The sequence below is a fragment of the Hibiscus syriacus genome, unplaced genomic scaffold (genome assembly GCF_006381635.1).
Source record: "Hibiscus syriacus cultivar Baekdansim isolate YM2019G1 unplaced genomic scaffold, ASM638163v2 tig00111402_pilon, whole genome shotgun sequence".
Lineage (NCBI taxonomy): Eukaryota > Viridiplantae > Streptophyta > Magnoliopsida > Malvales > Malvaceae > Hibiscus > Hibiscus syriacus.
The window spans coordinates 1,138,681-1,266,458 of NW_024063082.1; the positions used below are offsets into that span (position 1 = coordinate 1,138,681).

The 127,778-nt window shown below is 34.6% G+C and overlaps 14 protein-coding genes, 1 non-coding gene and 4 pseudogenes across 24 annotated transcripts; 10 read left to right on the top strand and 9 right to left on the bottom strand.

The window, feature by feature from the left end:
- The first annotated feature begins 3,231 nt into the window (after positions 1-3,231).
- Positions 3,232-4,930, top strand: LOC120161728 (profilin-like). Its single transcript, XM_039171945.1, has 3 exons — positions 3,232-3,501; positions 3,923-4,060; positions 4,555-4,930. Exons 1-3 carry the CDS (start codon positions 3,379-3,381, stop codon positions 4,687-4,689), a joined length of 396 nt encoding a protein of 131 aa, XP_039027876.1. The 5' UTR covers positions 3,232-3,378; the 3' UTR covers positions 4,690-4,930.
- A 487-nt stretch (positions 4,931-5,417) lies between these two features.
- Positions 5,418-8,889, top strand: LOC120161730 (annotated as a pseudogene).
- A 1,030-nt stretch (positions 8,890-9,919) lies between these two features.
- On the bottom strand, positions 9,920-17,163 carry LOC120161729 (annotated as a pseudogene).
- Positions 17,164-19,038: 1,875 nt separating this feature from the next.
- Positions 19,039-21,677, bottom strand: LOC120161726 (protein phosphatase 1 regulatory inhibitor subunit PPP1R7 homolog). Of its 2 annotated transcripts, none has more exons than XR_005519500.1 (7): positions 21,270-21,677; positions 20,647-20,877; positions 20,331-20,477; positions 20,094-20,236; positions 19,907-20,021; positions 19,394-19,533; positions 19,039-19,321 (listed from the first exon to the last, which is right to left on the bottom strand). XR_005519500.1 is itself a non-coding variant. In XM_039171941.1 (7 exons), the coding sequence occupies exons 1-6, from the start codon at positions 21,660-21,662 to the stop codon at positions 19,453-19,455; spliced, it is 1,110 nt and encodes a 369-aa protein (XP_039027872.1). In that variant the 5' UTR covers positions 21,663-21,677; the 3' UTR covers positions 19,039-19,321; positions 19,413-19,452. The 2 variants fall into 2 exon arrangements, 1 of the variants encoding a protein (XP_039027872.1); XM_039171941.1 differs by having other exon boundaries at positions 19,413-19,533.
- Positions 21,678-23,949: 2,272 nt separating this feature from the next.
- On the bottom strand, positions 23,950-26,941 carry LOC120161727 (2-oxoglutarate-Fe(II) type oxidoreductase hxnY-like). Of its 2 annotated transcripts, none has more exons than XM_039171942.1 (11): positions 26,751-26,941; positions 26,396-26,591; positions 26,166-26,267; positions 26,020-26,071; positions 25,815-25,936; positions 25,621-25,721; positions 25,473-25,531; positions 25,135-25,191; positions 24,930-24,975; positions 24,326-24,405; positions 23,950-24,125 (listed from the first exon to the last, which is right to left on the bottom strand). In XM_039171942.1, exons 1-11 carry the CDS (start codon positions 26,859-26,861, stop codon positions 24,035-24,037), a joined length of 1,017 nt encoding a protein of 338 aa, XP_039027873.1. In that variant the 5' UTR covers positions 26,862-26,941; the 3' UTR covers positions 23,950-24,034. The 2 variants fall into 2 exon arrangements, with proteins under 2 accessions (XP_039027873.1, XP_039027874.1); XM_039171943.1 differs by having other exon boundaries at positions 26,166-26,264; positions 26,751-26,940.
- A 2,797-nt stretch (positions 26,942-29,738) lies between these two features.
- On the bottom strand, positions 29,739-30,074 carry LOC120162247 (E3 ubiquitin-protein ligase RNF181-like). The gene has a single exon (XM_039172414.1). It carries the CDS (start codon positions 30,072-30,074, stop codon positions 29,739-29,741), a length of 336 nt encoding a protein of 111 aa, XP_039028345.1.
- A 7,781-nt stretch (positions 30,075-37,855) lies between these two features.
- LOC120162565 (protein phosphatase 2C 56-like) lies at positions 37,856-41,664 on the top strand. The gene is made up of 4 exons (XM_039172704.1): positions 37,856-38,394; positions 40,467-40,751; positions 40,868-40,973; positions 41,229-41,664. Exons 1-4 carry the CDS (start codon positions 37,918-37,920, stop codon positions 41,543-41,545), a joined length of 1,185 nt encoding a protein of 394 aa, XP_039028635.1. The 5' UTR covers positions 37,856-37,917; the 3' UTR covers positions 41,546-41,664.
- Positions 41,665-43,734: 2,070 nt separating this feature from the next.
- On the bottom strand, positions 43,735-47,856 carry LOC120161848 (annotated as a pseudogene).
- Positions 47,857-49,706: 1,850 nt separating this feature from the next.
- Positions 49,707-55,823, bottom strand: LOC120161850 (probable plastidic glucose transporter 2). Of its 5 annotated transcripts, none has more exons than XM_039172059.1 (15): positions 55,647-55,823; positions 54,664-54,815; positions 54,141-54,252; positions 53,976-54,043; positions 53,750-53,882; positions 53,135-53,234; positions 52,913-53,025; positions 52,744-52,837; positions 52,180-52,333; positions 51,885-52,028; positions 51,735-51,808; positions 51,097-51,185; positions 50,571-50,685; positions 50,213-50,399; positions 49,707-49,740 (listed from the first exon to the last, which is right to left on the bottom strand). In XM_039172059.1, the coding sequence occupies exons 2-14, from the start codon at positions 54,752-54,754 to the stop codon at positions 50,217-50,219; spliced, it is 1,470 nt and encodes a 489-aa protein (XP_039027990.1). In that variant the 5' UTR covers positions 54,755-54,815; positions 55,647-55,823; the 3' UTR covers positions 49,707-49,740; positions 50,213-50,216. The 5 variants fall into 5 exon arrangements, with proteins under 5 accessions (XP_039027990.1, XP_039027987.1, XP_039027988.1 ...); XM_039172056.1 differs by lacking the exon at positions 49,707-49,740 and adding an exon at positions 49,870-50,004 and having other exon boundaries at positions 55,647-55,822; XM_039172057.1 differs by lacking the exon at positions 49,707-49,740 and adding an exon at positions 49,870-50,004 and having other exon boundaries at positions 54,664-54,820; positions 55,647-55,822.
- Positions 55,824-59,192: 3,369 nt separating this feature from the next.
- Positions 59,193-65,795, top strand: LOC120161624 (protein CONTINUOUS VASCULAR RING 1-like). The gene is made up of 7 exons (XM_039171842.1): positions 59,193-59,518; positions 60,395-60,447; positions 60,822-60,931; positions 64,190-64,357; positions 64,443-64,540; positions 65,094-65,220; positions 65,561-65,795. The coding sequence occupies exons 1-7, from the start codon at positions 59,387-59,389 to the stop codon at positions 65,653-65,655; spliced, it is 783 nt and encodes a 260-aa protein (XP_039027773.1). The 5' UTR covers positions 59,193-59,386; the 3' UTR covers positions 65,656-65,795.
- A 944-nt stretch (positions 65,796-66,739) lies between these two features.
- On the bottom strand, positions 66,740-68,111 carry LOC120162248 (armadillo repeat-containing protein 7-like). The gene is made up of 6 exons (XM_039172415.1): positions 67,982-68,111; positions 67,816-67,889; positions 67,662-67,715; positions 67,570-67,612; positions 67,396-67,478; positions 66,740-67,027 (listed from the first exon to the last, which is right to left on the bottom strand). The coding sequence occupies exons 1-6, from the start codon at positions 68,109-68,111 to the stop codon at positions 66,860-66,862; spliced, it is 552 nt and encodes a 183-aa protein (XP_039028346.1). The 3' UTR covers positions 66,740-66,859.
- A 132-nt stretch (positions 68,112-68,243) lies between these two features.
- LOC120162254 lies at positions 68,244-70,860 on the top strand. Its single transcript, XM_039172424.1, has 6 exons — positions 68,244-69,039; positions 69,226-69,436; positions 69,552-69,696; positions 69,802-70,089; positions 70,143-70,475; positions 70,630-70,860. The coding sequence occupies exons 1-6, from the start codon at positions 68,244-68,246 to the stop codon at positions 70,858-70,860; spliced, it is 2,004 nt and encodes a 667-aa protein (XP_039028355.1).
- A 10,116-nt stretch (positions 70,861-80,976) lies between these two features.
- LOC120162539 (serine/threonine protein phosphatase 2A 57 kDa regulatory subunit B' kappa isoform-like) lies at positions 80,977-84,600 on the top strand. Of its 2 annotated transcripts, none has more exons than XM_039172684.1 (3): positions 80,977-81,232; positions 82,034-83,233; positions 83,814-84,600. In XM_039172684.1, exons 2-3 carry the CDS (start codon positions 82,070-82,072, stop codon positions 84,168-84,170), a joined length of 1,521 nt encoding a protein of 506 aa, XP_039028615.1. In that variant the 5' UTR covers positions 80,977-81,232; positions 82,034-82,069; the 3' UTR covers positions 84,171-84,600. The 2 variants fall into 2 exon arrangements, with proteins under 2 accessions (XP_039028615.1, XP_039028614.1); XM_039172683.1 differs by lacking the exon at positions 80,977-81,232 and adding an exon at positions 81,356-81,612.
- A 10,980-nt stretch (positions 84,601-95,580) lies between these two features.
- On the top strand, positions 95,581-97,526 carry LOC120162264 (annotated as a pseudogene).
- Positions 97,527-99,004: 1,478 nt separating this feature from the next.
- Positions 99,005-99,076, top strand: TRNAG-UCC. The gene has a single exon. It is a non-coding gene; the product is annotated as a tRNA-Gly (tRNA).
- A 3,495-nt stretch (positions 99,077-102,571) lies between these two features.
- LOC120162010 (GDP-fucose transporter 1-like) lies at positions 102,572-103,495 on the bottom strand. The gene has a single exon (XM_039172203.1). It carries the CDS (start codon positions 103,493-103,495, stop codon positions 102,572-102,574), a length of 924 nt encoding a protein of 307 aa, XP_039028134.1.
- A 711-nt stretch (positions 103,496-104,206) lies between these two features.
- On the top strand, positions 104,207-108,142 carry LOC120162441 (26S proteasome regulatory subunit 8 homolog A-like). The gene is made up of 9 exons (XM_039172593.1): positions 104,207-104,458; positions 105,370-105,467; positions 105,621-105,845; positions 105,974-106,036; positions 106,131-106,294; positions 106,623-106,779; positions 106,889-106,987; positions 107,406-107,516; positions 107,866-108,142. Exons 1-9 carry the CDS (start codon positions 104,263-104,265, stop codon positions 108,004-108,006), a joined length of 1,254 nt encoding a protein of 417 aa, XP_039028524.1. The 5' UTR covers positions 104,207-104,262; the 3' UTR covers positions 108,007-108,142.
- A 3,223-nt stretch (positions 108,143-111,365) lies between these two features.
- LOC120162253 lies at positions 111,366-114,333 on the top strand. Of its 3 annotated transcripts, none has more exons than XM_039172420.1 (7): positions 111,366-111,408; positions 111,615-111,824; positions 112,066-112,151; positions 112,266-112,412; positions 113,288-113,411; positions 113,582-113,868; positions 113,956-114,333. In XM_039172420.1, exons 2-7 carry the CDS (start codon positions 111,644-111,646, stop codon positions 114,046-114,048), a joined length of 918 nt encoding a protein of 305 aa, XP_039028351.1. In that variant the 5' UTR covers positions 111,366-111,408; positions 111,615-111,643; the 3' UTR covers positions 114,049-114,333. The 3 variants fall into 3 exon arrangements, with proteins under 3 accessions (XP_039028351.1, XP_039028353.1, XP_039028352.1); XM_039172422.1 differs by having other exon boundaries at positions 111,408-111,471; positions 111,617-111,824; XM_039172421.1 differs by lacking the exon at positions 111,366-111,408 and having other exon boundaries at positions 111,497-111,824.
- A 428-nt stretch (positions 114,334-114,761) lies between these two features.
- On the bottom strand, positions 114,762-119,374 carry LOC120162252 (potassium channel AKT1-like). Its single transcript, XM_039172419.1, has 11 exons — positions 119,172-119,374; positions 118,030-118,395; positions 117,826-117,883; positions 117,410-117,730; positions 117,068-117,313; positions 116,882-116,980; positions 116,720-116,752; positions 116,448-116,633; positions 116,069-116,263; positions 115,853-115,928; positions 114,762-115,718 (listed from the first exon to the last, which is right to left on the bottom strand). The coding sequence occupies exons 1-11, from the start codon at positions 119,333-119,335 to the stop codon at positions 114,853-114,855; spliced, it is 2,610 nt and encodes an 869-aa protein (XP_039028350.1). The 5' UTR covers positions 119,336-119,374; the 3' UTR covers positions 114,762-114,852.
- Positions 119,375-127,778: the final 8,404 nt, after the last annotated feature.

Here is a 127,778-nt window from a genome sequence, read left to right on the forward strand (position 1 = left end):
TGCTCTCAACATGGCGTTGGGGGCAACCTACTACCCTACCTCCCCCTTACCCATTGCATATGGGAATAAGATTTTGTTGTTGTTGGAACAACTCCAAAAATTTTCAAATAAAATTTAAAATATAAATTAAAACCCATCAACTAGAATAACTCAAAACTCTATAACTTGACTCGATTAAACGCTCACCTTACCTTCGAATTTCTGATCATCATTATATGACGGGCACACCCAACAGGCGATTGAAAATGGGCCCCCTTTTTCACCTTCTTCTCGTAAACTATAAATGAAATGGGCCACTTTGAAGTAGAAATGTAAATAGATAGGCTGTAACTCTTCAGAGCTATTAAATCTTAATGGTAAATTAACGGTCTCAACTCGATTTAGAATTTAAATATAAATTTATTATATAAATTCGGTGATTAAAAAGATTTTTGTAGGTTCTAGATTCGAATTGTTGTATCTATAAGGTATATGTGCATTGTCAATTGATAAGAAAAATAATTAACAAATATTACCTTATAATCATCTCAAATTATTTTTAAAAAATCGAATATCAATGTTGAAGTTTAAATTAAATCAACTTTTATTTCAAAATTTAGTTTGATTTATTTTAGTTTATTTGATTATGTTAAATTAAACTTTTATTATGAATAAATTAAAAGGTAAAATACAAATTGTTCCATGATTATAGGGTGTTGTTTTATTGAGTCCATTGACTATTAAAAGTTACAAAACTATCATCTGACTATTCATATGTTTCAAACTCGTCATTTTTCGATAAAAAATTATAGTCGTTTGAGCTAGATGTTACGTTAAGATGCTACCTGAGATATGATAGTCGTTTGAGATACTAATATTAGATTTTAGCATATATTAGTCAGTAGCTCAATGTTAAACTCAATCTGTCATCAATTTTTTAACGAAAAAAAGTCGAGTTTGGAACATATAATAGTTAAGTATTTATTTTATAACTTTTAATAGTCATAAGACTTAACAAAACAAAATACTATAATCGAAAACCATTTCTGCACTTTACCCTAAATTAAATTATAATAATCTATGAAAAAATGAACTAAAAAATGAATTGTTATAATGAGTCGACGACTTAGCTTCAAAATCGAAGGCCATCTTTATTATCAAGTCGTGGGTTCCAAGTAAGAGGCATCTCTGTTCACGTTTTAAAATGGCTTGATTTGCATTTGAATTTGGCTGAACGACTTGTTTCCCTCGTCAACATATGTTTTAGGGTAAACTATACGGAGACCACCAAACTATGGTCATTAATTAATTTTGCCATCAAGCTATTTTTTATCTCAATTAGACCGCTAAACTTTTTAATTGATTTAATCATACCACTCTCCGTTAAAAAAAACGGACTTACTGACGTGCCCGTTAATAAAACTGACATAATTATATATTTGGTACTTAATATTTATATATTCTATCAATTTAGTTACTATTTTAATTCAATTAAATAAATTTAACTATCCAATTAAAACGTGACACGTGTCAATACATGATTAAAAGGTTTTATTTATAAATTTTAAATTATTTAATTAAATGATTTCTTAACCAATCAGGTGATGACATGTGTCAACCACCCAATTAACATGGAAAATAGAAGAACACAACAATGCGCCAAAGAGAATTGAACTTGTGTATTTGGGGAGAATAATCAGGCGCCCAAACCATTGGGATAAGGGTCTCATATGATTCTAACTTACAACAATTTGTATTTTACTTGAAATGGAAAATTGAAGAACAAATATGCGCCCAAGGAGAATCGAATCTGTGTCTGTAGGAGAGAGTAACCAGGCGCCCAAACCATTGGGCTAAGGGTCCCGAATAGTTCTAATTTACAACAATTTGTATTTTTCTTTCAAAAGTTTGTTAATGATAAAAAATTTCGGTTCGATTAATGGTTAAAGAAAAAAATTTGGTTAATGTAAATAATTTTCAAATAAATTTCGGTTCGATTAACATTAAGGAAAAATAATTTATTTTATTCGATTAATAATTTTCAAATAAATTTTGATTCGATTAACGATCAAATAATTTCGGTTCGATTAATGGTTAAAGAAAAAAATCGGTTGATTTGGTTCGGTTAATAATTTTCAAATAAATTTTGGTTCGATTAATGGTTAAGGAAAAAATAATATATTTTATTCGGTTAATAATTTTTAAATAAATTTCGATTCGATTAACGATCAAATAATTTCGGTTCGATCAATGATTAAAGAAAAAAATCGGTTAATTTGGTTCGATTAATAATTTTCAAATAAATTTTGTTTTGATTAACGGTTAAATAATTTATTTTATTCGGTTAATAATTTTCAAATAAATTTGGGTTCAATTAACGGTCAAATAATTTTGGTTCCATTAATGGTTAAAGAAAAAATTTGGTTAATAATTTTCAAATAAATTTAGATTCGATTAACGGACAAATAATTTCGGTTCGATTAATGTTAAAGAAAACAAATTCGGTTAATTTGTTTCGATTAATAATTTTCAAATAAATTTCGGTTTGATTAACGGTCAAATAATTTCGGTTCGATTAATGTTAAAGAAAAAAAATTCGGTTAATTTGGTTCAATTCATAATTTTCAAATAAATTTCGGTTCGATTAACGGTTAAAAAAAATAATTTATTTAAACAAATAATTTGTTTATTTTTTAACATTAACAAACTTTTTAAGTAAAATATAAATTGTTGTAAATTAGAATCATATAGGACCCTTAGCCCAACGGTTTGGGCCCTGATTATTCTTCCCACATACACAAGTTCAAATCTCCTTTGGTGCATTGTTGTGTTCTTCTATTTTCTACTTCAATTGGTGATGACACGTGTCACCATCTGATTGGTTAAAAATCATTTAATTAAATAATTTAAAATTTATAAATGAAATCTTCTAATCATGTATTGAAATGTGTCACGAAATTGATAGAATATATAAATATTAATGACTAAATATATAATTATGCCAGTTTTATTAACGGACACGTCATCAAATCCGTTTTTTTAACAGAGAATAGTCTGATTGAATTAATTAAAAAGTTTGATGGTCTAATTGAGATAAAAAATAATTCGATGACATGATTAATTAATGATCATAGTTTGGTGGTCTCCCGTATAGTTTACCCTATGTTTTAATACTTTCTTTTCGAAATTTAGGTCTTAAATAAGGGGGGAAATGGCTATAAGTAGTATATTTATTGTGTTGACCAAAATAAAAGGCCGACAGATCCCGTTGTTTCAGCGCTATATCTTCGTGTCCCTCCCAGAGCACAGCTTCGCCTCTTTGCAGTCCAACATTTTCGAGCGTTTTCTTTTACTCTCAAACTCAACGAAGAGAAAAATCAGGTGAAGTTTACGAAGAAGATGTCGTGGCAAGCATATGTAGATGAACACTTGATGTGCGATATTGAAGGCAACCATCTCTCTTCCGCCGCCATCGTCGGCCACGACGGCAGCATTTGGGCCCAAAGCTCCAATTTCCCCCAGGTTTTCTTCTCCTTTCAACTCTTCACCCTTTTTTTCGACCCTTTGGTTTTTCATCAACCTCTTGCCCATTTTGGGTTTAGTTTTGTAAAAACAAAAGGTTGATGCTTTGAATAAGGCGATCTGTTTGATATAACATTGCATTCTGTGTTCATTCTTCATTGGCTAATCTGTTTTGCTCCAAGCGCATCGATATCTGTTCACTCATTGCCGATAATAGATTTGGTACTCTAAGTTGGGATCTTTTTGCTATGTTTCATTAGTTCATGTTGCGTGAGTTATTGGCTGATTTATCCTTTCATGGATTGAGAATCTGTATTGATTTCCGGGTTTGTTTGTTTCTCTTAGTATTGATTTAACCTTTCATGGGTCTGTATTGTTATTTATCCATGCTTATTGCTTCTAGTTTTTATGCTTATTTCAGTTCAAACAAGAAGAAATTGATGCAATCATGAATGACTTTGCTGAACCTGGATCACTTGCTCCAACTGGATTGTATCTCGGTGGCACAAAATACATGGTGATCCAAGGTGAACCGGGAGCTGTTATTCGAGGGAAGAAGGTGATCTTCTTCATCTGTTTTTTAGTTTTTTACTTTGTCCTCTTAATTATTTGTATTGGAAAGTGCATATGACATTATGAAATTTCGTTCGAAATGGATTTCCACGTCGATCTTTTGATACGAAAATATAAATATGTATTACATCGAGTTTATTTTATCGGCAAATCCCCAAAACTTCATATTCAAACTTATGCAGCATTTCAGCACATCGAGTGGTGCTAATGCCTGATCAGCTACTCAAGATTTGGTACATTGATGCTGTAGTCTTGTTGCTTTTTGTATGCACTTGGCTTTTGTTGTTTAAACTCCAGGTAGCTGCTGTCTTATGCCTCCTTTCACCGAGATCAGTCGGGACTCGGGAGTGTATTTCTTCAGACAGAGACACACCGAGGAAAGAAGGGAGGAGGCCGTTACCGCATAACGTTGCAGCCGTAGAGTAGTTTCAGTGTCATTCATGGTTGTATCCTGATCCTTTTACACTATTTTAACGTCAGGGACCTGCAGGTATTACTATTAAAAAGTCCAATATGGCCTTGCTCATCGGAATATACGATGAACCAATGACTCCCGGCCAATGCAACATGGTTGTCGAAAGGCTCGGTGATTATCTTGTTGAACAGGGTTATTGATCTTTGTTGGTGTGCCTTATTTGTTTCAATTCTTCTTTATTTCTGTACAAACTTGTATCCGCTACTTCCCGAAGTATTGGCCGGATGCAGTTGAATAATAGTATTACTAGTTACTAGTATTAAACTCGTTCGGAACCTTTTTCCGTAACATAATGCTCGGTGTTTGTAATGGTGATACTACTGTTAAACTTTTGTTACATCTGCAATGTATACTCATGTTGGTTTTTGGTTTGGGACTTTGGGTGGTTAAATGAAGTGTTCTTGGTGTTTTGCATTAAGGGTTCCGAAAGTTAACGTCCCTATGCCGTGCAGTTGGCGTAATCGGAATTGATTTACCATGTGCAATGCACTGTCGTAGTTCGCTTCTGCGTACAATGATAGAATTGTGTGAATCCGATTTGAGCTACGTATAATGTCACCCTTAAACAACTGTTTTTATTTATTTGATACATATAAACAGCTTTATTGACGAAATTTAAGTTTTAAACGTTTAATTTTAAAATTTTAAAATTTTATTTTTTAAGGATCAATCCGACAAAAAATGATAAAAGACAGGGACTAAATAGTTATTTTACCTTGCATTAGATTTGAATTAATATTTAAAAGAGAAAAACTGAATTATTTTTCCGCGCTCTTTCTCTTTTGAATTTATAACGAATCCATCCTCACTTTCTGAATAAAACATTATAAAAGCAGGAAGAAGAAAGCCCCCATCTTTTTTGTTTTATTTCTATAAAACCCTAACTTTGCAGTTAAATAAAATCTTTCAGAAAAAGGAAAATGAAGAGCAAGAAGCCATTGAAACAACTAAAGCTCTCTGTTCCAGCTCAAGAAACCCCGATCTCTTCGTTCTTGTAAGTTTCTCCGTTTCTTATTGAGCGTATTTCAGGATGGCTACGATTTTGGGTCAAAGTTTCGCTTCTTGAATCGAAGTTATGGCTTGATTGGTTCATGGTTCCTGTAGCACTTGATCTTGTTTTGCTGCAAATGCCGGTGAAAATATTTTGAATTTGAATTTGAATTTTTTAACTATAATGTCTTCAGGACGGTGAGTGGGACATTTCATGATGGGGATTTGCTTTTAAATCAGAAAGGGATGCGTGTTATTTCCGATGAAAAAGAATCCTGAGTAATTTTCTCTAACTAATATAAGGGGTTGCTATTAATTTGTCTTGGAATTCACGTCTGATATGTCCATATTGAAAACGGTAACTCAATTATATTTTCTTGTATTAGTAATCTAGTACTGTGTTGCAAGTATTAGTAATTTAGTATTGTGTTGCGAATGCACCTCTGTTTCAAAGGGTGCTGCTGTATTTGGCAAGCAGTATTATCTAAAAAATAATCATCGCGTTTGGATTCTTTGACCATATTATTTATTCAGGGTCTTCCTGCTACTTCAATTGATTAGTAAAACACTTCCAAGTTATCCCCATCTCCCAAAGTCTTTGGTTTTAGTTTGAAACATGTTGGTAACTAGTTATGATACAGCAGTACATGTTCAAGTTCATATGAAGTTATTTATCCTTTAGCTCAATTTTCAAGTTCATATGAAAATTGTAGGTATCAATTTTCAAGGGATTCAACGTATTCTTCTATTTTTTGTGCTACTTTGAGCAGCCTTCAGACGGTAAGGAGCTCAATTTCGAATTCTCATTGGAAGATCTTGAGACCATCAAAGTTATCGGGAAGGGCAGTGGTGGTGTAGTGCAACTTGTTCGCCATAAATGGGTAGGAAGATTGTTCGCCTTGAAGGTAATTAATTGTTCAAGACCGACAACCCCTTTTCAATCACTTAGTTTTTGGACTTGCTACGAAGAGGCTCTGCTGATTTCACTATTGTCTTTAGCTTTTATTTCTTGTTAACTTGTTAAGATTACTAGTTAAGTTTTATCTTTGTCTTTGTCCTTTCAATTTCATGTAGGATGTTAGAATTTCCTAATGTACGTATCTATGTATTTTTAATGGGGATCGTAATAGTTTGGGATGAGAGGGTGGTGAAAAGAGAAGGCATGTTTACTACCATTTACGAATTATGACCTAAAATTCTTGTTCTATTTTCACAGTGAAAGAAATGTAGTATTATTTTGTTAAAGACCTACATATAATAGAAGGAATGTTCCATACTTCTTTTCATATGTTTGCTTCGAACTATACTACAGATTAGCACCAATAAGGTAGTTAACGTATGCTTCTCTTTTCTTGTGTAACATCTTTACTCTTTACTGCAACGATATCTGCTGGAATATTGACTTAAATATCATGTGGCATAACCTTTTTTCCGAAATGCTTGCAACATGGTTGTTATAAATGAAGAAAAGCAGATTCGGAGAAATTTATTGGCTATTAACTGCAGGTCATCCAAATGAACATACAAGAGGAAGTCCGCAAGCAAATTGTGCAGGAAATGATAATAAACCAAGCATCACAATGTTCACATGTTGTGGTTTGCTACCATTCTTTCTATCACAATGGGGCCATATCCCTGATGCTAGAATACATGGACCGTGGATCTCTGGCTGATGTGATCAGACAAGTTAACACAATTCTTGAACCATATCTTGCAGTTCTGTGTAAGCAGGTATTCTTCCTTCTTTTTTTTTTTTTTTTTGAATTGGAAGTTTATGAGTGCCCTAAACAACGTCATAGAAAAAGCTGAAAAAGCGAGCTCTTTCTATTCTTACATCTTTATATTTCAGGTTCTACAGGGACTTGTGTATTTGCACCATGAAAGGCATGTAATATATAGGGACATATAACCATCCAATCTACTGGTTAACCTAAAGGAGAAGTGAAGATCACTGACTTTGGGGTCAGTGCAATGCTGGGTAGCTCTATAGGCCAGAGAGATACATTTGTCGGGACTTACAACTACATGTCAGTATGTTGAGTTTCCACACTTTTGAAATTACTTTATAAAAACTTTGGTTTGCCATTCATCATTTGATGTAATTCTATTGTTAATCATTTCGTTTCAAATTGTATCTGGAGAGAATCAGTGGGAGCACTAATGACTATAGCAGTGATATTTGGAGTTTGGGAATGGTAGTGCTTGAATGTGCTATTGGACGTTTCCCATATATGCAATCTGAAGACCAGCAAAGCTGGCCTAGCTTTTATGAGCACTTGGAGGTAGTTGTGGAAAAACATCCTCCAACTGCTCCATCGGATCAATTATCTCCAGAGTTCTGTTCATTTGTATCAGCCTGGTAAATACTTACAAGTTTAGTTTGTATTATATCATCTCATCAAATTCATGTACCAAGTAAGTGCCTGTTTCCTGGAATTCGTTTGCCATAGTTCTGGCTTCTAGTGTAAGCTAGCAACCCTCTTCAATGTTTTATCCAATATCGATGCATTAGTTCATTGAATGGTGTATATAGCAATATACTACAATTTTCTTCGAAGACCAACATATTTGCACTGCATTTGAGATTCAATGAACAACTGGAGATTCTTATCCAAAGGAAAAGTAGCCCATACTTGCCTTTTGGTCTCATCATTTTCTAGTATCTTCTTTGAAGACAACACATTTGGCCTGCATTGAGGATGAAAAATGCTTCTACATTAATTTCATTTCTTTGTTTACTCATCCTTTTATATGTAAGTATCGGTTCCCTCTTTATCATAGTCATTTTTTGTTTGTGACAATTTTCTAATTTTTGCTTGTTTCCTTTCCATTTTTAGCATAAAGAAGAATCCTCGAGAAAGAGCATCATCTCTGGACCTCTTAGTAAGTTTCACATAGACATTAAGATTTTGAAACATTCATGCATGTTTTATTTTTTATTTTGTAATAAATCTAACAATGTTAGACAACATTATTAGTTTATTACACATGAAAAAAATAGTTATAAACAATACAAGGCGAAAAAGAGACGTGAAAATATCAAAATTTATATCACATAAATATAAAACAACTTCAACAGCCATAAAATTATACACTAATTATGAGGTTTCTTATATGATTGTGTTTGCCTAATATCTAGTTTGACATGGTTTACCAAGTTCTCTGAGTTTCCCTCCCTTTTCTCGAAACCTTGATTGCCCTTCTTTTGTTAATGCAGAGTCACCCTTTCATCAAAAAGTTCCAAGACAAAGACATCGACTTTGGGATTTTGGTAGGTAGTTTGGAACCTCCTGTAAATTACCCTAGATAATTTGCTTTCGGAATGTCGAGTTGTTCATCTCTCTTTCTATCTTTGTTTTTCGTAAAAAAATTGTAACATTTATGTTAATCGAGTTTAAGTGTATCGAATATGACTATTATCTATATGGATATAATAACTTTTTTTTCTTCTTAATTTCCTATGTATTTGGAGGAATTTCTGTCCAAATATATCATACAGGAACAATAAAACTAAACAAAGAGTCAAAGCAGCATAATTGTCGCTCTTTATTACATTAAGGTTTCCTATTTCAACCACGAGACAATTGCTAGTCAGCGATATAAGTTGCAGTCTTAGGTATGCTTTCAATCGTATGATATTTTATTGCAGTTGAAGTGTTAAGTAATGCTATTGCAATCATTCACACGGTGAAATTTTGGATTCAATCATTTTTCTTAAGAATGAATTGTCTTTTAAAATAATTATATTATATACACAACTGTCAACTATCACGTTCGCATTGTAACAATCAATCACATAAATTGTTAGTTAAATGATCACATTAATTTTTTTATCAAATTCTTTTTTCCTAAATTTGAAGGTCACATTAAATGCAAAAATAATTTAAGGGTCACATTAATTTTTTGAAAAAATTTTTGAAGACCTCACATCAAATACCATTAGGCCAAAAATAATATCCTCTAATAATAAAATGACGATATGAATATCATTGTTAAATTTTTAACGATAGCTAATCAAAACAGAAAAAAAATACATATTATCAATGTCTATTTTTTTTTTAAAAAAATCAATAACCAAAAACGAAAAACAGTAATTGTAGTTTACCAATTAAATAATTTGAAATCAAAATTGTGTAAATAAGCTGGATTTTGACAATTATATACGATATTCATACTATACCCGAACTCGACCCGATTCCAACCATAAACAACTCTACCACTGCCAATCTAAACCAGAAAAATGCAAAATTTGCCTCGTGTTTTCTTTCCCTGAAAGCTGATGTGTTGTGCATAATGACGGAGTACACTACAGACTACAAAGATCAAGTGAAGCCTGCAATACCGTTTTGACTTGTATTGTTTGTGTTTCTCAAAGAATAATCAAACTCAGTCTCAGGTTTGCTTTGCAGGAAAGATGAAAAAGAGTAGGAATATTCAATTCGTTGGCCCTTAGCTCTCTTCATTCTTGCTACCAAGCAAAATCTCAAAGGCTTCTTCGGCGAACGAACAATTCTATTCGAGTTACAGATAATTTTCCACCATTGTTAAAAATAGTGTTTCCTAGTGTCACGGATTCTTCTTTTTTGTTCCACTTCTTTTTGAACTGCTTGTCGAGCTAGTTTTCTGCCAAAACATAAAAGCAAGGTATAGGTAAACATCAGACTACATCTTTCGGCACGCAAAAGAATCTATAGTTCGTATATGTGTGTGTGGAATCGTAGATCATTGAGATAATCTATGGATTATATATACTGATTTTGATTTCTTCTTCTTTCCTCCAATCCTGTTCTTTGGAGGCTTCAGTTTATATATCCGAACCATCCAATGATGAGTTGTGAATACCTAAATTGAACAAAATAAGAGAAATCTATTATGGCAAACACTAACACAGAGCGGGATTAATCATATTCATCATGCTATGTTACCTGGACTCAAAACTATAAGATAATCATTTTCGTCCGAATATTTACCGGAAAGGAGTACTTTAAGGGGGAAATAGTAGTAAGCTATATAAATCAACATCCTGGGAATACTCAGTCGAGTATGAAAGAATTTGACGAAGATGAAGTTTTCACATTTCAAGGCCATATGGAATTATTTTTTAAAAAATATATTATTGGAAACGTTTCATGATCTGCTGTTGCTATTTAAATAGCGAGCATAAATTAGGATACCTCCTCAAAATGAGCGAGTTTAAAATATTTCTTTCCGATCTCTGTCCGCCTAACTTTATCAAAGGCTTTGCCATCAGTTTCAACAAACCTGCAGATATGTAAATTAAGGGATAAAGTTCTTCTGCTCCAAACAAAACTGGCCAAAAAATCATATATATATATATATATACTCTAAGTTGAAAGTTAACAGCACCAGACCTGTAATAAGAGAGTTTATACATTAAACAATTTAGCACGGTTGGAGTGGCCTGGGAATCAATTCGATATTGACCGTCTCTCTGTAGACATGAGTAAAATAGCCAAGATAGGAAGGAAGTTTAGATATCGTCATACTTAATAAGGATAATTTTCTGGAGAAAATAGGATCTTTGTTGTTTAACTTTCAATGAGACAACCATCAAAACTTAGAAAAAGGAAGAAAATATCGAATAGGTGGAACAAGGGTGTGTTTTAAGCAATGTAAGCACAGAGAACTTACCAGATAATCTGGTTCCTTGATATGAGGAAAGACACCACCTCCAATTCGAACCATCCAGAGGAACTTATTACTATCATCACTAGGGTAGCCAATGAGACCTAATGAGCGAAGTAAATTGTCAGAAAGATAATATATTAGGACATTGTATTTTCATGTATACAAAAATGAAACCATACCTCCGAAGACAACAAGAACATATTTGACATCCAAGGAGTGGAAAATCTCCCAAGCAGCCTTTTCAGGAGAAGACATTGCAGTACCAACGGTTGCAATATGAGTATTATTCCAGGTATTATTGTCATCAATAACAGTGCGATTAGCCATAGTGGTGGTTTGGTATCCGTAGTCCCACCATGATGCAACCTGCCAGGAATTTCACTAAACTGGATAAGTTTAAACAACAGTGAGTTGCTACATGGAAAACAAAACCGTTCAAGAAATAATGAAACACATAATCAGCAAAAACATTATCTATAGGGAATCTCAGTCGACCCATTACATGCTCAAAACATCAACATTGCCCACACAGCTTGAAAAATTATATTTCAAGTTAATTCATATTTATCATACAAAACCTTATAACATCTGGTGCAACAGGCTGATAAATGAAATATGTTTGAAATCCAGAAAAGCTACCATATAGAGAACTTACTTTATCATCAACATCTGTATTATGGTGCAACCATGAATAAGCCTCTCTAAAATCATCAAAAACATGTAGACCATCACGTGTACGAGACGTTAAAACTATCGAGGGGGCTGAATAAGCTTCTGCTGCAGCCCAGACACAATGAACCTGCAAAGAGAAGTGCAACAGTGTGTTAGGCTTTTTACAATTAAAACAAGAAAGAAATGAGCAAGAAACCAAAATGCAAAGAAATTTCATATAATAAAAAATGAAAGAACTGGTAACTATGTTTAATCCCATAGAGACGCATAAATAATATAATTATATATTTCAAACAGATCAACCTTTAATTTTTGCATTATCCGTCAGCAGATTGACATTTGGCAACCTATTAATGAAACAGCTAAATCTGAACTTAATGAATGTTGTAGCATTCAAAACCTAGCGAGATAACTGAAAAGAATAAACTGTGTTTTTATTAGTTGCGACAACTTATCCCTTCCTTCGAACGCGAGCTTATATACCCAGTGCAAGGATCTAAAACCAGCTCATAAAAACATATATCCACCCAGAAGTTAAGAGAAAACTATCTAAACAAATCCTTCTCTAGTATCAGAAAAATCACTGAAAAGTTACAGATCAACGTCATATCATAGGCATAACAGTCTATTTAGTGATACATAAACTTCTATAGCAAGAGCACAGGCAAATATAAGCAATTAGAGGATATAAGAGTGGGGAAATCAGAGTACCAAACAGAAGGCACCCAGCACGATGAGTAAGAGAAGTGAAACCGCAGATGCCTCCAAAGGTAAAGCAAGAAGCCTCTTCTTCTCAGCTTTGGTTTTGACTTTGGCTTTAGCAGAAGGCTTCTCCACATGCTCCCTTTCCTTCTTGCTCTTCTTTGAGCATCAATCCTTTGTTGTCTCCTCAGGTTTCTCAGCCTTTACTTCATCATTCTGTGCTTCAGTAGTATCAGAACTAGTTTCCCCTGCCTTAAAATTGGAGGTAGCAGAAATGAAATTAGTCATGTAGCTAAATGACTTCCTCAAATGATTGGCCTAGCATGGAAAAATAGAAGCTGCTTACATCAACTTCAGCATCACTTGATACTCCAGGTAGCTGAAACTTGATTGATCTAGTTAAAGCATCAAAAGCTTCAGAGAGAGCAACTCCAGATGTAATGCATGCGGCTCGAGCAAGCACAAGCATTAAGCGTACCTGTATAATTAGACACAAGATTCTACACTATTAGAACAAAAGAACCAATACTCGGAGAGTAATGATTGAAATTGAATGTTCATTCCTCTTACCATTACTCCAGAGAAATTTACGGAGGTTGCAATATAGAGAACAACAAATGAGCTTGCATCCGTTAAAGGCAAAAAGCAGGCCTTCCAACAAGGGAAAGAAAAGTTGTTGATTATGCTTCATGATCTTCTAAATTACAGGAAAAAAGCCAAAATATTTGTGAAAGCTATAGGCTTACAATGATACCAGCTGGAACCAAGAATGCCAAAACATTAATATCCATGAAATAAGATGGCCAAGTAGGCAGTTGATGTTCACTGACACTAGCAATGATTGGTATATATTTGCTTGCATCAGTAAGAAAACGAGAAAGAAGTTAAACAGTTAATCTCGAACAACTATAACTCTGAACAAAGGATACAATGTAGAAAATAAGAAAATGATGTTTTCCGACAAACCACCAACACAAGATCCATGCTAAACTAAGAATTCAAGATATTTTCAGTTGCAAGGAGCATCGAACTACACTATCATTGACTACAATTCCTAGCACTTGGCTTCTTCTACAGTTCCATGCAGAAAACAGTCACGCATAACATAATAAATGAATTAGGTACTTACGGGTCAAGCAGACTTAAGCTTCGTCCACTCCATCCCTTTGTTGGGCTGGAAGCTACTAATGCTATAAAAACAGCTATCACAGCACAACACACTGCCCTGAGAACAGAAACGATGTGAGGCCATTTAATCCTGCATCTTAGTTGTATGGTTATCTGTAAATTTACCAAGCAAATCCACAAGGAATATATAGTTTATTGTTCATTGTATGCTGAATTGATTAATAAGAAAGTTGAAATCGCAAAATATTCATTATAGTTTTATCAATTCATGTTTTCCTGAAAACGTTATGGAAACAGAAGAGAAAGAAAGCTTACAGGCCAACAGATACAACAAGTGTCACAGCAACTTTAAACATTTTGGGGGAAAGAATCCACTTGATATAGTACACAAAAGCCACTACATGGATAATAATGAAAACCTGCAGTAGCAAAAACAAAATCAGATCAAGGAGCAAGAAATAGCATCATATGAACCAAGAATTGCAAAAGGAGGATGTGAGGTATTTCAACAATCTGAACACTGATTATGCTATCAAGATTTTGAACACTTCCATTCTTATATTATCTCTTGTTCTAGAGCCCACAAACACTTCCATGAATCAGTTTGAACACACTAGTTGGTCATACAGCAACACCTCCTCAAGTGGGAAGTTAATAACATGAATGCTAGCAAGAATAAATGACTCTTGATAGTTTCCCATGCCTAAAAATGACACGGGTATAACAACCTGATATTGCAAAACAAATTAATTGCAACAGGGAAAACAAGATAATAACAAAAGCAGCCAAAAGTTATGGAAATGATAAAGGAAAAAGCTTACAAAAAACAATGCAAAATGTTCTGTTGTCATCACAGCATTAAACCCAACTACTGGCACCAAAGCAGCTAGCAATGTTCCCAAAACAACCTGCAGCGAACAGTTTAGATATTTCCAGAAAGATCTTTGTCCTTCATTCAAGGGAAAATAAAAGATACACTATTTAAAAATGCCACCATCATTAAGCAAGAAGGAGGACTCTAACACCTTTAGGAGTTTGAGAAAATAAAGATGCATTATTTGTAAAATGAGCTTCTAACCACAAAGACAAAAGCAAAGGTTAAAACTGAATGTAATACAAAATGCAATCCCTAACAAGTTCAAGAATTTATAAAATGGATAAAAAAGTTCAAACATTTAGGAGTTCAAAGTATTATTAGATTCTGCACCTTTCCAATCAATCTGATGTCTACGGGAAGCGTTTTCAATGGCCTGCTGAATGCCTATTCCTGTTGCTCATTGACTAGTATTCAAGCTTCTAGAGTAATGCATATACAATGGACAATCGAGAAGAATACGACCAGTCACAATGCATAGAAGCACATGCATCGGAATGAGGTTAATAATGAATGTGTATCCTCCCCAGGAGCAGACCTGGAAAACAAAATAATTAATTGAGAAACATAAATAATGAGTGAAGATAAAAGTTGGTACAAGAAGCCTACCATATAAAAGTATGCAATTGAATTTAAGGTGGCATAGAACATTGATCCAGTATTTAGTGTCTGCAAATAACCGATAATGAAGAGAATAGTCGGACTTGAAATTAATTAATGGAAGGAAACTCCAAGCAAAATAAATAGCAGATTATCTGTTAATGATGAGATACTATTCACCACCAGTTATTAATCCGGACTATACCTCAAGCGGTAGAATGCAAAACTATAGTAAATAAAATGAATAACAATAATCAAAGTTAACCTTTATATAAAGATAAAAGTGAAGATCAAAGCAAATATTGCTTCAGCTTCATTGCATAGCTACCAGCAACAGACGGGAGATAAATGATGGAACCTGCATAAATGAATTGAAATAAGAAGTCAGACATAAGACACATTAACAGCGTCAGTTAACATAGAAATATGGCATCACCAAATAATGTCAACAGAGACACAGGTGCAGACCAGTAAAAACAATGGTCAGTTATACTTATCAATGTGTAGTGTGAAATAATGTTCAGTAACTGTTGTCCAAAACTGAAGTTTAAAAATAATTACAATAACTGAAAAAACTCTAATAATGCTACACATATCTCTTCCATAATTTACCATGGCTAAAAGAACAGCAGCAGTCAGTCCAGCACCAGCACCCTTAACTTCCTATAATAAAAACGCCACAGAATACCAAAAAATCAATTCAAGGTCAATAATAACAACAAACTAAACACAAATTTAGAGCATCATAGAGACCTTAGTCAAGAGGTATTTTGCCCATGAAGCAAAAGCAGAGAATATTGTTGCAGTAAAAACACAAACAGTTTCCACAGACAGTGGAATATTTAAAGAATTTAACAACCTGATGCACCAGGGAAAGAAAAACAAGTCAAACGCAAGTAATGGAAAACTTATACAAAAAATAACAAAATTTAATAGAATAGTTTTTTTTCCAGCCCGTTAACTTTCAGGAAACATACCACCATATGGTGCCAGCTGTCAAGGTCAACCCAGGGTAAACAGTTCCGCCAATCACACGTCCAAGAGGGTACCTTGATTATACCAAAAAATAAACAGTTCATTCAGAAATGCAGAGCAATAACATAGTAAAAGCCTAAAGCCATAAACAACATAAATTAACTACTAATTTGCAATTACCAGGTTCGATCATCAAACCAATTCCAAAAGTCATATATTCCCTTCTTTGTAAGAAACTGAAACCAACAAGATTAACCATATCATTTTGATATGTAACTAAAGATCCAAAATTTGACAAAAGGGACTAAAAATAACTATAAATTGTAAACGAGATGGGAGACTGGGTCAACTAACCTGAGTGACTCTGTAATTAAAATAAGGATCGAACTCATGAATAACACTCTCGTATTTTATAACCTGAAAGCATTGAATGACACAAGAATTCCAAATCACTAAGCAGTTCAAATGCAACAAATAGAATCAAAAGATTATTTTCCTTCACATTCCTCAAACTTTCTTATCATCCAAACGAAGAAGATTTAAATTGTACTACCATTGATTTCAAAATGACATTTTTCAAATATGCGAGTCGATCTTCTGCTCAATGTAACTTCGTTTTTTTAATATTCACGGCAAAAAAGAGAGAAAAATGAATTCTAGGAAATTATATCACAGATCGATCAGAAGATTCACGAAAGCGCAAGGAATGAAAAATCGTACAGAGAAAAGACGGATCGAGAAAGCGAGAACTCCGTTAGGAGGAGGATGAAGAAAGAGAGAACGCCGCCGAAAGCGTTTCGCAAGGTGTTGTTGATGTATAACGTCGGGACGGCGGCAGTTGAGGTCTCTGAAGCCGCCATTGACGGCCAATCAACAATCCAATGCGAAGTGACAGAGAGATAGATTAATACGAGGGGGTTCGGCCGTCGTTTGTGTGTGATTTCGAGCAGACTGAGCAAAGAGAAGACTTTGTAGTAGGGGATGAGAAATGCGGGAACTACGAAATTACCCTTTTCCTGTGAAATGACGTTCCTGGAAATATTGTAGGGCTTACAATGACGATATTGACCTTATATGACACTTTAAAGTAAGGTTACTATACAATTAAATATTACATAAAACATTACAAAAATGATAATATTTTATATAATTTATTTATACAAAAATATTATTACTCTGTAATAATTTGTATGATTATATAAAATATTATAAATTATGTGATATTTTTATATATTTATGTACATAAATATTATAAGACTATAATAATTTATATAATTAAATTTTATATAATTAATCCATACTATAATATTATTCTAATATTTTTATCCTAAACCTACAGGGAAAAGTATAATTACATTTTTACCTTTTATTTTTCAAAATTGTACCTACATTCTCCTTCAACCTTCTATGTTTCAAGTAATTTTTTAATAAAAAAAACTTTCTAAAAAGTTGTTTTCATTAGAAATTAAAACTTAATTTTTTAAAGCTTAAAAATATAATTTAGTTAATTCATACAATATTAAAAAGATATGTTCACTTTTGTTGTAAAATTTGATTTCAATCTTTAAAACTATTTTTTACGAACATTTTTATGAAAAAATAATTTTCAATGATTAAGCTATATATGATTAAATTAGAGAATTTGTTCTTATAAATTACCATCTACATCTGGAAAAAAAGGAATGTTAAGAACTCATTGAATGATTTCAATTATAAAAATGAATGTTATTCTCCCTTGAACACTTGAGTTTGTATCATAAATTAAAAAAAATTTAAATAAATATTATCTTATAGTCCCCCTTAAATAATTAAACAAAAAAAAATAACACAAATCAATATTAAACAAAAACCAACTCGATTGCCCTCTTAATAATAATTCCCCTTGGTATGTAGATAACAAAGGTGGACCAAAGTAGCCGACCTTCTACTATTAAAATAGATTTAGGCATGGCCCAACATCAATGTATATATTCATGAGGCATTGAAGTTGGATTCAAATCAAACCTTCACATGATAATATTGTTTATATATATATACGTAAAACCTTTACATGATAATAATACATTTTATATTATTTAAACCTAATCTAAAATATAAATGTAAAATTTTATAAATTCAAAGCTAATGTGTTTATATATTTTCTTATTAACGTTTAAATACGAAAGACTTAACGTGATAGTTTAAAGTTTACATTATAATATTATATATTATCACACATTTAATTTTTATATGATATTATATCACATAATACATAAAGGAAATAATATATTATATTAGACATACTAAATAATTTGAGCCGTGCCCTTAAGGTCGAATATCCAATTTTGTTCCTATTCCAAAGAATATTTTCAAAGTATACAAGGCTTTCACAGCAACCAGTTATGAGGGTGCTAAAGTGGGGGTAATGATGGAGATATTAAGGTGCAGAAAGTGGCAATGGTGATGAAGCGGAGGATTTGAGAGCTTTAACTGCTCGAGCTCCTTCTAAGAAAACTCGGACAGCGACACCTTTAGCTGTTGTTCCGATGTAATCTGACTCAAATGCAATGGATACCGATGAGCCAACGAAGAAAAGAGAAATCGATGCCCCAAAGGAATAGGATAATAAGAGGGAGAATCGGTTGGAGTACAACAAAACGCTAAGAAAATGGAAGAGAAAAAAGAAGGTTTGAAGGCCATTGCAAGATATTGTGATAGAGAGATTAGTAAAGAACTGACTCTTCTTGTGGTTTCTACCTGTTGCTGAAAAACGTGGGGAAAGTAGCATACGGTCGAAGTCATATGGATTACTAGGAAATGCCGATAAATTTGAAATAACCAGCATCAATATGTACCAATATCAAAACAAAAATGATGTATCCATATGTAGCATTATAAACACACGATATGCTCACTAATATGAGGCTAAAATGTAGTCCATGACAATGCTTCGAGCATGTATGAGTCATTCAGGAGTTTCATAACCGAACTACAACGCAAAAAGTCAAACATCCTTATTCCCAAGATAGATAGCTTGACATATTACTCTTATAACAAAGAACGGTTGGAAAGAAGATACCATGCAAGAAATGAAGAATGCCCAAGAGAAGATTAATATTACATTTTAATCAATGTTCCATGATTCAGCAAGCCCAACTTCATAACCCTTCCAGAATAAGGGAAGGCTTTCGGAACCCTGTTTCCTGTAAAAAATGTAGACTCAGTAAGCTGCAACCAGCAAAAGACTAATATTTTACATTTAACAGATTACTTGCATGATTGAAAAATGCAGACCTTTAAATTACAACATTTCCAGTCGGAACTGTCAAAACTTCTAAGCAAATAAGTTAGAATCGATTTGCTCAATATTAGAGAACACTTCTCTCAGGGTAGCCTGGTAGTTTGGAGATTTTGCCTGCAATAAAATACTAAAGCTTGAACATAAACAGGCAGGCTAGAGAGAAGAATGAATATTAAGTTAGCAGAATTGAGATTAGGAAATGTCAACAATTAATCATCAATTGTGCAAGTAAAGGGCGTTAACAAGATAAATACTAATATGCCATAGCTAAATTGATTGCAACAAAAGGCTTCATTGAACTCTTTCCGGTAAGGTAGACAACGAATTTAGTTTATGTGAGAAAATAGGGTACTTCATTCAATATTGATTAAGAAAAATAATAATGGAGAGAAGGTAACATATATAAAATCAGGAAAAAGTGACCAAAGAAAGGAGCCCCATAACAAAAAAGATTAAGAAAGAATCATGGCCTAAGTTGCAGACATACACATGGATTGTTTTCAAGGTAGATTGTAGTGAGCTTTTCTCTTGAACCAGAAACAGCCTCAGCTATGTTTTCAAGTGATTCTATTTGGTTGTCGTTGAGCCATAAGTCCTCCAACCTGCAGGTAAATTTATTCATCAACCAAAGATAGCATAAGACCCCTGAAGAGGGAAACAGGAAATTAAAATACCTTGTCAAGTTTTGTATGTCATTTACTGATGTTAACTTATTTGATGAAACATCTAATACTCGGAGGTTAACCAATGTTGATAGACCTTCCATTTTTGCAATACCATTGTGGCTCAAATATATCTCTTCTAGAGCAACGCATTCCTTGAAAAACAAAAAATCAAAATCAAAACATCATTAAAATGTCAAGGAAAATAAAAAGAATTTTGGTAGAACAGTTTATTTGAAAGTGCAATACCTCCAATCCTGTCATAGAAGTTAGACGATTACTTTGCAAACTAATCTTCTTAATACAATTGAGCCCACAAAGATTTATCACTTTAATTTGATTCCTTCCAAGCCAAAGCTCTTGTAAGTTTATGAAATTTTGCAGATTTTCCATTACCTAAAGAAGGAACTTCACAGTTTAGATCATGATTGAAAATCTACTAATAAGACATGTCACTTCAATCAAAGGTGTAGACAGATTACTTCAACATGAAACGGAATTCACTAAAAGGAATTCACAAAAATCTTATGCTGACAAAGTGGTGTAGACAGATTTCTGCACTAACCCTTAATCTGTTCGAACCAAGTTCAAGAATTTGCAATTCATGCAAGTGGTCAATCTCCTCCGTCATAGTAACTTCATTTTTGGAGACGTAGAGTTCCTTGAGCGTGCTGAAGACCTTTGACATTCCATGCAGTGAAGTGATTTCATTGAAAGAAACATCGAAAACCAATAGCTTCTTGAATAAGCTAACATCTGGTATTTTCATCAATTTATTATCCCTAAGTACTAACTCCTGCATAAAAACAAACAAACAAATAACCCCAAGCTTCTTCATAGTTCTACTAATAATCAACAACGGATAACACGGAAAGAGAAGGGGTAAGGGGGGGGGGAGTTACTAATTCCATAACATAATAAGACTCACTGATTGTTCTTTTATGTAACAAGTACTTTCTCAAAGAAAGCTAGAAATTTAAAGTTTTAAACCAAATAGTAACAAATAATCTGCAAACATGTGATCAACATGCTTTTTTTTCTTTTTAGTGAAGAGTAACTGGTAAGCAGTGATCAGAAGTACATAAATTTCATCTCTCAGAGAAATTTCAAAAATAGTAAAAAATTAAAGGAGTGATACAGCCAAGACAAACGAAGCTTCGATGGTATGAACGAAAAGGAAAGGGTTACCTCAATACCAGATAATGAGTCCCAGTGAGAGATCGGCTCGATAGCAGCATCGTCGATGAGGTTCTGCCGAAAAGAGAGCTTTCTAAGGTTAATAAGATTCGCAATCCGAGGGTCCAATTTCGACAAACGGTTCGCAGTAAGATCCAACTCGGTCAGGTTTGGCGGCAATTCCACCGACTCAAGATCGTGGAGCTGGAAGCTGGTGAGATCGAGAGTGGTGGTGGATGATAAATCAATCTCCATCGCTTGATCATGTTCATCCGGGTTAGCTTCTGGTGGTAGTTCGGTTTGATTTTGCATTTTGGGAGTAGGGTGGGAGGGCGGCGGCGAGCGGAAATTGGATGAGGTTCCGTCGACAGTCGTACGGCGGTTTTGTTGTGCTTGTTCATTCATTCTCCGCCCTGATGATTCTGAAGGCAATATATTTTGCTATAGAAGCGACACGTAGTTTGTTAATTTTGTTCCCTTCAACACGGTGCCGTTAGGACAAGTACAAAAAAGGTTCTAATACTATACATATAGAATATACTATAATTTAATAAAAAAAAAAGTAATATACTATAGACCTTGGAGTCCCTCTCACTGCTAGGAGATTTTTTGTAGCGGACAGTGTGTTGATAGTGGATTGGAAGGCTAAAACTTTGTCTTATATTAGAAGGGTGCAGCTTTTTCAGTTTGTGGTGTATAGTGTCCAAATTTTTTGAAGTTATCAATTGGTCTTTTCTAGTATGGTTGTCAATCGGATTAATCAATTATGTTTAAGGTTTTTTTGAGGGGGGATAAGACCGCTAAAGGAGCTAGATTGGGGTGGAGCTCGATCTACTCTCTTGGTGTGGTCTGAAGGATATGGAATCAGGCTTATTTTTTGTTGCTTATCAGGAAAGTTTTGTTGAACGATGATTCAATTTGGGTGGCGTGGGTGCATTCTTATATAATTAAGGACAACTCTTTTTGGAGTATTACTTGTCCTCAGCAGTGCAGTTAGACTTGGAGGGCTTTGTTGCAGCTTCTGTTCAAGGGTTCTCGCTTTATCTACGGTTTCTATGATTTGGAAGGAAATTCGGAGTAAAAAGGGAAAAGTTCCTTGGGAAAGACTTGTTTGGCACTTTAAGGCACGTTCCCAATAACTCTCTTATTTCTTGGATGGTTATTTTGGACAAGTTGTCCACCAGGAGCAGACTCATTTCTTTTGGTCTGGTCGTTGAGGGTGAGTGTGGTTTGTGCTTGAGGGATAGTGAAACCAGGAATCATTTATTTTTTGAGTGTGAGATCTCTCGGATGGTTTGGCGTGGTATTTTGGACAAGATTAAGGAATCAGAGGTTATTTGCAGGGAGAGTGATTACTGTTACAAAGATGGTAGATCGCGTAAAGGAAATGGTAAAGTTGAAGCCGTGGGGCAAGCAAGTTGATAGGGAGAGTCTTGTAAATAGAGATATATGTATAGCTTGGCAGCTGGTATAACCTTTTTTTCCTTTTGAGTTCTACTGCTGATGTAGTTATTGTGTTGCAGTTTGACTGCTTTTGGAATATATGATACATCCATCTAAAAAAATTATACTATAATTAAAATTAAATTTTATTATTAAATTTTATAGTTAATTTATATTTATATTGATAGAATTAAAAATTAATATTTTAAATTTCCATAAACATTTTAATTTCATTTGTATTTATCTTAGTTTTTTCCCCTAAATTTTCTTTGGTTTTATAATATTGTTGATCGGTGAAGCTGACAATAATCGTAGATGGTGATCGAATAATTTTTCTGGTAGTACGGGTCTGATTTTTTTTTGGGGGCTAAAAGTGTGTACATACCCTTATTCTCCTTTCACAATGCCCTAAACAAGTGTCGATCAGGTCTTGTTGTGGCGTTGGTTATGATTAGTCATCAAAATAGATCACATGTATTAGCACGTGGTTGCTGGAGATCATACGTAAAAGATGTTCACGGAATAACAAGTGATTGATACGTGATCGTCGCTGGTAGTTCGAGGAATACACTCCGCGTGATTGAGAATTCACATAAATCTTACATTCGCATCTTTGGAGATTTAGGTGATTGACACGTGATCGTCACTGATAGTTCGCGGAATACGCTCCGCGTGTCTAAAAGTCCGCATAAATCTTACATTCACATCCCTGGAGGTTCGCAAGAGTCGTATGTTCACATATAAGAAGGTTAGCAGGTGATAACAAATATATTAAATTCATTTATCATTTGTATTTATCCTTTGTTTCATGTGTTCATTTTGGGAACTAATTATGACAAGTGTTTGATCGAACTGAACCAGAATGCTAATCGTTCTACTGATGAATGGAAACAAAATCTTTCTTCCAAATAACTGCTTTTCCGAAACGTTGATTCTGCTGTTCTTTAGGGATAAGGAATGAGACACTTGATGATTTTAGTGCAAATTTGGCACCAGCAACCTGTAGTTCATCTCAGAGAGATTAGCGCCGCCTGCATTCTCGGTTCGTGCCGGCTATAGCAGCAACAATCTCGAAGGCCAACTTATTTGTGCAGGTTAGATCTTATAGGTCGTTTCATGTGAAAATGATATCATTTTTTGTGGGTGATTCACAATCACACGACTTGATTAACAAATTTACTTAAAAAGTTGGTATACATGTACCCCAATAGTTGTATTAGGAATTATAACTGTATTACTATAGTGCATCTATCATTTGAGTAAAATAGATTTGAAATTAGCATAAATCAAATTGATAGCGAGTCTATATTACCTAAACATAATCCGAGAGGACTTCAAGTTTGATGTTTATCGTATACACTTAAATCGGTGTGAGTGTCCTTGTATCGTTGGCTCAGGTACGTCGCACAACGAATTGGTGGAAACCTGGTTAAAAGTACATGCAGCAGCTCAATTAGAGATGGTATTCAGATAAACAAGATTACAAAAGGTATGTATGCTGCTTGGACTGGGGTTCTTGAAGAAGGTATCAAATGAGGGGCACTTAAAGAAAAATGAAGACCCGAGTAAAGACGGACTTCAATCCTTATTATTTATATTTAGAACACTTTGACAACAGCACTTACTTTGGAGGATTGTTTTCGGATTTACAAGTAGGCAAACATTCGACAAGGCAGTCGTGATTCGGTTCAACAAAGTATGCAATCTGTAATCAGAAACAGCAGGCATAAACCTTAGTTTTCTTTTGAGGTTGACATAGATATGTATTTGGAGGTTATTACATCAATGTTCGAATAATACAATGGAAATGGGTATTTCAAGAAGAATAAAGAGCCAGAGCCATATAAGATCAATTATTGTGAAGTTCATTCTAGTAGAGTCGAAAAAGATCAGATCGAATCAAACAAGAGTTGGTAGAAAAGCAAATTTTTGTAGTTCTTGAAAGCACTATTTACCCTGCTTGCATTTAGGTAACCATAAAGGCATAGACAATTAGCAATATGGACAAAGAACAAGTACATCAAGATATAAATGTTATCTAACAAGCACAAAAGTCGGACATGATAGGTACAGAACAGTTATGACGGGATGAGTATGTTGAAGCAACCCGATATAATGACATGAAGACATCATAGAACATCTATTTCAATTACTAATCATCAAAAAGGCAGCTAAGGGTCTTACAACTTGGATGACAAAGATCGGATTCAAAAATGGAAGAGGACTTACGGAATATCTCTCCTGACCATTCCCCAAAACTCGGTGCAAAGTGGACCTGGGTACATGCGAAAACTAAGTAATTAGTCAAAATAGAGAAGAAAGATGGTTTCAAAATGTAGTTTCCAGCCTTAAACATGAAGACCTCAAGCATATATAAAAAGATAGTTACAAAAGGAAGTTTGGACCATAGTTGCCAGAGAAAGTTGCAAATTACTTGAATATACAGTTGCTCCAGCGTTCCAGCATGTCCCCGAGATTGACTATAAAAGCTCTGTAAAAAAATCATTAAGCGTGTCGTATTATACAATTATTAAGATCAGATTAAGTTTATGCAAGCGTAAAACAAGAACAGATAAACAATGCAAGGATAGCATTTTAAAAAGATGAGCAACATATGTACATTAAATTACAGAAAACCGGTCACTTAGAAACTACTATCGGGTGCAAATGAAGCCTCCAAAAGCAAGGCAGTAAAATTGATTCGTATTTCCACTAGCACGTCTAAAAAGTAACCCGAAAGGCAGAAACCTCAGCAGGCCATCTGCAACTAACCCTTTTATAGGTGCCACATATTCCCATATCTGAGGTTTTGCATCTTTATTTTTGCATATCTGCAAAAAAATAATGATAAACTTTTGTTAACTAGTCAAAAGCAGAGAATAATGGGTAATATAATTGCATGATACTGCAGTTATCATACTTGCAGACCCATCACATCATCCGTTGCCAAGAGTGTAATCAGTCCATAATCAGAATGTGCACCCGCTCCATATATTCCTTTTGAAGGATTAGAAACTTGACCTGAAAAGCATACAAGATTCATATAATATAATGAGTTACATCAACCGTGCAAAGACACCAAAATTAAAGTAACGACATTTCATGATCTTCCACCTTCGTAGTGTAGTAACCGCAAGGTGGCAATAGGCTTTCCAAGCATCTCAGGCTTATGAAAAAAATCAACCTCTAGGTCAAGCGCAAGCGCTATGATCCTTGCAACTGCTTTTGCCACCTCCCTAATTGCACATAATGAACAAAAACAAAATCTTATTAGCCTATATTTGTGGCAACCTAATCACATGCTAGCTGTATAACTTACAATGCCTCGTGATGAAATTTTTCCATGGTCTGCCTCCATCCAGGCAAAACACCTAATCAAAGCAAAAGGTTCCAAATATATAGGTGAAAAATTATTTAAACAAAATCTAGCAAGATAATCAATCAACAAAGTCCGGTAGTGTTTACCATCTTCAGGCCAAACATTTGGCCCGTAAAACGGCTTCTCCGCATCAGGATCATCTTCTGGCACTTCCACGCCTATGTAATACCCCTCTTTGTAGTCTCCTACTACCCCACCAGTGAAAAGAAAGCTCAATACATCAATTAAACCATTTCAACAAAGATCAAATATGAAAGGTAAAGCAAAAATTACAATTCAAAATAATAGAATCACTAATGAGAAAGAGTTTGCTGACCATGAACTTGATTATCAGGATCAAGAAGCTCGTCAAGCACTGGAGTGTATCCTCTGTGTTTTTCATTCCTTAAAAGTTTCATTTTCTCATTTAAAGGCAAATGAAATAAGTTCTTGCTTTGAGCAAATACTTCATCCATGAATTCCTGACTTATCCCATGGTTTATCACATAGAAAAAACCACAATCCAAACAAGCCTAAAAATTCACCAAAATTTCCAAATTTTAATTCTGGTTTTGTGTTGAAAACCATCAAGATATCAAAATATCAACTTCCGACCATCATGACAACTAAAAAGTTTGTAAATTCCCATAAAAACGTAGAAATCAAATGAACAAAGAGAGGGAAACGAAAACCTGCTTTAGTAGAGAGACGGATTGGTGAATATCGAGATTAGAAAGATCAATACAATTGAGAGTTGAAACTTTGAGAAGAGCATCAGTTCCATTTTTGCTATTATTCTCCATTTTTTCTTCTTCCTTTTCCCCTTTGCGTTGCTTTATTTTGGTGTTTCAAGTCTATGAGGCCTCAAGTTCCGAAATTCAAAGCGAGAATTTATACTGGATGAATCCAGAGACCAATGGCAACGATTACCGAACACGATGCTGTGCACACGTGACGAAAGGCAGATTCACATGCTGTACCACTACACGACACAAATATGACTGACATCATTATTATTTAGGGTAAACTACAAGTTTAGTACCTAAATTATTATATTTGTTCCGTTTTGATACCCAATTTATTTCCTTTCAAACTATACATGATGTTTTAGTTTATGTTTCATTTTGGTACCGGCTGTTAAAAATTTAACGGTGATTTTAATGTGTCATGATAAGGTAATGTCATATAATCATTGGAAAAAATAAAAAAATACCCCCTCAATAATTCTATTATTTTTTAACGGCAGAGATTAAATTGAAACTTAAACTAAACGTTGGGCATAATTTGGAAAAAAATAAAGTTTGTGTATCAAAATGGAATAAAAGTAATAGTTTAGATACTATACGTGTAGTTTATCATATTATTTACTTGTAATTATTTTTAGGGTAAACTATATGTTTAGTACCTAAACTATTACTTTTGTTTCGTTTTAGTATCTAAACTTCAATTTTTTTAAAATCATACCTCACGTTTAATTTAGATTTCATTTTAGTATCCACCGTTAAAAATTTAATACTGACATGGCAAAATTTTTAATTTTTTTAATGATGATGTGGCATTTTCTTATGATAAAATGTCAACATCATTGTTAAATTTTTAACAAGAGTGTACCAAATTAAAATATAAACTAAATGCTAGGTATAGTTTTGAAAAAAATGTAAAAGTTGGGTACCAAAACGGAATAAAAGTAATAGTTTAAGTGCTAAACATATAGTTTACTCGTGTTCTAGTTAGATATCAATCATTTTTAAAGTAAAATGAATATAAGTTAAAGATAAAATTATGAATAAAGTGCAAAAGTAATTACGGTTTTTTTAAGTTGAGTTTGAGGTATTGGAGATGTGCATCCTGCGCCACGGGATAATAGAGTGGCTGAAACTTGAATGGTTTATTTTGAAGAAGAATATTATTCATTAGAAGCCGCTTTCAATACCGAGCAAGTGGAAACTCAGGGGGGACAAAAGGCAATATTCCCTCCTTTATAGCCCCATCAAGTATGCTGAATTTTGAGTCTAGATTCCACTTCGGATTCAAATTCCGTCTATTATAGTTATCATTCATTACTTTTCAACGTAAGAATTATCGGTGTCCACATTCAGATGGTATTGAAAAATTAAAATTATCATATAATTTATATTTTTAATATATTTTTATTAAAATTTTATTTTTGCTTCTAAAATTTTATAAATTTATTTTCTTTTAAAATTTTAAAATTCATTTCCTAAAATAAAATATTGTGTTCGTTCATGTGTCCACTCATAGCTCACATAAATTGAATTTGTATTGGTAAAAAATATTTTTAATCACAAGGACATGGATGCTTAAGAGCTTCAATATTGTCAACTAAATGGGTTGGTGGTTGAGTATGCGGGTGAACAAACATTATGGATGAAGACACGTAGCTGCATACATGAAGGGCTGCTACGCAAGGAATAGGAAAAGGAAAAGACGGTTTACCAGTTCTTTAAAAAAATTAATTTAAATTTCCAAAAGAGTAAAAATTCTAAATACCTCTTCAAAATATATTAAAGATTCATCACTAAATATTCATAATATACTACATCTAATGTTCATAGTTGACGCGTAGTATGTCTTTCTTTATTGTATTGGTGTTTGGAGACGTTGAAACAAAAATAATCTCCCTTTTAGTTAAAATTTCGTTGGCACTTGACGGTGTACAAATACGATTTTATAAATAATTAAAATATTATACAAAATGCAACATCAAATAAGTATATAGTAATGCCATGTTTTATATTAATATAATACATTCTATCATGTTCATAAATATATATAAATAATATTTTTTATATTTATTAATTTAATTTAGTAATCAAATCATTTGAATTATATTGTAACAAACACGATATTCTCAATTCAATTTAGTGATACAAATGCTTGAATACTATGGTGAAAAAAATTTGTTTGAATAATATGTATCTAGAATTATGTCATGGTCTAGGATAATTTCCACAATAACTCATGACCTCGTCAAAACTCCGTGATGACTTTTGAAAAACGTATTGTCTCCATGATGAATTCTCTATGCAACAATGCAATTCGGACGCTTGATCATGGTAGGGAATATAAAAATCGTCGGATAACCCATTCACTTTTTAAAAATCATCGTGTAATCTAAGCAAAATCCATTGAGCACTACAATAAACATTCTAGTTAAATAATAATAATTTTTGGTGCACCTTGAGTAATTTTCTTTACCATATTATTACAGTAATTTTATCCAATTTGTTTCATTCACAATATCATGATTCGAACTTAAATATATTTATTTTATTTTCAAAATTATAATATAATAATATCAATATACAATTTATTTTATTATCAAATTATAATATATATGTATAATCTTTTCAAATTGCGGAAATTCCAAATTTTACAATTTGATCTTCCTCTGGCATCAGCAACAGCCAGATGCCGGTTTGCGGCCCACTGGCAGCAGGAAATTTGTGATCATTTCCCCCCGGTTTCAAGCCTCGGGAATAATCAATCTCGTGTAAATATAGAGCGGTATACTCTTATTAGAGTGTACGATCTTGTAAACTAATATACGAAAAGAATCAAAAAATATTTTGCATTAATCTCAACAGATTATGTTATAGAAAAACACACACAATAAACAAAATCTTGAGTGACAATGCTTCAAACGTATCATCGTATCATTAGCCGGAGATTTCATGGCGGCAAAGAGGGCAAGAATTGCTATTGCCGTTCAAGAGCCAATAGGTAATACACTCATGGTGATAAACGTGGCCGCACGAAACTTGCCTTGAAGCAGCTCCCTCGAACTGCGACAAACTTTCCATACAGATCGAGCAACTACCGATCGCATGATCAACCGCCGGCATGTCGGAGACCAAACGGACGACCATTTGATGCCTGGCTAGAACATCTTCCGGCATTGTCATAGCGTCGTCAAGATCGAATTGGTGAGTGAAAGGAACAGAAACATCGCTGCTCGAAACGACAACCTGGTATTTAGCTGATCCGCTGTCCATGGAAACGGCAAAAAACGAAGAATATTGGAAAGGTTGAGGCTTTGATGTTTTTGTTTTCGAGAAGTGGTGATGGAGATAAGATTAAGACCAATCAAAGAATTGTTTGGATTCATAGTCTGTGATTTGATGTTAAATAAAAATGGTACGAGGGGGCGAAATTGACCATCTGTAAAAGGTTCGAACATTTTTGACTCTTTTTATACATTAGGTCTAATGTCAATTTCCACGATATTTCGGATAATTTACTTTATTGAAATGTTGGTTAGTCACAATTCACAACGCGTTTATAGTGATGGCGAAGATAAAGTGGGCGTTTAGTTGGCGGCACATTGGATTATCGGGGAATGGATTGTCATTCCTCCGACTCTTGGTAATCTTTTATTTCTAACAGTGATATTTTGGGGGTATATTACCGGAAATGTGAATATTCATTCTCTTAGGTATTGTTGGATTACCGGCGTTTTAGATTAAAATGTCCTTAATTTTTTCCCTAAAAATATTCTTATTCTGTCGTTGAATAAATTTTTTTTACGAAGGTTAAATTACAAATTTATCCTTAAACTATTTTAGATTTACAAAAAAATTCATAATTAGAATTTTATATGAAGTTCAGGGGTTAAAATAAAATTTTACCCTTTCATTAAACCTATTTATCTTTTCAATTTTGTAAAAAAAATTATATAATTTTATGAATTTAATTTTTTTAAAGAAAATATATAAATTAATTATAGTAATATTATAGTAGAATTCAACTTGTTAAAAAATAAATATAAAATAAGGACAATTTTGTAAAATATACATTCCAATAATCTTTTATTCCTTTAATCAAACAATGTAATCTTGCATTCCTGCTAAACGAACCAAACACAAAATACAACATTCCCAGTAATCTTATTGTCGCCGGTAATCTTATTCCCACTGGTAATCTTACATTCTGTGAACCAAACGCACCCTAGTAGATACCAATCATAAGCGGGTAGAGTGAAAAGTTTTAAATAAAATTTTAATTTTAATCATTATAAATTGTTAAATTATATTAAGAATGTTGTTTTCACAATTAATTTTTATAGTATTTAATTTGAATTAATCAATTAATATATCAGATATTAATAACTAAATAAAACTATATGATATTATTTTTCTGTTAACAAATGAGGAGAAGATAAATATATAAGAATTTACTTAATCCTACATGGATAATTTTATAATATTATTTATTTATTTTAATATTACAAGTCTACGATACCTTTTAATATTTACATTCATCAAATAATTTAATTATATTTATATTTAATGTTGAGTAATATGCTAAACAAATTTTATAATCTAAATTTCTAATTTATCAAATAAATTAATATATTCATATAATAACAAAAATTTGCATGAGCATATGAGATATTAAAAAAAACATGTATGATTTTTTATTTTATTATATTTTAATGTTACGTGTGAATTTCAGTTGTTTGTAAAATACTGGAAATTTAGTGCACCACTCTTAAGGCTAAGCCACGTCTAGTTAAAAAAATACATTAGAATTTGAGGTATAGTTCAGGCCATTTGGATCGAAGCGGGAGTTTTAGCATTGATGTGGGTTCAACACAGCCCATTAGAATTCAGTTGTTTGCATATATAATATTTTATAATACATTTAACCAATATAAATTTTATTTTACACAATATACATATTTTACTGTCCTGTATTTTTATTTAATATTTTAGATTTTAGAGCTAAAATTTAAGCTTATTATTTAGAGTTTATAAACATTCAAATAATTATATTTACATTTTTTAATTTTCAATTTGATTATGTATTATAATATTTAATTTAAAATATATAATTACTTGATATTACTTTTACAAACGTATGCATAACTTCTTAAAGATAAATACTTTATATTGATACTTTAATAATTATTTTTAAACGTAACAATAATAGAATAAGTTTCAACAATCAACCAAAACGACATATCACATCTAATGTACTTACAATAATTTCAGACGCAATGCCCCCCAACACGTGGAACCATTGCCTTGCATTTGTCCCTTTTTGTCGTAGAAAATATTTGTGCTGTAAAAGGTGAGAGAATAGAATTTTGGAGTAGGTATGAGAATGGTTACATGTGTACTCCAATTTTTTTTAATTAATCACTAATATCTATCGTCAAATTAATCTAGATCTAATTCTGTATAGATTCGTTATGGATACAATCCTTCTAATATAATTTGTTTAATTTTAATCTTATTTAAAGAATCTAATGTCTCGTCCCACCAGATCAACTAGTTATTAGCACGTTTATTTAAATTTTATTTCTTCATTAAATGAGTCAAATTATATTTTTTTCGACTCGAATGAAAATAAAATTCAAATAATAAAGTATAACAACAAATATGATATATATTGATTATAATTTACATACTACATTACTTTTAATATTATATTTGTATGAAATTTATTATATTATTTGATAAATATTTTGTTTTAATTACTTTTAAATATAGAATTCCTATCCGGTTTTTACGTCAATGTTATCTCCAAGTATCTCTTTCATTAAAGAAATATGCCACATGCCTAAATAATTCCCAAAAGTCCGGTATTAATTTGTGTAAGTGGTTTGTTTATATGTTTAGCACCTATCATGTACATCTAAATATGCTTAAATATGATTGATACAAATTAAAATTTATCAAAAGCAGACGGGAACGAGATTATTTATTCTTCGTTTTTATTCGATAAACACGAAAGAAGATAGAAATTTATTTATAAATGAGATTAATATAAAAATAAATATATAAATTATATATATTTTACGATTTATATGTTTAATTTTGTTTGTCAATTTAGGTATCTAATGTTTATAACGTTATTATTTAGGTGTCTCGATCGTAATAGATGTTAAAAAAATTCATCAATCACTTAGATTGTAACATGTGCACCTATGTCCACCACCGTTGTCGCCCCCATTGGCAGCCTACCTACCCACCGGTCGACGTAAATCGTGTCTTTTAACCCCCCAAATTTTAAACCCAAAATCTCTAAATTCCAACACCCATCCATCTAAATCAGTCGGTGAGTGGTTAACGAGTTGCTGACAAACAGGTGATTCGATGATCGTCGCCTGCAGTGGTGGTCGATGTCATAATTGAAAGTGTAAGGGTAATTTATGAAAAATAAGAAAAGTTTAAGGTTTTTTAAAATATATATATATATATATATATATATATTATTTTTTTAAAATAAAGGAAATAAAAAAATCGAGTCGTGTGTCGAACACTAGTTGGTTGGTTTATTTTTAGTAGATTTTGTAACTTTCTTTACGGTGTAGGCACCTAAATGATAACATTAGAAACATTAGACACCTAAATTAACCAAAAAATATTTAGCACTTAAATGAGAAAAGATGTATAATTTGGGAACCTATTTTTATATTAAGCCTTATAAAAATATAGGTCCACATTTTTAGTGATGGATATAGGTACTCTAATTACCTATTTCATTTATGGTTTAATATAAAAAGTATCTAAACTATATATATATATATATATATATATATATATATATATATATATATATATATCATTTATGTGTAAAAACTTTTTTCGATAAATTTAGGTGTTTAACATTTCTAACGTTATCATTTAGGTACCTCGATCGCAATAGATGTTTAAAAAAATTGTCAACCACTCAAAATGCTACATGTGACATGTTTATAATTTTTAAAATTTTCATTTTAAAAAGTTAAAAATTATTATCATTATTAAAAAAAACTCCAAAAATATTTTTAAATTTTCAAAAAAATCGCCAAATCTTAACTCCAAAGCATCCACCCTACCAATTGTCGTCCACCGTTGTTGTCGTCCCCACCGGCCTCCTACCCACCAATCGTAGAACGTCAATCGTGGCTTCAAATCTCTAAACCAAAATTTCTAAATCCCAACACTCATCCATCCCAATCACTGAGTGACTGGTCGATGAGCTGGTGGCCAACGGGTGAGTCAATGATAGTCGGTGGTCGTAGTGATCGACGTCGGAATTGAAGGTCTTAGGGTATTTTATGAACAATATTCGAAGTTAGTTTTTTCTTTAAAAATTGTTAATGTTATTTTTTTAAAATAAATAAAGGAAATTAAAATATCAAACCACGTGTCAAATATTGATTGTTTGACTAATTTTTATCGATCATTACGAGTTAGGCACCTAAATGATAATGTTGAAAACGTTAAACACCTAAATTGACCCAAAAATTTAGACACCTAGATGAAAAAAATGTATAGTTTGAATACATTTTTTATATTAAACCTTTATTTATTATTCTTATCATGAAATTGTATTTGTGATCATCTTTAAATAAAAATTATATGTAATTGATAAATGAGTATCCACCTTATTTGGATTTACTAAGAGTTTTAGAAATTGCTCGATTTTATCAGTCGAGCTCTGGCAATTGTAACATCCTCAATACCGGGTTAGTGGTCAAATTGTAAAATTTCAAAATTTGGTGATGAAAGTAGAATAGTTCAATAGTTCAATGATTTATTTGAAATATTTCTTGAAAGTTTTAGTAATTATTAAAGGAATTAAAGGGCAAAATGGTCATTTGACTAATAAATGAATTAAAAATGATATGTTGGGGGTTATATATGGGGGAAATGGATAAGAAGAAGGAAAATATCCAGAGAATTCTCTATTCTTCCTCTTCTTCTTCTTCCTTAATGTGTGCCCAAGAGCAAAGATATCAAGCACAAGCAAATTCAGGAAGAATTGCAAAGTTAGGATCGATTCAAAGAGAGAAAATCATAGAAGTGGATTTGGTAATTAAGTAAGGCTAAGGTGAGTGCAATTTAATTTGTACATATGTTAGTGAATAAACATTGGCTTGCCATGAGCCAATGACGGAGTTACAATGGTAAGAAGTGACTACTAGAATATTATTTGATTTTGTGATGGATGTGATTCTTACGTGTGTATGAGTACATGAAAGTGGGTTTATGTGTCATATGTTAATATATGTGACATAATCTACATGATTATATGATTATATATATATATATATATATATATGTGATGGGTGATGCTGAACTACATTAATATATGAAATTATAATAAGCTATGTAGTATTGACATAAGTGATTGTAGGAATATGTACTATAAGATATGTGAATATAAAATAAGTGAATACATGGAAATACTATATAGTTAATGTGATATAAGTTATATGGCATTGTTATATGAACTATATGAAAGTATGTACATGAATACATGAATAAGTTTATATGTTATATAATATGAGATATATGTTTACACATACATGTGGTAAGTGACAGAAAATAAGGAATATGTGAATATAGTATATGTGATATGAGATTATGTGACAATAAGTTATATGAGGTGAATGATATAATGAGAAACTATGTGATAAGAAGATATGAGTTTATGTGATATAAAAGTGAATATGTGAAATGATATAAAGGATAATGCCCATGTTATGTGATATGAGAGCTAATGGTATAGTTGGCATGCCAAGAGTCGAGGGTTTACCTATGTTCTACGGAACATATGGACATAATTACCTATGTCTTTCGGGACATATGAACAATATACCTATGTTATAAGGAACATATAGACAGTTTACCTAGGTTCTTCGGGACCTATGTACAGTTGTCGAGGTTCTTTATGACCTCTGGATAGGTCATTCGGGACATTTATACGATGTGGTGACAACATAGTAGTGCACAACCTCAGTGTACTCTCATACCTTAAGTTCTCAACAGTGTACATGGGCTAATAAATAAACTTAATAAATATATTGAATATGATATGTATATGTGATTTGTTATATGGAATAGATCACAGGATTTATGTAATGGTGTATTGCTTGGTTAATGCATGATATGTTATGTATAAGGGTGTTAAATTATAAGGATTAATGATAATGAATGTGAAATGTTAAACGTATTGATAATGATATATGTGCATGTGGGTATATGTTACAGAAATGATATATGCTTTTATATGATATAATCGTAATAATTGCTCATGCATTTGATATGAATTATACTTGTATTACATGTTTTATATGCCTCACTAAGTCTATGACTTAGCGTGTAAGTGATTTACACGTAGTTACTGGAAAACGAGAGGATCAAAGCTAAATTCAAAGGAACAATATATCTCCACTCAGATGTCAGATCAGAAGTAGATTACATAGTATGTATTAGTATATGATAAATAGGTTGACATGTAAACAAAGTCGTTAAATTAAGTATGTGTACTCAGATCGAGTTTTAAGAATGTTTTAAACGTATATATGTAAATGAGAACTTTATAGTGTTGACAGTCTAAATTTTCGCGAGTTTTATATGCTTTGTCGAAATTTACTGTAGAAGCACTGTAGCAGGGTATTTGTACCTGTAGCAAGGGTATCGATACCTCTGAAGCAATCTGGAAATTTTTTAACTTTAATTACATTTCGCGGTACTGTTCATTACTGTTCGCGGTACTGTTCATACTATATATTACTATTCATAAAATCGTATATTTTCTTAAATTGGTTATAACGAACACAATTCAACAATACATTATCATATTTTCTTAATATAAGTCCAAATGATCTGTATTTTGTTAAGAATATTGTTTTAAAAAGTCAATATGGCATCTCGAACTTGTATTCGGGTCGGGTACGGGTTGGGGTTTTACAGTAATAGTACATGAGGCACTAAAACATGCATGGAGGTTGGGTTTCCGTAAGGTGATTGTAGAATCCGATAATGTCGAGGTATTCCACATGTTATCATCGTCGAATATAGCTGCTCCAAGGATTACCCTTATCGACCATATTAGAGTTTTTATTGAACAAGATTGGAAGATTTGACTTACATTTATAAGAAGGGAGCCGAATTTAACGACTGATATATTTGTGGTCATCCTATTGGTGAATTTTATTTAATAAACCGTCTACTGAAATGGCCACGCTATCATTCCAGGAGGCTGCTTCCTCGTTTCTTTTAAATGTTTTGTTTTTCAGAAAAATAAATAAATAAATGAGTATCCACCCATATAAATATTTATGGATAACTCTAAACTGCATTAATTCTCATTTATTATAAATATATATGCTGAAAAAAAATCAATCTTTTGCGAAAGAGTGTAATCCACCTAACGGGGGCCTAATTTCTGTCCTTACTGGCCACGTAGCCAGTCTGAAAGTATGGTTAGTACAATCGCTTGGGTTCACCTCAGGATTACAATTAAAATTTGTTCGTCTCATCACATGCTATCCAATCAGCTTCTTCCCACTGCCCTGCCACCAGTAGTAGACCTTCGTGATAGAGAAACGAAATTCGAATTATTTTTCAAGATGATGTTTAAAAAGATTATAATTACAGCAAATGAAATATCCTTAATTAATTATTGGAAACTTGTTTCGATATCTTTAATTATTGAAACATTTTAACCAGCGTGAATTTATAAACGTTTTCCATTATATACCATAAAAATAATATTTTAATAAATAATTTAGAATGTATATAATGTTTTTATAAAAAAATTATAAAAATCGCAATATGGATAAATAATTTAGCGTCTCGCAACACCAGCTTGGAGTCGAGATAATAAAGAAAGACACGTCGCAATTCAGTATTAAGCGATTGAGTACGACTCGAAATCAATATTTATTTTTTATTTTTTAATTGTTTTTCTAAATTATGTGCGTCAGTAATTGACTTAAATTCTCGTCACACGTGTCGCATTTCTCTTACAGTATTCGCTTTTATCTAATCATTTCTCCTCCTATTTCTTTTGATCTTTTCTTCTTTCCCTCTTTCTTTTCTCTGTCACTCACATGGAATGGAACCTCTACTTGAAGATGACGAGGAGCAGCGAATCCGCCGAGTCGACTCATTCACCGAACCGGACCTGACTTCAACCAGCTCAAGCCTATCCTCGATACTCAGTGCGGATGATTCTAGAAGCTTGATGAGTTCCGGCGATATATCCGGAACGAGCGGGAGTTCCGGTGAGATTTTAACGGCGGAGGCTGCAGTTCCGAGGTTTCTGGAGCCTGTATCTTCTTGTGAGGAGTTGAAGATGACGGTAACGGCGAGGCAGAAGTGCGTTGGGAGGAATAATAAGGGAGTGACATGGGGGTTCACTTCGGTGATCGGGAATCGAAGAGAAATGGAAGACGCTATCGCCGTTATACCGGCGTTCATATCCCGCTCGTGCGATCACGTCGGAGGTTGCATGGCTCCTGGTTCTAGAACAGCCGCTGAAATCTCCCCTATTCATTTCTTTGGCGTCTATGATGGCCATGGTGGCTCACAGGTAACAAATTTCACTCGCTTTCAATTCAATTTGTGTAGCGAATCAATTTATTTTCCTTAAAAATATTAATCTGTTTGGCTATTTAGAAAATTTTACTGGTTTTAATCTTGGAGAAATCAAAGCATTGATTCGATCAGGGATCACTTGGCTCCATAAAAAGAGGGGGGAGCCCCCTTTTCCCGTTTTCATGGAAATCGAATATTGAGTATTTTTTTCATATTTCTGTAATTTCATATAAATAAAAATATATTTGATGTCAATGATTGGACATAAATAATTGTTTTTGACATACCTGACACGTTCTAAATTCTTAGTGGTTCGCTCTTTTAGCAGAATTTAGAGCGCCTATCCCATCCTGCTATATACGTGTCATTGAAACCACGCCCAAATTTATATCCTGATTTGGTTTTCAGTGCGATTAAGCTTCGCTGATACTTATCGTCATGGTATGGCGTAATGCACATCTCATACGTTAGCAGTTGTAATTAAGTCGAAGGCCATTCATATTCAAACTAAGCTTAACATGAAAATTTCCATTCTCAAAATTCTTTAATGTTTTAGATTTTTTCAATAATTTGAGTGTGTTTTTATTTAAAACATTATTCAGTCATATTTTTCATCTTCATTATTAAATTTATAAATATTAACATAAAAGTAATTATATTTGATAAATAATAGTATTTAATTTCTCGAGTTTTAGATATTTTGGTTGCATTAGTAAGGAGTGAATAAAAAACCAAAGATTCCTTCTGAAAATTTGATTGGATTAGTCGTTCGAGTCTGTTGATCAAATTTCAATGGTATCAATTATTTTTACTATTAATAAATTTCTCTCCTTCCCTTATCAAAAAAGAAAAAAAAATGTCTTAAAATTGAATACAAATTAATTGTTTATTTGGTTGGTGAGTACATGTGTGGAGCCAGAATTAAATATTGGCAGGGACTGAAATATTATATTATTTAAGAAAAGTATAAAGATTTTTAAACTCGAAACTCAGCATGAATCAATCGACCTTAGTGATTAAGAGACTATTGTTATCCTTGAGGTCTCGAGTTCAAGCACTGTGTATGTAGGTGTATGAGCGTTCATTGTGAAATAGTTGAAAGTCTTTGTACATATATTATCTTGTATTCACCTTAAATTTATAAAAAAAACTTAAAATTCATAAGATAACTTTTAATTTGTCAAATATTTAAACTTACAATGACCTAAATTGTAATTATATCAAAATTTGAGAACACATGTTTATCATTCTTTAGTTCGACCCATACTTGATTAAATATTTAATAAATTTCTATATTTTTTAAATTTAAATATTTATTTTTACGTGAACTAAAATACTATTAAATAAAAATTATATCGAATATATAAATCTTAATAGGGGCCGAGCTCCCCTTGGTCCCTAAGGGAGCTCCGTCCTTGGGTAAGTATAAATAAGTTAATTTTTAATAAATTGATTAAAATTTAAATAAAATATATTAAATTTTTTTTATTGTTGGCTTTTTAAGAGGAATATAATTTAGGTTTTTGTTTATTTATTTATTAAACAGTTAGATGATTACATTTTTATATTTAATTATATAAAATCTGTTGAATCTATTGAGTGGAGTTGGTGGTAGAAGACAGTGTTGTTTTTCTTAGAGATCTCATATTTTACCACTCTACAGTACCCATTTGGTATATATTTTTTTATAAACATATTCTTCTAACTTAAAATATTTTCTTTGATTGGAGCGGTGACATGATAAGAGAATATATGTTGTCTATATGTGCGTACCTCTACACTGTACATCAACTGTCTCTAATTATTTTGCACTTGGTGTCAACCCCAATTCATTCTAAACTAAGCATATGAGCTTGAAAGATATATACACTTGAATTATTTCAGTTGAATATCAGTTTATGCTCATTTTACAACATGAATATGAAGTTCTAATTATCTTTTCCTGTATCAATGAATTCTTTTCTTTCCTCGATATGATGCATTGCAACATTACCTTCGCCTCTTTGCACTATATGACAAATAAGATATTATTTTGATGCCATTTGCTAACTTCAACAGTATCTGTAGGTGGCCAAATTTTGTGCTGAAAGGATGCATGGAGTGATAGCTGAGGAATGGGACCGTGAAGTGGATGAGAGCTCTGGGTGGCGAAGAAGATGGGAAGTGGCATTTTCCGGTAGTTTTGAGAGAACTGACAACGAAGTCTCGACTGCAGTTGCACCAGATACGGTGGGATCAACAGCTGTTATCGTAGTTTTATCCGGTTGCCAGATTATTACATCCAATTGTGGTGATTCGAGGGCAGTGCTTTGCCGTGGAACTGAAACAATTCCATTAACTGTTGATCACAAGGTATCAATGGAAAATCCTATAATCTCTGGTTTTCAAAAATAATTTATATTTGATGCGCTGATAGTTCTATAAATTTAAAGACTTTTATTTTCCATTTGTGTTACTGCTTACTACAGCCTGATAGGCAGGACGAGCTCATGAGAATTGAAAGGGAGGGAGGGAGGGTCATAAATTGGAATGGCGCAAGGGTCTTTGGAGTTCTTGCAATGTCCCGAGCTATAGGTTCTTTTTATCTCTACATCCAAGGAAGTGCCGATGCGTTTGACGGAACCGTTATGAAAATTTCAAAAAAAGTTTAACTGTTTTATATTTTTATTTCTGTATTTTAAAATTTTAATTTTTTTTTATTTTTTTTAAAAATATTATAAGTTGTCTCCACCCAAACTTTTGTCCACCCCAATGTAAAATCTTTTGTCCATTAATGTTTACATATGTTTGTCCTTTAACAATACGGTTGTTAATGTTTTTGTGTTCTAGGTGATCGCTATTTAAAGCCATGGATAATTCCAGTGCCAGATGTTACCTTCACGACCAGGACCGATGAGGATGAGTGTTTGATACTAGCCAGTGACGGGTTGTGGGATGTGATGACAAATGAAGAGGCTGGGGAGGTGGCTCGCCGCCTATTAAGACGGCGGAGTAGGAGGTCAGTGATGGCTGATGATGGAGTGTCATCAGCTCAAGCAGTAGCTGACAGTCTCACCGAAATAGCCATAGGAAGAAACTGTTCTGATAATGTTTCTGTCATCATCGTGGATTTAAAATCCAAGAGGAAACGCCAGCCAAGGCAGTGAAAAAAACAAATGGTTCAGGTATTAATTTCCACTACCAAACAGATCCAAAGTTTACTTCAATCAGGTTTGGTTCTGCAAACCACTAATCTTTGCTCTTAACTGGTTTGGCCGAGGGACTGAGAAGTCCATGGGAAAAAATAAAGTAACTTTTAGCCTTTAAATTTATTTATTTTCAATTTAATCTTTTAATTTAATTTTGACCTGCATTCATTTTTTATGTTGATAATATTTCTCTAATTTGATGACATGTCACCTTAATATTGTACCACGTCATCAAAAAGATTAAAAATAGTTAAAAATTCAAATTCAAAAACTAATGTAAAATACAAAATGTTCAAAATCAAATTAAAAAAATTATTAATTACGAAAACTAAAAGTTACTTTAATAAAGAACAATTCAAATAATCATTTTAAAAAGTAAAATTTAGTGAATATGAATTCTGATCCAATATTTTTCATTTTTTGTTATTAGTTATAATCTCATTATATATATAAGGTAAAAATCTACTTAATGTAATTTTTTTTAATTTTACATAAATTTAAAATCGTTAAATGAGTAAAAATAGAGGATTGAGATTAACTTTTTTTTCCAGTAAATATATTCTTACTTTTACTGTTAATCTTATTTATCCATTTTTTCTCATCTAACGGTCTTAAATCTATATAAAACTAAAAGAATTTTAAATTATGTAACTACGTGCTGATTTTATGAGTGGCGTGAGATACTGAGATCTATTGTCTTATTGATAATTTATAAAAATACGATAAAATGAAGATTTGAAAATCCATTTCACGGATCACTCAAATAAAAGGTCAACGAATTCTAAACATGGTTATCAAAATCAGACCGGACCGGCCGGTTGAACCGGGAACTGGTTGCCTGTCCGGTCCGATCACCCTATAAAATCAGTTTGGCAATGAACTGGTCAAGAACCGGTGTGAACCGGCCGGTTCAACCGGTTCTGTTTTTAAAAAAATTAAACCAAACGATGTCGTTTGTTATGATTTTTTTCAGCCCCAAATTTATTTTTTAATAATGATGATTGATACTTGTATCAATTATATACTTTTTTATTTACTTGTATTAATTATATATATTTTTTTATTTAGTTTTCTGATTTGAACCGGAATACAATATCCTTAGATTTTCCTTTACCCCGGAGAGAAGACCCCTTTACAGTTTACACTACTTTTCTTTCGGGTCTTAAACCCATACATATAAAGAATTCTATTTTATTTCTTAGTTTTTGTCCTAGCGTGGAGCAAGTTGGAATGGGCACATAATTGGACTTATTAAAACTAATAACAAACAATTTACAATTAGTAATGTGATATGTCCTTTAACATTATTTGGATCTGCAAAACTTTTTGTTGTACTCGATTCAATTCTTAATTATATAATATATGATAATAATAATAATATCATATCATATGCCAACGATAATTCCTATGCAAATCATCAAAAATGACACCATTCCAAGGCTTTTCTATTATTCGTGTGCTTACTCTTGTTCTTGTATATTATGATTAAAAGGCATGTGCAAGGGATGTGTTTGATTAAAAAATCGTGCTCATGCAACTTTAATGCTCCAACCAAGCGTGGGTTTTAATAAATAAAAAATTAAATCGGATTAGGTTAGATTTACTTGATTTGAATATTTTTTTCCATTTGATTTTATGGTATTTAATTTATATATGTTATAGACTTGTGATATTTTTATACATTTTAATATTGTGAACTTAAAAAGAGTGCTATATATATATTAATATTGCTTTGAATATTATGTAAAATTAAAAAAAAATATTTTATATAAACCGGTTCAATCCTGTTCAACCACGATTAAACCAATAAATCAGTACCTTCACCGGTTTAAGGTCCGATCCGGTTTTAAAAACATTGATTCTAAACGTTCATCGCCATTTCATCAAACAATTCAAGCAAAGCAATGGTCACTTAAATCTTTAAGATTACTTCTTATTCTCGATGAGCAAAGATCAAAAACTCGAAAGAGAAGTTTGCGTATCCGGAGACGAGTATTTATTCATCGGTGTCGTGGTGTTGATCCTCCAACACCATGAATGGATCAAGCTTGTAGCGATGAAGCTTCCGGCTACAAGCAGGCACTCATTGAATTTGATCCGTTACCGATTATACACACCCCGAATGACCGTAACTTAAGGGTTTGGTGGCACGAACCCTTGGGTAGGAAGATGCAAAGAGCTTGTAGTTCGCAAAAGCTGAACATATACAAAATCAAAATAGTTTGATTCTTTGATATACCTTAAGTTTGGCCATCTTTAAGATTCATCGGCCTCGGTGTATTGCGAGTGAGATGCTGCCAGGAGGGCTGCCCCAATGCCAGAGCCGTCGTTGGAATGTTCGATGACGATATTGTTAGAGACCTCTTTTCCTAGCAACTCCACGAGGGTGTCCTCCATGCAGGTCCGGAATTTAGTGTAGTGTTCATACAATCCACCATCTAGAGATATAACTGACTTTTGCTTTTCGCCGTCTTTCATGATGTCTCTTCCGATTTTCTTGAGGATGCCAACGATTCCTGCAGCAGATAGGCGAGCACCACGAGAAGCAACAATGTCGCACAGCTCAACAATTACTTTTCTCATTTTCAGGGACGTATTTGATATCTGAAATTAAAACAAGAAACATGAAAAACCCATTAAAGCCGTGGATTCACATAATAAAAGCTACAGTGGAACTTCTTTCCCTCAAGAAACGTGAAGCAAAGCGGCTAAAATGATTTACCTCTAAGATATCCTTTAGTTTCGTCGCCACAATTTTCAAATCCGGAGACGTGTCATGATGCATTGCAGACATGTGAGGAGTTCTGCAGAATAAACAGATCAAAGTTAACCACTGTCCAAGTTCTCATCACATCCAAAAGTTGAAGACTACTAAACTAAATATTGCAGAAATGATCATCTTATGGATTCAAATTGAACACACTTAAACAAGTAACTTGGTCCAATACATATAAGCTGCCTAAAATTCAGTAACCAAACATATCAATTTACCAAACCGGATTTAGATCAGATTAAGATTAGGTCGGGTTAAGGCTCTACATGTTATTATTATCCCAAGTACGAGGGCATACCAGTCAGCCAATGATGAGTTTGCAAGAAAAGGCTCACATTTGAAAATGGATGAGATAGCTAGCTACATGAATCTAAGCTCCATTGAAAAATACGGCATGGAAAAATTATAGTACTCTACTGCACACCTAGTGAATTATAACCAGTGAACGTAATAATGACATACCTAAGTATAAATGGAATTTTTAGTTTTGCCGGAACAGTATCGCCAAAAAATGCAGCTTATTCAGCCATCTTGCACAGAACTCTACGCATAATCTCTCCCAAATACATACCAGAAATAATTTTTTCAAAAATCTGTGAACAGTATTGAATAAAGTTACATATAGCATACAAAAAATTAACAAGTCAGAAATAGAAACTTTGGCTGAAGAAAGTGACCTGTTCTCCAGGGTTTAGACTCTCAGCATCTAATGCTTGGTCATATTATGTTACAGGAAGATGCGAAGATCGAAAGTTACCCCACTCCATGTTGATAACCTGCAGAAACGAGGAAAAGGTTTCGGAACTCAACATAAGGTAATAGTTACCTCCTGATTAAGATTCGTGTGTGTATCAGATTCTAACAGAAGCAGAGAATATATATCTTAACAGTTAACACTGCTTACCATGTCCCCCGATTTAGGTAGAAGACCGTGCCATTTGGGAATTGCATGGGCACGCTCTACATAAGCTGCGTTTGTGCCTGTACCCAATATAACAGCAGCAACGACATCTGGGTTGTTGTATCTCCCACCAGCCAACGTGCCAATTGTATCATTGACCTACATATTCCACAACATAATTCGGAATACGAACTTAAACCATTATCCGAGTAGAAGAACCAGTCACATCCATCTATGAAAAAAAAAAAAGCACACACAACAGTAGACACAAATTAGACTCACCAAAGCTGTCACACGCATGTCAAGGCCAATCCTTTCCATGGCTTTGGTCAATTCTCCAACAACATCTTGATCGACCTACACGTACACGCAAGGAGAAACATTAAGACTATACAATACACACTCCAGGAGTTATAATATATAGACAAAAAACATTACAATATAAAATTCTGAATATCATTTGTATGCTTTCCAGGCCACCTATAAGAACTAGTCCCCAATCAAGTTGTTGATTAAAACAGCATGGCCCAGTAACACAAAATATGAAGATTTTGAGAAAAAAAGTGGAAAACTAAGATCAACATGCCGTCGACTTAGGAATGACAAAATAGGATAATAATGACAAGGAAGAGGTTCAAATTCCATAAAATGTGGACAAAAGAAGATAGAAAATTAACACCTCATATCAAACTACTAAAAAAATGCTGCATAACTGGAGTCAAGGTTACTAGAATTAACTGTATCATCTATCGAGAAGCCCTTTGTCCATTTTATAAGAGTCCCGGATGATATCGATGTCTGCCGAACAGGAAACGAGAAAGTAAACCCCAGCTCCCTTTGTCTATCAGGTGAAAAATGTAAACCCTCACTCTCTGTAGCAACAAATTTTGCAAGAGCTGAAGCAATATAATCAAACAATGCCTGCAATCACATCATAGAGTTTCAGAGAAAAGAAGAAATATAGGAGGATTAGATACTGATAAGATGGATGGAGAAGGGTCTCACATCAGGAGAACCCGTCATCAAGTGTGAAGGAATCGAAACTTCCTCAAATTCCTGCTTGACCACACGGTGTTCTTTACCACACAAGTGTACACGTAGCACACGGAAATTCGTGCCACCAAGATCGAGAGCATATTACAGCCCTTTCTCATCGCTGGATAGTAAAGCACATAAGATGAGAAATGTTAGTTGAGCTTTCTACCAACGTAAAAATCTAGAAAAGTAGAATCTTTGGCAACCCTGCAAAATTTTACGACAGTTGGGGTTTATGTTTTAAGGTTATCCATTCATAAAATCACCACTTCTTTTCACTTGAATGTTGATAAGATAGTTTAAGATATGATAATGTAAAGTTCATTGTAAAGCGTAATTTACGGATCATCTTCTTCGAACCAATTCTTTCACAATTCAAGATATCATAAGACAAAGTCAACATAGAAGGAACCATTGGCAAGATAATTTTTTTTTTACAAAAGCTTTAACAAAAGCATTAAAGAAGGCACCTATACAAAATGACCAGAAATTTATGTTGTTCCTACCATTGGCAAATATCTATATGTGGTTCACGTCAATATCGGAGTCACAAAGACGATATCCCGAGTAACAAAGATGGGAATATACTTGAAAATAATAATAAAAAAAAGGTTAGCCAAGCTAGAGACAGTAAGCAACGTGTTAAAACATAAATTATTTATGAAATGAAAGCAAAGGGTGGATAATGTAGATTAGAATCGATATAGAAATAGCTTCTCCATAAGCTTAAATGATAAACCATCAATATAATATTTTTATAACACGTATTGTAACTTGTAAAAAATATTTTTATATATTTTAATCACAACTTTCTCATTTTATAAAATTTTACAAGAAATATATTGATTTAATTCTATAAAAAATCAATATAATATAAAGAACACTTTCGGAACGGATATCTGTTCAAGATCTAAAGTCAGAATCGAGGCTAAAGTACTAAACAAAATTCGTATTAAATAAAGCCGGGACGAATTTTTTTTATATTTTGAATATAGCAAGATCGAATTGAACCATCTTAATTAAAACGACAAAACCAGAAATCTCCGAAGCTTCTTTACCTAATTTAGTTAACTTTCAATCACAAATCAAACATTTCTACATTTCTACAGTAATCAATCAAGGGACCATCTTTATGCAATCAATTGAAACATTTAAAGGAAACAAACCATTCCAAAAGTACCGGAAGCTAAATTTCAAAAGGGGGGAAAAAGTTAGTTCATTGAGTTGATTAACCCAGTGGGGAGATTATCGACGTAGCTGATGATCATCTTGAGCTTGCTGCCGCCTTCCGATGCAAGTCCGGCGTGCATCTCGACGGTCATAGCATCCGCCACCTGTTTCAGCTTCGGAATTGGGGTCCCGCACTTTTCCTCGAACTCTTTCAGTATAGATACAGCCTGGGCCCACTTCCCCGAACTCTTCATCCTGTGACGCACCACTAACGCCGCCGCAGCACACACGGCAGCCGCGCACACCACCGCCGCGCACACCGCCACTTTCCCCATTGCAGAAACGAGTAAAATCCGCAATTACAAGTCAACTTCAGCAATGAAATGAAGCGGCTTTCTTGAGAAAAGCGAAGATAACGATATTTTATTTATAAAAATAAAAATAAAATTGTTATATTTGCAAGAAATAAATATTGTCTGGACACTGTAGGCGTATGTATGTATTTGTAAGAAAAAGTGAGAAGATATTTAAAAGTGAGGCGTAGGGAAAATGGACATAAGTTTGGATTACAATTACGATAATGACCCTTCAGTTCTGAGAGTTCAAAGGAACGACAGCAGTTCGGTTTCGCCTGATTTGCACGTGCGTATTTTTTGCATTTTGGAATCTTTTATGGACTTGTACGTCACTTCCGTTTGTGTTTATTTTTCATAAATGTTTTAGATTAGATTATTTATTTACATATTAGTGCATCCGCTATTATCGATAATATACACTTAATTTCATATTAATTGAATATAGATTTTTAAGTATTTAAATATATTTTTAAAAGTATTATTGTTGAATAATTAAAATAAAAGTTTATATAAATAATGATGTGATATTTTTAAATACGTTTAAATAAAATTTAATATTTTGAATCCTTTTAAATATTCTGTTTAGATAAAATTATTGTTGAAAATGTTGGATCCTTCTCTAAGTAGATTTAAAATATTAAAGATTAGAATCATTAAATATATATATGGAATGATTTTCTATAATGTATATTGATTTTTATTTTTTTATAAAAATATTTTAATGATTTTACTCATTGAATTAATATAAATTAATTTCATTAAAATCAATCAAGAATTTAAATATAATAATTTTAATAGCGTTAAAAATGATTATTTAGCAAAATTCACTGCTTTGTATCTTCGAAATTTGTTGATGCTTGAACTGTAGATCTGGGAAAGTAGCATACGTACATTTCAGTTCCACTAAAAACGGGATCCCATAAAAGAGAAAAGGTTAAAGTGCTGAAAGACCCTGTTTAATCACAAGACATATCAAGCCCAACATGGAATGATGGAAGTAGGGACCGGCTCCAGTTATTTTTTGATTTATTTAAACTCGGTTTTTGAGTACTATATTTTTATTTATTATGTAATTTAATTTGATTTTTTTAAAAAAAATTATTATTCATTTTTAAGATAAAAATTTCTAAATGATTTAATTTCATCTGATTCAACATATATATATATATATATACATATTTATATATTAATTTTTTACTTTTATTTCTCAAAATAGATATTTATTCAAAAAAATATAAAGAATGACATTATTATCATCATCTCTAAATATATACAGAGCAATTATACTATTATCTTAGGTCAAATCTATAATCTTTCACCATAATCCCAAATTCAATCCAAATTAAGCTATATTAATAGCCAAAAAAAATCGATTGTAAAATCAAGTCGAAACTCATCATATCTCAATCCAAAACCCATCCCCATCCCTAGATGGAAGCCTTTAATTTGCATTCTCATGCTATAATTTTGTCTTACACTTTTTATTTTAACTCATTAGTTATATGATCGAATGTATTTTATATTAATAGTCATATCAACATTCAAATCAGTTTTTCAGCTAATTCAATAATTCCTTACTTTTTTCAGTATTCCAATGTCGCAAAAATAAACCGAAAAAGATACACCTATAATCTCGTACAAAACCAGAACTTGCTTAATGGAATAAAGAATCAGATTTATTCTTCCCCTGCCTCCAAATTAGTTCTCAGCTATCTCCATTATTTCAAAGTGCTTCTCACTGGTATCATTGGATGTTCATTCATTCCCAAGCTGACATATTAAACCCATTCTCCTGCTCCAGTTTAGGTTTGGTATATTTTTGTGTGGAATCTTCACTAAAGACTGAACTTTCAGAAGTCGTAACATTATTCTCTGTTTTTTTTCCTGATGATCCCGAAGTTTCACCGATTTCAGAAATCTGATAATTAAGAGCAAAATCCTGAGATTCTCAAATTACTGGCATTACAACAAGTGTACATATAAAAGTGATGGGTTTGTTTTGGTTTCTAAAGTTGAAAACCATCTCTCTTTAAAATGCACATGCAAATGGCAATATAATGGAAGAGATGCAATTTTACATTTCAGCTTATACTAAAGCCCGAATCAGCATATAGAAAGGCACATCTTAGACATCATTTGAGGAGGCTTCGTGTCGAAAATCCCGTCTCTATATAGCAGTCGACTGCAAGAACCGAGGACTTGTTTAAATCAAAATTTACCATATTCGAACTGCATACACGAAACTCATGTACTCGCACACACATCCATGTGTTACGGGCTTGGAATTTTCGCCTAGTATGACTGTGTGGGCATGATGATGCTTGTGCTTCTGTTTGCATGCATATTTACTTCTTGGGTGACTTATGTTTTGGAAGAAAATTAATATATACCTGTTTATTCCTGTGGTAGAAGAGCAATCTCGATTTCTTGAAGAGTTTTCCCTTTGGTCTCGATTACATTCTTTTTAACAAAGACTACAGCCATCATGCAAACACTCGCGAATATTGAGTATAAGAGTTGTGGCCCAAGTTTCTCAAGCAAGCCCAGGAAGAGCAAACCTACGAAGAAGTTGAATACCTGAAGAGCAATGCAAAAGCAATACAGAAAACTGTCGGAAGATAGCGGTAATATTCCGTTTGCATTTATTGCAAAAGCTGTTACAATTGCAAGGATACAGGTTCATGTTTGGAAGAAGAGAAAGAAAACAAGCAATGGTGAAAATGAAAGTGAAGCGAGAAAAAAAATTACCCAGTATACTGACATACAAAATGCCACAGCTTCTGACCTAATTCGACTAGGGAAGATTTCTGGTAATAAAAGACTGGGAACAGGACCAGCTCCTAGTGCAAATGTAAAGACAAACCTGCAGTGTTAAAAATTGGTCAATATCAAGAATGCCTTCAAGCAACCAAGGTTGACATTTTACGCCCTCGGCAATTTATACTTCCATTTTCCACAATGAAGAACATAACCAACTGCTAAAAGTTATGCTTCATGGTTTATGGGTGTAATTAGACTAAAATTAGATTATTTGATAATCTTTTCACCATTTGCGGAACATCAGTTTCACATCTCAGTTGTTGCTTATTCCATTGTCAGCCAGTGGCTCGGGTCTGAGGAGTGAGGACACAAGCATATTTAACTTACAACCAAGATTAGCTTTTCAACTACAACTTCCACAAATTTTGAGTACTTTCCGCCAATGCCTGAAGCCACCATATAGAACCATGGTGTCCAGAGATATTAAAAGCAGATAAATTATAGTAATACTTACATTAGCATGCCACCAACTGATAGGTATAAAGATGCAGAGCCTGACACAAAAGCATTTGCAGCAGCGACTTGAAGGAGCATTGATATAGCCTGAGTAAATGAAATGAAAAATCAATTTCATTCACAGAAAGAGAATTAGCATTTGCTTTTAGCAGAGCCATGCTTAACATATCATTTTCCTGAAGTTCTCATGTCTGACAAACTACATACGACACATATTCAAGCATCAGTATGGAGATATGATCTTCCAAGTATGAGAAATTTAAAAAATATATATATATATACCCATGTTAGATACGTATCCTATCCCACACTCAACCCAAGTACAATAGTGTAATCTAAAACTGTACTTCTAAATTCCTTCTTATGAATGATATAGTAGCTTCTTTCACTAAAAGAAGTCACCTTCATTTTATTTCAAACGAGAGCTGCATTGAATAATTTAAGCTAGCGGGGCTATCGGCTGTTGGCACAAAAGACAAAACACGTAGTAAGGCATTAACGGATATAAATTCTAATTTGCATGGGCAAATAGTACGTCTTTCTTATCTTCACCAGAGACATGTTACATAGCTATCCTATGATTCTAGTAACGAATGAAAGGGCCTTCCTGAAAATATCAGTGAAACTGGTATTTACCATTCCAAAGAAGCTCCACAAAAGGAGCATTTTCCTTCCAAGTTTATCCATTAAAAGCATGGCGATGACAGATCCTGCTTGAAGGAAAAATCAGTATCATGCGATGAAGCCAAATGCCAGAATACAATGTTGACAGAATAATAGGTATACCTAACAAATTTGCAACTCCAATTAACACATTTGCGAAGTCTGATGGTACTCCCGCACTTTTAAATACAGATGAAGAGAAATAAAATACAGCATTTATCCCAGATAGCTGTTGTAAAGCAAACAGGATTGACCCAATATAAACAACTGCAAAAGGAGAACATGAATAACAAAGCCCAAAAGGAAAGAAACAAAGCAGAACTGGAAGTGACCGTAGGTGCTGCAGTAGTAAAAGCAACTGTGGACACTGAAAAGAACTCAGAAAGCCTTTTTACAAGCATAGAAATAAATGGTTTACCTCTAAAATGGCGGCCATAGAGCAATTCTGAGAGTTTTACAGTGTCTGCTGCATCCCCCCGGTCCAATTTGGTTAATTCTGCCATGGCATATTTGACATGTGGTCCACCTAAAAGCCTCTCAAACTCAGCTTCAGCTTCAGCACTTCTTCCTTGCTTTGTGACACCATCAAGGGAATAAAATCATCTTAGTCATAAGCTTTAATAAAAAGGAAAATCTGCTTTTATTGAATTCAGTCATATGGCACCGGTGGTGGCACATCTTGTAAAAGTAACGGGTGAGCAGTTTTTATGTGAAAAAAGTTGTAAGAATAAAATAATACGAGAGGAAGGGATACAAATTGAAAGTGATTTTAAACAAAGAATTGCATCCATAAATAGGGGTGCGTGTACGCATGGAGAAGGTGATTATATCCATGACATGAAATCAGATGATGAGATTATTGCAAAGGGGAAAATTATAAGAACCAGTATCCAAGGCTTTGATTGAAAGATCGTATAATTCTACTAAGATTGACATGGGAAATAATTTTGCAATTACAGATAATATAAGCCAGTGAGTGAACCTTATATAACCAATGTGGACTCTCAGCACAAAATATCATGAAAAATGCAAGAAATCCAGCGGGAATTGTGGAGACCCAAAAGCAAATGCGCCACCTGAGACAATTATGCAAGAAGTCTGAAAGCAACATATGATTTACAGGAATTATGATCCTTAAGAATGATTCATACCAGCCAGCAATTGCTTTGATGGGGATCCCAATAAAAAGAGCCCCCATAAGTCCCAGACATGTTGCAATCTGGATGAAACTTCCATAAGTTCCCCTTACAGAGGCAGGGGAAACCTACACATATTTAGTACATGATGAAACAACAGTTTATGTTCATACACAAAAGAGAGAGTGTTATATAAGTCGATGATTAATGCAACATAAAAATAAACGGTATGAATACCTCTGTCACATAAAGAGCCAGAACAGATGGACCAAGTCCCATTCCAGTCCCAACTAAGAGCCTTCCAATGAGCATACCCGCCAATGTTTTTGTTGTTGCACTAAAATCAATTTTTTTGTCAGACCAAAACCTTATAAATTCAGACTTTACGAAGTGAACCAAAAAGAAAAGAATGGTGAAGGGAAAGGATGAGTAAACCAAAGTATCTAAAAACACTGAAGCAAGGATTCCATAGAACACATATATTAACTAGTTCAATACATGGACTCTACACAACTAAAGATTCCAGAATAAAAAGGCATTATAGGTCAAAATAGAAGAAACGTATTTGTCTAACATCAATCAATCAAGGTCCTAGCAATTCTTATTTCATCCAAGATAGTAAAGTTGACATCAGACATAAGTTTTTCTCAAGATTATAAAATATATATCTAATAATCTTTCTAGGATATAAACATGTAACAGTTTAATTCACGCCAGACGAACAAATATATTAAAAGAGGGAAAGGCATAAATTCAAGTCACGAGTTATATTATGAGAAGAAATAGAGATAAATTTAAGATCATAACACAAAAAATAATCCTTAAAAGCATTTGATTGGCATTGCATATCACCTTATGAAAGCACCCATAATCATAGGCAAAGCACACAACTGAAATGCCCTACGACGTCCAACACCATCAGCAATCCAACCACTGCACAATGATCCAATAAGGGCACCGCCTAAAGATGTGCTCACCACCAGACCTATAAAATTAAAGCCTATCATGTTAAAATTCTAGACTCTAGATGCAAACGTCAGAAAGAAAGGGAAAAAAAGGACAGGGAGTTAAATGTCACCTTCAGCCAGAGTATTCCCATTGAAACCTAAATCTAAGGAGATGCTTTCAAGCGGTTCATTAACTACACTGTAAAGAATGGCCAACATGCAAACAATTAACATAATTATCAAAACAAATAACAAGAAAATCAGAAAAATGAAGATGGCAGTAATAGCACACAAACCCAAGGTGGTAGCCAAATAGGAATGAAGCTAAAGTTGCCACTACTACATGTGGGAACGAAAGCCACCATGAAGGATCTGTAGTTTGTACATCCATGTTGTTCTGTGAGTGAGCTAAAAGAACACAAATAGTTAAACACTAAAATTCTTCTTAAATACTTGAATATTGTAATGATTTAAAAAAATTCAATCAAAAGTTTTCCCAAGTTTCCCACAAATTAGTCAGGTTCCCTATAACGAATGTAATTTTTTAAATCTGTTTTCACATTGCGGATAACAAAATGCAAATTTCTCAAGAGTCGGTTAAAAAGAGAGCCAAACAATTCTGCCATTAGTTAATAATTCCAAAGTGCTGCCATCGGTTAAAAATTCTGCATACAAAATTTGTGAAGACCTATTGTGGTGGAGCAATAAGGTGAGCACTTCAGGCAATTAGAATCAAACTGAAGTTTGTTGGTTCAGGGTCTATCAACTCCGCAACCATGGCTGTGCAGAAACCCTCAGCTAGTCAACAGATAAATCTACCTGAATTCTCTTCTACATCCGTTACAGCTGAATGATCTCTAGATGGCATCCTCTTGTACGTTGAGAATGCTCGGCCTTCACGATCCCACATGCCAAATTACAGCAGCCAGATCCGACTTCCAAATCACTTGACCTTACTAGTTTTTAAAGAACTGCACTATATATTTCATGTTGCACATAAATTAGCATTTAAAATAAAAAAAAATCCGCTTTCCTTCATTCATTAAAACACTCATTTAACATAAAAGCTTAGTTTCTTTGCTTGCATCAGAATTTGTTATAAAGGTCAAACAGATTAAAGTTCAACACCTTATAATCCATGCTAATTTCCAACTAAAAACAAGGTTAAATGAGATCTTCAAGCGAATTTATGATCTACCGTCATACAAAGATTGATCTAAATGATAATCATTTAGCATCAGTAAACAACTTAGCGTAACAGATTCAAGCTCAACAGCTTGTGATCCATGCTAATTTCCAGCTAAAAACAAGGTCAAATGAGATCTTCAAGCGAATTGTGTAATCTACCGTCATTCAAAGTTTAATATAAATGATAACTGTTTAGCAGCAGTTAATTAAATAGAGGGAAATACTATCCTCTACTGTTATCATAATGACACCGGATTTTTCTTTCTCCATTTTCGTTCATCCGACACCGGAAAAATAAATTGGTACAACGAAGTTCAAAATTAAGTTAACTTCTACCCGTACAGATCTCACTCACTTCATTTCTTATCTTTTTTCCTCTATATTCTAAACAACTAATCAGAAGAAAAAAATGAAAAACACAGGATCTAAAGAGTGAAGTAAACTAAACCTACGAATTACGAAATTAAAAGGAAACACGTTTATCAAGTTCAAAAGTAAAAATGATCAGATCACAGTAGAAACAGAGTGACGAAACCGCCATTCTAAAGAAATCAAACGATGACTGAAGCTAAACGAACCAAGTATTCGGTCAAAAAAGTTCAAATTAAACTCACCTTGCTTAGTATGATTTGCTAGATTTTGCCGAGTGAAATCAGCACAAAATTTTTGGGATACTACGACTGTAATGTAAAGAAAATTCTCTGGGGGAGATAAATAAAGAAGAAAACTCTCGAGCAATAGGAACAAATAACGAAACTTTGCTTAATCTGAGGGAAAAAGGTAGGTGCTATCGTGCGCCGGGTGAGGTGTTATAAATGTAGAAAACGCAATTTATGGTCTCGGCGTCAGTCCTGTAGGAGAAACATCGTGGGGAATTTACAATTGTTTTGTTTTTTCTTCTCAGGTGGCGACATCTGTCCTTAAAACGAAAGGTTAAAAACAGGTCGATGGAGGAAGACAATATTGGGGTAGTTTAGTCATTTAGTGTGCCGATTTTAAGTTTTTATAGGGTACCGGGGACACGCGGCGAGAGTTTAGAATTTTAGAATATTTAATATTGTAATTATAAGGATTGTGGGTGGAAGAGTAAGCTGGAGGTATATATTATAAATTATTATTACTATTATTTATATATATATATTATCAACAAGAGCCTTGATTAAAGAAAGAGGAGAAAGAACCGAATCCTAAAGATTATTCTACTTACCGAAATAACCCATAATAGTTTTTTTAAAAAATAATTCAAAACTAAGTTAATGATTACTTTATAATTCAATAATCTTGACTTAATTTCTAAAAATACTTTAATCTAGCTTCTCCCGCCTCCCCTTCTTTTTTTTCTTTCTTTTCTTTAGAATCTATATATTAGATTAATTTTTTCGTTCTTGATTTTTTTAGCCGGCAGTGGTAAGAGTTTTAATGTTGGTTCACCGTTAGTTCTTTTCTCTCTTTATTTATTTTTAAATTTTTTAATAAGAATAATTATATATATGTGATCGTTTGATCGTTCTTTTTATTTAATGTTTTCTCAGAGTTAGATTTTACGATACCACGATTAATCACGATGATGCTTATTTGTAATACAATTGATCTTACTTGCTATAGATCATCGAATTAAATTTGGATACGTAATTTTGCTTTCGTGAATAGTTCTCACGATGCTCAGCTTTGATTTGCAGTTCTAGATAATATTTCAATAACTTAATCTCCTTTTGTGGTTCGTTTATTGTGTATATTTTTTGTTCGAGTCTTTTGGTTAGGTTTTTAACCTTTTTCTATGTATGCCCTTGTACTATCTAAAATGACTAGTTTCAATGTTATAGGAAAATATTCAAATTATGTATTTAGTTTACGATGATAATTATAAACTCTTATTGTAATTTTAGATGTTCATCTTTAAATAAGACTAGAGGTTTCTATTAAAAAAAGAGAAGAAAGTTACAATAAAACGGGTCAAATTAGAGAATAAATGGGTCACTATAAGTTCAGACAATCTGGTTACTACTTAAACTAACCCTCGTTGGTAATATTTGAATTGTTATTGATTTAATGTAAGACATGTTTATTTTTAGGGTAATGTACACAAATGGTCCTTTGATCATAAAATATTATTTTATTGAGTCTCATGACTATTAAAAGTTACAAAATGATCGTCTAATTATTCATTATCAAACTAGTCATTTTCTTTTAAAAAAATTAATGACAATCTGAGTTGGACGTTAACATGCTGACTGAGATATGATAAAATCTAATCTCACAATATTGTCATATATCAATTAGCATGTTAACATTAAGCTCAAACGAACATCAATTTTTGACGAAAAATGATAAGTTTGAAACATAATGATGTTCGGGTGACCATTTTATAACTTTTAATAATCGAGTGACTCAATAAAATAACTTTCTATAATCGATGACTATTTTACAATTTTTAATAGATAAAATATTTAACAAAATAATATCTTATAATCGGAGTACCATTTACGTTCTTTACTCTTATTTTTAGTGATGTTGTATATAAAGTTTAAATGTGTTATATCCTTAAAACTGCAATATATCTCACTAATATATCCAACGGATGTTGATCCGACTAAAATGAAAATAGGGTAAATCGTATTGGTATTCACTAAACTTTTAAAATATTTTTATTTTGATTGCCAAACTTTTAAAACTTACATTAAAATCACTAAACTTTAATTTGATTTCATTATTGTCACGATTATTAGTTGTCATCAAGAATACTGACGTGGTATGTTAAAATCTTCTACAAAAAAGATTAATTTTTCAAATTAAGAATCATGACAAATGTTGAGTTTTTTATGAACATAATACTTGTCGATCAATCTTACATCAAGAAATTTTGTTTGGTCATAAGTTTAACATAGTTTAGTTTAAAATTGATTTTGACGATTAACAACAGTGGATCATAATTTTTTTTCTTTTTTTATTCTTTTCTTGTTTGATCAAGTAGATAAGTGTTTTCATTTTCAAGGTAAATATCAGGATTCAAATATACACAAGATGAGACAACATGAGCGTTCTTGACCACTCGATCAATTAATGGATCTCATATTCTTCTTATTCTATTTCTTTCCTTTTAAACCCGTCGTAAAACCTTCCAATCTCCTCAAAACTCAATTGACACTAAAAGTTACAACTTCTTAGATCAATTTGAAACCAAACTATATTAATATTTTGACCAAATAGATCCTTCTCATCATTAAGATTAACCAACAAGTGCTTCGTTCATTGAAAATTTAGCCTTTGTGCAAATGTAAACTTGAAACATTAGATTTTTTTGAAAGAATACTTTAACATGCCATATCAACATTTATCTGACAACAACTAACGATGGTGACTTTATTGAAAACGATGAAAATTTTAGTGACTATAATGCATGTTTTAAAAGTTCAATAAACAAAGTAAAAGTGTCCTAAAAGTACAATAACTAGTAGGGTAATTTACCCATAAAAATAAAATATCACTTCTATTAATTGATTAATTGATCGAGCAATCAAGGATACTCATATTAGCGTAACTTATATGGATTTGGATAACTGCATTTGTCTTTAAAATATAATCTCTCTCTACTTAATAAAAAAATATCTCATGAAATTTTTAAAAGTCAATTTTTACAACTTCAATCATAATTATTTTACAAATTTTAAATAATTAAATTTTATAAAATATATATTTAAAAATTATTTGATTAAATACTTTTAAAATATGTATTTTATATTATTTTTAATAGTAAAATTTAAATAATAAATAGTTAAAATTCAAGTTTTTTAATTAAATTTATTAATAAAAATATTTATAATGAAACAAAAGAACATGAAAACGAATAAACAATTAATTTAAAAATAAACTAAAATAATTTGTAAAACCAATCTATCTACCCGATTATCAAATTTAAAAATTGTTTTTTAGGCAAATTTAAAATTTGTTAACCCATCATACTAATAGAATATTCCCATTCTTAAAACTAATTATTTTGAAACCCAATAAATTGAACCGAACCAACTGCTTCCGATAAGTTCCTCAATTTAAAATACGTTGAAACAGACCAATACAGTAGTACTCACCCCTATAAATAATTAAAATTTAAAAAATAAAAAATAAATACGGTAAGCAGCCAAAACTAGGGAGCAATTTTCAAAGAGTCCTCTCCAATGTTACTCCACCTTCTTAAAAAAGTCGGATGCTGAAATTGAATTGCTCATAGTTTTCGTTTTCTTCCTTTTTCTTGACCGATAAACAGTGACTTCGAGAGAACAAAGATTGAAGGTGAGACAAGGGTTTTTTGATCTTTGAGAAAGGGATTAGTAGCAGTGTTATTCTTTCTTTTTTGGTCATGGAAGATGAGAAATCGACGGTCATGATGGCGAGTAGAGATCGAGAGCTTCTGATCCCAGTCGCTGATTCCGTCCATGATGATTCCCCTAAACCGTCTTCTTCCTCTTCCCCGCGTCATGCCGGCCGCGAGGTTTCTTTTGCTCTCATTTCCTTTTTTTTAAATTTGAATTTCTCTTTAAACTGTTATTTAATTCGTCTGACTTGGTCTTGAGCTGTTTATGCTTCTAAATGTAAGGCTGTAGTTACAAATTTCAAACTAATAGAGCTTAACCAGATGTTGTTTGAATAACTTTGTTGTTAACAGAGAGTAATTGGACGTTGCAGATCGATTTTCAATTGAGAGACAGTGATTCTAGAAGACTTATGGAAATTGACCTTTTCATTTGTGTTTGACTTTGTTTATTGATTGAGGATTGAGCATAATTTACTGATTCTGTTAAAAATGAGGAAATGGTATTTCCTTTCATATTCTATTTGGAAAGCTGTTATCAGAGTACGAGACCATTTGGGGGATTAACATAACTGAAACCTGATAGGGATTTTCCTACATTTGTGATAATGACCACCTTTCCGTTTAGAGGCTTTCATATGTATCTGTGTCTTATTTTTTCAGCTTAAAATGCTGAGGGAAGCATGTTAAAGCTCATGACATTGAGTACTCGGTAACTTGTATAGATGGATTGAAGCCCAGCTGTTAATGCACTTGAATGAATAAATTTTGGGTTTAGAGTTACAGGCTTAAATTCGAAGTAACCCTTCTTTCTTTTTTTTGACAAAACGAAGTAACCCTTCTGCTTATGGGACTTGATGACGTTGTATTTATGGGTTGATGATGGTTTGGGTGAAGTCCTGAAGAAAATAGCTATGGCTCCTAATGAAATCTTTGGAAACAATGTTTTCAGTTCGTTGCCTATACATGCACTATATGATCGTGCTTATCTATGTACTCATGTAATGAAGTGTGTGCATTTCTTTTAAATATGCTGACAAGTTTTGTTTTGTGCAGACCTTTTACAAAGTTGTTAGGAGTTGGGCTTCTAAGAAGTTCATGACAGGATGGTAACTGTCGTTCTTACATATCCATACTTTAGATTTATGATCTCATGATGGATATTTGTCTAACTATAATCTTTATGGTATTTCCTTGTGAATAAATTCACATGTTTAGATGGAAAGAGTATAGAAATGTTTACACTAGTAACATATGCCATTCGTTTTCTATTAAAATGGTTGGTTGTCTTGAAACTACTCTGATATTTTTATATCATCTAACAAAATGGGAGTTCTTTCCATCTTTTATTAGATTAACTCAGACATTTAGTATTTATGATTCTAGTAGTGAATTTACATGTTTATAGCATCATATATTATAGAGTTTTGATAGTCATTTACATTACTGTTATAGCAGTTGCTGATTCTTAGTTTTTTTGCAGCGTCATTCTGTTTCCTATAGCGGTCACGTTCTATATAACATGGTGGTTTATTCACTTTGTGGATGGCTTTTTCTCTCCAATTTATGTTCAACTTGGAATTGATATATTTGGTAAGCATCTCATTAGTTAGCAGCTAAAAACTTTTCTATCCTCTTTCCATCTAAACATGTGAATTTATTTCATAGTTGTGAAATCTTTTATTCCCCCTCCCTCCATGATATTTGAATTTGTAAACATTTTTCTCTCTTTCCTGAAGGTTTGTGAATGATGAGGATTGTAGTGTCTGTCTGCAACCTTTTAGAAATTGTAGCCAATAGCAGTGCTTGTTGTGAGAGCATGGATGATGACGAATCTTCTTTTATTGTGATTATCTTTGGCTCTTTATATAAACTTTTGTTATGCCGGAAATATCTTAATTCTTATGTTATTCCTCACATGGAATTTCCATAGAACCATATTTTCATGGTATTGAAACAAATACGTGTATTTGTTCACTGTATTTTTTTTTTGATAGGAATTGTAGGCCTCGTTAAAAACCTCCTTCTTGATTAAAGGAGCTTGTAGAAAAGCTCCTTAATCAGCAGAAGGAGGAAAAGAGTGCCTTAAGATTTCATTAACCAAAAGAACCAAAGGATACAACCATAATCACCTCCCTCAACAAAAACAAAAACCCAAAACAGCCGGCATAAACCCTATACAACACCACTAACACAGCGAAATCCATAAGAACAACAGTCACAAAAATGACTGACCAGACTTAACACCTGAACTAATCCCGAAAAACACATAACAAAACAACTAAAGCAGAAGCCGAAAACACAGCAGACACAAACCAGAAAAACCAACATAAAAAACATAAGCCTTGAGCTTCCACACGAAGAGAACAAGAATCTTCAACCGCCATACTGCCTCATCCGCCTTACTGCCTCTTCTAGCTTGACATGTCGACATAGACCATCCGAACCTCCAACTTTAGAGCCTTCAAAATCAGAAAAAACTTCCTCTCGATGCACCTTCCTCGTAGAATTCTCACTTATGATTTACCGAGACTTCCTTTGGTGGGCCGATAATTTTTCTTGAAAATTTCGGAGAGAGCTAAATATAGCATTTCTCTCCTCCAAAGCTCTTTGTTTCTGACGCCCATCCACTTTGACTGGATTCGATAGCCCCATCCCCTGACCAGCAAGCACATCCTCGTGTACCACCAAAACCTTAACTCCATCAGATGGCATGTCCGAGGACGGCACAACTGGCAGCAGCACGTTATCTTTAATTAAATCCTTAGACCCAACGTGCGCCCTACTAACACTCTCCAAGGCATGAAAAGTGCCACTAGTTTGACAGGCAAAATCCTGCACAGCTGTCCCACTAACCGACCTAACATTCGGGATCTCCAAGAACCTATTACTATTAAATAATACCTTAGTCTGCCGTGAACCAACATTTCTAATTGGAGCCAAACGCTTACCACTAACATCCAAAAACATGTGCTGCACCACTTTCGAATTTGCACTAACAGCTCTAGCCTCACACACCTCCAAACCTGTGCCCATGTGAAAACCACTAGCTTCCTCCAAAATATTCATATCTGCACTCCTCTGGTCAACTGAATCGAGCGTAGAAGCCCCATTACAAACTGTCTGGTTATCACAAAACGACAGCTTATTGCCATTCACAATATCCTCGAGAGCATCACACAGATCTACCTCAGACCCCACTTGCGCCCCCCTAGCTACCTCCAAAGAATTAAAAGTGCCGCTCATCTGGCAATCAGACCCATGCGCAGCTGTCCCGTTACGGACTGTCGGGGACACAACTTCCACAGCCCTTACCTCTTCGGACCAAGGACCATTTCCTCCTTCCTCGGCACCTGGACCACACTTTCCACCACCAGTAAGCGTGCCTTCAAAACACGTTCCAACATCAACCACCAGCTCGGAGGTCTTAACTGGCGAGACACCAAAAAGCTCCCCCTTCGTGGGCAACGGGGAGGCAACTGACGTTTCCAACACAGACGAATCAACCCAGACGGAATCTGGGCTAAAGCAAGGTTCAAACTCAGAAACAAAAACTGGAAAAGACTGATCCCCAACTTTCAAGACACAAGATTCTTCCACTCGAACTTTACGGTTCGTAATGATCTGAAAACAGGCCCTATCAAACGAGCCGGGATTAGAGGTTCCTACATCAATGGAGATAAGAGTTCCCCATTTTTCTGCAATGTTTCTGAAAGTTGAATGGCACCACACAAACGGTGGTATCCCTCTACACGATAACCATGCCCGGCGGCTACTACACTGAAAGTTTTCCGACCACAAATCCACTTTGTCAAAGCATTTATTCAACGCTCCACTCTTGTTTTTTAGAGTAAAGTCCCTACTCTCTTCATCTTCAAAAATGATCAAAATAGCTAAACCACTTAACCTCATAATTTTCGGGCCTAATATGCCTTCCTTGTGCATAATAGCAGCTAACTCTTTCATTTTTATAAATTTTCTGCACCAACCAACTAAATTATCTCTAAGAGTAATTAACTTATCCTCGTCAACTACACCAATAATAGGCGCCTCTTTGACAACCACCTCACTACTCTTGACCACAGCTGAAGTTGAACCAGAAAACTTTTTCCTCCAGTAAACATCACGAGGTTGAAATCTCGCCATGAAAACTCTAACCTTTCTCCCTTGAATCCAAGATTTATCGTCATAGATGATAGCCCTCCTCGCGTCCTCCACTCTAGAAAAACGGACAAAACCGAACCTGCTACCTCCCTTACTTCTTTTGCTAGGGATGAAGGAATCGACCACCTCGCCATAATTATCGAACAATAACCTAAGACCTTGAGAATGAAGACAATCTGGAATATTGAAAATAATAACTGTAACGCAATTCTTCCCACCAGATCTACTCAACTGACTCGCCATCTAAAGGATTCGAAGGAGAAAAAGAAAGAAATTTTTGAAAAACGCCTGAATTTTTAGAGAGGAGGAGCTTCTCTCACTGGAAATTGTGGGAATGTACGTTTATCACCGCAGAAGATTGGATTTTGAGTTCTCTCTCTCTCTCTCTCTAAAGTAGGTGTGAATTTATGTCATCTTTTGTTCACGGTATTTTACTGTAGGACAAAGTGTGCTAATTGGAGATTTCAGTTTTGGGGGCATCTAATATCTTTAGAGGTTCTCTTGCCAAACATGATATATATGGAAAGAAAGCTAAATGAATTTTCCAGAAAGCCTTTGCAAATGATTTACCAGTTTGACTGATGTATCTTAATATCAGTCTTTGCAGTTTTTAATAAATGTATCTCGGTCGAGAGTATATACCATCTGGTTAATTAACAGGTCTTCTGATGTCTTTTACCTTGATAGGTCTTGGATTTATAACTTCTATAACGTTCATCTTCTTGATCGGGGTATTCATGTCATCCTGGTTGGGAGCATCTGTCCTGAGCCTTGGTGAGTGGTTTATCAAGCGGATGCCATTTGTTCGACATATCTACAATGCTTCCAAGCAAATTAGTTCTGCCATATCTCCAGGTTTTTATCTTCTTCATATTCTGTGTTACTGAAATTGATTCATGCAGTGACACTATATTGAATTTTCATATTTATTGTGTTTCAGATCAGAACACACAGGCCTTCAAGGAAGTAGCCATCATAAGGCATCCACGTATTGGTGAATATGCATTCGGGTTCATCACTTCATCTGTTACTCTGCAGGTGGGCAAATCGAGTTTTTTGTTCCAAAACTATCATTTTAGCATGGTTTTCCCTGTTTTTGTTATTTACTGATATGCATGCACTGCGTGACCTTTTTTCTTGACCAAACTTTTGGGACTGCCTTTTGCCCAGTCATTGGATTCTTGCTTCCATGCGTTCTTGTAGGAAATGAATACTCACTAGGGATGTAATCTAGCTGACTCAAGCTCAAACTGTTAAAGACTCAGCTTGATTGAGTTATACTTTTATGATTGATCTTGATTCAATAATCAAACTGCTTTAGTGTGCTTGATTAGGTTTGTTAAGCTCGTTTACTTGGTAAAAGATGAGCTCAATTCCCACGTTTCTAACTGTACTATCTGTGCCCGAGCTTGAGTTCAAATTGAGATTTTTCAATACTGATTGCAAATAAAACAGATCCATTAGGCTCACGAGCCACTTAAGTCAAGCTGTCGGATACTTGAGTTTGCATTGGTTGACTATTGTTTCACATTCATAGCTGGTACTGTGATATCAAAAGTGCTGTTTTTATTCTTTTTATTTTGAAATGCAGAGCTACTCTGGTGAAGAAGATTTATGTTGTGTCTATGTTCCCACGAATCATCTTTATATTGGTGATATATTCCTTATCAATACCAAGGATGTTTTAAGACCAAATTTATCAGTCCGCGAAGGAATCGGTAAGGCTTCTTCTTCTGTTATTATTTACAAATGCTAATAAAAGAAGCACGAAACGGGGGAGGGGAGGTGAAATTGCCACTTCACACAAGGATGGTTTCTCTTGTCGTGAAGTGGTGATCTATGTTGCCGGACACAGGTGTGAATGTCTGATATCCATATGTTTGCTCATTCACACGGGTATGGTTAAATTTTTCTAAGTTTTCCTATGTCTAATATCCATATGTGTTGGATACAGGTACCTTGAAAAAGGTCTTCATTGGTGGTGATATGTTATAATTATGGATTTAAAAAAAAAATTATACCAGTTTAAGCTTACTCATTCATATTCTTCAATTGCAGAAATCGTTGTGTCTGGAGGGATGTCCATGCCCCAGATCCTGTCAACACTAGACACACTTTTGCCACTGGAAAGAAGTAGATCCGATGGAAGATGAGGTTTAAAGCAGCAGTTGTAGAGTTTGTATTTCTTCTTGTTTCAGATTCAAATCATCGGAGCACCTGCACAATCAACGTGTTGGTAATACAGGATCCGATTTTAGATTATGTTAGATGTGTATCTGATTCCGGTGGCACACGTAACCGTTTGCTTGGTTACGTAGAATGTAAACGTTTTTGCTTTTCGGATATAGTTTGGTCAAAAATACGGGCCAGTTGCCTTGTAGGTGGTTTGATGTTGGATTGTGCTTCTTCCAACTGATAGAACAATAGCGTTGTTATCTTAATATGTTCAAGTCTCTCTTACATTCGATGTTCTTGAGCTTCTTTCGGTTTATTAGTTTTATCACAATTCAAACTCGACCTGCGAGCGCCTATCAGTATCTAATCTTAGTATTTAAATTAAGGATAAATCAATAAAATAATCAAATAAATGTCATACGAGGAGACAATATAAAATCAAACTTCAAGAAAAAAAAAGAACATGATATAGAATAAACAAAGGACGTGCCACAAAAATAAAAAGAAAAAAAATTAACGGTCTACAATCCATCCAAAATTGATACTATTGTAAACAGTAAAATAATATAAAAATTTTAAAGAAAAACAACGTAAAAAAGTGAAATTAATTATAAAATACATTAAATTATGTGTAATCACAATTTTAGCAATCTAGCAAACATGTATAATAATATATGATTTCTTATAGTCTGAGCCAGACAGTAGTAGCGAAATTTCTTGGTCGTCGTATCGGTTACAACGCTTTGTCCAACAGGATTTATGATCTCTGGAAACCGTTGCAAGCCATTTGGATTATGGATATCGAGAATGATTACTTTCTTTTCACTTTTAGGAGTCACTTGGCTAATCTACGGTCATTATTTAACAATCGAACCATGGACTAAGGGCCATTTCAATGAGTTTTAATACCCTGGGCGAGATAATAATTTTATGTTCCTATATTTGTACCGTATAATAAACAAAACATAAATAATTTTTTTAAAACAAAAATGTAATAAAAATTATAGTCAAACAATATCAATACTAATACAAACCAAAACCTACAAAGCTACAAATATCACCTAAAACGATGCCTTCGTGCAATTTTTGAAGTAAAAACTTCTATTGGGCTACCTAAAAGTGGTATATATATACTCCTTCATGGGGTATCAATGATCGATAAAAGAGAGACGTACCTTGTCCTCAACAAGCATGCTTGTCAAGAAATGCTTTGGCCAGGTTACTGAAGCTTACATTTACAGTTTGAGCTTCAGCATAACGCTCAATGACATCAATTACTTCAGGCTTCAAAATCTCCTCCCTGTTAGACTTGTTACAAAGATAATAAAGGGCCCCCAGAGCATAATTCACCTGATAATCAATTGTTTCTCAGATGTGTATGCATTTACAGAATCAATCACAAGAAGATTTAATTGAATTGCTGTATTATATCGCATCAGGTAAAGAGATGTTGTTTACTAATATGAGCATGCCTAAGGGTGTTTCCTTATGCAATTCTATCCTAAGCTCAACCAACTCACTTAAGGACCAACTAGATGTTAGCAAGGTGTTCTATCAGATAATTTACTCCCCGGTTCACCTACTTACAATCTTAGACGGGGAGGGGGGAGAGAGGTAACAGTGAATTTAGCATAATCCATCTCATGTATATCTCTAACAACTCAGAGAATTAAGGATGGAAAGAAAAAATAACCAAGAAGAGAAGCTTCCCCACTCACTGTGTTTCTGACTGGGCTTGATAAACACTGAACGACAAGAGGGATTCCTCCGCACTGAGTAATAACAGCGGCATTAGCTGGATCTGCAAGGAAAAAAATGTACTTACGATGAACGGGTCATCATAATTCATAAAGAAAGAGAACCGTAACTATAGAACTAAAAGCCAGACTTACCCACACAAGAATTGCAGACGCCTCCCATTCCAAATTCAACAAGCTTCTCATTTGGTTCTGTTATGCAATCTAGGAAGAGTTCCAAATTCAACAAGCTTCTCATTTGGTTCTGTTATGCAATCTAGGAAGAGTTCCAAAACATTAAGCTGCTAACAAAGTAAGATGTTAATGTTACAGAAAAAGTACTTGATACACACTAATCAAATTTGAGAGAGAAATAATTTCACAGAAAACATGAATTTGAACCTGACGCATGAATGAATAATTATATGGATCATAGGCAAAGTTTGCCAAATTTGCAGCAATCTTCTCCTTTGTTTCTGTTCAACAAGTACCCATTCAGTTAAGAATTATGAGACTTATCATGTTTCTTGCAATTTACCAATTACCAGCATCCAAACAGAAATTTTACCAGCAAGAAACCCATACTTCAAATTATCAATAAATGGCATTAGCACAGATCGAAAATCAGAAAGAAAATCGAATGAAGACGCAAAACTCACAGGAGATGCAGTGGACAATCCGGCCATACGCCAAAACATATTTGCGAAAAAATAAACAGCGAAGAACTCAGATCTGAACCAAACAAAAGAAAACCCTAGGAATCGACGAATTCAAAAAAGAAAAAAAATAAACGACGAATTAGAAATGAAAAATCAAAAAACCTAAAACTGATGCCCCTCAAAATGCTGCCATGGTATTGGGCCGGCCATGGTCTTTCCACTCAACGTCCTACCAGTAAAACTGATGCCCCTACATGTTGCTCTGGGCCGTCGCCCATCTATCACATGTATGGGGCCGGCCCTGCATGGACTATTGATTTCTCGCCTACACAACCCCATCCGAGCAAATTTATTGCTTGGATTCGTCTTCCTGACTTGCCCGTCACCCTGTATAAACGCAGTATGATTACAGCGATTGGAGAAAACATTGACTTGGTTATCAGAATAGACTACCAAACGGGTAGCGGGAGGAGACGCCGTTTCGCTCGTATGGCTGTAAGTGTGGATTTGAATAAACCTTTAATTTCCAAAATTATTGTTAATGGTCGAACACAGATAATCGAATATGAATCTGTGCCTATTGTCTGCTTCAATTGTGGCACTTATGGTCATTCTTCGAATTCTTGTCCGAAAAACATGGTGGCAACCGAGGAAGCTCCAACTACAAAGAATGAACCCCCACAACCGATTGCTGAGGAATCCAAATACGGTCCATGGATGTTGGTCGAAAAGCGTCAGTGTAAACCAGTTAGGAAAATTGATAATCAAGCCATAACCCATAAATTAGCTACAACAAAGCGGTCTAGATTTAGTCCAGTCGCTGTCCAAGAAGATTCAGAACCATCACAGGATGCACCAACTGATTTGGGTAGAAGACAAAACAATGAAAATACTAATGACAATTTGGCAGAACACCCCAGTATGAACAATAAAGGCAAGGACAAGCTCGTTGAACCCTCTAAAAATGGTAAAACCAAAGGACCTCTTAGTTTGAAGAAGCAACTATCCACGCCTCTATTGAACTCTACCTCATCTGCTTTAAATCTGTCCAATCGTCGCCTCCCATCCTTTTGAAGAAATGGAGCTAGCTCTTCTCTCAATCACAAGCAAGTTTCTCTTGATAAAACAAGGCACTCATCTGTTATTGTCTCAGAAAACTTGGACCCAAACATCCCTGTCCCAAATAATAGTGGAATGCTCATTGATGATCCCACCAGTGAAGGATATTCAGGGGAACCGCCAGACCCGAGAAACTCAAACTGTGACCCTTTTAAAATTGGACGTGTTGACTCTTCGAAAACCCAATTGGATTCTATGGAGATTGCAAATGAAGATAATTTTGACGAGGGGCTTGAAACTCCCATGTCCGATTAAGCTGTATTGCTCCATCTCTTTAACTTTTTTCCTATGAATCTAAAAATATTATGTTGGAATGTACAGGGTTGTGGTCATTCTCGTTCCTTGACAGTTGTTAGACAGTATATCAGGGACAATAAGCCTGACATCGTTGGTTTTGTGGAACCCCGTATCAGTGGCTCTCGGGCAGACGCCGTTATTGCGGCTTTGGGCTTTCCCAACTCCCATCGAGTTGAAGCGGCTGGCTTTTCGGGAGGCATTTGATTATGTTGGTATGATTCCGTCTCTATTGACATCCTTTATAATCATTTTCAATTTATCCACTGCCGTATCACTTGTATCTTGCTATTTTAGCTACAATTGTTTATGCTAGCCCAAATGCCACAAAAAGACTAGTTTTTGGACGCATTTGCGTAGTTTAGCCTCTCAAATTCAGGCTCCTTGGATCCTGCCTGGTGACTTCAATGCCACCCTTGTTATTGTCGATCGAAAAGGTGGGTTTGGTTCTTCACACCCTTGCAAGTACTTTCAGGATTTCCTCGTGGATTTTGATCTCCGGGATATGGGTTTCCACGACCCCCCTTGGACTTGTGGTCTCACTCATGCTCGTCTTGATAGAGCTCTCTGCAATAACTATTGGGATGATCTTTTTCTGGAATCTGTCCTCAATCATTTGCTCCGAGTCCGTTCGGATCATCGGCCATTTTACTTCAGATTGGTAATCTTCCGAAAAGCACCAATCCTACTCATTTCAAGTACTTGTCTAGTTGGCATTTGCATGATGATTTCCATCGTATGGTCCAAGACAATTGGACGGATATGGGCAATCCCACTGAAACTATAGCTAAATTCTCTAAAGAGGCAGAATTTTGGAACAAATCTGTTTTTGGTTACATCAGATCCCAGAAAAGAAGGGTCATGGCTCGTCTCCGTGGTGTCCAAAAGGCCTTACAAATCCGCAACTCTTCTTTCCTCCATAATCTGGAAATTTCTCTCTTATCTGATTTGGAGTCTCTTCTTGACCAAGAGGGACTTTTATCGCCATCGGTCTTGAGATGATTGGATTAATTTCGGTGACCGCAGCACAAACTATTTCCATCGCAAAGTAAAAATTTGAAAGCAACGCAACAGAATTCTTGCCCTTAAAGTGGACGGTGTTTGGTGCCATGATCATGAAGTCCTAAAAGCTGAACCTGTCCAGCATTTTGTGCGGCTGTTCTCGGTCCATGACCCCCATGAAGACTCTTTTCCGTGCCGTGGGAAATTTCCTTTAATCCCGTCGACAACTTGGACAGCCTTGGATGCTACTCCTTCTTCAGACGAAATTCGCTCTGCTTTAAATGATATGGCCCCCTTGAAGGCTCCGGGTTATGATGGATTGCATGCCGATTTTTTTCAAAAGCAGTGGTCAATAGTTGGGAACTCTATTTGACCTTGTATTCAGTCTATTTTTAATGGAGGTGATCTGGACTCAAGTCTGAACAAAACTGTTATCGTTCTCATCCTCAAAGTTGATAATCCGGAAACCTTCATGGATTTTCGACCTAAAAACTTGTACACTGTTATTTACAAGATCCTCGCCAAGCTTATCGTTCGTCGCCTGAAACCAATTGTGTCATGTCTCATCCCACCAATCAAACCAGTTTTATTTCTAGTCGGTTTATCACTGAGAATATTATCCTTAACCCGGAAACTATTCATTCCATGCAACACAAAAAAGGGCACAAGGGTGTCAGGATTGGAGAAGAAGAAGAGGAACGGCGAGGAAATATCAAAGAAAATTTGGGAAATGAAGATCGAGGGATAGGGATTGAAGACAGAAATTGAGAATTAAACCACATGAGAGGCACGAGGTCACTTACCTTATCAGAAGAGCAGGCCGAGCAGAAGGGAAGTATGAAGGAGCAGCCCAATACCTGAGAAAGAAAAGAAAGAGAGGAATCAATATGTAATATAGCTGGGACAGCTGGCATGAAATGAATGACACTTGTAACTAAATAATTAATAGACTTGGTTGTAAAAAAATCCTTTATGCAATGAATGATGAATTTTCTTCTATATCAGCTCTCTTTCGTCTAAAATTTTTCTCTTAAATCTTTTCTTTTCTCTCAATCTATAACAGAGGGATGGATGACAATCAAAGTAGACCTTGAGAAAACTTTCGATAAGTTGCGGTGGGATTTCATAAATGATTCGTTGCATGATGCTGGTTTCCCGCCTAACTTGACTCGCATAATTATGCATTGTGTCACCTCTTCATCTTTCCAAGTCCAATGGAATGGTGATCTCTGAATCTTTCCGGTCAAATCGGGGTATTTGCCAAGGAGACCCCCTATTTTGTACTTTTTATTCTTGCTATGGAACGTTTAGGTAATCTTATTTCGGAGAATGTTGCTCATAAAATTTGGGATACTTCATAAAATTTTGCTGACGATTTAATTTTATATACTAGAGCTGATATCCCGAATGTTGATGTCATCAATTTGGCTTTGGCTTGCTTCTGTTACTACTCTGGCCATAGTGTCAATATAGCGAAAACCACTGTATATTTCTTGCCGAACACAAGCCCTTCAATGAGGGAGGCTATATGTGATCGCTTGGGTTTCAAGCAAGTCTCTGAGCTGGGGAAATACTTAGGCGTCCCAGTTCACCATGGCCGTTTCACAAAAAACGACTACTCCTTTATACTTGAGAAAATGGGTGTTTTACTGGAGGGTTGGGCAACTCAATCTCTATCTATTGCTGGTCGCTTCACCTTGGCCAAGACTGTCATTGCTTCTATTATGATGTACTTCATGCAAACGAGTATGTTTTCGGTTAGCGTTTGTATGTTATGTTTTAGGATAAAATGGTAGAAGAATTTAGAGATTTCAGAGAATAGAAGAAAAGCAATAGATACAGAAAACGTGTATTCTTCATTCATAAAATCCCTTACAGATCTCTGGTACAATTATATATCTAACAAATACCAGATGTCTAACAAAATAACTGCTTAGGTGCTGACTCACCAACCCAACCTCTGTCCAGATTTTATCTTAATAGAATCAAGCCCAAAACGAAAAGCCCACATGTGAATTAAAAGGGTTAAGTCTGGATAAGCCCAACTATTTTACTCCATCCGCATGCCTTCCTTTCATTCCCAATTCCTCATATGATTTCTAAATCCCTAACCTCCTTACAATCCCTAAATTCGCACGATCCTCCCCCATTTCTGCTTATTCATCCCCAATCCCTCTCTTCGATATTTTCCCCAAATCAATACCTTCAAACCCTAACCCACCTTCCATCATAACAATACCCCCTCTATCAGACGATCCTTGTCCCCAAGGATCAAAATCGGGAAACTGATTCTTCAGTACTGCTACATCCTCCCAAGTGGCATCGGAGGAAACCATGTTCGTCCATTGGATAAGAAACTATTGGACTGTCTGATTGTTTCGTTTCACCACTCGTCGATTCAAAACCATGGCTGGGTAAACTTTTAGTTGGCCATCCGATGTAACCTCTGGAGGATTTATCGAGGTAAACCCCTGTGTCCCTACTTTTTTCTTAAGTAAACTGACATGAAACACCGGATGCAACTTTGACTCTGGTGGTAGTTCAAGTTTATATGCAACTTGACCTATTCTTTTCTGTATCTTGTAAGGACCAAAAAACCGAGCAGTCAGTTTGAGATTCTTTCTCAATGCCAGAGATGTTTGTCTATACGGTTGAAGTTTCAGGTAAACCTCATCTCCTACCTGAAATTCCCTGTCAGTGCGATTTTTGTCCACCATTTGCTTCATTCGATTGCTTGCTTTGAGTAATTGGTCTCGTAGAAATAGATTCAATTGATCCCTATGTTGCATCATATTATGTATTGCATCTACCCGTGACTCACCTGACCAGTTCAGACTAGGAGGTTTATACCCATATAATGCCTCAAATGGATTCATCTGTAAAGCTGTGTGGTAATTAGTGTTATACCACAACTCAGCCTGTGGTAGCAACTTTGACCAAGAATTTGGCTTTAGAAAACACATACTCCTTAGATACTGCTCCAAACACTGGTTGAGTCTTTCAGTCTGACCATCTGTTTCTGAATGATAGGCAGTACTAAAATAAGTAGTTGTCCCCAGTTGCTTTAGTAACTCTTGCCAAAATAAACTGGTGAAAGACTTATCTCTGTCAGAAATAGCAACCTTAGGAGGACCGTGCAATTTATAAACCTGATCAAGATACACTCTAGCAACCTCCACCACTGTGTAGGGATGAGATAAAGGCAAAAAATGAGCATATTTAGTAAATTTGTCAATTACCACCAGGATACACTTGTACTTTGTTGAAGGTGGTAACCCTTCAATAAAGTCCATTGTTATCACCTCCCAAGCATTATTTGGAACTGGAATAGGCTGTAATAGCCCAGGTTTAGGAATATGCTCAATTTTAGTCCTCTGACAAATATCACACTGCTTAATATGTTCTTGAGTCATAATCTTCATTCTTGGCCAGAAAAAATAAGATTTAATTCTCTGATATGTAGCTTGAATACCTGAATGTCCTCCTTGTGGGGAATCATGTAAAGTCACAATTATCTTCTGTCTAAGGTCTCCTGTGCTGCCAACATAAATCATGTGTTTAAAATATAAAACTCCTTTAGTTAACTTCCAATCTTCTATACTGTCTGGTTGAAGAACCATAACGGGAATTTTTTCTTGAGCTATGACATCAGCTTCATAACTTTCTTCAATTTCATTTACCCAAGTAGGAGTGATAATTGTGACCCCCAACTGTAAAAATTCTCCAGAATCAATCTGCTGCCTAGAAAGTGCATCTGCCACCTTATTAGATTTACCCTTCCTATACTGAATGGTATAATCAAGCCCAAGTAACTTTGTAAGACCCTTCTTCTGTATAGCTGTAGTTAATTTCTGCTCTAGAAGATGTTTTAAGGGTTCATGATCTGTTTTGATTACGAAAGACCCACTCTCCAAATAATGTCTCCAGTGTGATACTGCCATTAGGATAGCCAAATATTCCTTTTCATAAATAGAAAGATCTGTATGTTTAGGGCCCAAAGCCTTACTCAAGTAAGCTATAGGTCTGCCTGCCTGAGATAGGACAACCCCAATTCCCTTTGAACTAGCATCAGTCTCCAAAAAAAAATTTTGTTCAAAATTGGGCAAAGCCAAAACTGGAGCTTCACACATAACAACCTTTAATTTCTCAAAAGCTATTTTGGCTTCAGTAGACCAATGAAATCCTTCTTTTTTCAGCATGTTTGTTAAGGGTTTACTCAATTCTCCATACCCTTTTATAAATTTTCTATAGTACCCAGTGAGACCCAAAAATCCTCTCAAAGCTTTTAGGTTCTTAGGAAGAGGCCATTGTTGCATAGCTTTAATTTTAGTAGGATCAGTTGCCACTCCTTTAACTGAAATGAGATGCCCCAAATACTCCACTTGTTGCTGCCCAAAAAAACATTTACTCTTTTTGGCATATAACTGATTCTTCAACAAAATTTCTAACACAATTCTCAAATGTTGTTTGTGTTCTGCCATACTAGCACTGTAAACCAGAATATCATCAAAAAATACAAGAACAAACTTTCTTAAATAAGCTCCAAATAGATCATTCATCAAAGTTTGAAAAGTAGCTGGAGCATTAGTAAGTCCAAAAGGCATAACCTTAAATTCATAATGCCCTTGGTGAGTCCTAAAAGCAGTTTTAAGAATATCCTCATCTTTAATCCTGATTTGCCAATAACCAGATCTCAAATCAATCTTTGAAAAGAAAGTAGCTCCATGTAGCTCATCTAATAGGTCCTCTACTATAGGAATAGGAAATTTATTTTTAACTGTAGCAGAATTAAGTTGTCTATAGTCTACACAGAATCTCCAAGTTCCATCATTCTTTTTAATAAGCAGGCAAGGAGAAGCAAAAGGACTTTTACTTACTTGTATGATAGAAGAGGATAACATCTCAGCAATATGCTTTTCCACTTCAGTTTTATGATGATAAGGAAATCTATAGGGTCTTAAATTGATTGGATGTGTTCCTTGTTTCAAAACAATTGCATGATCATGTTTTCTCCTAGGAGGCATCCCTTTTGGTTCCTCAAACACCTTCTTAAACTCTGCCAATAATTCTTGCAAAGGTAGAGGAATTAAACTATCTTGTATTTCAGCACTTAACAAATACATTTCTCCAGTCAATTCAACATCTTTTTCCACCAATTTCTGAAATTTTTCACCTGTTATGGGTCTGATTAGTGGTAATTTTTGAGTACCTCTAATCACAACAGACTTTCCATCCTTCTCAAGACTAATAGTTTTTGCCTTAAAATCCATCAGTATAGGGCTAAACTCCTCCATCCAGTCCACCCCCAATACCATATCACTGCCTCCCAATGACAATACTCTGAAATCATGCTGAAATTCATATCCTTGCATCTTCTAACTCACATTATTTGTTCTGGCAGTACTAAACAAATTTTCACCATTAGCTACTGTAATAACTAGTGGCTGAGTATTAACTACCTCTATTCCTTCTTTAGCCCATTTAGGAGTCACAAAACTGTGAGTGCTGCCACTGTCAATCAACACACTAATAGGTTTGCCTCTGATGGAACCTTGAATTCTCAAAGTAGTATGCCCCACATTCCCTGTAATAGCATTAATAGAAATTTCCAAGGCTTCCTTTACTGCTTCTTCCACTTCCCCAGATTCTCCTTCAATCAATTCCTGTTCAGCAATTTCTTCTGCTTCTTCCATGCAGTTCAATTGTCTATCCTTGCACTGGTGTCCAGGAATAAACTTTTCCCCACATTTGAAACACAAATTATGTGCCCTCCTATATTCCACCAAACTCTGCTTTGTATTGATATTAGGAGGAACTGTCCAAGGTAGGAAACCTCTATTTCCACTGCCTTGTTGACTACTTGAAGGGGTGTAAGAAAAAATTTTGTTAGAAATTTTATACTTCTTCCCTTCAATCTCATTGGCTAGCTCATACAATTTTGCTTATCTGTACGCTTCAGATAGTTTCTTGGGCTCTAACACCTTCACTTTATGTTTTAATTCTTCTTTGAGACCACTGATAAAACTGGAAACAAAGTAATCTTCTCCCAAATGCACATTCTGTTGCAGTAAGTAGGGTCTTAGCTCCTCAAACTTTTCTTGATATTCCTCTACACTTCCCTTCTGCATCAACTTATTAAATTCTTCAATGATATCTGAATAGTTTCTGTCACAAAATCTATGACACAAATCAGCTTCAAATTCATGCCAAGTTACTCTATGCTTTTGCATAATATAGTCATCAAACCAAACCTCAGCCTTTCCCATTAAATACATTGCAGCCACATCTAATTTTTGTTCTTCAGGAACTCCCAAAAGATTAAAATATTTTTGGCATTTTCTGACCCATCCTCTAGGATTACTGCCATCAAACATCTGCAGCTCTAATTTAGGTCGAGGTAAAATAGGCCCTGAACTTCCAAATAAACCCTTATTGTCCACTTTAACATCACTAGAACTGTCCATAACATTTTCTTCTTGCAATTTCTGATTAAAAGTTAAAGGACCAGTAAACCCTACAGGTTTAGAGGCTAATATCCCCGGTTCATTAGGTTGAAAAGTATACTTCTCATGCTCATTAAGGACCGTAATCAAACATGGTTGTTTGCCTCCATTTTTGTTCTGTTTTTCAGCTACTGTTGGTTGACTCTTCACTGACTGAGGTGAATCTTTCTCCTCAGCTGCTTGATTGACCAACTGTAGGATCCTCTATAAATACCCCCTGTTTTCAGTCATTCCATCCTCCAATGCTTGAATCCTCCCTTCCAGCTCTTCTTTCTGCCCCGCCCACCAAGAAGGTAACGTCTCCTCCTTAACCTCCACTGCTGATTGTTCTGGTACTTCTGTGATTCCAGTTTTATTCATTTTTCTTGTCTTTCCCAGCGTGAAAATTTGATTTTGGATCACTAAAACTCAGCTCTGATTACCAATTTGTTATGTTTTAGGATAAAATGGTAGAAGAATTTAGAGATTTCAGAGAATAGAAGAAAAGCAATAGATACAGAAAACGTGTATTCTTCATTCATAAAATCCCTTACAGATCTCTGGTACAATTATATATCTAACAAATACCAGCTGTCTAACAAAATAACTGCTTAGGTGCTGACTCACCAACCCAACCTCTGTCCAGATTTTATCTTAATAGAATCAAGCCCAAAACGAAAAGCCCACATGTGAATTAAAAGGGTTAAGTCTGGATAAGCCCAACTATTTTACTCCATCCGCATGCCTTCCTTTCATTCCCAATTCCTCATATGATTTCTAAATCCCTAACCTCCTTACAATCCCTAAATTCGCACGATCCTCCCCCATTTCTGCTGATTCATCCCCAATCCCTCTCTTCGATATTAGTATTTCTCCCGGCTTTCACCAATTTTGCATGCATTTTAAGCGGAAACTAATACTGGTTGCAGAGTGCCCCATTGCCAATGTTGGAGTCTCACGAGCTATCTTCCATGACACTGGAGTACAGGAGGGAGTGTGAGAGGGACAGCGTGCTGCAGTCACTAACTGCTGTCTCTGACCATGGTGATGGGAACTCGGTGAGTCTCAACGAAATCGAGTGCCAGCACTTGCTCCGTCTTGAAGACGGGTCTGAGGTCGTAAGAGGAAGGACTCGGTGGAGGCCTAAGAAATCCGAAAATTCTGGTACTGTGGGTCAAATTCTACCCGAAAGCGCCTAGGAATCCAAGTTTCTGAACCATTGCTGGATGTGCAGTAGTCTCATTACTTTGATTGACATTGCTATGTGGAGAATATATATATGCATAAGCTTCTATGTAATTAGCTCTTATTTTATTCTTTCTTCCTCTCTTTCTATACTTTCGTCTTAATTGAATCAAGAAGAATCCAAGGAAAATAGCAAACAGCAACGTGCCTGAGGAGCAGGTTTAGTTATTCTTTATTGATTTTTTATATATATACTCCTAAAATGTGTTATTAAAATACCTGTGATGTTAATTTCGTTTTTGTAATTTTCCACATTTATTGTGATTTTTTGTGGGTAAACCACATTACATACCATTAAACATTAAGTTTATACTATTAAACTTTCAATTGCTCTAATTGTAACATTAAATTTTGATTTTAACTTTAATTGTACTATTGAGTTGTTGAAATTTAAATCACATGATGACATGAATAAAATGACATCGTTTTAGTATGGGCTATTGAGGCCTAAAACGATATCGTTTAAGGTACTAAACTTTTAAACAATTTACTTTTATGCACAACACTGTTTTCATGTCGTCGGAAGAATCGTCGCCCATCATCAATTTTCATTTACGGCAAGATTAGTATCACAATGTTCACATTTCACTCATATTTATTCTCGTATGATCAATCTTTCATGAAACCTATCCAAATTTGAAGAAATTAAACAAAAAAATCCACTATTTTTAGGGGTTTGGGGGACTTTCTCAAATTCGAGGCGTTCAAATTGTTTATTCGAAAATCTGAACAGTGAGAAATAATATTTTGAGAAGGATAACATACCTCGCAATTATCTTCATCATCCTACCCTCATAGGAAATTGGAGTATTAGCACGTTTAACCTTTAGATTGTTTTTCGTAGATTTTAAGTAAATTTCATGAAAAAATAATTTGATGATAAAACATTTTCATATTAATCTTGTTAAGAATATCAATAAGTGACATATGACTATTAGCTGTCAACAAAGGCAAGAAAAATCGATTGTCTAAAATCGATTTTTTTTCAAGTTTTGTAGTAAAATCAATACATCTTTAGTAATAATAGCATTCTCCATACCCACGGAGATTATTTTATCTATGTCATCAAAGTGATATATTTATCCATCTCATTGTACCGTTAAAATTTTAGATTCTAATATAATATAATTAAAAATTAAAATTTAATACTATAATTGAAATAATGGAAAATTTAATGATATAAAGTTGAATGATACTAGCTAGATTTACTTTATTTTCAGTTGTTTAAAATATTGTTGGCCTTGTAGAAGCCTCGGCCGAGAACCTTAAACGGTGAAACCGCTACCGCCGGCAACCGTACTTAAGGATTTCCTCAGTGAGAAAGGAAAGAAGGAAAAAACTCATTCTACGAATATAAAAGGGACACGTAGCCGACATTCATTAATTGGCACCTACGTGGCGGATATTCATTTCTCGCATTGACTTTAAAGTTGACGACATCTAGGTCCCACTTTTATCTTCCGTTTGACTTTTTACCTTCTTTTACGTTTTACACACTGCGGGTAAAGCATGGATCAAAACGAATCCATGTAAATAATCGTATTTGTATTTATTCTTATTTTAATTGAATTTAAAATATTGTACATTTTGATATATTAATGTAATGCTTGTTTTATATTTTATTATGTAGAAAATGAATATATAAACTATTTAACAATAAAGAAATATATTATCAATATTTTAAATATAGTATATATTTTATATATTAAAATTTTATTTAATAATAATTAGGAATTATTCAAAGATTGAATTTTAATTTTTTGAATTAAACAAATTCGATTAGAAATGTTATCTTTACATTGAATTTTATAATATCTAATCGAGATTAATTGGTTAATAAATTATATATATTAATAATGCTTAACAAATGAAAAAACATACATTTCACATCGAGAAGGGAAGTGCTTCTTGATGGGTTTATAAGGAGTTATTCACTTCCTTCTTCAGTTCCCTTTTAAATGTGGAGTGACAAGATACTCGAGAATGATTACGTGCGATAATTTTAATATACGGTTAATATAAGACGTTATCAGTTTTGTTATTGTTTAAATAATAAAATCGATAAAAAAATAACCGAAAACATTATTAGGCGCTAAAAAATGACCGAAAATATTAAAAAAATGATGTTTTAAGTAAAAATAATAATATTATCGGTAATTTTTACCGTTTTTATTATTTAAACAATAACAAAACCGGTAACATTTTATTTTAACCTTATATTAAGGTGTCATACTGTAAAACTGCCCCAAGACCCTTGCATATGTTCTATTATTGATGTTTGATTCATGTTCGTATAATTAAGTGTTTTTGACACATTATATACATATTATCTTTCTATTTTAAGTGTCTCATCAATGTTAATGTCTCTTTTTATTGTAATATTTTTAACAAAATATAAATGATTATACTAAATAATCTTCACTTGAAATAAGGATTTGCCTAAATAAAAACAATAATTTAACAAAACAAAAATTAAGAGTTATTAAAATGGAGTGAAATATATAGTAGTTTGTGAATGTCTTGGCATGAATGTTTAAATTAATGAAGGCAAAGTTCATTTATATGAACAAAAATGTCTTAGTATAACCTAAAGAATTTCTTTACTTGACCATGATTTCGTTCACAAATACTCAAAGGGATGACTATAATTGTGCTACTAAACAACAGGACCCCAACTTAATCATTAATCGTTAATACTCATTATTACTATTACTATAATGGTAATTATTAAAGATTTTTTTTTTTAAAAATGGAAATTTAACATATGTCCTTCTCAGAAAATGCCACACTGATCATTATCTTCGATCAAGGAGCTCAGACTGTCGATCTTTCATGGAGAGCCAAGACCACTTCATCACTTTCAAACTCAAAACTCCAACCCCATTTCTTCCCTGACCCTGAAACTCATGAGAAATCTAAATGCTGTTCCTTTTATTTAAAGTCTAAACCTTTTTCAGAGTATTTCCTTTTCACTTCCTTCTTTGTTAAAAAACCCCTTTTACAGCTGAACAATCACAGGTTTCTTTCCACTTCCCTCTCTTATGGATTTATTATTGGCTTAATTGCATGATTGGTTCGAAATATTTGAGTAAATTTATAAGCTTGATGATGGCATTTTTCATTTTTGTGCTGATTCTTTCTTATGATGGCTCGTAGTTTTATTAGTTAAAAAGTAGCTTTTTACTGCTAAATGAGATCTGGGTTTCTTTCCGTTTGTGATTTGGTGCTAGATCTTTGTTGATTTACTCTCCTTTTCACTTTATTTATCAGATCTGGAGTTTATATGAGATTTCCTATGAAAAAAAATCCATCTTTTGCTGCTATCAGGCCCTTGTTTCTTTCTAGAGTTGATGACTTTGTTTATGGGGAACTTACTTTTCAAGTTTGATAGCATCAAAGTGAGTGCTTTAGCTTGATTTGGTTTGCCATTTCTGAAGAACAGCTTAAATTTCTAGCATCTGGTTGTTGTTAGACACTCCAGCTTTTCCTTAACTAGTCAAGAATCATGGCGATTTTTCGAGATTTCCCGAATTCCTTATTTGCTGCAATGAATATTGTGATTGTTAGCTTTTCAATTTGACCCCATGAATACATTTGTCAACCAGAATCAAGGCCTGTTAAGATTTTAGCTTGGTTGAAAATATTGCAAGTGGATCCATTATTTGCTAAATTACCATTACATAATGCATCTCGGTGTTCTTGATCTTATTTTTCTTTCCCTAGTATATAGATGTCGTCCTTTTTATTTCATTTACAATTTGTAATTTCGTATTGTTGGTCAAATCACTGTAAGTCCGTAACTGTTGTAATCTAATTCAGGAAGTTTGTCTTGGTGGGAGTTAACTTATTGGCATCATGCTCAAACAATTTCTAAGAAAACTACCTCGGAAGTCGCAAAGATCCGACTCATTAGATTCAGTTGGGACTGATTCTGTTGACCGTACTTCTAACTCGGATGATGGAGTTCAATGTACGAATTTCGGGAATAAAATTTCAAGTCGACTACGTGTTGTTAAACGGGTGTCCTCAGCTGTTTTTCCTTCTAGCATTATGGCTGGATCGGAGGCAGTTGAGCCGAATCTGGCTTTCAACGATGTTTCAAATCCACAGAAACCAAACCTGTTTATCAGTAAATTGAACCTCTGTTGTGAAGTTTGCAATTCCAGCGATCCGGGTAAAACTACTACTGAGCAAGATCTTAAGCGCCAAACATTGATAGAGCTTGTCGATTTTGTTTCTTCAGGGTGTGCAAAGTTCAACGAACCAGCAATTGCTGCAATGTGTAAAATGTGTGCCATTAACCTGTTTCGAGTTTTTCCACCTAAATATCGATCTAATACCGCTAGTGGTGAAGTGGACGATGAAGAGCCAATGTTTGATCCTGGCTGGTCCAGTCTGCAACTTGTATATGATTTGCTTCTTCAATTTATCGGTTATAATTCTCTTGATGTGAAGGTGGCAAAAAAGTACATGGATCATTCTTTTATTTTGAGATTACTTGACCTATTTGAGTCCGAGGACCCCCGAGAAAGAGACTGTTTGAAAACAATTCTGCATGGGATTTATGGTAAATTCACGGTGCACAGGCCATTTATAAGAAAAGCTGTTAGCAATATCATCTATAGTTTCCTTTATGAAACCGAACGGCATAGCGGCATTGGTGAGCTCTTGGAGATTTTCGGAAGTATTATCAGCGGATTCGCTTTACCGTTGAAGGAGGAGCACAAGATGTTTCTATGTCGAGCCCTCATTCCTCTACACAAACCGAAATCAGTGGGTGCTTATCATCAGCAATTAACATACTGTGTTGTACAGTTTGTAGACAAGGATCCGAAGTTAGCTAATAGCGTGATTACGGGACTGTTAAAGTATTGGCCGGTTACGAATAGCCAAAAGGAATTGATGTTTATAAGTGAATTAGAAGAGATTTTGGAGATGACTAGCATGGCTGACTTCCAAAAGATCATGGTTCCACTGTTCCTGCGTATTGCGTGCTGCTTAAACAGCTTCCATTACCAGGTAATTTTCCTCTTCAAATTACCATGATAAATGTTTACATTAAAGAGAACTTTTATCGTTTTTTTAATCGAGAACCTCCGTCATGTTTTGACATTGTAGATTGTGTATGGTTCTAAAAGCTGGTATAGCATTCAATCTGATCTACATTGTGATCATCCTGCTAACGAGAATTCCCTCGGAGTACACTTTATTTATGTCTCTTTTATTGGCTGCATGCTATTGGAAAGAGATAGAGAATGAGTGGGGTTCGATTTAAAATTCGTAAGTTAAGAATTATGGTTGTACATGGCTATTTAGGATAAAGATATAGCTAAGTGTGAGCTAGTACGATTTTAATCGCAAAACCCGGTTTCATTTTGTCGGTGTTAGCATTTCTATTAGCCTATCGATTATTCTCCTATATACTCGATGAAGAATGTTTATTAACCAGACAAACTAATTAAATGGTGATTTACCATGTTACTCGGACTTGGGCGTGTGAGAGATTGATACAAGTATGTTTCATCGAAGTTTTCTTCATGTACTTGAAGGGTTCTTTGGCTGCCATATTCCTATTATGATGTCTGGATATGTATTTCAGGTTGCTGAACGAGCCCACATGCTATGGAACAATGAGCGCGTCCTTAATCTAATCAGGCATAACCGTCAGGTGATTTTTCCTCTCGTATTTCCGGCCCTTGAGCGGAATTCCCGGAACCATTGGAACCAAACAGTCCTTAACCTGACAAAAAACACAAGAAAGACATTGTTTGAGATGGACGAAGAGCTCGTGGCTGCCTGTGAGCGTAAGTTGGAAGAAGAAAACTCCCATTTAAACGAGGCAACCGAGAAGAGGAAACTAACATGGGAACGTCTCGAAATCGCTGCCGGCATCAAACCTTCAGCTGCTAACATCGTTCCTCCTGTAAAACCGACCGCATGCCCCATTGCCTGCTAATCACTGGAGTAACTTTGTCGTAAAAAGAAAACGAAAGATGCATATATATACATCTCTAGCTGCTTTGGTTGCAGCCAAGTATGTTGCTTATTGAATTTGACCAGGTTTGTGAAGAAAAGGGGTTTTATAGGCACAGAGTCGAAAGGTTCCGAAGCTTTGTTACTCGGATTTGGGTACAAGTATGTACGTACTCAAGACGGTATGTTTAATTTTTATTTTCTTGTTCAAATATGTGGTCTTTGGAGACTTGTATCCATGTACTTATCAGATGTAAGTCGGATGCGCGTACTCGAAGCAACAAAAGTTGTTTGGAGTATATGTAATGACATTGTATGTATCAATTATGGGCTGTGTTTTTTTTTTCTGTCCATATTTAGTCTGTAACATTTGAAGTATTGCTTAATGTTACGTTAAAAATATGTCTTTATTTTTCATGGTTTTACATACAACAACGCTGCATCAATGTTTCATTCCCAATTGGCGTGCAGGCCATAGTAGCGAAGAAGAGCGGCTTTCAAATGCTAGTTATGACAGGGTCCTCGATCCGTGTTAACCAAATATTAAAAGGCTAAACTATAATATTAAAATGTTTAGAGAAAATTAATACTACTAATTTTCTAAAATTTCAAGTCTCCGTCCCTGGTTTTAATCAATAGTATAAAGATACAAATATTATGATTTTTTAAAGAAATATTATATAGAATAAACTATATATTTAATACTTCAACTATTATTAGCATCTAAACTTTAATGTTGTTGTTAAATAATTATAAGAACGGTTAACACGATATTTTTTTTATATTTTTTCAATGATGATGTAACATAATCTTATGGTGACATGTCTAAACTAAATGTTAAGTATAATTTTTAAAAAAAATAAAACTTAACTATCAAAATAGAACAAAAATAATGATTTAAATATTAAAAGTGTAATTTATCCTTGAATAAAGGTAAATATATCGCTTTTTAATTAAAATTCTTATTTTTAATCCATTTCTTCATTTATATGGTAGATTATATTTAATTATTTAACCCCTTTTTGAATATTTTTCCTTTTAAGGTTAAGAAATTAATTTTTTTACTTATATTTAATAGAGAAAATCGCCTCAGTGACCAAAAAAAAGTTATAATATACGATTTTAACCAACTTTTTTGGATTTGCCAAAATGACCAACAAATTCGCAACGCGAAATAAAAATCGCAACGCGATCCCCAGAATCGCAAATCAGTTTCCAAAATCGCAACGCGATTCTTGAAAATCGCGATGCGATAGTACAAATTCGCATTGCGATTTTCCATAATCGCAACGCGAATATGAAAATCGCAACGCGAACACATAAATCGCAACGCGTATCCGTAAATCGCAACGTGTATCCGTAAATCGCAACGCGTATGGGTAAATCGCAATGCGTATCCGTATATCGCAACGCGTATCCGTAAATCGCAACGCGTATCCGTAAACCGCAACGTGTATCCGTAAATCGCAACGCGTATCCGTAAATCGCAATGCGTATCCGTAAATCGCAACGCGTATCCGTAAATCGCAACGATAATCCGTAAATCGCAACGCGTATCCGTAAATCGCAACGATAATCCGTAAATCGCAACGAGAATCTGTAAATCGCAACGATAATCCGTAAATCGCAACGAGAATCTGTAAATCACAACACTGAAATTTTGGGTATATAACACTGAAATCATAAACTAAATCCCTAAATCGCAACTCATTCCATCTCCATCTATCACTCTCTCCGGCGACATCCGTTCCTATATCCAACGACATCCTTCCCAATCCGGCAACAGGTTTTAGTTTCGCAGCTCGTCTGTTTAGTAAATTAATTTACAACCATGAAATCATCTAATGTTGATCATGTTTGGATAGATTTGTGTTTTGGAGGGTCATGGGATAATGTTCATGGTGTTTTACAATATATGCCTTTACCCATGAATCTTCAACTAAAATTGTCTTTACAAAAGTTAACTTATGAAACTCTAATGCTACGTGTTTCAAATAAATTGAATTTAGAGCCCCTAAGTGGATTTAGGCTATCTTATCAGAGAAATGGTAAAGTTTATTTGTTAACCGACAATGAAGATGTTGAACGATTCATTGCTTACATTAGTGTTTCACAAGATGATGTTACATTGTATGTTGTTGAACCTAGAAGTAGTATTGTTGGGTCAGTAGCGGGTAGTAATCAACTAAGTTTTTCTCAAAACCCACAACCTTTCTCTAATCCAAATCCCAATCAACTTTCAGCACCAAATTCCGGTTTTCGTATTGACCAGTTAGACGATGATGAGCCAACAGAAAAAATTGTGAGTACTAGTCAGTATTCGAAATTTGGTCTTGGTCAATATCCGGACTTTGATATTGGTCAATACACGGATTTTGATGATGTTTCAGAAGAAGAAACAGACCATGCGTGTAATGATATTGATATTGGTCAATACCCGAATTTTGATGATGAAACAGCCGTTGCCGAAGAATGTAATGTTGATGATAATGAGGAGGAAGTTACGACTGTGAATGAACATGTTGAACATCCATTCTGTAATTCATATAATCCTGAAGAAGAAAAAGAAGAAGAAAAAGTCCCCGAAGAAAAGAAAATGCCACGGGCGTATAACTGGAATATGCCAGAATTACTTCAGATACCGGAAGAAGAGTTGATAAAGAAAGCAGTTGATTGTTACACAAAAGTTATTCGTATCAAGAAAGATGATTGTTTTGATACAAAGGAAGACTTGAAGATAGCTTTATATACGAAATGTGTGGAAGATGGCTATCAACTAAAAGTTAACAAATCAAGCAAAGATCGTTTCGAAACAAGGTGTATGATTGACAAAAACTGTACGTGGCGTATGATTGCAAAGAGAATAAAAGATTGCAAAATGTTTCAAGTTAGGACTTTTATTGATAAACATACATGTTCAAGAACCCAAGTTTTTCCTCACCATAGACAGGCAAACAAAAAGGTGTTGGGTGGTTTTCTGGCTGAGTTAATGTTTTTGAATGGCAGGGTATATCGGGGACATGAAATTATGACTGACATGAATGCTCAGTTCAAGATTAGTATATCATATTCTCAAGCTTGGAGAGCCAAATGTTATGCCTTGGAATTGTTGAGGGGGTCGCCAGAAGCATCGTTTGCCCAACTGCCGGCTTATTGTCACAATTTAAAGCTGAAAAATCCTGGGTCGGTAACTCATATCAAAACAGATAGAGATGGACGCTTTGAGTTGCTGTTTATCGCCATTGGTGCTACGGTTAGTAAATCAATATAATTTTGTTGACTCATTTTTGTTAGTTACATGCATTTCACATTTAAATGATTATATTTCTTGTGTATATTATTTTGTAGATTCGTTCGTTTATTACTTGCATGCGCCCAGTTATTATAGTTGACGGAGCACATTTGAAAGGTCGATACCTTGGAGTAAACTTATTAGCAGTAGCCATGGATGCTAACAATGGGATATTGCCAATAGCTTACGGGGTTGGCAAATCTGAAACCTCTGATTCATGGACATGGTTTATGGGGCATCTTAGGGATTGCATAGGTCCTATTAGCAATCTGACAATCATATCCGATAGGGCAAACTCAATTGACAACGCTGTTAGAAGGTGTTTCCCAGATGCTTTTCATGGACTTTGTGGTGTTCATTTGTATAGAAATCTAAAATCAAGGTCTGCTGGTATAAAAAAGCACAAATGGACATACTGGAAGGCTGTAAAAGCTTATCGGGAAGTGGATTTCAATAAGCATATAAATTGTTTAAGACGTGTTTTGCCTCAGTGTGCTCAAACACTAGAAGATGTCGGGTTTGAAAGATGGTCAAGAGTACATCAACTTGGAGCAAGATATGGTTTCATGACGTCTAATAGTGCAGAATCAATCAACGCTCTAAGTCGTCATTCCCGGAAATTACCCATTACTATGTTAATGGAGTTTTTTCGAGCCTCTATTCAACAGTGGTACTACAAGAAAAGAAACCATGCAGGTATTATTTCTTTGAATTCGTAACTTATCATATTTATATATTTTACTAAGTATTGTTTATTTAAATTTACAGGAACATTGGAACATCGTGTTACACCATGGACTGAAAAAAAGATAACGAAACGTGTTGTGAAGTCAACGTCATGGAGAGTTGAACCATGTTCAAACACTTTGTTTCAAGTACTGGATAATAACTTAAATGGGCTAGTCGATCTAAATGCAAAGACGTGTAGTTGTATGAAATGGCAAACATCTGGTTATCCGTGTGGCCATGTTATAAAAGTTGCTCTTCATTTAAACCAAGATGATTCAAGCGCATACGCTATGGATTGCTACACTACAGAAGTTTATCGACAGACTTATGCCGAGATTGTCTACCCTATTCCACATCCTTCTGAGTGGGACATACCAGATGACTTACAAACAGTTTTGCCACCAGCCATGGACAGAAGGCTACCTGGCCGACCAAAAGTCACGATCGTATACCGTCTAAGGGTGAAGAGAAGAAGAGATCGACATGTAGTCGGTGCAAGGAAAGTGGTCATACAAGGTTGACATGTGGATCACCAGTGCCATCAAAATCATCTTTTCCTCTACCAAAATATGGATCCTCATCAAAATCCAAAGCTCATATGGTGTCAAGCAAAAGGCAATCATCTTTAAAATCCCAATCACGATTGGCTTCACCTTTTGAGACTGTTAACTTAGGTGATTTTTAAATGCAAACGTTGTATTATGTGGATTTTATGTGTGAACTTTTAACATTTTCAGTTGAATTAATGACTCAGGCCAACCATTTTGACTTAACCAACTCTTGTTATTCAGTTGTTATCACTATTAGGCATGCATTTGACTATCGCAAAACGGAAAATACAATCGCAACGCGAAATGAAAATCCCAACATGAAAATCGCAATGCGGAAATGAAAATCGCAACGAGAGAATCGCAATGCGAAATGAAAATCGCAATGCGAAATGAAAATCGCAACGAGAGAATCGCAATGCGAAATGAAAATCGCAATGCGAAATGAAAATCGCAACGACAGAATCGCAATGCGAAATTAAAATCGCAATGCGAAATGAAAATCGCAATGCGAAATGAAAATCGCAATGCGAAATGAAAATCGCAACGAAAGAATCGCAATGCGAAATGAAAATCGCAATGCGAAATGAAAATCGCAACGAGATAATCGCAATGCGAAATTATAAACGCATTGCGATTTTCATTTCCGCATTGCGATTTTCATTTCGCATTGCGATTCTCTCGTTGCGATTTTCATTTCGCATTGCGATTTTCATTTCGCATTGCGATAGTCATTTTTGCCTTCAACATAATGCAGATTGAAATCAACAAAATCAACCATTACATTTCAATCAATTAAACAAGCACAAATAAGAATTATGTTCGCATCAATTACACAAATCAACTTTTACAAATCATCTTTTACAAATCAATTAAACAATCAAAAATAAGCAATAATTCTTATTTCTGATCATCTACTATTGAATCAACTTTTACAAATCAATTAAACAATCAAAAAACAATCAATTAAACTATTGAATCAACTTTTGCAGCTCGACATCATTTTCACGCAGTTCACTTCTGAGATTAACCTGCAGAAACCAAACATTTGTTCAAACAACACTTTCTACGCAAATTATTGAATTCTAGTTACTTAACCAAACATTTTCATTTATAAGTATATAAACTTACCAATTGTTTATGGACATTTTTATAACGCGGATGCAGGTAGGCAGCGTCTCGTATATATCGATTTAGCCATATAATGCCGAAACCACAAGCCTACTGCAGCTTTATCTCTATCGGTGGAGGTAGATACTTGATGCTTCCCGTCGTCAAACGCTCCAACGCCAAGCATACGAGAGGACCACAATCTCCTCTGGCTCCGCTCGTTTGTTGTGGCGCGGTCTCGTCTCTAATAACTGTAATATTGAGCTTCTTTGGCTTCTTGTTTCCAGAACGAGTCCAATAATTGATCGCATCCAAGAATTTAGCCAAATGAGAGCTCCATCCCTTAATAACATCTCTTAAATCAGCCAATGATATGTAATTTATCATGCTGTCATACACTATTGTCTTAAGGGATGGGAGCTGAAGCTCGACGAGAATCCAATGTTTACGTTCCAAAACAGGGATAAACACCTGCAATCATAAGTAATAATTCATTCATTTGCGCACTTATTTCATAAAACCTTTAAACTCAATCTAAAATAAATACTAACCTTATCGACCTCCCACCATGCAGGATAAAGTTTAGCTTGTCCATTGCCCAAATCAAATGATTCATCTCGTGCATTCTTCAAGTGAACGGCGTGAAAAGACGTCGGCATTATTGTATATCGTATATTTTTATTTTTCTTAAGTTTTCTTATTATTAGAAGACGTGTCACCCACGCATCGATATGCTGTTTTACAAAAAAAGACATATATTAGTGACTTACATAAATTTAAAAAAAAATTAATCAAATTGAAATATAAGAAAAATATAAGACTTACCCCCCCATCGAAATAGCCATTGTCTTCGACCCCTAATAATACGCCCCACCAAGGCCGTTCAAGCAACAAAAAGATATCATCGGTGAGCTTGCATATGTCAGTGAAACACCCCTTGCTCCGCTCATGTAGATAAAAATCAACTGCGGTCTTAGCCCAAAGGGTGTTATCCAAAATTGTGTCCGGTAGTTGTTCCCTCTCCTCTTCAGATACCGGTATGGTACTGGCCGGTAACTCATACGAGAGCCAACTTGAATCCATCATGTCCGGCACGTCAGAGGGTTTCTCAAGAAGCCTACATATGACGCCATGTGAATCGGGCTCTTGAATGGTGGGAGGGACCTCTTCAATGATGACAGTGGCCTCTTGAACGGTGGGAGGGGACTCTCGAGGAATGATATGGGGGGCCTCTTCAACGATAGGAGTGGACTCTTGAGGGATGACAGGCGAGTCGGGCTTCTTCTTGCGGTGTCTTCGCACTATTGGGGTGTACGGAGACTTAATAGCACGTGCACGCTGTCTGATGCGTGAACTCCGTCGTGCAAGCATAACCCGACGTAAAGCATCCACTCTATCGGGCCGCTAAATAATTAAATACAAAAATCAGTAAATAAACACATGATATTTAAACAGTGAAAACAAAGACAAATATGTTTCAAACTTGCATTGTATTCACCCAAGTCATTATTCTATCATAGTTCACAAAATGCATCAGATAACAAAGAAAAATATGTTTCAAACTAATACCCTGAAGTTAGTATTTGTCTTTGTTTTGTCTATTGGTTGAAGTAATGCAATCCATTCAAGTTTCAATTTGCAGAAGAAGAAATAGTTTACTTTCGCAACACGAAACTTAAAATCGCAACGCGAAACCAAAATCGCAACGCGAAATGAAAATCGCAACGACAGAATCGCAATGCGAAATGAAAATCGCAACGAAAGAATCGCAACGCGAAATGAAAATCGCAATGCGATTTTGGTTTCGCGTTGCGATCTTGTCGTTGCGATTTTGGTTTCGCGTTGCGATTCTGTCGTTGCGATTTTCATTTCGCGTTGCGATTTTGGTTTCGCGTTGCGATTTTAAGTTTCGTGTTGCGAAAGTAAACTATTTCTTCTTCTGCAAATTGAAACTTGAATGGATAAATTTACTTTCAACCAAAAGACAAAACAAAGACAAATACTATTTCACAGTGTTAAAGAATACACAGTTTAGCAGAATTGGCAGCAACCGAACAAATTTACTTTCAACCAAAAGACAAAACAAAGACAAATACTATTTCACAGTGTTAAAGAATACACAGTTTAGCAGAATTGGCAGCAACCGAACAAATTTACTTTCAACCAAAAGACAAAACAAAGACAAATATATTTCACAGTGTTAAAGAATACACAGTTTAGCAGAATTGGCAGCAACCGAACAAATTTACTTTCAACCAAAAGACAAAACAAAGACAAATACTATTTCACAGTGTTAAAGAATACACAGTTTAGCAGAATTGGCAGCAACCGAACAAATTTACTTTCAACCAAAAGACAAAACAAAGACAAATACTATTTCACAGTGTTAAAGAATACACAGTTTAGCAGAATTGGCAGCAACCGAACAAATTTACTTTCAACCAAAAGACAAAACAAAGACAAATATATTTCACAGTGTTAAAGAATACACAGTTTAGCAGAATTGGCAGCAACCGAACAAATTTACTTTCAACCAAAAGACAAAACAAAGACAAATACTATTTCACAGTGTTAAAGAATACACAGTTTAGCAGAATTGGCAGCAACCGAATAAATTTACTAAGCAATCTAAGTGAAATGGCTAATCTAAGTGAAATTACGAGTAAATTTATCATTAAGTTAAATATGGAAAATCTTAAACTTACCTCGTTGCGTAGAGTATGAACCTCATTCTGCAACGATACTATCATCTCACGTAGAGCGGCAACCTCACCACGTAAAGTTGACACCTCCACACGCCATGCACCATCGTTATCGCGTAGAGTACCGATCTCCTCACGCAAGGCATTGACCTCATCACGTAACTCCCTTGACTCATCCCGTTGAGGTGGAGGTGGAGAACAGGGAGATAGGAGTCGTGGCATCTTTGCCGGTCGCCTATCATGAGGTGATGGTGGAGAAGAGGCTCGATGATGTGACGGGATAGGTGATGGCTCTCGTTCTAGAGATGTATAGTCGGGTCGATCGGGTGATGGCTCTAGGTGAGGTGATGGCTCTCGAATTGGAGGAAGTGGATGCTGCTCATCATCCGTGCCATCAAAAAAATTCTGACTAGCTTGCCACCAATCAGTGGCAAGCTCTTCCTCCGTGGGTGTCAGTCTTTGTAATGGAATGTTGGCCTCCTAAAATATAAAAACTCAAACAAAGTTAAACGTCTACTATTAATAACTTGTTTATATATTATATGAAAGTATTTGTGTTAACTTACATTATTTATTGTGGCATATGGTATTAAGTCTTCCCAATCCAACAGAGTTTTCCTCTTCCAGGAAATAGCCCTGGGAATATCATTTGACGTTTTTATTGCATATGTACGCATGTTGGGGAAAGCCTCGAATATCCAAATCTACAAACAATATAATAACAAAATTAGTAATTGTTAAATAATTAATTATAATTTTAGAAACATTATATAGAAATTCTTACCTTAAAGGCCCAAACAAAGCCTGACAAAGTGTATTTGGACCCATCGCCCCGCAAACTTTTGCGGTCATCAAAGGCAGACGACAACTTAGTCCAGGTAGCTTTCCATATATACGAACCCCACGGAAACAGATTCCATGCATTCAGGTCCTCTACCAATATTATTAGCTCCCGATGAATAGGTTGTCTGGCCTCTCTGCCTAAAAGCCGGCATACACAAGTAGTAGAAGGCATACTCGGACAACATCGACGTCTTCCATCCGAGTGAAACCAGCTTTCTTATTAATAATTTCTTCAGGTCGTCGACATGTAGGTTCGGCTTCTCCATTGACTCATCCGGAAAAACCCGGGATAACCATGATGGGCGGGCGATATGACGAGTGTACCGGCCTACATCATCGTGTCCGAATCGTAGACCAGTGATTAAGCAGAACTCCTTCCGCCCAAAGCAAGTATACGCTGGTGGAAAATGAAACCATATCTCTTCCTCACCACGTTGTATACTGTCGGGTAGATTTGATGTCATGGTCTGAAGCCACAAATGGGTCAAATTAGCATCTCCACCCGGATGCTGTACTCTCAGCCATGGCCCGAAGCAGGTTTCCTCAAACAATTGTCTTTGAGCAGGTGAAAGCTTCTTTGCAATTGTAGTGGCCAGGCTGACTTTATTTCTCAAGGTCAATTGAGCCGAAAAAATTTCTACAAAAACAATAAACATACCAAGTTAGATATACCAAAAACTACACTGTGAAGATATACCAAAAACAATAAACATAAAAAGTAGTAGTTTATTCTTGAAACTAAAATTTGCAACACTGTTTTGTCTTTTGGTTGAAATGAAAATCGCAACGAGAGAATCGCAACGCGAGATGACAATCGCAACGAGAGAATCGCAACGCGAAATGAAAATCGCAACGAGAGAATCGCAACGCGAAATGAAAATCGCAATGCGATTTTGGTTTCGCGTTGCGATTCTCTCGTTGCGATTTTCATTTCGCGTTGCGATTCTCTCGTTGCGACAGTCATTCTCTCGTTGCGATTTTCATTTATCTCGTTGCGACTCTTCTGCAAATTGAAACTTGAATGGATTGCATTACTTCAACCAAAAGACAGAACAAAGACAAAGACAAATACTAACTTGAAAATCGCAACGAGAGAATAGCAACGCGAAATGAAAATCGCAACGACAGAATCGTAACGCGAAATGAAATCTAAGTGAAATGGTTAATCTATTATTGAAATGACCAGTAAACTTATCATCAGTTTCAATATGAAAAACCTACAATAATGCAAACATTTCAAAATAAAAATAATTAAAAAACTAACCCTCGGAGGTTGATTTTCCATTTCTGAATATTGTGAGGGATTTCTGACCGTGAATGGTTGTGAGGGATTTCGCCGGAGATGGGGACGGAAATCTTCGGAGATGGGGACGGATTTCTTCGCCGTAGAGAGTGAGAGATGGAGATGGGACTGAGTTGTGATTTAGGTTTTAGGTTATGAGTTGCGATTACGGGATTTGTCTTAATTCTTTTTGTAATTTGAAAATAAAATACGCGTAGCGATTATAATGGCGCTTTAAATATCGCGTTGCGATTTACGGATACGCGTTGCGATTTTATGTATTATCGTTGCGATTTACGGATACGCGTTGCGATATACGGATACGCATTGCGATTTACCCATACGCGTTGCGATTTACGGATACACGTTGCGATTTACGGATACGCGTTGCGATTTATGTGTTCGCGTTGCGATTTTCATATTCGCGTTGCGATTATGGAAAATCGCAATGCGAATTTGTACTATCGCATCGCGATTTTCAAGAATCGCGTTGCGATTTTGGAAACTGATTTGCGATTCTGGAAACTGATTTGCGATTCTGGGGATCGCGTTGCGATTTTTATTTCGCGTTGCGATTTTGTTGGTCATTTTGGCAAATCCAAAAAAAGTTGGTTAAAATCGTATATTATAATTTTTTTTTGGTCACTGAGGCGATTTTCTCTATTTAATATTGTGGGCGTTGAGTGGGTCAATTGAACCACTGAATATGCATCTAAGCTCCTGCATGTCTTTAAAAAGCTCCCTTCCACCTTTTTGTTATGGGATCCCAACGGAAAATCGTTTCTGGTTCTGGCTAGCCGCCGGAAAAACACCGGCAAAGCTAAAAACAACCATTTGCTTCCTCATTGGTCTTTTGTTGTGTTTCATATTTTGACTAAAATCCTATAATGGCGGTCGTAAATTTTGTCTCTGTTTTTTTGGTTTCAGTTCTGATAGTATTAACTTGGAGAGTAAACCCAGAACCTGTACAAGACAAGCAAGGTCTCCTCGCATTCATGTCAAAAATCAAACACGCGAACCGGATTCAATGGAATTCGTCGACCTCAGCCTGCGACTGGGTTGGTGTCAAATGCGGCGCCAACCGCTCCTTCGTGCACTCTCTACGGCTCCCCGGTGTGGCACTCATCGGTTCGATTCCACCCAACACAATCAGTCGGTTGAGCCAACTTCGAATTTTGAGTCTCCGAGCAAACCGTTTATCCGGTGAGATCCCTGCGGACTTCTCAAATTTGACTCTCCTCCATCACCTTTATTTGCAAGGTAACGAGTTCACCGGCGTGTTCCCGCCCAGCGTGACTCGTTTGACACGGCTCGATCTTTCATCCAACAATTTCACCGGTACAATTCCTTTGGGTGTCAATAATTTGACTAATTTAACCCGACTCTTCTTGCAAAACAACAACTTTTCCGGTTCTCTTCCCAGCATCGACTCCGACGGTTTATCCGTTTTCAATGTTTCAAAACTCGTTATCCAAATTCCCTGAATCTTCATTCGCTGGTAATCTTGGACTTTGCGGCCGCCCACTCCCGCCATCTCCTTCCCCACAGACAACTTCCGGTAAAAACTCCAAAAAGCTTTCAGCCGGCGCCATCGTTGCTATTGCCGTGGGATCGGCAATTGCCGTATTGTTATTTTTATCATTATTGCTCATTATTTTCCTCCGTAAACGGAAACGGCGGCCACCGAAGTGAGTTCCGGTTACGGTAACTATACAGGCGGTTCCGCACGAGGAGGCGGGGACTTCATCGTCTAAAGATGATATAACTGGAGGTTCAACGGAAGTTGCAAAGATGAATAAGCTGGTATTCTCGGAAGGCAGCGTTTATAGCTTCGATTTGGAGGATTTGTTAAGGGCGTCAGCTGAAGTGTTGGGGAAAGGCAGTGTTGGAACGTCGTACAATGTTGTTTTGGCGGAAGGGACGACGGTGGTAGCTAAACGGTTGAAAGACGTGGCGGTCAGTAAACGAGAGTTCGACAAGCAGATGAAAATGTTGGGTAAAATCCAGCATGAAAACGTGGTTCCTTTGAGAGCGTTTTATTATTCCCAGTACGAGAAATTGCTCGTTTCTGATTTCATGCCTCACGGTAGTTTGTCTGCGCTGCTCCACGGTAAATTATTGTTCCAATAATTCCTTGTTTATTTTCAAAAAAATAAATTAAAATTAAATCGAATTATATATATATATGTACACTGTGTTATCTGTTATCAAAATGTCTTTTGTATTTTAATATTGAAATATGTTGTTATCTTGTAATTTCGTAGGTAGCATGGTCTTAGGCCGAAGACCATTACATTGGGAGCATAGGATGAGAATAGCATTAACCGTGGCTCGATGCCTAGCGTACCTCCATGATTCAGTAAACATGGTCCACGGCAACCTTAAGTCCTCCAACATCCTTCTCCGACCTGATTATGATGCCTGCATCTCTAACTTCGGTCTCAACTCCCTCTTTTGTAATACCACTCTGTCTAGCCGCATCGTAGGTTATCGAGCACCGAAAATAATTGAAACTTGTAAAGTTTCGTTCAAGTCTGATGTGTATAGTTTTGGAGTGTTGTTATTAGAGTTACTGACCGGCAAATCATCGGATCAGACGTCGATAGCGGAAGAAGGGATTGATCTTCCGCGTTGGGTCCAATCCGTACTTCAGGAGGAATGTACGGCCGATGTTTTCGTCGCAGAGTTGATGGCGTTTCAGAACATCGAGGAAGAAATGGTGCAATTGTTAGAGATTGCAATGGATTGCATCTCGACGATGCCTGATCGAAGACCGATCATAGCAAATGTGGTACGCATGATTGAAGATATGCGGAATGACGGAAATGACTAAAATTACCAATAATCAAAGAAAAAATAATGATTGGTTTTTTTTTAAACGACGAAACAAAAGGAGTCGCTTTTTTTGTTTTTATTATTTTTTAATTTTTAACGATATATATGATGTGTTGACTGAAGTTGAAAGTTTCATTTAAAAGTTCAAACCCATTATCCATAGATGCCAAATGCATTGGTTAATGGGGGATAAGCTCATGATTTTATTATTTTAACACCTAGTCTAATTATAATATATGTTCAATCGCCTAGAGGTTTAACACGTGGCGAACTGAATGGTGGCCAGGCCGACTTTTTCTTTTCTTTTCCAGAAAATTAATATATATTATATAATAAACAAAGAACAAAAAAATCATTAAATCATGTTAAGATAATTAACTGTTTTAATCATTAATTTTTAAAAATTACAAAATAATCATTACTATTAAATTATTATAAAATGATCTTTAAAAAAATTAATATTTTTCAAAATAGCCAAAAAAGGCTCATTGCACATTGGGTTCTTCATATAAACAAGAGGATAATTTATTCACATAGGTCACCTAAACTTTACCCTATTCACGATGACCTTTATGATCTTTAATTTAACCAACATGAGTTTGGCAGATACAATACACGAGTTTTAGAGCTAAAGTCGGTGAGTATAAAAATGAATATACATTCGATACAAATATATTAAAATTTTTAAATACTTAAAAGATATTTAAAGAATTATATTCTTAGAATGCATACAATAAATGTAAATAATTCTTGGGATTTTAAGACACGAAATCCCAATTTGGGTGTTAAAGATGGATCAGCCATGATATGCTCACAAGTCACAAGTCTCATTTAATAAACAACAGTGGATGTTTATGTATTTTAAGACGAGTATATGTTTATCGTAAAATTTGAATTTTTTATGTTAATTATTTATTTTATTAATGATACTTATTTTAAAATTTCATTTGTAGGTATCTTATTCAAAAAATTTATGTCATTAGAATATATTTATACATTTTTAAAAATATTTTTATTTCTGTCACTATCATCCGTTATTGAAAATATGATCAATATGAGAAGTCACATTTGATGTAATTTATGCCAATAGAAGCAATGGGATTGATTGGACCATAATAGTATTCAATGAACGAAGGCGGTTGAAGGGCAATCTAATTCCTCAACCCAAATTAATACAAATTTAACAACATAAATGTCCATTAATCAATATGCATCAAGCACATATAACAGCTTAAACCATTGGAGTGAATTTGTCTTTCATGCTTTTTATTGAATTTGAATTTTAAACTAAAATTTAATATTATAAAAATGTGATACGAATATAATGTGTCAAAATTTATTTAAAATTTAAAAATATATAAAACATCTCAAATACGATTATGTTACAAAAAAAAAAGGAAGGCAACATGGATATAAACAAATAACAATTTATAATTATTTTATGTTATATATTTTTTTTTCTACCATTACCATCAAGCGTTTGTAGTCCAACGGTTAGGATAATTGCCTTCCAAGCAATAGACCCGGGTTCGACTCCCGGCAAACGCATTTTTATTTTTCTCCTCTCTTTTTCCTTTTTGTCTGTTTTTTGTTCGATCTGGAAACCGGGGAATGACTTCTTCATGAATGGAAAGATCAAATATGAGAATCATTGTCGTAGTCAGTGGAGTTTCTTTAACTTTTTAGTGGTAACATAGACAGCATGCAAGCTTGAACAAAGTGCATAATCAACTACCAAGCTGCTTGTCGCATAGATTTAAGAAGGAAAAGCTAGAGACAAAAAGAATGGAATCCCTTGCTTATAGCCCATTATAAATTTATGCTGACGAAGAAAATGTTTCACCAAAACACAAGACAATCATTTTTGAGTGCTTCTTTCGTTTCTCTTACAGATCAACAATGGCTAAAACATTTCTGTCCACTATTGCAGAGAGTGCTTACTTGGCAGTTAATGTCAAAACCCATTTGAGTAAACAGGAGCAGACCATGAGCAGCGTTAACGCGGTGCTCTTGGATGCTCAGTGGCAACAGCACTGCAACGAAAAGTTGCGCCTCTGTATGTGGAAGCTGAGATATATCTTTTACGATGCTGAAGGTGCTATTAATGATTTCAAGTGTGAAACCTTTGCGCAATCAAGTGGTCATGACTTGTACTTTACTTTCAAATGCATGATCTGATACATGATCCTGCAACAATAGTAGATGAAAATGTTCGATGTTTATCAATTTATGCTGAAAAGACACTAAAAGTTTCCCAAGTTTTGAAGAGATTGAAAAATGTTCGAACAGTAATTGCCTCAAATTTAATGAACCATTCATCATATACGGAGAAAATTTGCAACCACTACTAGTACATGATGAAGCAACAAAGAATGCCATAATATTGTTGATGATTGACAAATCACCAAAATGCTAAAGGGCTAACCGTGATTTTAAATTCTGATACGGGAATTGTGAGACCTACACAAAGGTACCTTCAAATTTAGGAATATTAGGGATCCAAAACTTCAAACACTCACTCTTCAGTGTGGGTCAAACAGAAGCAGGTTTACCAGGCATACCTTACCTTGATTGCCTTCATAATCCGCGTTATCGTTTGCATCACGGGTTTGCCTGGATGCTGTTGAGTTGTGAGGTGGCTGTCTGGTGGACTGACTGTAACAACCCGAGAGAAAAAAAATCGGTGTAATTTGGAGAAGTTTAGTGACTAAAATAAAATTTATGAAAATTTATAGGTTATTTTTGAAGTTGAAGGAAATTAAGAGACCAAGCCCTGAATTCCTCCAATAAATGTCGACAGGTTTGATTATAAACCAAACGTGTTTTCTGATTTCAAAATCATAAAATACAAGCAAATTATAAAATTTCCTCCTCCCGTGCACTTACTTTCAAAGCCCGATTCCGACGTCGTCCAACTTCCAATCATCAAATTGAAACCGTCATCGTGTTCATCGTCGACCCGTGATCAAAACCCAGTAAACCAATTATAGCGAAACGCTGCCAAACGACGTGAATTTTGAGTCAAAGTATCGACGTTTTTTTAGCACCACCGTCGGGAAAATCTTAAATTCATCTTCGATCGTTGATCGGTTTTCGACACTTCTCGCACCATCGTGTTCCTGGTGTCGTTCTGAGTCCGACGGTGTCGTCCTTGTCTCCGTAGGCGACGGCGCGTGTGGGAGGTGGAACGGTCAAAGATTCGGCCGAGTTAAATCGAGCTCTCCACCGTTCAAAAATTTGAACCGAGGTTGGTAAGTGTCTCAAAATAACTTAAAAGAATTTTTGGAAATTTTTGCATAAGTTTTTGGAGGCCAGAGGCGGTCTCACGCGCCCCTACGCGCCACCCCTACGCGTGGGGAAGATTCGAATTGCAGTTTAATTGTTGACCGGTTTGACCGATCTGAACCGGGTTGACCGGTCTGACCCGACCCGTTGACCCGACCCGACCCGGTGACATTCTGGGAATTATTTTGAAAAATGTGACATTTTGGTAATTTTCGAATGTGGACTATTGAACCCCTTTTACCATAACTTTGACCGGCTTTAAACGGCCATTAAACGACCTTTGATTTTGTTCGAGTATACATATTCTGACATTTTTCGACATGCCGAATCCGTTTCAGAAGTCCGTTTTGTTAATTTGAACTTGAAGGCTTCCAAATCATCAGTCAAACCCGTTGACTTTGATTTTGACCAAGAATTTGAATTTTTGAAAAGTCATACTTTATGTTTTTCGACGTCCTGATTCCGCAATTCGTTTGGTCAAATTCAGACTCGAAATCCTCCAAATTGATAGTCAAACCCGGAAAATGCTTATATACTTAAGAATTTAGCTTTGAACAATTAATTAAGACTTGGGGCTAATAAATTATTATTGTTTGAAGGTACAAGAGACTCTCCGGATCGTTCGACAGCTCGACCCAGCTCTTCTAGATCAGTTAAACCACGTGTGCCAGTATTCACCCGTAAGATCCGTAAATTTTATGATTTTTAGAGATTAATTATGTTACCCATTAGTAATATAGTGTTATTATAAATTAGGTTCGAAAACTGTAGCAGAACGTGGTGAAACCAACAATCAGTAGATCTACTACTTGAACCTATCATAGAGGTGTGTTCCCTATTTATTACTGAACTGTTTTATTTGTTTTAATAAGTGGTACATTGAATTCTTTGGTTATTGTTTTATTGATGCACCGATTTAATGTGATGGTTTATGGATTATGATCGCTATCTGATTTTGTTTTGAAATAGTATATGATTACCGTGTTTATGGATTTATGAAATTTATGTCACGGTGCAATTGAATTTTTGAAATACAAATTTATAAAGTACGGCTCTGATCAAGCTGGAAAATTTTACGGACCTAATGTGACTCTTAGGTAGGCTCTGCGGCCCTGAGATCATTCTCAGGTAGGCCCTGCGACCCTAAAATGTGTTCTTAGATAGGCCCCACAACCCCAAAATCTATATTGGGTAGGCTCTCAGGCCCTAAGATATTCACTTAGGGTAACTCTTTTATGAGATTTACTGCAGTACAGTTTTTATGAGATTTACTTGACTATGATTTGTTTAGTGTACCTATCATGATTTTATAGTAATGTTGGGACACACTGAGCCTAGCTCACTTTTCGAAAATGTTTTCCCCTTTCATATATTGTTGGTTAGATACACCTGATCGAGCACTTGGAGGATCAACATATCTCTTGAAGTATATCGTATTGTAATGTTTTATCTTTTAAGTTGAATTTATTTTGGTAACATGTGCCTTATTTTAAAGTATTGGATTTTATAAAGACTACTCATTTGCTACTTATATTTGGTTTATCGTAAATTTGGATTTTTAAGACATGTTTAAATTAATTTGTTTTTATTCATTATATTTATGATTTGTATTTTGTTAGCATATATTATTATAATTTCTTAAACGTCATTTATAATGTGATTTTACTATAATTGAATAATGGTTTCGGAATAATATCTTTAATAATCATGAATGTGATTCACTAGACTTAGTCTAAATGCATAGACCGAGTCTAGGGGTTACACTGACTGCTGATAAAGAACCCCTCCGAACAGCGAGAAGAGGAGACAAACCAAACCGAAAGGGGTGGCATGCTTATCCCAAATCAATACATTGATCACAACTGTAAGGAACTTGTTAACCACACCGGTCACGGTAAATGCAGTGGCAGAGACTGCCTTCCTAGCCGCGAATCCAAAAAAACTAATTAGAAAACCGAACAAACACGACAATGATACCGCAGTGAACGCCACGGGTTCTAACCAATCCCCGCCATTGGTTCTCAAAGCTGCAAACACCTCACTGTGTTCTCTGGTCAAAATCCAAAACACGGGTGCCATCATCAAGGACAACAAGTTGTTGTACAACACGAAGCTCCAAGTGTTCAACCCAAGATTCATCACCATATGCTTAATATAAACCATCTCTGTGGTAGTTGTGGCCAAATATGCAAACGCCCATGAATATGCAGTCAAATTAAAAGCTGAATCAGTAGCTACATACCCAGCAGCAGCACCCAAAATGATCAAAAGAGACACAAATGTCAGCTTTGAAATGCACGGTTGCCTCCTAAACACTGTATCAGCTAAGGCAACTAAAAGGGGTGTCAAGGATCTAAACACTATGAAAGTATCTACGTTTGCATGGCGCAAAAGATTGGTGTTTGTGAAAATCGCAAGGTAAAAGACAACAGCAGCAGGCAAAAACTTTTTGGCTACATCGAATTTGAAAGGATCGCGATGTAAAAAACCAAACTTTCCAAAAACCCAGACACCTAAAACAGAAGTTAAGTACTGTAATGCAGTTAATAAGCCTGGGTAATTGAATTTGGTGATTGCAAATTTGTTTATAACAGCGAGTAAGCTTGAACAAAGTGCATAACCGATTACCAAGCTGCTTGCAGCGTAGTATTGTTTACTGTAATCAAATCCGATGGCTGTCATTTTTCTTCTCCCAAAATGATTCTGATTTTAATTTTTAACAAACACCCAAAGTTCAAAAAAAAAGCAATAGATCTTAAACAAAATTGACAATGGCAGATGCATTAATGGGGATCATAATAGGATTACTGGAAAAAAGGCTTCATGGGAAGAAGTTGGGATGTGTTACCTGAGAATCTTATTATAATCTAACGTAAAAACCAGAGAAAAAGCAAATCTAGCAGCATAATGATGAATTAAAGAGATAAAATGGAAACAGATTAGTCACCGGCATGGAACATGAAGAAGGAGATATTTGAGAAAACAGCGATCTAAATGAATACTTGTGGGGATGTAAAGCAAAATCAGTTTGTTTGATTCGGTACTACCGGTAAGAGGGACAGCGACAGAGTTCAGACTTTTCCCACGTCCACGTCTATAATGATTTTGCAATTAAAGGTCATATTGTACATCTAATCATTAATATTTATAGTTTCATCAATTTAATCATTATTATTTTACGTTTCGGCATTAAAAAAGTCAATTTTGGCATTAAATATTTAAAAATACTCAAATTGTTATTTTTAATAATTTAATGCTATAATTGAAACAATTAAAAGTTTAAGGAATTAAACGAGAAGCCATTTAAAGTTTAGTGGTATTTGGTGTAGTTTACCCTTTTTGCATTTTTCGAAATCTAAATCAAAACTTCTTGTCAAAGAAAACACGTCAATAAAAGTACTAGAATGCGGTTGCAGTGACCAAAAGCAAGAACCCACAATCAAAACTCAATGGCGACGGTGGGTATCGAGAGGAAGCAACTGGCATCTGCCGAAGAGTTGTGTGCGGCCAAGAGCGGAGCCAAGCAAGGAGAAGGCCTCCGCCAATACTATCTGCAACACATCCACGAGTTTCAGCTCAATCTCCGCCAAAAAACCCACAATCTCAACCGTCTCGAAGCCCAGCGGAATGAGCTCAATTCTCGAGGTCCTCCAACCCTAATCTTATTTTTCTTACTTTGATTTATTGTATTCGATTCCTGGGTCTGTTTTTCATTTATGGGTTGGTTGAGACTTGAGATTGCCGATTTGGGGTTAGGGTTTACCTTGGTATTTTGATATGTAATAAAATGTTAATATTTAGTTGAAAAAAAGGTTAGTCGTAGTAGAAAAAAGATTATTGGTTTAGTAATTTGTAGAGGTTAAGGTGGTGATTACTCTGCCGGGTACTAGGAGAGTAGGGTTCCGGGGTTGATGAAATATTTGAGCTTGGAACTCTGCTTGGCTTTGTTCTAGATCTGACGCAACTTTTTTGTTGGTGCGATGGAATTAAATTGAAATTTTCATTACATATTTCAATGCAACACACCTAGAAGAGTTTTATCTGAAAGTTAATTGGTTATGCAAAATATATGTTTAATTTTGAAGGCTTCAATCTTTTGCAAGTAAACAACATAGCTATAAGTCATCATTGGATATTGTGAATAGGGTGAATTGATAAATGTGTTATACGTTTTCTCTAAGGCTGGAAATTTTGTGTGGTTTGAATGGAATGGTCATATTGCTGATTGTTGGCACTTTGCTTTGTAATCTTCTTCTCTTTTTATTTCCATTTTTACCTGTCGTGTATTCTTTTAATTGGAAAAGGGGGTGGGCGGGGATGTTTTTTTTAATATTGTTGCATTTTTACTTGGATAGAGCATCTGATACAAATATCACGAGATTTTGTTACTGGCCTTCTGTTTATGATGGCCTTAACTTGAAAACATATGCATATATGGGGCTTTAATTTTTTGGGAAGAAGATGTATTTTAGGAGAATGTTATCTTTCTTTTTGGTGCATTCATTCATTTACTCTATTTCTTGTGTACGTACTAATTATGTTTGCATATTGGACAGTGAGAATGCTTAGAGAGGAGCTGCAGCTGCTTCAGGAGCCTGGATCCTATGTTGGCGAGGTTGTGAAAGTTATGGGTAAAAACAAAGTCTTAGTCAAGGTATGTGATCATTTATCCCTATTTGGTTTCTGCAAAAGCTACTTAAACTTGAGATAATTCATTTTTTTTCTTCTTATTTTGCAATTCATGATGTCATCTATTGAGTGTCTCTTTCAATTGTACTTTGCTGTTATATTGTTATTTCTTCTCCAGGTTCATCCCGAAGGAAAATATGTTGTCGATATTGATAAGAATATTGATATCACAAAAATCACTCCATCAACAAGAGTTGCCCTTCGTAATGACAGCTATGTTCTGCATCTGGTTTTACCAAGCAAAGTTGATCCCTTGGTTAATCTTATGAAAGTTGAAAAAGTTCCAGATTCTACATATGACATGATTGGTGGGCTTGACCAACAAATTAAAGAGATAAAAGAGGTTTCTCTTGCATTTTCTTAATTTGTTCATTTTATGGCTTATCACTTTTTGATTTCTCGTTTCTTTTATGGTTCTCAATTATTAATCCCATGTATGGTTGTGGATTGGTCATGCAATAAAATTTGCAGGTCATTGAACTTCCAATTAAACATCCTGAATTGTTTGAAAGCCTTGGAATAGCTCAACCAAAGGTACAATAATGCTAACATTCCTAATATTTTGTGAGTTTGTTTATCTTGTAATAACATTCTAAGATTAAATCTTGCTCCCTGTTATAAATTATAGGGCGTCCTGCTGTATGGACCACCTGGTACAGGAAAAACTCTACTGGCTAGAGCTGTGGCCCATCATACTGATTGTACTTTCATCAGGGTTTCTGGTTCTGAATTAGTTCAGAAATACATTGGAGAGGGCTCTCGAATGGTTAGAGAACTTTTTGTTATGGCCAGGTTTGTTCTTCTTCCCTGTTCTGAATTTAGACAAATGCAAATACAAAGCAAAACATGCTATATATACTAGCAAGGTATTAATATACAAAAATTATTTCAGAACCCTTTTTGTTTTTGAGTGTGATTAAGAAAGAATATTTAAAAAAAAATGAAATTGTGGATAGTTACTCGTCATCTGTTATCCGTCATTTGCCAATGGTGAGATCTTATGTAACCTGAAACACAAAGTAGAGGTGCTTCTGTCTTATTATCTGCCATGCTGTTATACTTTGGGTTATAATTCTTTGTTTACATAATGCGGTTTCTTCACTTTCCCTTCCCTCTCTAGGGAGCATGCTCCATCAATCATATTTATGGATGAGATAGACAGTATTGGATCTGCACGAATGGAATCTGGAAGTGGCAATGGTGACAGTGAGGTGCAGAGGACCATGTTGGAGCTTCTCAATCAGCTTGATGGATTTGAAGCATCAAACAAGATAAAGGTATTAATTACTTTGCTGGATACCTGATTGCTGAATTAAGAGACTGTTTTAGTTTGCTTCCAGTTATTTTTGTTGCTTACTTTACCTATTTTGGTGCATTGATGAACAGGTTCTGATGGCTACAAATCGGATTGATATCTTGGACCAAGCTCTTCTTAGGCCAGGACGCATTGACAGGAAGATTGAATTTCCAAATCCGAATGAGGAGGTACATACTTTAGTGGTCATTATCATGTTAGGGGAATATAATGTGACTCCTTCATTTTCACCTTGTTCTTATGTGTGAAGAAGAAAAGGCATGAAGTGGGTTGCCATTTGAACTCCAAAAACAAAATCTCATGACTTTAACTTTTTGGTTATGCGGCATTGATAGCATTACATGTTCTGTCATTTTAGAGTTCGTTTTAAAGAAAACATTTTCAGTAAGGAAGTTTTTCATGTTCTTCTGCCACTAGTATCAACCTGTTTTGGGTTATTATGAAGAACCTGCAGACTGCAGTTACTAGAGCCTTAATTTAATGGCAGTCAGTGTTTTCCTGCTACTGTTGTACCAAAATTTCTATTGCTAAAGAGTATGCTATATAATGCTTATATAAGTGTTATGTTGTCTATTCAATTCTATGCAGTCTCGTCAGGACATTTTAAAAATACATTCTAGAAGAATGAATTTGATGCGGGGGATTGATCTAAAGAAGATTGCAGAGAAGATGAACGGTGCTTCTGGTGCAGAGCTCAAGGTATGTTTGCCAATAATTAATTAAATTGTGTCTGACTCCTGGATAAAGGGAATATATCTTTGCATCACCTTGGATGGCACTTATTAATATGATTATGCTTTAAAAAATTCAAAACCCGTAGACCCAGCCTGGCCTGTTGACAATAAATAAATGGATTTTTTCTTCACAATTTGGTATACAGTCATGTATGCTAGGGTTATTCCACGTCTACAAGGCATGAACTCTTAACAGATTTAAGATGTTTTTGGTACATAAGTCGGATAATCTGAATGCTCTGTTTTTGCACGACCATTGGTTTTTGATTTATCGAACATCTTACCAAGTAGCTTCTATGTGCTTGTTTTCGCAGGCAGTTTGCACTGAGGCAGGGATGTTTGCTCTGAGGGAAAGGAGAGTCCATGTAACACAGGAAGATTTCGAGATGGCGGTGGCAAAGGTGATGAAGAAGGAGACCGAGAAAAACATGTCCTTAAGAAAGCTATGGAAGTGAACTACGTTTTATTTTCGTTATGGTGCTTTGCTTTGTTTTGGGCAAAGACGAAACATGCAAACCAGATCTATAGGGACAATATAAACAGTAAGCCTGTTTCTGAAGTTTATCAACTTATATTTGTTTGTCGCACGAACGAACTATGGGGATAGATAGGCTATAAAAGAGAGATTTGATTGCAAGCTATCTAGGTTCTGCTTGGGGGAAAATAATAGTAAAAAATTATAGGCTTAAAGGATGCCACAAACACTCAAAACCTTAAAATTTTTACACCCTGTATGTAATTTTCAAATTGAGGAATTAAATCAATTAAATTTTTTATCAATATAAGTTGAATATAAATATTTTTAATATTTGATTGGAATAACTGAATCGTTTTAAGATCTTCAAAACCGAGTTGGACCTTAAAGATGACACCCTGAGCTTATTCTATTATATATATAATGGTTAAATTTCGAATTTAGCTAAAAAGGAACATTGGCATAGTTAGAGCTTTTATCATTCCCCAGGAGCCGACTGTCACGTTCCATCAATCAATAAGCAGGCTTTTACTAGCAAGTTAGAAATGAAAAGAAACAGTTGCACAAGTAGTCTCAACTCTGAATTCAAGATTAGAAAGAAAAGTATTTGCTTCAATCCTCGATGAAAAGATCACGTGAGCCGGAACAAGATTTCTTGACTCCGCCAGTCTTCAATGGCGTCTCCAGTGATGCCAACACGTGTTTAGATCGGCATGCTTTGATGGTTTATTATTCTACAAATACGGCATGCGTTGGAGAATTGTTCGGATAACAAAATGCTCTGATGGTTTATTGCTCTGTTTCAACTTTGATTTATGTTAGGAGTTTTGACGGTTTGCAGGAACTATAAGATCGACGAGGGATCTTTGGCCGGCACACTTAAGATATTCATACTCCTTGTGTGCAACTGGATCACAAATGTTATATGGCAAGAATGGCTCACTAAGTTGGGAAAGAATCAAACAAGAATGTTGTATCATAAAGCCTAAGATGTCTGTTGCAGGAACTTGTGTTTCTACCTAAAAGGAAACCGCAAAAGCGAAGGGAACGGACACATTTCGCTTTACTTGAAACTTGCTGATACAGCATCTTTACCCTGTGGTTGGGAGATCAATGCCAACTTCACATTCTCGGTGTTTAATCACCTCCATGACAAATACTTAACCATTCAACGCGAACTTATATTTAGTTTTATATTTGAAAATTTTTGCTCAGATGTATGCAATATAAGGCGTAGATGACCGTTTAGATTAATCGTACTCGTCAGTTATGAGCAGATGGAAATATAAGGCGTTTTCACGAGACAACGACCGAATGAACAAACCATTCTTGTTTGATTCTTTCCCAACTTATTGAGCCATTCTTGTCATATAACGTTATGTCTAAACGTCTTTTATTCTAACATATGCAACTCATATCCGATCCAAAATGTATCGATATTCACTAAACAAAAATCGGATGAACCAACCATTTATAACCCCCTGCTTCAAAAACGCCCGATTCATACATTTCTGATCCAGTTGCACACAACGAGGAGTATGATCCTATCTTAAATAAGAAGTATGCCGGTCGAAGATCCCTCGTCCTTCTTATAGTTCCTGCAAACCGTCAAACTCCCAACATAAATCAAAGTTGAACAGAACAATAAACCATCAAAGCATTTTGTTATTTGAATAATTGTTCCAACGCATGTTGCATTTGTAGAGCAATAAAATACAGTAAAATAACATGCAAAAGTAGCTCGAACGTGGATAATTTTGTGTAATGGGCATACCATGTTATATGGTATTTGAATATATATACTTAAAATGAAATTTAAAATAATATTTCCCTCTTAATTAGACTCAAAATTTTGGGTAAACTATCACAAACGACATTGAATTTTAACCTTTTTTTTTATTTTTTCTTTACGTTTAAATTAATTCACTTTTATCACTAAACTTAATTTTTGATTCAGTTAAAGTATTTAGCTGCTAAACCATTAAAAGTAAGATGACGTAGTGGTTTAGTGATTATGTAAAAACAAAAAATTAATTTTTATTTTATCTCTTTATTTCTTTTATTAAAATTTTGTTTTTTACCTTCTTTTAACTGTCGTTGGAAATCATTATTTCTGTCTTTGACCATGGGTTAAGCCACCTCGGTTACTTGGGGTGCCATTTCTTTTATATTAATTTTGTACTAAAATATATTAAAAATAAATTTAACACCATTTTAAAAATAATATTGACACCGTCTATAAAAATCTGATAAAGTAATATAATCAATTTAAAATTTTAAAAAATTCTTTAAAGTTTTCAAACTTAAACAAATATAATTTTATTATTTTTAAAGTCTGAAGACTTTCTTAAACGGGAAGATATTGTGATGCTTGTTCAGAAATTCAAATAATAAGAAATATTCTTTTGATAAGATGAACAATTTACCTTCAAGTTGGCCTCATCGGATGATCGTTAATGAAGATCAAAATAGTAGAATGTCAAACTTTTCGATAGATTTACGTTAATTTTAAGTGAGTTTTGTAGAAAACCAAGATGAGTAGAAGAAAAGTGAGTGAAATGAAAATATTTTGACAACAACCTTAAGGGTTGTTTATTTCACTGTAATTGATTTTTCAGAAAATGTTTCTCTTACTTTTCAGTGTTTTGTTGACGTAAAACAAATATCAATGTAATTCATTTTTTATTTTAAAATATAAATACTCAAAACAATGTTATTTTCTGTATTTAATATCAAAATATTATTTTAGTGGCATTTTTATAAAAATATTAATTGTTAAAATATATTTGTTAATAATTATGGTAGTATAATATCATATTTTTAATATTATAATTATATATTTAATTATATTATGATATTATATTCTTATTTTAGTAAAATATACTATTTTTATTTATAAAATAATAGAAATAATATTTTAATAATAATATTGATATAAATAATATTAAATATAATTTTTTTATTAAGCTAAAGTGATTACAAAATAATATTCATTCTATATACTCTCAACTATTTGATAATGAACATTTAATTACCCTTGCGGTTTTTGTTAGCTCAAACCCATGACCTCTAGGAATAAAAACAATTCCTTTAACTACTAAGGTAAGTTGGCTCGTGCTAACGATTTAACGATCAAATGCTTCAATTTATACCAACAATTAGTACTAAAATTGAAATAATTTAAAATTTAATGGTACAAATGATATACAGCCTAAAGTTCAGTGATATTCTTTGCAGTTTACCCTAAAGAGTTTCCCCAGTTTTGGTTGGAACCGATTTGGTCCATTTATCTGATTCGCCATAAAATAAGATAGAAATGCTAAATTCATATATGACCAAAAGAATGTTAAATCCATAAATTCCCAAGGAAAAAGAAAATCTCAGCTACTTACAATTCTCCTCCTTCAATTATCTGCCATTTTTCGACCCTTTTAGTTTCCTCAAGGCAAGAACCTGAACTTTATTCCGCGAAATTTTATATTATATGTTGATTCAAAGCTGTTATTGTTTGTTTTGTTTTTAGAATTAAAGCATTGAATTTTTATGATCGATTCGTGATTGCTGAATTCTGGTAATTGATATTTGGCTAGGTTTTTTTCTTCTTCTTTTTTCGATCTATGGCGGGTGAATTGCAGTTGGAGCCAGCATGTGCTCGAAACCCTAGTGAATCTGCTCCTCTTTTACGAAACGAGATCGATCCGTCGTTGCCAGCGAGTTCGAGTGAGATCGGGAGTGAAGATATTGAGAATGGTTCTTCTCCTTGTTGCCGCATTTGCCTCGAGTGCGATGGTGAAGAAGGCAAGGATTTATTATCTTATTTGATTTTTCCTTTTTGTTTTTAATTATTGGTCTTAACTATTTTTAGTTTACGTTTGAATTTTGAATGTAATTATATTAAAAAAGGTGGATTCGGGGTGGAAAACTGATTCGGACATTGATATTTTGGAACCTGTTTCAGATTGAATTTTGGCATACTATTGATTATACACGATTGTTATGTATATTCAGACCTTGAACTAATGGTTGTTTTGTTTTGTAGATGATGAACTAATATCTCCATGTATGTGCAAAGGCACCCAACAGTTTGTTCATCGTGCTTGCCTTGATCATTGGCGTTCGGTGAAGGTAAATTAAGCTGATTTCTCTACCTGAACGTGAAGGCTCAATTCTTGATTTTCTTTTGAAATTTATGTGTTAGTAATTGGTTTTATGTGAGTTTCCTTCTCTTTTTTTTGATAGGAAGGATTTGCTTTCTCCCATTGCACTACTTGTAGGGCTCAGTTTCACCTTCGAGTTGAATTGTACAAGGACAACTCTTGGCATAAAATAAAGTTCAGACTTTTCGTGGCAAGAGATGTCTTTCTTGTGTTCTTGGCTGTACAAACTGTAAGTCTTCTTAGTCCCTTTACATTCATCTCGCTAATATCGTTATTAGTTATTACATACATATTAATTTTCAACCTCTTATTCTTCTCATCTTCTGTCACTATTTCCAATTTTGATCTTTGTATATGGTGATTACTTGGATTAAGGTGACATCCACTTGTAGAAACCCCTGCAACCATTTATTCCTGGAATTTATGTATTTTTTTATGTATGGATTCGTGAAGCCTGATTTTAGCGCTAGTGTTTGGATGCTTTGAAACAATTCCACACTTTTTTTTTTGGATTTGTTGCCTGATCCCTTAGGTAACTTGCTAGATGCAAATGCAACATGGCCAATGGAGGCATGCACTTTTGTGTAACCAAAGAAGTTTATTTTGAAACTTTCATTTGGCATTATATTGAGAATTATTTATTACAGACATTCTCTAAATTGATTTTGGGTAGCATTGTTATCTTTTCTTTGGTATTCTAAATTTGTTAAAGTGGTGTGGCTGTTGCATTTCCATGACATCTAAAAGAAATGCAAAAAGTATTGAGCTTCTTTCTAGACATTGTTAATTCGGAGTCCAGTGTCCCTATAAATTAATTGTAATTGTCAGACTTCTTTCCGCTGACACATAGTATAAGGGAACTTCATCAAAATACCTAGCCCCCCTACAAGTTCCATACATTTTTGCCTTCCTATTTACTGAAAAGATAAGGGGGAAAACTATTCAAGTGAGGGATCTGGAGGAGTGGAGGAGGCTGATATGAGTATCTTTCTTATTCGAGTTTTTAGTCATGCATAGCTTGGAAAGATCGAGAACAAACTTATCCGATTGGTTCGTTATCAATTGCCTTGAAATGGTCTTATGATGGATTTCTATATTCTTCAGGTGATTGCTGCGATGGGAGGCTTTGCATATGTCATGGATAAAGATGGGGCTTTCCGGAAATCATTCAATGATGGTTGGGATCGCATACTGTCAAACCATCCCATACCATTTTATTATTGCATAGGTAAGCATCCCAGATTTTCTGCTTGTCAATTTCTGTTGTATATTGCAGGTACCTTACCTAATCTAAACATTGCTTTGTGCATTGATAATGTTTAGTGAGCTAGTTCGTTGCATATGCCAATTTCCGTTTTAGTAAGAAGATAAATTCACCATCTTTTCCTTGCTTCTTAGGGGTGCTTGCCTTCTTTGTATTGCTCGGATTTTTTGGTCTCATATTGCATTGCTCCTCCCTCAATAGCAATGACCCAAGAATGGCTGGATGCCAGAATTGCTGTTATGGGTGGGGTATATTGGATTGCTTTCCTGCATCTATGGAAGCATGCTTTGCACTGGTGGTGGTTTTCGTTGTAATCTTTGCCATTCTAGGGATAGCATACGGTTTCCTTGCTGCTACCATGGCAGTTCAACGGATCTGGCAGAAACACTATCACATTCTTACTAAGAGGGAGCTTACTAAGGTACACATCGCGAGAGTTAGCTTTATAATTATATCTTTTCTCCTATAATTACAGATTAAATATTGCATCGACGTTGGTCTTTTGCAGGAGTACATTGTGGAGGACCTTCATGGCTCCTATACCCCGCCAAAACTTGATCCAGAACACGAAGAACGCCTGAAAATGATGAAGCTTTTGTAGCGTGAAGGATGAATAGGTGGTGAGAAAAGCCCCAAGAGGTATCTGAGTTGAGTCTTTCAAATTATATTCAGAATACAAAAGATTAAATTTGGTCGGCATCTTGGCCATTTTGTCAAATAGAGTGGGGGGTGCTTAGTAATCTGTGCAGTGATATACATGTATCGTTTTCCCTTGATGTTTGTTTTATCACCAAATCAGCTACCCTTATATTATTATACCCAGTATACCTTTCCTATGGAAACCCATGTGCAGATAAATGGTTCTTATGTCGTATGTTTTTAATTATCATCCCCAGATTGATTCAATTGCAATACTATGTCAAACTTATTTTCCTTGAAAACAGAGATAGAATTATGACCATGGATAAAACAGGGATGTGGTTTATATAAGCAAGGCTCGATTTTTTTAGATGTATCATGAAGCACTTGATTACAAATAAATAAAAAAACTTCACCGTTTATTTTGGCCGGTTAAGCTTTTAAGATGTATATATGACTTCAAAATCATTAGTTCACCAACAAACTGAAATAACTATTCAAAAATTATTAATAAAAGGGTGAATGAAGAATTTACAATTGTTTATACTAAAACGAAAGATAACTAGCAAATGAATATTACACCTTTACAAGCTTTATTAAATGCACGTGGCAAGGATTGACTCAGCTAAATTTTCCTGGATTTTATATTGTAAGAACAGTTAAAAAAAGAGTAAAAGAAAGGGGTTGGGGGGGGGGAAGGTAAGAATTTAGAAATATATGTTAACTTGTGCTCTAAGGAAACCCATTGCATTGGGGTTTTGGACTGTCAGTCTGTTGTTGATGTTAGAATTTGACCATCACTAACAAAGACAAGGTGGTCACCATCTCTAATCACTTCAATATCATCAATTTCAGCTCCTTCTTTGCTCACCACTTTACCTCCAAATATCCCAAATTTTTTAGCACCAATCTCGAGTAATTCCTCCATGTTGCCCGCAAGTAGTACAAGTTTCCCGGTGGTTTGTCCCTTTTCTGGGCAACTTATTACCACTCTAGAGGAGTTGACAATAGGATCATCCTTGACACCCTTTGGTCGATGAACTGAGAGTAGTAAATCTTTCTCCACATTGTTTGAAGCTGACATTATCCCAAATAGTGAGTTGTGGAAATTACTTGTCCTCCGCCTCCGCCGGGATTGGCTCCACGATCCATCTGTCGCATCCGGTGCTACAGGACAGATAACCGGCTCACTTGTAAACCTCCCGAGGTACCGTGTCTCGGCCTTCTCCGGAATCGACAAGATAGATTGAGCTTTCGTATCTTTTCTTGATTCGAACAACGTCTTTATTTCTTCGTGTCCTTGTTGCTCGGCTAGATCCCTTGGTGTCCAACCATAGAAATCTGGTTTGTCAATGTCAGCACCTTCATCCATAAGGTACTTGACTATTTCGATGTTTCCTTCGCAAACTGCAACATGAAGAGCTGTGTATCCGTTGTGCCTCGGACGTGTGACATCCCCACGGTAACAAACGATTTCCTTGAGCAAGTTTAAGTTGTTCTGTTCGGCGGCGATGCAGGCATAGTGACCTACATCTCCACTGGTGATCCTTGCTCCATTTTCCTTTAGCAATTTAGCTACGTTATCGTGGCCGGCAAGCATTGCCTCCCATAGCGGTACGTTTCCTTCTGAATCTGCATAACATAGAATTAAACAAATCAATTGAATTGTAAATTATGTTTCTACAATCAATTCCCCTACTTGAATATACGATAACATATATACTAAGAAAGATCGACTGTTATAAACAGAACGGACATGAGAATACCTTTACAGTTTGGATCTGCACCATAATCCAGTAAGAGAAGAATGCAGTTCTCACTTCCTTTTGATGCAGCTATATGCTAATTTTGTACAAAAACAAGTCTAAAATCATTATGCATACATATATATATATATATATATATATATGAACATCTATAAAAACAAATTAATAATCTTTGGGATCTTGGCCAAATAAAAAGGCTAAAAGATTTTCACTAACCAAAGCTGTTCTTCCATTGTTGTCTGCTTCATTAGGATCAAGCCCCCTTTTCAATAGCTGATGCAACAACAAGTCGTCTCCCCTGAGTGCGGCGAAGCAAAGGTTGAGAGGTAAATCCATTCTCCCTCGAGCTAGCATGTTCTCGGTCTCGATTAAAATGCCTTCCATAATCGGGTCATTCTTGCCTTTCAAATGCTGCCCCAAACAAAGAATTCCAAGGCTAAATATATATAAGGTTACGAAATATGAAATTCAGTTTATTTCTTCTGCTTATTTCATCATATTAATGTGTAGATAGTGGGATAACAACAAGGTTAAAAGGATTTTGAGGGATTATATTTGTAAGCATGTTTATATAGTTAATTGCAGGCATGAGTACCTGAAGGAGATTATTCATGATTATGGTCCCATCTCCGACATTGGCCTGAATGATATTAAGGAATGTAGTCCGGTTTAGCCGAAGTAGTTGGCACAATCGTTTTGTACGTACTGTAAATAGCTGTGGCCTATAACAAAGGACTCCGATCTCACCACAGAGATCACCTGATTTTGCCTCTCCAACAACCTGAAAACCAGTCCAGAAATGGCTTCACTTAGCAACCGTCCTTGGTTTTTGATCAATAAGGCTAGTATTCGAGTGATAGAACTTGCCTGCTCAACGCCATTTTTGAGAATCAATAGATCCTGAGGAGCAATATAAAACATTAGGGACCATTTTGAGGGAAAAGTTTGAAGTAACCTTAAAATTCGAAATGAATCATCCAATTGAACAAATCAGAATCGCAGAAACTTTAACAAGAATTAATGTTTTACCACGGCACCAGTAACAAGGATGTAGAAATCTGTTGGCGCTTCGTTCTGCAGGATGACATCTTCTTTAGGAGGAAAATATTCAGCTTTCATCTCTGATACCTTAAACATATAGTTACAAAGATGCAACTTTAGCATGTTTGGAGTTGATTTCGGTACAAAAGCTTAGCAAGTTTTCGAGTTGATTACCAGCTGAAAAAGCAAGTCGTTGGAAACACCGCGAAATAAGTAAACCTTGTCCATAAGAGAGTAGAAAAGATAATGCGAAATGCTCGATCGAATGGCTTTAGGAAGCGAATCGATAGTCTCTTGCTGCTGCAACCCCTCTGAATCCGTCCTGAACTTCAAACATAAATGTGCAAGCATCTGATCTTGTAGGCGAGGAGGCAACTGGTTTCTCTGAGCAAAACTTGAAGCTGCTTGAATGGTATCCCTCTAGGAATCAAAAACATAAACAAAGGAGAGTTGATTGAAGATTTAATAGGAAATCAGAGCGAACAGAAAGCAGAAAGCAATAAGATATCGACTCACGAATCGTCTAGTTCGGCTTGTTCCGTGGACAACCAAGTTCGTCATGTTTCCGATCAAATATGCTGTCAACCCCAGGTTGAAAAGCATGTAGAAAATGTCAAACACCATCTCCCTAGTATTCACAGGATGCAAATCACCATAGCCAACAGTGGTCAGTGTAGTGATAGACCAGTACATCGATGTCACATATCGAATCCACAAGCTCTGCTCGAGGAAATCCTCTCCGAGAGAATTTCCGATCCATGTTCTCGCCGGATCAGGATATCGTTCAGCTATAAGATAATAGAAACATCCAGCACAATGAACTGCAAAAAGTGTAACCTACAAAAGCACCCGGAGTTTAATGAATGAACGCTGCATGCCTAGAAACAGAAAAAACTACAGGTACATATCCCTTTATGTTCTGTTGTACTCACACAAATAAGTTTTGCACATCGAACCCAAAAGTAGTTGTAGTTCTTGTCCTTCTCCATTCTGTTGAAATAAACAATAAGTCATACTATATCGAGATATATTCGACACTTGCACCATGATCCGAATACCATAGGTGTCACCCTAAAGATTTCGACCAATATCCAAGCTAAAAAAGTAATCTGATGAAGGTAAAACAAGTCTTGTACCTGGAAAACAATGCACTAACTCGGCGCAGACGCCAAAGGCGAAGCATGTTGAATAAGCCATATGAGCGCAATGGTTTAGGGGAGATTTTCTGAGCAAGTTCCAATGGTATCGTCGATATTACGTCAAAAGCCAGCCATGAACGGGCATACTTCCAAGCAATCTTCTTGTGATCATCGATGAGGAGATAGGTTTTTTTATCGAGATATGCAACGAAGAAGGTGAGAATAATATCCAGGGCAAAGAATCCATTAACAACATTATCAGTGGCTGAAAGCGGTGTAGCAGGTTTTTCAAGGAAACCAAACTCAAATGGCGAAACCCAAGCAGTATAGATGACTAAAATAACCAGAAAAGTCTCCCATATCCTGCAAGGATCAATTGAAATGTGTCAATGTCAAGCATCATTGGTTCCTTTTTATGGACTTAGAATTTGCATAAAACCTTGATTAATCTATTCAGAGATGCTTGTATCATAGGCATCAACGAGAAAAAAGAAGAATACTATGACCGTTTCAGTTCATGCTAGTCACAAGGTATTGTCCACTTTGACCATTGAACCTAACGCTTGTATCCATAAAGTCTTATGGGTTGAAGATTAGTTGAAGACTCGTATTCAAAAATGAATTTCAATAAACGTGTGAAATTTATGAATCCTCTACACTATCCCAGAAGAAAGACAAAAGTTACAAGTAACTGTAAAAGTCAAAATTTTGTAAAGGATTCGACACACCATGCCCCTCAAATTTGATATTACAATCATTCTTTTGGTCTTCAGTTCAGACAATTCAACAAACACGTTGCATCAACAATCAAAAAGCCCTTGTTGAATTAAACATATACTTCTTTTTTAATATAAATCCATCTTTTCAACACGCATGCAAAGAATACGAAAAAGGAAGATGATCTTTAACGAGGAACTGTGAACGGAAGTTTAGAACAAGTAAACATTGAAGAATACGAAAAAAGAAAAGACAATCTTTAACTTTGTCATTTGGAAAAATAAAGGGTCACGAGATTCAATGGCGTGAGTGTTACCATTCCCAATAACCCACCTTGTTGAAAAGAGAACCGATTTATACACACATGAGTCTTGAAAAAAAGAACCTAGAGCCCGGAAACAAAAAAAGAAGCTGTATTTAACCTGTAACGACGATCATAAGGAGAAACAATGAATCTCTTGAGCTTGACTCTACGGTTGCTTCTTGCTCCAAGCGAGGGGAGTATCCCTGTCGACAGACTGTAATGACTGCTCTCTCTTGATATCTGCTCTATCTCTTCTTGCCCGCATACCGACTCCCGAAACATGCCTGATTCCTCTGTTTTTATTCACTATATCTCTCTCCCGCCTTCTTCTTCTTTGGCACTCGAGAAATATATATATACACCTTGTGGAGGTGGGGTGTTTGCTTTCACTTACATGAAAATTTGTTTGTGCGGTTCTCGTTACAGTTAATTTTTTAGAAGAGTGAATGATAAAAGTTTTCTTGGACAATTTTACCCCTATATATGTGGGTCCATTTTCTCTTTTTTTTTTTCCGTTTTGGAATACGCCGGCTTTGCCCCTATACGTGGCAATTTGACGACGCGGTGTCACCGTTACATCGAACAACAAAAATATAAGAGTTACTATAAAAGATAAAATATAGAATAATATAAATTATTTATCTAACTTATTTCAAAATATGAATTTAAATACATTGATTATTTATTTTATAAATTAAGGAATCATATAGAAAGGGATGCATTTTTATTACCGTGCATATACCACCTTTTTAAATATATTTAAAATTATAATTTAATTATATTATTCAAATGATATAAATGATGAATCTAGTAGGATGTCAGAGTTGATAAATGTCTACTCTTAAATTCAAATAATTTTAGAATAATTTTAAATAAATAAATAAATATTATTTAAATAAGTAATTTTAAAATAATATTATGTCTATAAATAATTTTAAAAACAAATATATACTGGTAAATTAACAAAAAATTCTTAGATTTCTCATTTCATGGAGGGTACTCCGAGGGAAATTTATTGGTTGTGATTCAATTTTAAAGTTCATACTCACCCAGTGCGCGTGACGCCACTTTACGTGTATTTCTTGGACTGGAACTTTCAAAAATTAGCGACAGCGTGTATTGTCACGTGATAGAAAATATGTTTTTATCTTATGTATTAAGTAAAATAATTTTATTTTTATAATTAATATTATGATCAGTTAATTAGAATAAAATGTAAGTAAATATTTTAAAATTATAATTAAAATATTTTTTTTATTTTATACATCGTCATGCGAAAGTAACTTTGTTTTCAAAAACATGTTGCTCTCATCTTTTATTTGTTGTATCGATAATTCTTAATTTAGATATATTTTTATTTTAATTTAACTATACATTAATTTATTATATTTAAAATTAAGATATATTTTATTTATTATTACAAATTATCGTTCTCATTCAGATAATGAAAAGAACAGTGTAGTCGCCGACCTATTGAAGAAAAATGCGATGTTTTGGCACTGACTTCCATAAAATATAACTGAATGTTAATATATGTACAATGGCTCACTTTTGTCAACGATTGAACAATCAACGTTATGTCCTACCAGACCAAATCTTAAATCCCCTTAATTAAGCTAAAAGGATTACATAATTACCTAAGGATTCATTATCATTTCGCATATAACATTAAGCGCGTTACTATCTATTAAAATATCTTCATTTATATTATATTCTCAGATTAATAAAAATAACAATCAGACTAGTAAAATCAATAATACACCATTATTCAAATTGATATATATATATATATATATATAATTGACGTAGTCAATGAAAAAATATATGTTGAAACTTATATACTATAAAATTAATTATGTTTTTTAAAATTATTAATAAAATTTAAACTTAATGAATGACCTTAGTAGTAAAAAATATAAGTGCGTTGTTAATAATTAAATTTTTTTTTAGTAAATATTGTATTATTTTTTTAATAGTCTAAAGTGATTACAAAATAGTATATGTTCATAATCAATGAAAACGTGTGCACATCCTGTAGACGTAATTGCTCGAACTCAATCCCAGGACCTCTAGAGAGTACAACACTCCTATTAACAACTAAGATCACTTAATGGGTTTAACAAATGATACATTATAGTTGTCTCAGATTAAATAAATAATATTTTAAATATAATTATTCGAAACAAAAATAAACGGTATCTTAATATGAAAGGCCAGTTTCGGGCATGCCATTGCCATCGTCTCAATGAGAGTAAAATCAATGCTCAACAACCATGAACGTAGACTTTTGCTTCGCATTAACCAACACCTCGTGCTTTCAATTTGACCCCATTCGTTTCAATTTTGTCTAAAGCTGGTAATAGACACTAGTTTTGAATCTGTCTCGGTTTGCAGGTCCTAATCCCTCCGAATTTTTAAAGGATAAAATACATTAAAGGTTATTTAATTATATTCAAATTATTATATTATTTATTAATTTTCTAAAAATTATAAAATTATCATTATCTCTATCGAACTGTTATAAATGTTTATTACAATATTATAATAAATTATAATATTTGGATAAATTTATTGATAATTTTAGCATATATATCGATAAAAGTTAATGATCATTTTAGATTAATTTAATAAATTTAATATTTGTTTTATAACTTTTGAAAGTTCAATGGCTAACGTAATTATTTGAACATTGTTCAAATGCTTATGATGTAACACCCCAACTCGTACCCGACCCGGATACGAGTCCGAGATGTCCCATTGACTTTTAAAATAATATTCTTATAATTTATCAAAACATTTATACTCATATTAAGAAAATATAATAATATACTATTAAATTATGCTTCATTATAAAAATATAAGGCAAAAACATATTTATGAACAGTACTATACGGTATGAACAATACTGTGAACAATAATGAACATTGCTATAAACAGTGCTACAGTGCATCGATGCATTGCTACAGTGCACCGATGCACTAAAATTTCGAAGCAAAATTGTGCATCGATGCATCGATACAGTGACTTTCGTAAAACGTTCATAAAACTCGTAAAAATCTAAGCTTTCAACCATATAAAATTTATCAATTTCATGTACGCATTTAAAACATTACAAAACTCAATCATATGACTTTTCAAAACCGATTAGAACATATCGGATTTAATCCCTTATTTACATGCCTACCACTTTTCTTATTACAAAATACATACTATACATTTCTTTTCTGATCTGATCTTTGGAAAGGAGGAACTGACCTGACTTGCATAACTTTTATCAATCTTCCTCTTCTCGGAACCTACGCGTGAAACAATCACACGCTAAGTCGCTGACTTAGCGTGAATACATATGATATTACTCTACTCATATCAATGCATAAACAATTAATACTATCATATCATATAAAAGCATATCTCCTATTGTATAACCAATGCAAACATATACATATATCATTAACATACTTATCAGTACTCATATTATTATCACTAATTCCTTTTTATCATGTAATCATATAATGTACCTTTTTATACTCACCATCGGGCATCCATGTCATTTCACAACAGAGCACACATAGTATCATATCAATTAATTTATTTACTCTCTTTAAAGTCCTTGTATTAGCCCATGTATACTTTTGAGAACTTAAGGTATGTGAGTACATTGAGGTTGTGCGCAATTATGCTGTCACCATAGCTCGTATAAATGTCCCGAATGACCAGTCCATAGATTCTGAATAACCTAGGTAATCGGTCCATATGTCCCGAAGAACATAGGTAAACAGCCCATATGTCCCGAAGAACATAGGTAAACAGTCCATATGTCCCGAAGAACATAGGTAAACTCTCGACCCTTGGCATGCCAACTATACCCCTAGCTCTCATATCACATAACATGGGCATTATCATTTATAACATTTCATATCACTTGTTCTTTCTCTTATGTCACATTCCACATGTATGTGTAAGCATATATTACATATTACATGTAATCACGTAGATTATTTCATATGGCTTATATCATTTCTCATTTGTTTATGTACGTATGTCATTTCTTGTTCACATTTGTTCATATATATACATCACATAGCTCATCACATAGACATGTATTCTCATATATTCACATATACATATCATTTCATTATTCTTATTATTATTCTTATCATCACCATTAATCCCTTTTTCTTACCATATTCATATCAATAACATATATATATCATAACAACCACATACTTCTATGAATTTATGCATTTTACTATTGGAAATAGACTTATTACAAGTCTTATTTTCCATTGAACATCATATACTAAATAATGTGCACTCACCTTAGCCTTGCTTGCTTTGATTCAATCCTAACTCTTCGATTGTTCCGTAACTCGTTTAGGCTCAACATCTACATAAACATAATTTCCAAGACGATTATCATAAGCCTAAACCTTATAACTTGATGTTAATAATTTAATCTAGTTTAATGAACCAAAATTCCATTTTTCCTTTAAGGGTGTATCGATGCACTATGGGTGCATCGGTACACAAAATAGCTTCGAAATTCCCATGCATCGATGCCTACCTGTGTGCATCGATACACACTGAATAATTTATGGAAATTTACCCTTGATGCATCGGTACATATTGAATGTGTACCGATGCAAACTAGTCCAGAATTCCCATTTATGCACGTAAATTACTTCCTTCTAATTTAATTGTGTCATATTTCAACCCCTTTCATATCCTCAACTCACATGCACATGCTTAAACTCATTTATATCCATTTATCTCATCTTTAACCTCAAAATTCCATCTTTCATATGTAAATCAATAATCATACCAAATTTTCAAGATGTTTTAAATCCAATTCTATCACTTCATATCTCTTAATTAAGTTGATGACAAATCAAGTTTAGTTTCAAATTCAACTTATCAACTATTTTCCAAAAATTCACTTAAAACCCCATTTTCTTTAATCTTTCATAACTTCTTGATTTTTTGATTTTAAGATAATTTAAGCTTTCCTTAAGCTTAGTTATCATCTAATGATCAAAACCCAACCTAAATTTTAGCTAATAATCAACTAATTAGAAAACTTACCTTTGCAAGCTTGGCTCTCTTTCTCTCGTACATTAAGAAGAAGAAGAAGAAGAAGAAGAAGATGAAGTGGAGAAAAAATCTCCTCATCCTTATCTCCACCTACATATATATCATTTTTATTATTATTTCTAAGTCAAATGACCATTTTGCCCTTTTATTCTTTTAATAATTACTAACAATTTTCAGGAAATATTTCCACATAAATCATTGAACTATTCAACTATTCTACTTTTATCCCCAAATTCTAAAATTTTACAATTTAGCCACTAACCCGGTATTGAGGATGTTACATATTATATGCTTTAACTTTTTTTTCCCTAAAAGAAGGATAAACTACACCCAACGTTACTTAATAATGGGTTCAGTAACAAACAAGCAACTTTATTTTATTTCTAAGAGTTATTAGCAGGTCACTCAATTAAAATATTAAATATATAATTTTATTATGAAAATTGAAACAAACGATTTATTGTAATATGGTATAATAATATTTTTAGCTTCAAAAATTATATATTCTATCAATTTTGTCTTAATTCCATATAATTTAATAAATTTAACTCTTAATATTTAATAGTTCTATCATTTTTTTGTGATACTGCCAAATCAAGTGAATCAATCAGATTAAAGCAAAATTAGATAATTGCTTTCTATCATAAAATAATAATAAATTGTTGTTAAATTGTTGTTATAACAAAAAAATTGATATAATATTTTTTGAGAGATAACAGAAATTAGAATGATGAAAATTTTAAATATTAAATTTATTGAATTATCATGACCAAATTAATGAACTGTACAAACTTTTAATGATTAAAATTATTATTACACTAGTTCATACCATTATTTCATAATATATATATATATATATATATATATATATATATATATATATTAATTACATAATTTATTTATAACTTTTAAAAACTGACTTGGTAATTGGGTCACCTTAAGTGAATAGCTTACACTCCTAAAAGAATTAGATACTAATTAGAGAAAATAACCTCAGTGACAAAAATGTCTTATAATATACGATTTTAACTAACTTTTTTTGAATTTGCCAAAATGACCAACTAAATCGCAATGCGATCGATAATTCGCAACGCGATCTCCGGTATCGCAAATCAGTTTCCAGATTCGCAACGCGATTCTGACTATCGCATTACGATTTTTCAAATTCGCGTTGCGATTTTCCTAATTCGCAATGCGAATACGTAAATCGCAATGGGAATACGTAAATCGCAATGCGAATACGTAAATCGCAATGCGAATACGTAAATCGCAATGCGAATATATAAATCGCAACGCGAATCTGACTATCGTAATGCGATTTACATAGCGTCATTCGTATCGCAACGCGTATTTTTTTTTTAAATTCCAAACATGAATATATTAATATATCGGAACACTGAACCGTCTACAGTATATCCCGTAATCACAACTCATAACCTAAAACCTAATCACAACTCAGTCTCATATCCATCTCTCACTCTCTAAGGCGACATCCGTACCCATCTCCGACGAAATCAGTCCCCATCTCCGACGATATCAGTCTTCATCTTCGGCAAAATCATTCACGGTCAGAAATGGAAAATCAATCAAATCAACCACCGAGGGTTAGTTTTTTTAATTATTTTTATTTTGAAAATTTTGCATTATTAGTAGGTTTTTCATATTGAAATTGATGATAAGTTTACTGGTGTTTTCAATAATAGATTAACCATTTCACTTATATTGCTTATTAAATTCATTCGATTGCTGCCAATACTGCTAAACTGTTTAGTCTTTAACCCTGTGAAGTTAGTATTTGTCTTTGTTTTGTCTTTTGGTTGAAGTAATGCAATCCATTCAAGTTTCTTTCAATTTTAGTATTTGAAACCGAGAATGACTATCGCAATGCGATTCTGTCGTTGCGATTTTCATTTCGCGTTGCGATTCTTGCGTTACGATATTCAAATTTGCGTTGCGATAGTCATTTTTGTGTTGCGATTTTCATTTCGCGTTGCGATTCTTACGTTGCGATAGTCAAATTCGCGTTGCGATAGTCATTTTCGTGTTGCGATTTTCATTTTCGTGTTGCGATTTTAAGTTTCAGAAACTATTCTTCTTCTGCAAATTGAAACTTGAATGAATTGCATTACTTCAACCAAAAAACAAAGACAAATACTAAATTCACAGTGTTACAAATTTAAGTTTGAAGAATAAACTACTACTCTTTATGTTTATTGTTCTTGTTATATCTTCACAGTGTATTTTTTGGTATATCTAACTTGGTATGTTTATTGTTTTTGCAGAACTTTTATTCGGCTCAATTGACCTTAAGAAATAAAGTAAGCCTGGCCAAAACAATTGCGTCGAAGCTTTCACCTGCACAAAGAAAAATATTTGAGGATACTTGCTTCGGGCCATGGCTGAATGTACAACATCCAGGTGGAGATGCTATGTTGACCCATCTGTTTCTTCAAACCATGACTAGCGATCTACCAGAGACTATACAACGTCGTGATGAAGAGATATGGTTTGATTTTCCACCGGCGTATACGTGTTTTGGGCGGGAAGAGTTTTGCTTAATTAACGGTCTACGCTTCGGACACGATGATGTAGATCGGTACACTAGACATATTACCTGCCTATCATGGTTTTCCCGGGTTTATCCTGAGCTGTCAACGGAGAAGCCGAATTTACACGTGGAAGACTTGACGAGATTATTGAATAAGAAAGATGGTTTTACTCGGATGGATGACATCGATGTTGTCCGAGTATGCATTCTAACACTTTTGCAAGCCGGCTTTATAGGCAGAGAGGCCCGACAACCTATTCCTAATGATCTAATTAAATTGGTAGATGACCTAAATGCATGGAACCTGTTTCCGTGGGGTTCGTATCTATGGAAAGCTACATGGAATAAGTTGTTGTCTGCCTTTGATGATCGAAAAAGTTTGCGTGGCGATGGTTCCAAATACACTTTGTCAGGCTTTATTTGGGCCTTTAAGGTAATAATTTTTATATAATGTTTCCAAAATTATAATTAATTCTTTAACAATTACTAATGTTTGTTATTATATTGTTTGTAGATTTGGATATTTGAGGCCTTTCCCGCCATGCAGACATATGCATTTAAAACTTCTAATGATATTCCTAGGGCTATTTCCTGGAAGAGGAAACGGTCCTTGCAGCAATGGGAAGATTTACTACCGTATACTACAATAAATAATGTAAGTTAACACAAATACTACCATATGTTTATAAACAAGTTATTACTAGTACACGTTTAACTTTGTTTGAGCTTTTATATTGTTAGGAGGCCAACACTCCATTACAGAGGCTAATACCCACGGAAGCTAAGCTTGCCACTGATAGGTGGCAAGCTAGTAAGCATTTTTTTAATAGCACGGATGATGAGCAGCCACCACTTCGAGAGCCATCACCTCACCCAGAGCCATCACCTGATCGACCCGAATATACACCTCCACAACGAGAGTCATCACCTATTCTGTCACATCATCGAGCCTCTTCTCCACCATCACCTCATGATAGGCGACCGGCAAAGATGCCACGACGTTTATCTCCCTGTTCTCCACCTCCACGGGATGAGTTAGGGGAGTTACGTAATGAGGTCAATGCCTTGCGTGAGGAGGTCGGTACT

What these genes read in the sequence shown, in the direction of transcription:
- LOC120161728 (XM_039171945.1), top strand. Translation starts at nt 3,379, where the DNA reads ATGTCGTGGCAAGCATATGTAGATGAACACTTGATGTGCGATATTGAA. An exon ending in AAAGCTCCAATTTCCCCCAG is followed by an intron (nt 3,502 to 3,922) that starts GTTTTCTTCTCC and finishes TGCTTATTTCAG; the next exon opens with TTCAAACAAGAAGAAATTGA. An exon ending in CTGTTATTCGAGGGAAGAAG is followed by an intron (nt 4,061 to 4,554) that starts GTGATCTTCTTC and finishes TTTTAACGTCAG; the next exon opens with GGACCTGCAGGTATTACTAT.
- LOC120161726 (XM_039171941.1), bottom strand. Translation starts at nt 21,662, where the DNA reads ATGAATGAACAAGCACAACAAAACCGCCGTACGACTGTCGACGGAACC. An exon ending in ACTCATTATCTGGTATTGAG is followed by an intron (nt 20,878 to 21,269) that starts GTAACCCTTTCC and finishes GTTTTTATGCAG; the next exon opens with GAGTTAGTACTTAGGGATAA. An exon ending in CTTCTATGACAGGATTGGAG is followed by an intron (nt 20,237 to 20,330) that starts GTATTGCACTTT and finishes TTGTTTTTCAAG; the next exon opens with GAATGCGTTGCTCTAGAAGA.
- LOC120161727 (XM_039171942.1), bottom strand. Translation starts at nt 26,861, where the DNA reads ATGGAGAATAATAGCAAAAATGGAACTGATGCTCTTCTCAAAGTTTCA. An exon ending in CCGTCTCTCTACTAAAGCAG is followed by an intron (nt 26,592 to 26,750) that starts GTTTTCGTTTCC and finishes GTGAATTTTTAG; the next exon opens with GCTTGTTTGGATTGTGGTTT. An exon ending in TGGAGCAACTGTATATTCAA is followed by an intron (nt 24,976 to 25,134) that starts GTAATTTGCAAC and finishes GCATGTACCCAG; the next exon opens with GTCCACTTTGCACCGAGTTT.
- LOC120162247 (XM_039172414.1), bottom strand. Translation starts at nt 30,074, where the DNA reads ATGGACAGCGGATCAGCTAAATACCAGGTTGTCGTTTCGAGCAGCGAT.
- LOC120162565 (XM_039172704.1), top strand. Translation starts at nt 37,918, where the DNA reads ATGGAACCTCTACTTGAAGATGACGAGGAGCAGCGAATCCGCCGAGTC. An exon ending in ATGGCCATGGTGGCTCACAG is followed by an intron (nt 38,395 to 40,466) that starts GTAACAAATTTC and finishes CAGTATCTGTAG; the next exon opens with GTGGCCAAATTTTGTGCTGA. An exon ending in TGCAATGTCCCGAGCTATAG is followed by an intron (nt 40,974 to 41,228) that starts GTTCTTTTTATC and finishes TTTGTGTTCTAG; the next exon opens with GTGATCGCTATTTAAAGCCA.
- LOC120161850 (XM_039172059.1), bottom strand. Translation starts at nt 54,754, where the DNA reads ATGTGGGATCGTGAAGGCCGAGCATTCTCAACGTACAAGAGGATGCCA. An exon ending in ATTATGGGTGCTTTCATAAG is followed by an intron (nt 53,235 to 53,749) that starts GTGATATGCAAT and finishes AATTGATTTTAG; the next exon opens with TGCAACAACAAAAACATTGG. An exon ending in ATCAAAGCAATTGCTGGCTG is followed by an intron (nt 52,838 to 52,912) that starts GTATGAATCATT and finishes TAATTGTCTCAG; the next exon opens with GTGGCGCATTTGCTTTTGGG.
- LOC120161624 (XM_039171842.1), top strand. Translation starts at nt 59,387, where the DNA reads ATGGAAGATGAGAAATCGACGGTCATGATGGCGAGTAGAGATCGAGAG. An exon ending in CTTCATCTGTTACTCTGCAG is followed by an intron (nt 64,541 to 65,093) that starts GTGGGCAAATCG and finishes TTTGAAATGCAG; the next exon opens with AGCTACTCTGGTGAAGAAGA. An exon ending in ATCAGTCCGCGAAGGAATCG is followed by an intron (nt 65,221 to 65,560) that starts GTAAGGCTTCTT and finishes CTTCAATTGCAG; the next exon opens with AAATCGTTGTGTCTGGAGGG.
- LOC120162248 (XM_039172415.1), bottom strand. Translation starts at nt 68,111, where the DNA reads ATGTTTTGGCGTATGGCCGGATTGTCCACTGCATCTCCTGTGAGTTTT. An exon ending in CGTCTGCAATTCTTGTGTGG is followed by an intron (nt 67,479 to 67,569) that starts GTAAGTCTGGCT and finishes TTTTCCTTGCAG; the next exon opens with ATCCAGCTAATGCCGCTGTT. An exon ending in CAAGCCCAGTCAGAAACACA is followed by an intron (nt 67,028 to 67,395) that starts GTGAGTGGGGAA and finishes ATTGATTATCAG; the next exon opens with GTGAATTATGCTCTGGGGGC.
- LOC120162254 (XM_039172424.1), top strand. Translation starts at nt 68,244, where the DNA reads ATGCCCCTCAAAATGCTGCCATGGTATTGGGCCGGCCATGGTCTTTCC. An exon ending in CGTTGAACCCTCTAAAAATG is followed by an intron (nt 69,040 to 69,225) that starts GTAAAACCAAAG and finishes TTATTGTCTCAG; the next exon opens with AAAACTTGGACCCAAACATC. An exon ending in GAGGGGCTTGAAACTCCCAT is followed by an intron (nt 69,437 to 69,551) that starts GTCCGATTAAGC and finishes GTTGTTAGACAG; the next exon opens with TATATCAGGGACAATAAGCC.
- LOC120162539 (XM_039172684.1), top strand. Translation starts at nt 82,070, where the DNA reads ATGCTCAAACAATTTCTAAGAAAACTACCTCGGAAGTCGCAAAGATCC. An exon ending in TAAACAGCTTCCATTACCAG is followed by an intron (nt 83,234 to 83,813) that starts GTAATTTTCCTC and finishes TATGTATTTCAG; the next exon opens with GTTGCTGAACGAGCCCACAT.
- LOC120162010 (XM_039172203.1), bottom strand. Translation starts at nt 103,495, where the DNA reads ATGACAGCCATCGGATTTGATTACAGTAAACAATACTACGCTGCAAGC.
- LOC120162441 (XM_039172593.1), top strand. Translation starts at nt 104,263, where the DNA reads ATGGCGACGGTGGGTATCGAGAGGAAGCAACTGGCATCTGCCGAAGAG. An exon ending in GAATGAGCTCAATTCTCGAG is followed by an intron (nt 104,459 to 105,369) that starts GTCCTCCAACCC and finishes CATATTGGACAG; the next exon opens with TGAGAATGCTTAGAGAGGAG. An exon ending in AAATTAAAGAGATAAAAGAG is followed by an intron (nt 105,846 to 105,973) that starts GTTTCTCTTGCA and finishes TAAAATTTGCAG; the next exon opens with GTCATTGAACTTCCAATTAA.
- LOC120162253 (XM_039172420.1), top strand. Translation starts at nt 111,644, where the DNA reads ATGGCGGGTGAATTGCAGTTGGAGCCAGCATGTGCTCGAAACCCTAGT. An exon ending in CGAGTGCGATGGTGAAGAAG is followed by an intron (nt 111,825 to 112,065) that starts GCAAGGATTTAT and finishes TTTGTTTTGTAG; the next exon opens with ATGATGAACTAATATCTCCA. An exon ending in ATCATTGGCGTTCGGTGAAG is followed by an intron (nt 112,152 to 112,265) that starts GTAAATTAAGCT and finishes TTTTTTTGATAG; the next exon opens with GAAGGATTTGCTTTCTCCCA.
- LOC120162252 (XM_039172419.1), bottom strand. Translation starts at nt 119,335, where the DNA reads ATGTTTCGGGAGTCGGTATGCGGGCAAGAAGAGATAGAGCAGATATCA. An exon ending in GTTAGTGCATTGTTTTCCAG is followed by an intron (nt 117,884 to 118,029) that starts GTACAAGACTTG and finishes TTATTTCAACAG; the next exon opens with AATGGAGAAGGACAAGAACT. An exon ending in TGCAGATCCAAACTGTAAAG is followed by an intron (nt 115,719 to 115,852) that starts GTATTCTCATGT and finishes TATGTTATGCAG; the next exon opens with ATTCAGAAGGAAACGTACCG.